Raw genomic sequence first — 108596 nt, forward strand, 5'->3', positions numbered from 1 at the left:
AAAGAAAGAAAGAAAGAAAGAAAGAAAGAAAGAAAGAAAGAAAGAAAGAAAGAAAGAGAAAGAAAGAAAGGAAGGAAGGAAGGAAGAAAGAAAGAAAGAAAGAAAGAAAGGAAAGGAAAGGAAAAGAAAACACCAAAACTACAACTTTAGCATTTGTTAGAAAAATTAGCATCATGGTCTCCTTTTCATTTTATCTTCCTTTTGTGGGTATGTGTGTGAATTTTTCTTCAGAGCTCACTCCAGGAAAGATCTATGGATTCTATAGTTCTGTGATAGACTTTTAGAAGAGGAGTTATAAAACATGTTCATAGGATCTTAAGCACATAACTCCCATCCTCAGCATACATGACCCATATAGACTCTAAAACGGTGAGTCTTCATAACTAAGGGGGCAGCATGGGTTTACTTAAGGATTGGCAGCATCCATCTTGCTACTTATAAAGAAGCCAAAATAGGGGCACCTGGGTGGCTCAGTCAGTTAAGTATCTGCCTTCAGCTCAGGTCGTGATCCCAGGGGATGGAGCCCCGCATCGGGCTCTCTGCTCCTTGGGGAGTCTGCTTCTCCCTCTCCCTCTGCTGCCTCCCCCTGTTTGTACTCTCTCTCTCTGTCAAATAAATAAAATCTTAAAAAAAAAAAAAGAAAAGAAAAGAAAAAAGAAGCCAAAATACAAGGTTTGGGAGAGAAGAGAGTGAGCGATTATACATGACTCAACTTTTGGGGCCTCCAAAGGTAGCAGTGCCTGTGTGGTTGTCAACCCAGAGTAAGATACAGCGTTCCTAGGCGATTCTATGGGATTCCAAACATCCTGCCTGCCCTTATCAACATGCTGCAGTGTCTGAAATTCCACCATCATGTCTCATTGGGTCCTCCAGAATTAGATTATCCAAATAGGTAGAAGGGCCCCAACTGAAGGAGTCAGAAGGCACATAAGGGAGTAGGGGCAGCCTAGGGGGCTGAAAAGAAACCATGGGCATTGAGCATACTATGCAAGGCAGGTCTAGGGGGCAGGACCTTGGGGGGAGCTTGGACAACAAAGGATATCGTGAAGGACATTAGCTGCTTATTGAGTGAGGGAGTGTTGGCATCTCTAAGAGGAGATTGCTGAAGGACCTACAAGGCTTTCCTGCTTGCTAGGTTTGCCTTGCAAGACACCAAATTTGTGCGGTCTTGTACCTCATGGGAAGGAGCACTTCAACAAGGCTAGGCTTACACTTTGCCTTGTTCATCCGTCCTGCAACAAGATTATTGTCAGAGAGAAAGGAAATAGGATTCTTTTTCCTCTTGGGCGTGGGAAAACCCCACTCCCTATATTGGAATCAGAAGGAAGAAGGAATGGTATAGTGCAAGATCTTACTTGACGATAGGCTTAAAAAAAATATATACCAGGTGACGACATTTTCCACCAATATTTTCCACTCTTTTGGTGTCCCAATGATGATTTTGCTGTTAACCAGAAATACCGGAAGCCTTGTCTATGGAAATCTGTTAAAATCTTTTTTAAAACATTATGTATTGCTTTACTACTTCCTTTTATCTTTAGGATGACTAATATCTTTCAGTCTTGGGTGTGTTGAGCCAAAATTATTTGGTCAAAATTATATATATATATATATGTACATATGTAAATATATTAAATATCTATACTTTTTACACACCTATATACATATAGGTGTTACTACTATCCAAGTAAGGACATAAAGAAAGGTCAGGATCACAGTAAGACTGCTAGAAAGTCTCTTGTAGAATTTTTATTCAAGGATCTAAATATTGAATTAAGCAAAGAATAATGCAGTGAGAAATACTAGGGCTTCACTGGGTGAGGGGAAAAAAAATACAATTCATGATATTTCCTGCCCTACCTCCATGGTGAGTATTCAGCTTGATTGGAGGGATAGTCTCATTTGTAAGAGCCAATGCCTTTCATCATTTCTGGGCATGGCATCCATTAAAGGCAGGCCAGGTGGTGCAAGGTGCACTTGCTGAAAGAAATCACATGGTTTCATTATGAAGAGGAATGACAGAAGAATGGGTAGTCCAGACCAGCTGGATGCATCTCTGCCACTTTCTCGGTGTGTGTGGGCATACACACATACTCACACATACACATACTCCAGAAAAAGAAGACTTCAGAAGCTCTGAATTTGTAGAGGCAGAAATTGAACCTGGTACCCATGGAATCTAGAACCTTCTGTTCTATTAGGGTGAGCAAAGCAGTAGGTCTTGCTCATCATGGAGACAAAATCTGCTCATTAAATTAAGCAAAAAATAACTCAATTATTATATGACTTTCCAAAGCCATGAATAGCCAATTAAATGAGAAACAGAGGCATTGCCACATTTTCTTCTCTGTAACAATAAGAACTTCAAACATATACAGTAGTTATAGGGTCTGTATTGTTCTACGTGCTTAACTTAAACTCACTTAGTCCTCATAATAACCTTATGATGTAAGTATGATTACCACTTTCTTTTACTAATTGGGAAACTGAGGCACAGATAGGTTAGGTAATTGTTCAAGATCCCACCATTAATGGGAGAGTGTGGATGTCCATAAATAAAGCTATATATTCGGGCACCTGGAGTACATCTTACAAAGATTTCACTTAATCTCTAACATCCTTCCTGTACCATATTCCATTCCCTTCAATGCCTACATTATGTGGAGTGGCACATTCTAACAGAAGGAGATTGCATAATGGAAAAGGCGTCCAGGAACCTGGCTGGCAACACGGGCTGCTCAGTTGACGCTGGAAAGTGCCTCAGAGGAAGGTGTTTCTGGTGTCCAGAAAAAGCCCTACGGCACTGGCAGGAAGGATGAAAGGAAACCGGTGGGTGTTATGGTCCCAGAGAGTGTTGGCACTGCTTTCAAATTTAGTGAGAAAGTTGCATATACCTCACGTAATGGGGTCTCCCCCTTATTAGCCGTGTTAGTATTAAAGCCTTTTCATACACTTCATTTAAAATTTTTTTTTTAATTTGAATACAGTTGGCACACAACGTTACATTAGTTTCAGGTATAGGACATGGTGATTCAACAACTCTATACGTGATGAACCACAAGCATGTAACTATGGTCTGTCACCACAGAGCACTATTACAACACCACTGACTATATTCCCTGTGTTTGTACATACCTCATATTTCTTTTTTTTATTAAAGATTTTTATTTATTTATTTGAGAGAGAGAGAGCACAAGCAGGGGGAGCTGCAGGCAGAGGGGGAGGGAGAAGCAGACTCCCCGCTGAGCAGAGAGCCCGATGCGGAGCTTGATCCCAGGACCCTGAGATCATGACCTGAGCTGAAGGCAGAGGCTCTAACCAACTGAGCCACCCAGGCGCCCCCATACTTCATTTTTCTTCTCCAATTACAAGTGTGACAGAAATGCCAATACAGAAATGGCATAAAAGTCATGTTCAAGTTTCTTTTTCTATTCTCTAGACATACCTGGAGGTTTTAATTCATACTCCCTTTGGAGTGTGTTCGAAACTTATTCTTCTGGAGAAAGACTGTGAATCTGAATGTATTCTGTAAACCTTTCGTCTGAAGGTTCAGATCACTGGGAGATCAGTCATCTTCCAAGTTATACAATCCCCACTAAATGCAAGAAATGAAACTAGGTTTCAGGTGGTTGTGTGGCTGCAGAATTAGTTTCATTGTTTTGTGTTTGATGTATTCACATATAAAGCCATTAAATGCAGCAAACTTAGAGGCCCATGACTTGCCGATGGACATGTAGCTCATTAGTGAATGAGGAAGAAGATACAACCAGTATTGTTCCAGAAGAAAACACAAAACATACAAAGTAGGGCACTAGCAAGAATTAGAACTTACTGAGATGGGTCTGAGTTACCTCTCAGTGAAAGTATCCTGACCACATGCCAGGAGCACTATACAAGGAATCCTTGCTAGACTAGATGACTTCCAATATTCCTCCTGCCCCAGCTCTAGGACTTTGTTGATTCATTTAACAGAGAACTTAATTTTTTACATGCATGGACATCTAAGCATTGGACATTTAATGAAACCATTTCAAATAGTAAGAAATTGAAAGACAGCTCTGTTAATTTTTTTGAAGCCTGTGAACTTGGTTTTCTAAAAGCCAGAGAGGTGGTGGTGAGCTTTCTGTAATGCTGGGACTCAGAATTGGGCCTGAGCAAGGATGGAAGGGCTGTGATCCTGAGGCCTGGGCATGTGCAAGGAATAGACATAGTAGAGAGAAAAGAAAGGGAGGGAGGAAAATTAGAGTAACACGAGTGACCATGATCATGATGCTAATGTAATCATCACAGCAATCACATCAATTCATCATGGAGTTCTCAATTTGCAGAGGAGGAACTGAATCTCAGGCTCATGAGTCCCAAGGTCACATTAATTGGCAGAGGCAGGACACAGACTTCAGAGCTTGACTCCTGATTTGGGGTTTACCCGTGAGATCAGGTGGGCTCACCTGTGCAGTGGCTTGCTCAGCCCAGCATGCACAGCTCTATATTAAAGACACGTCTAAGAAGGGAAGGTCACTTCCAACTTCTGCGGTAAGCCTCAGGAATCCAAAATATCAGTACTTCGGGCAGTCTTAAGTATATTGCTCATCAGCCTTCCCTGAGACTTACCTTTCTTTATATTAAATGGAAAGAATATGAATGAACCTTAGAGGTCTCGAAGAGTGTAAACTCAAATCCCTATTTTGAAGGACTAGGAGAAAATGAAAAATGATTGCATCATTAAGAAAAAGACAGTGTAGAAACCAAGTTTGGGTTTTGCTTTTTGACCTGAACTTTGATTTGTTTCTCTGTGTTTGAAACATAGTCAATGTTTTCTTTATGTTTGATTATGTTTCTCTATTCCAGGATGCATGAAAGAAAGAAAACCCTCTCTCAAACTCTTCTAGCATTATTCCATAGCCAAGAGGGCTATTACTGTGGCCATTACTAATGGCCTATGGGTCTATTGGCTATGGGCTAAACAGTTTCCTTTACATCTTTGAAATAGAGTAGGAAACAGTTGAGGCCAGTATAAGAACTGTCACTCTAAGACAGTGATTCTTAACTGGGAACAATTTTGCCCCCACCCCCTGGGAGGGATATTTGTTACTTTCTGAAGTTGTTTTTTGTTTTTTGGTTTTTGTTTTTTTTTGAGAGATAGAGAGTGCATGCATGCACAGGGGTAGGGAAGAAGGGCAGAGGGAGAGAGAGAGGGAATATCATGCAGCCACACCCAGAGTGGAGCCCCACACAGGGCTCCATCTCACAACCTTGACATCACGACCTGAGCTGAAATCAAGAGTCAGATGCTTAACCAACTGAGCCACCCAGGTGCCCCTGGAGATATTTTGAATGACCACAACTGGGACTGCTACTGGCTTCTAGTGGGTAAAAGTCAGGATGTTGCTAAACATCCTGTGATGAACAAAACAGCCCCCACAACAAAGACTGATTCAGCCCCAAATGTCAATATTGCTCATGTTGAGAACCTCTGGTCTAAGACCAGATGAAATGCATGGGAGTTTACCCACTGGGTGCCACCTTTTAGGCTTTCAAACCTAAAGAACCTCAGCCTGGTGGAGTTGCCTAGAGTGTTCTGACAGGTGGCGAGGGAACATCTTTCCCATATTCTCTATTAATTTTCAAAGTTTATCGAATGAGCTTAGGTAATTACTTCTACCATCTCCTTTCTCTGTTTTTCTCATTACACAAAAGTAAACTGGCTTTTGAGAATTGTCGCTGGTCTGTTGTACATCATTTTTCACAGCTTGATTTTAAAGCCAGAGTTTCCTCCCTTTTTTGTTTTTTAATAAGGAGCAGAAAATATGGAAGAAGATTCAGAAAAACTTTTCTAACACAAAGAGGCTTCTGATTAACTACCCAAGTGACAATCTCAGTAACCATTCTCAATATTTATCATTTTTAAGTCTGCTTCTTTAAAAAATACATCTAGTTGATTAGACAACTGAATCCAAGAAATGCGCCCAAAGCAAGAACTTAGAAACACAAATTAGTTTTAAGACCTAGAAAAAAATGTTGAGAAAAGGCAAAAAGTTCCCAGGTAACAAAAAGGTCCCAGGTAACAAAAAAAAAAAATCATAACATAAAAGGTAATATGACTTGACTATCAAGGTGAAAAGGTAATGAGTACAAAGTCCAAGTATGACATTCATAATTTTGAAGACTGTCTATATCACTTAAGCTCTGGCAAAATCCCTAGACCCACAGAGAAGCCTGAGTCACCCATCTCTTATTCCTTTATTCTCTGTACAAAGTGACCTGGGTGAATGCTCTGTGGCTGAATGTGTAGAACACGGTGATAAATCTGAGCATAAAAGGCCACTGACATCAATTGTAGGATGAGAAAGAAATTATTTCTCAGGTAAGTATTTGGCCTTTATCATACAAACTAGATTTTTCCGGTCTCCAATTCCTCTGAATGGTCTTAATTTAAAGATGTATTAAAAATTTTCACTTTTGTGACTTTTCCGGGCTGTCATTTCTGTGTCTGGTATGAACCAAAGAGAATCTGAAGGTTATTTCTCAAGCCAAGAACAGTCAAATAATATCAATGTTGGCGTGAGCTTCGATTTCAAGAGGTTCGTGATCATCTTGCTGAGCTAAGAAATCATGGAGAATTTGAGGTAAAGTGAGTGCTAAAGCAGGAAAGCCACTGACCACAGTAACCGATCAGCATCTAAAATGGCAGCAGGCTGCTTTGCCAAAGTACCATTTCTGCATCAAGGGACAACTTTTTGCTATAAAATTTTCACAGTTGTTCCTTACAGAGACCCTGAGAAAAATGTTAAGTTATTATTTTCTTTAATTAAGTAGGCTCCATACCCAACATGGGGCTTGAACTCATGACCCTGAGATCAAGAGTCCCATGCTCTACCAACTGAGCCACCAAGCGTCCCTAAATGATTTTTCAATTTGGTCCATTTATACTTATTCTTTAGATATGAACTATACATATTGAGATTACTGATGTATTTATGATTGATATAAGCTTATCTGAAGTGTATTTAATACATTTGGAAGTTAACTTTTATTGTTGTCCTTCATATTTCAAACATTAAAAGCATTAAAATCAAGTTACTTTTTTTCTTTCTAATGTAAAATTTAAAAATATAAAAAATAGACTTCTTAATTCAGAATCCATCATTATTTGTACTAATTAAACAGACCCTTTTCCTGTAGGCTATTTTTGCTTTACACACACACATACATACACACACACTATATACATACACACACACGTATATATCATTTATATATATTTATATATGTAAAACATTTTATATACATATATATAAAACAAGTTGGTAACACAATACGATTTCAAGGAAAATGTTAGCTCACTTACATCAAGAAATTTTATAGATTGTAGGTTTACTAATTCAAAACTCAGATCCATTTATTCATGCAGAAATTCCAACTGACCAGAAATTCCATTTAAAATTATTCTATTTTAGGGGCTCCTGGGTGGCTCAGTTGGTTAGGCGTCTGACCCTTGATTTCCACGCAGGTCATGATCTCAGGGTCATGAGATTGAGCCCCATGTCCAAGTCTGCTCTGTCCCTCTCCCTCCCACTCCCTGCCCTAGGTGCTGGTTTTCTCTCTCTCTCTCTTTCTCTCTAAAATAAATAAATAAAATCTTTTATAAACAATAAAATTGTTCTATTTTGATAATAGATGAAATGTGCTGGACACTCCTGAGGTACTCAGTCCTCTGAGTACATTATTTTACCAATGCCTCACAACAACTTTAAGAAGCAGGAACTAACATTATCTTCATTGGACAGATGCAGACATTAAGGCAAAGAAGTTAAGAAACTTGCCCAAGGTCAGGCAGTAGGTGGTGAAGTCTGATTTTAAAGCTGAGTTTCCCTGACTTGGAGCCAAAACTCTGAAACAGAGCACCATAAACTTTTCACTAGTCTAGGTATTACTTTATGGACTACGACAATAAAAGCACATTGTTTTAAAGTAATCTTTAGTTAAGAATTAATCACAAATTCAAACTGACTTTTCTTTTAGTTCCAATTACTAAGCTTTTAACATATGTTAACTAATACACTTTTTCTCAAACCTTAAAGTGTTTTTGCAGTAAAATTTTATTCAATTTCACTTAAAAATTGTATAAAATTTACTATAATTTTCCATCAAAGAGAGCCATTAATATTGTAAGCTAAATTTAGCAATATATGTCAAGAACCTTAAAACATTTATACTCTCTAATTTAGAAACTCAATTTCTGAAGAATTTATCCTCCAGAAATGGTTAAAATGCATATAAACATTTTATTAAAAACATATTTATTTATATGTATTTATGAAATCAAAATTTGGAAGTAATGAAAATACGTGGAGAATGGCTAAATAAATGATGGCATTGCCATTTCAAGTAATGTTTGTACAGAGTTTATTAGACCATGGAAAAATACTTGTGTGATATGTTTATTTTGCTTAGAGTGTGAGACAGAGAAGTATAGAAATACAGAGCAAGCCTTTAGTCACGACTGTGTAAGATACTTTCCAGAGTTGCAAAATTGGAAGACCCCAGAACATGTTTAAAGTGCCTTTCTATTTTACTTCTATTTTTCCAAATGTTCTGATTTAAAATTATTGGCATATACTACATTTAAAATGGAAAAATACATTTGAATTTTCTTTTTAAAAAAGTCATAGGTCAGCAAGATGGCAGACTAGGAGGTCCTTCGCTCCTGTCCCCCCACAACAACAATAATTTGGCAGATATCCTGGGATAAAAATGCCTTTGTGGAAGCTCTAGATCCAGGCTGGGGGATGTGAAACCCTGGTGGAGCCCATCTGGAGAGCCCTTTGGAGAAAGCAGGCCCATCCCCATGTGGTAGACTCAACAACAATGTTCCGGCTCCAGACCCAGAAGTAGCCCTGTGCGCCTGTGGACTTGCTACAGCCCCATTTGGCATTGGTCCTATGGGAGGAGTCACACCCACCCTCTGGGAATCAGGTTTGACTTGCCACGAATCCTAATCCTACGGGTACAGCTGAGGTAGTGAGTATGGTAAAGAGATTTCTAGTTAGAAAAGATGAAGAGCTCAGTTCCTTTAAGTACGAACCACAGGACTATTAATGTGGGTGCTCCAGTAGATGGCCATTGTCCTGGATATGATAGAGATCTCCTTGGAAATACCAGGAGCCCAGCATGCCCACACCTAGTATGCTTATTGGTTCACCCGGATACTCTCTATGCTGAGACGTCTACAAACAGTTGCCTTTGAAAGCCACCGCACTGTCATTGAGAGAGACCAAAGAGAATCCATACAATGAGATGGCTTTCATCTCTCTTGCTACTCAGAAGGTTGCTCTTGTTCACAAGCCGGGGGGGAAAGGGGAAAGAATGAATGGGGGTGGGAATAAATTCCTTGTCTTCTAGGACATGCAAAATTTCATGTCAACTTGAAGGACCATACAGAGATGGAGAAAGGTCTCAGTCATGTCCAGTTAAGTTCTTAGTGCATATATTTTTTAAAGATTTTACTTATTTATTTGAGAGAGAGAGTACGAGCAGGGGGAGGGGCAGAGGGAGAGGAAGAAACAGGTTCCCCGCTGAACAGAGAGCCCTGTGTGGGGCTCCATCCCAGGACCCTGAGGTAATGACTTGAGCCAAAGGCAGATCCCTGAACAACTGAACCACCCAGCTGCCCCATTAGTGCACTTTTTTTTTTTTTTTAAGATTTTATTTATTTGACAAAGAGAGACACAGTGAGAGAGGGAACACAAGCAGGGGGGAGTGGGAGAGGGAGAAGCAGGCTTCCCACTGAGCAGGGAGCCCGATGCGGGGCTCGATCCCAGGACCCTGGGATTATGACCTGAGCCGAAGGCAGACACTTAACGACGGAGCCACCCAGGCGCCCCCTTTTTAAAAAGAAGAACATGGCAATACATAGCATGAAAATAATGTTATATTTAAAGATTGAATTCTTTAGTGTATTTTTAAGACAATATAAAACCTCTTCCTGGGAGATAATATTAAAAATATAAATTAAAATATTCCACGATAGTGTAATTTTTAAAAACTTTTATAAAACACCCCCTATGAAGATGTTCATGGTCAACAAAGTTAGGGAAACATTGCATTTTGCTACCATCTTCTTGAATATTGACAGTGTGTATTGGCATATTACAAGCTCCTAGAAGTCCCACAAGATAGAAGTGTGTTTAACTTTGCTTATCTCATTGTTTGTCTAACCTAATGAATCACAACCCCATCTTTTTCAAATATAAAGAAAAACGACACAAAACACACCTTGGGAAATGTTGCTCTAGGTTCCCCAGTGTCCAATCTCCTTTTCTTTCTTAGTCTCTTCCCTCATATGAGACAACTCCAGACCTCAAGCCATGTCTCCCCCACCACTTTCCCAAGCTCCCCCTACTTCCTATCTAGAATACAACCCAGACACTGGCGATACCGACTAGTTCCTGGGATGTTGCCAGTGAGAACAGTACATCTATGCTGATCTGAACAGAATCTATGTACAGCTAAGAGAATAAGCAGCTCAATCCCCACTCTAGTTAGTCTTTCATCTCCCCAACCCGGCCAAAGTTTAAGGAGATCTCCTTGGTTTTTTTTTTGTTTTTGTTTTTGTTTTTTGAACTGGACATCTTTCCATTAGAAACTCGGCACTGGCTGAGGTACCAATTAATTTTGCATAAGCTGCCATAGCACCATTAGATGCTAATCCGTTCATTCATAACCACAAGGTATTGTGTTAGGGTCATGTACATGACTTGTGCCTCTAGCCCTGTGGATTTATTTAGTGCTTAGCCTCTAGTTCCTGCAGCTGTGTCCTTTCAATGACTGCTTTATGGTGGCCAAGAGAGTTGAGGTCGGCTGCCAGGACTCTGAGATCTGGAGGAACATGTGGACGCATTATTCTTTTACTCTGAAGCCATCCAATTCCTGTTCCGGTCAGATGGGGAGATAGTAGGAGAATATCTCTGAAACAGCCCAGCACTTAGTGTTGATGATATTACTCATGCCTGACATTATTGCAAAAAAGCAGGCTGAAGTCTACCCATAGTGTGTTCTTCAGTGGAAGGTTAATTACTGATGAAAGTGTAATAATACAAAACATAATTCTGAATGTAGCTCCTGGCTTTATCTGTAAGAACTACTATGGGGCCACTATTTCCTTTATTCTAAGACTACACATTGGATCCAGTCTGTTTCAAACAAGAGGCCATGAAAGAGGGCTTACTATGCTAACTGAATACTAACGAGGCTTTTGCTTAAGTTGTTTTGTGTTACAATTATTTGCAACTATATTTCTTCTGTACATATGTACAGGGGACAAAATACTCAAATGTAGCAAGATTCTCACTTCGCCTGAATATTTAGAAGAAAGTATTTGCCACTTTTTCTCCTGTACTTGTAACATTTGTAAAGGGTTTTGTTCAGCACTAAGGAAAAGCAAAATATCATCATCATTATTACTGGCCTTTGTCCACAGTGGATTTCATCCAGATTCTAACCAGTGACTCTGTGACTAACAATCTGAGTCACTAAGTTTCATATGTTTATGTATTTCAACACAGTTCCCAGGCCGAGAGTTTTATTTATTTATTTATTTATTTTCATGTTTTAGGGCTGAGGAAAAAATAAATGCCTTTCTGTATTTTTGAATCCAGTGTTACTGAGTGACAGACTGAGCAACTCAGCACATAGATTGAATTGCTCCTTCAGTAACAGATTAGCATGGTCAAAAGTTTAAAAACTACCAAAGTGTCAAAAAATCAGTATGTATTTTTAGGACAAAAGTCTTTTGGCCTGGTGGAGAATTCAGGTAAATATAAATATTTGTGATTTTATCATGGTAATGACACAAGATAATCTCAGAATTTAAAATGAAGGGTATCTCGGGGCTACTGGGTGGCTCAGTCAGTTAAGTAGTTGACTCTTGATTTCAGTTCAGGTCATGATCTTGGGGTCCTGGGATTGAGCCTTGCATTGGGGTCCTCACTCAGAGGGGAGTCAGCTTGAGAATTCTCCCTCTCCCTCTGCCCCTCCCCCTGCTTGTGTGCACTTTCTCTCTCTCTAAAATAAATCTAAAAAAAAAAAAGAAAAGAAATAAAATGCAGGGAATCTGCCACTAAAATGTGATACAGAAAATGACAGAAAAACTCCAGCATATTTATTGGTTATTAACTTAGCAAAGAGATACCTCTTTATTCTTACAGCCCCTTCAAAGAAATATCAGAAAATGGACATTCTGAGCTCAAATATCCCTTTTTTGTGTAGAAAATTCCATTATTTTAATAATTTTCTCATTTTTCTTATCAGTTCTCAGACCAACCCCAACTTGTCCCTAGACTATAACTGCTCCCGATTGGTCCATCACACCCATCTTAAAAAGGCAATTACCCTGTCATTTTCAGATCAACTAACTTTACAATCATTTGCTCATACATTTTCGCAGTATCTCAGGTTAGTAATACGTTACAGTTTCATGGGATTTTTCTGAGGATTCTCTTGCCTGTTATCTTATGTTAATCTCATTCATCATATGCAATAGAGCAATAATTTATTGCCCCCTCTTATAGACGAGAAAATTGTGGCATATTAGATTGATGTAATTGGCTTAGCCTCTTTGGCTAAAACCATAAGGATTGTTACTAAAAAAAAAAAAAAAAATCAGAATTCTAGTGCAAAGCTATTCCACTAGACACATAACTGAAATTTGAGATTTTAAAAGAATTTTTGCCTCTAAGTTCTCATAACGCAAGATTAAGAATTAAGCCTGGCCAGATGAGTTGTTATTCTTGGATACTGGTCCTTGCAATTACTATTCATGATATCAAGTGTTACATCGCGTTCCTTTAATGCTGCCCAAAGTATCGAAGTATAATTAGATCACACAAAATGTCATCCAAATATGACAAGATAATAAATTTATTTTTAAAAATGATTTGTTAAAAAAAAAACAGGTATATTTAAAAACTAGAACAAAAATCCAACTAGTTGGTGTCAACTTTTGTATTGCTAGTATGATTTCTATCAAGTTCTTGGAAAATTCATTGATCAATTATACTTGAACTCTCATCCTTTTCTTCTCTAGTTCCTTTCACTCCCAAGATCTTTAAGTCAATGCAATAAATTCTAGAGTACTCTAGATTTGCAACACCCAAGTATGGGTACCACTAGCCACAGGTGGCCACTGAAAACTTTAAATGTGGCTACTTTAAACTGAGATGTGCTGTAGGCATAAAACACACTAGATTTCAAAGATCTATTATGAAAAAATGAATAAACATCTCAATAAGTGTTGAAGTGATATTTTTCCTATATTGGTTTAAATAAAGTGAATTATTAAAATTAAAAAAAAATTTGTTCATCATTCTGTGGTCTTCTTAGGATGTCCTCTACAGGTCTAGACAGGATGTTCTTGAGCATACATTCATAAGATTCCTGTTGTCATTCAAGCAAGTTATATTTTTTCATTGTGATCCCATTTGGTTCTGCATTTAAATTAATGGCCTTTCTAAGGAAAGATTTACCCAGAGTTTCTTTTCCATGTTCCACAGTGCCTGAGCTGGGCCCAGAGTGGGTTGCTTTTTGATTTGTGTTTAGCAGCTACACCTGTCATTTATTTTGAGGCCCCTGCCTCAAATCTGATCTGACTGACCCATGACCCACACCGAGCCTCTTAGGGGTAAGCTTGATTTTGCAGCAGTAAGAGATAACGTGGGATACTTTACAGAGTGGTTTGAGAACCACCTGCCTTTCCCTCATCTGAGGTCTTGGCAGCACGGATTTCCATGTCCCACCCCAGGGCTTCTCCACATAACTTGCGGGGGTTAAAGTAGCCGGAAGCTGCTTTCACCAGCTCCGCAAGCGAGTGTCGTGAACCCTATAGTTTGATCCCACCCCAGTGATGGTACTTTTCAGTTCCTGGAAGTTTTAGTGACGGTGGTTGTGAAGATACTTCCTGGGCTTGGTTCTTGATAACGTCAGTGGAAGATGGACTTTCACCTTTGGGAAAAGAGGTGAGAGGCAGACTATAAAAATGGCCCTGAGCAAGGACCTCTGACAAGGACGGGCGAAAATGTTTACCTGCACACCAGGAAACAAGATCACCCAGTGTCCAGGACCGTGCCTGGTCTCCGCGATCCACGGAGCTGTCTTCCTTCCCCTGCGCTGGCATCTGGGGAAGCCGATCAACAGTGCTGAGCACGGCCACGTCTGAATGACTAGTAACTTTCCAACTTAGGGCGGCATTAACTGCTTGGTGGCTATATTCCCCTCAAACCAAGCAAAATCAGCATTCCTCTCCCTGCCGTGTGCCAGAACCCAAACACGAACAAAACAGTCTTTTGGAAAAAGAGGCCTGAGTCCGAGAGCGGTGTTCAGCTCGGGGCTGCAGACCCAGGAGGGGGCTGCAAAGAATGCAACGGGACGAGAGCGAGCAGGGGAATGAATATATACTCAAGGAAAGCGGGGGGCCCTTGAGGAATGGACGAAGAACCGGCACATTCGGTGGGGGGAAGGCTGCATTAGGGGTTCAATTAACAAAAGATTCATAAAAGAGGCTTTCGAATCTGAGAGCGATTGCTTTAAACTGCAACCCGAAACCATGAAAGTCTGGCCACAGGGTCTCACAAAAGTGGTAAAGTAGATAATTTGTAAAAATGTCTCTCTCTTTTCCCCCCTGAACGCGGTGAAGGAAAGGCCCTATCTCAGATTCCAGATCCTAAACTGCGGGCTTGGGCCGGGATAAAAGCAATCAGAGGGCTCTTTCAAACTGCCGGCCGGGCGGTTCGACGATTTAAAAAAACCCATTCGGAAGAGTTTCGTCCACAGCCATACTTCGAGAACATCCCATAGCGCAGACTCTGTCACGGATTTTACTTGGGATAAAGAGCGCATAAAAATTAGCAGGCAGGATTCAAAGACATTGTTCGCCTGAAAGCCGGGGACCACAGCCTTAGGGAGGCGGGGGCCATGGGAACACTTTCTCTTGCTGTAAAATTCCAGCCGCGGGCAGCCACGTCCTCCCGAGTCCCAGCGGGGAGCAGGCGGCGGGGCTCCGGGGCTCCGGGGCTCGCAGACTGGGGGGCGGCGGCCGCGAGGGACGCGCCCCGGGTCCGCGCTCAGGTGGAGCGCGCGCGGCTCGGCAGCTGCGCCCCGCGCAGCCCGCCCTGCGCTCCCGGCCCGCATCGCCGCCGGCGGCCCGGGACCCGCCGGGGGAGGGGGCCCGGACAGGGGGACGCAGCGGCCGAGCCGCTGGAACCGCGCCAGGCGCGGGGTCTGCGGCGCGCGGTCCTTCCCCGCCGGTTGGCCCGGGGCGGGGCGGCACGGTCCCCAGTCCCATCCCCCTCCCAGCCCTTCGCCCTCCCAGATCCTTCCCGCGCCCTTCTTCCCTTCCCGCTTTCCCCGGGAGAAACATGGCCGGGAGCAGCGAGGAGGCGCCAGACTACGGGCGAGGCGTCGTGGTAAATGCAAACTCCCGATTTCTGGGCTGAGTCGTGCGCTCCCCGCTCTCTCCCCTCCCCTCCCTTCTTGGCACCCTCCTTTTAGATTAAATGCCTGAAATGCATTCGCGTTAAATGCGGGCGGGCCACTGCTTTGTTCTCCCGTCCCGGAGCTGATGGCTTCCATGCTCCCCTCCCAGCCGCCCCTCCCCGCGCGCGACCTGACCCAACACTTAACAGCTCTGCACCCCGTGTTCTCAGTGTCTCCTCCGCGCCCCTCCCTCCCCTCCCGGGCCAGGAATCGGATACCCCAGCGCTGACCCTGTGTGGTGCCGGGTCCCCACTCCTGCTAGCCACGACGAGTCACCTTTGGGAGCAGGGCGGGTCTGTGAAGACCCTCGCGGGCTACTCTTGGGGGCCTCCCTCCCTTTGTGCTTCTCCCTGACCCCTCCAGCGCAGGCTTCCAGTTTGGTTTACAAAAAGATACGGAGGATTCTCCAGGGCAGCTAGGAAATAAAGTAGCTCAAATGGCCGGAGTTTAAGCTTTGAAACGTGGGCTGGGACCCTGGGGTCTTTGCACAAGATGGACACAGGCTAGTGCCTCCGGAGCGCCAGTCTCCTTGTCAGCTAAAGGGAGACACTGCGTGCTTGACCCGTTGAGCGAATTGGAGAGATTGTAAAATATCTGTCTAGTAGTGTGTCCGGAGGGGAGGATGTGGGATGATGGGTTCCCAGACCAGAGCCCCTTTATCCCTGGGAATCCCTCAGAGTCAATCAAAGGGTACCCATCTGTCAGTGTCCTGGAATCAATCTGCTCTTGCCCTGTGGCCGCTGGCCTCGGCTCCTAACTCCTGTCCAGAATGGTCTCTATAGAAGGTGGTGGTTATTACTGTATCAGCTTTAACAGAGGTGAGGGTGGAGAGTGGGGCTAACTTGCTGCATTAACATTTCTTTTTTCAGAGCTCTGTGGTATTCGCAGGTAACCTGTGTGAGTATGGGGTTTGGGGAAGGAAACACCACACACGCAGACAGAACTAATCAGGTTGAAATGTGTTGCTCAGTTCTTAATTTATGGGCAGGACCTTTCCATCTTCAAGAACGAGGAATTCATTTGACTGTCCTGCCGGGTTTCCAGGTGGTGTTCTAGGCTCTGCAGATAGAGCAGGGAACCAGACAAAGCCCTGTCTTCTTTGGGCTTACATTCTAGAGAAGGGGCATAGGCAAGAAAATAAGAAAATTTCACATAGTGACGTGTGCAGTGAAAAGAAAAGAGAGTAATGAGATACGGAGTGATTGGAGGAGGCCTGGGGAGCAGAGCAGTACTGCTTTTGCTCAGGTGGTCAGGGTGGTCTCTTGGCAGTGATATTTGATCCATGACCTGAAGGGTGAGTAGGAGGTAGCCATGTGAACCCTCGGAAGAAGAGGTACTGGCCATACCGATTGCAAAGAAATCATTGTATCCTGAGAAGAAATCCTCACACCCAATTTATGCTTAAAAAAAACAAAAAACAAAAAACACTCCAGTTGCCGTGGAGCGAACATTTAAGCCTGGGGGTGGGGGAAGAATGAAAATATAAAAAGGGAAATAAGTTCAATTCTGGACAAATTGAATCTGTGAGGCCTCCAGGTCAAGATGCACTGCAGGCAATTTGAAATTTGTATTTGCAATTGAGGAGAGTGATTGGATAGACTTGGAAATCTTCAGAAAATAGAAAAATATCTGATGCTTGGCTTGGATAGGAAGGCCCCGTGAAAATGGGAAAAAAATTATAAACTGCTGTTATGGGTAGAAACCTGGAAATCCCCACATGGAAGAGGCAGAATGTCCAGCAGAAATCCGATAAAGAGACCAAGAATGACTAGCAAAGCCGGAGACGACAGACAGGGTGGTAGGTGTCTAGGGAACAGAGTTTTGTGGAGGGGCGAGAGGGGCCATTAAGAGCGTCAGATGCTGCAGGAACAGCAAGTAGGACAAAGATGGAAAAGAGGCCATTGTATTTAACAATTGCAAAGCCATTAGCCGTGAGAATCATTTAAACAACCATCCCATCAGTAGAATGACTACAATATAGCACTACTCTTTAATAATACATGCTCTTAGAAAGGAATTAGGTAAATTGATATGACCAATAAGATAGGCAGATTGTTAAAGTCTAAAAAGCAAATGATGGAACAGTATGAATAGTCCAATCTATTAGCATCAAAAGACGTTCTCTGGGAAGCAAGGTAATTTTTTGAGAAAGACGGTGTGAGGCAGAGAGAGGACCTCATGAGAGGTTGGAAACAATGTGTCATGGGATGGCCCCTGCATTCATGCTATTTTCTCCAGTAGAGCTTGGCATAATTAGACGAACTCAAGTTGAATACAGGGAGGGAAGGCAAATTCAGAGTGAGTTCAACATGCTGGGGAAGCCCATGGCATCTACGGTAGAGAGGAAAGGCAAAGCTCAGGAAGGTACCTATACAGGGAAAATAGAGAACGCTTAAGGATGGTTGCAAAAAAACCAAAGGGAAGTTTTAGTACCAGTGGAAAAAGGGGGCAGGTATTGATAGTGAGTGTTTATTGAGCACTTACTGTGGTTTCCCTGAATTATTCATTAACTCCTTGCAAATCCATGAGAGAGGAATATAATCTCCATTTTACAGAAGAGGAGACGGAGGCCCTGAGAGATTAAGAAAATCCCCAAGGTCACATAACTAGCAAATGACAGAAGCAGGATTGAAGTCAGGTTTTACTCACAGTGCTACATAGAAAGCTGTGATTGCAGGGAAGTCCTTCTGAGGTGGGATTGCTCTGGAAGATTGGATGTGGCATAAAGATGAAGTAGTTTGGGTTAAGGCAGATGAAGGAGCCACAGGATGAAGTGGCTAATAGGATGATGGAGGCATGTTTGGGGGCTGTCCAGAAATGAGGTGCAGAAGAAAATTCCGAGTTGGTAGAAACTTTGCGATGAAGATGGCAGGGGGGCATAGAACCGGATGACGTAAGCATAAAACAAGAAGCCTGGTTTGTGCAAGAGAAGGGAATATTACGAGATTTCAGATGGCGCTTGCCTACAATGGCTTTCCATTGAATAGGGGAGGTAGGACATTGGTAGGTTATTAACAGTAAGCGGTAGCAAATGTTAATTGCCAAATAAGAGTTGTAGACCTTGAGTTCAGAAACTTTGCTCAAGATTGACTGGTCCCTGGATCTAGAGCCAGTAAAGTCACCAGCCCATGACTGGTACATCTTTGTTCCTTCTCAGGGAGAGAGAAAGCTCTCTGCTCATCTGGCCTTTTGGGATCAGGTTCTTAGATATGTTTTGTTTCTACCAAAGCATTATCAAGAGAATCATAGCTAGTACCTATACAGTGGGTTTAGAAGGAATAAGAAGAAAAAAATCTAAAATAATTGTTGTGCTTCTGTTATGGGTCCCCCCCACCCCCCGCAAGAATTGGGGCAGTATTGGAGATAAGTAATCAGATAATCCATCTAAAACACAACTTTATCAGGTTGGGTGCCGAACCCACCACAGAAGAGGAAGGCCTGTGTGATACAAGGTGTCATTTGGTCTGGTGAGTCCCCTTTATTCCTCTGGGAGCAGAATCTAGAGCCTTTTTTTAGGAAACTGCTTCTACGCATTGATTCAAAGTGTGGTTTGAGGCACCTCCTTGCCTGGGTTAGTCGATGTTGGATGTTCCTGTGTGGGAATTCTTGGAGGCAGAGCTGAGGGATGAGACTCCTTTCCTCCCTGACAGTCGAGGGGTAGATGTGAGCCTGAAAGGTGGTGGCAACCAGGGTCACTGCCTGAAGGAGAGAGTGGGGCCCAGCGTGTGGGGCTCAGAGACAGAGAGGAGCAGGGATTTGCTTTTTGTATGTGTTTCCAAACTACTTTTCTCCCTGGGGAAAAACCTGAAAAATGGTGCAAGAAATATGCTAAGCAAAAAAAATTATTTTTAATGGCTTAGAAAGAAGGTTTTCAATACATCTTCAAATGGGAAAAAAGAAATGCTGAATGAGTTCTAGGGTTTGAATTTTGTAGAAAATGGCTCAGTTAATGTGTTTGTCACTTCCCCAGCCTAGCCATGTTTTTTGTGTCTTTGGACAGAGAAAGCATTGTTCTGACTAAACTTAGAGCGTATTATCTGTGATACTGAAACTATTTAAAGAGGATTTCTTGTTTTGATTTTTTAAAAAGCAGATGAATAACATAATTATCTACAGTTCATAGTAGCCTGCATTCCTTCAGCTTTAGGACTTATTTGCAATGCAATTTGCATGCACCATTAAGAATTACAAGGACTAAACCGGTAGTTTCCTTTATTTAAAAAAAAAAGCATAGTACTTTTTTTCCTCCATGATAAGTGTACGCTTTAATCCCCGTCACCTATTTCACCCATTCCCCCCACACTTACCTCCCATCTGGTAACCAGCAGTTTGTGCTCTATAATTAAAGTCTGTCTCTTGATTTCTCTCTCTCTCTCTCTTTTTTTCCTTTGCATGTTTGTTTTATTTCTTAAATTCCCCATATGAGTGAGATCATATGGGTATTTGTCTTCCTCTGACTTATTTCACCTAGCATACTACTCTCTAGTTCCATCCATGTTGTTGCAAATGGCGAGATTTCATTCTTTTTTTATGGCTGAGTAATATTCCTCTGTATACATACCACATCCTCTTTATCTGTTCATCCATTGATAGATACTTGGGCTGCTCCCCTAGTTTGGCTATTGTAGATAATACTGCAATAAACATCAGGGTGCATGTATCCCTTTGAATTAGTGTTTTTGTATTTTGGGGGTAAATACCCAATAGTGTGATTCCTGGATCATAGGGTAGTTCTTTTTTTTTTTTTTTTATTTGATAGAGAGAGAGAGAGGAGAGAGAGCACGAGCAGGGTGAGGGGCACAGGGAGAAGCAGACTCCCCACTGAGCAGGGAGCCTGACGCGGGATTGGAGCCCAACGCGGGATTCGATCCTGGGACTTCGGGATCATGACCTGAGTGGAAGGCAGATGCTTAACCAACTGAGCCACCCAGGTGCCCCAAGGGTAGTTCTATTTTTAATATTTTGAGGAACCTCCATCCTGTTTTCCACAGTGGCTGCCCCAGTTTGCATTCCCACCAACAGTGAACGAGGGTTCTTTTTTCTCCACATCCTCGCCAACACCTGTTGTTTGTAAACCAGTAGTTCCTTTATCTCTAATTGTCTTTTTTTTTTCTCATCTCAACAAGGAAAACTCACTATTTCAGACTCAATGGAAAAGGCCAGTTTGAATTATAGAATAGTCTTAGAGAAATACATTTCTTCTATTTTTAAATGTGTAACTTTAACTAGGGTAACAATACGTTGACAAATAGGTTTGAGGCCCTTCTGTAAATTAATTAAGACCTTTAATTTGCAAGTTAACCCGTGTTGTTTCAACACACCTAGATGGTTAACACTTACCCTGGACGTACTATAGACTAGATGATGATTTTGTAAGTCTTATTTCCGTTATATATCTTACTGAATCCTCACAATAGCCATGCGAGGCAGGCACTGACTCCATTTTATAGATGAACACACTGAGGCACAGAGAGTTAAAGCCCCAACTTAAGTCCCACAGCTATAACCGCCCCCCCCACCCCCACAGGTGCTGGGCTTCTAAATCTGAGTGCTTGACTACTACTTCATGCCGCCTTTGACTACAGGTTACCATGACGGCTGTTATCAATAGGTTGGTTTTGCCATTTGCTTATCATTCTTTTCTTCTTTTTGACATCAGTTATTAGGCACTTATTATACACCAGGAAATATCCTAGGAACTCTAAGTAAATTCTCTCTCTCTCTCTCTGCCATGTGAGGACACAATGGGAAGAATAAGGCAGCTATCTACAAGCCAGCAAGAGAGTCCTAACCAGGAATGAAATCAGCCAGCACATTGATCTTGGACTTGCAGCTTCCAGAACTATGAGAAATACACGTCTATTGTTTAAAACAAACAAAACAAGAGAGAGAGAGAGAGAGGAAGAAGGGGGGAGAGATGGGGGAGAGAGAAAAAAAGAGAGAGAGTGTGCTAGAGAGCTCCCTGGTTTTTTCTTAGAAGAGCACTAATTCCATCATGAGGGCTCCACCCTCATGACCTAATTACTTCCCAAAGGCCCCACCTCCTAATGTCATCACAATGGGGGATTAGGGCTTCAACAAATGAATTTTTTGGGGGGGGGGGCACAATTCAGTCCATAGCACTGTAGAGGCCATTTCCTTGCAGCAGATCCTCAAATGGGGTTATTCCTGCCTGCTTTGGAGACTTTCTGTTCTCTGTTAATCCTCACACCAACCCTGACCATAGGTTTTATTGTGTCTTGTTTAAAGGAGGGGGAAACTGAGTCTCAGGCAGGGTGAGTACTTTCCCTAGCATCACAGCCAGTAAGGGTCAGAGCTAAGCTCTAGAACACAGAGAAGAATGTAGGCTCTGAGATACAGCCAGAGCTGGGGAGGGGGGGCAGGGGGAGAGTGGGGGAAGGGGGCAGTAAGGGATTTGCATGGTAAGAAGAATGGGCTCAGAAGACCACTAGTTAATGATGCCACCGGTGACCTGGAAGGGCTCCAGGAAGTGGAGTGGGGAGTGTGTGTGTGGTCTGGAAGGGGAGCCAGAAAATGCTGTGCACTTGAATGATCTCCCTGGGGCCCCTTGTGGGTTGGGGTTCTTGTCTGGCCTTTACCGTGGCCTGCCAGAGGATCTTCTGGAGGCTCCTCACGTACAGCTGCTGTTCAGGCTCTGACAGGGAACTGTGGTGTTGATGGTTACAGCAGGCACAGGGAGTTCTCAGGGCTGGAAAACAGAGTTGCTCTGTGCAAATTCAATAGTTGCACCCAGCCAATTTGTGGATAGAGGCAGAGCAAATGTGATATTTTTCAAAGAGGCAGATGACACACACCATTTGGCTAACAATCTGCCCCTGGTAGATATGAATTTCCAGAGCCTTGAGCAACAGTATTCTTTATGCAAGGAGGCAAATCGAGACAAATCAGTTTGGGCTGGAGCTCAAGTAGTCTTGGGTAGTCTGTGGATGGAGAATGTGTCATTCGTTAACTCATTGAACATTTTTGAGCACTTACTGTATTCCAGATCAGTGTTCTGAGCACTGGGGTTTCCACAGTGACTCAGACATAGTCTCTGTCAGAAGGCACTGACATTCTAGCAGGAGGAGACAAGGCAAAGCACACAGAGAGACATACATGTGGCACATCCAGTGGGAGCACATGCTGGGAAGGAAAGTAAAGCTGGGGAAAAGGGATATAGAGATGAGTAGGAAGGAAGGGGGTGCTATTTTCTATAGGTAATCAGGTAAGTCCTCTCTGTGGAGGTGACATTTAAGTGGGGGCTTGAAGGAAGTGAAGTGTAAGCCATGTAGAAATCTGGGGGAAGAGTATTATAGGCAAGAGAAAGGGCAGGTGCAAAGCTGTTGAGGCAGGAGCGTGCCTGGCATGTTCAAGGATCAGCAAGAAGAACGTGGCTAAAGCAGAATAAAGGAGGTAGAGAATGCCTGCAGACAAGTCAGAGAGGTAGCCCCTGTGGGCCACGGTGAAGACTCTGGATTGTACTCAGAAGTGGGGAGCTCTGGCTGCCATGTTGGAATGGGATGGGGGTGCAGGGTGGAAGCAGGGAGGCAAGTCTGACAGCTATGGCATGGTCCCCGGAGAAATGATGGTGGCACTGACTGGGAGGTAGCAGTTGGGATGCTGACAGGTGGTCCTGGTTAAATTTTGAAGGAATTGATGATAGGATTTGCCAATAGGTTACATGAGGGAATGAAAGAAAGAAGGCAACAACGACTCCAACATTTTGATCTGAGCAAATAGAAAAATATGTTGTCCTTTGCTGAGATAGGAAAGGGATAAATTTGGAAGAAAATGCCCTGAGTTTGGTTTGGCTGGCATTCCAGAACCCAGAACTGGGGTGGGCCTGGGTGGGAGCTGGACCATAAGTTGCCCTTCCAAAACCTGAGCTAAGGTTTTGAGTCCTGGATGAGGAAAGGGTAGACAGCTGGGGGATGTGCCAGAATTAAATGATGTACAAATGGGTCCTATAACAGATAAGACAGAGTGAGCCAGAGGCTGGAAGTGGCAGAAGTCTTTTCAAGGAGCCTGTCTGGGAGCCTTTGAAAAGACAGCTACGAGGGCCCCATCTATGAGGAATTTGGGAGAGAAGATCAGAGAGTAGGAGCAGTGAGCAAGGCCTCCAGAAATAAGTGAGGCCTGACCTGAGCTTCTGCAGAGGGGTTGAGCTTGGGATACAGAGGGAGAGAGGGAAGGAGAAGGAGAGGGTGCAGGTGCAAGAAAGACAAATGAATAGAACACAGAGCTGGGAAAGGTCACGACTGGACTGAAGCCCAGCCTGAGGATGGGGAGGCAATGATGTAGGGAACTGGGCTGGAAAATTGGGATAGCTCTGCATGATGAAAGGTTCAAGCTGAATAGCGGATCTGATGGAAGTGTGCAGGAGTCATCAAAGAACAGGAACCGGCAAGACAGCTATGGAATGAGTTGAGTGCGAACACTTCCCTGGTGTATCCTTTCTCGGTGATCTGAAAGTAAAAGTAACTTGCTCTTCACCTCCATTCTCTCTCCCACATCTTTACTGTTCTAACCATAAAATTTGCACATCCAGTGCTAAGCAAGGGAAAGACTGGCTAGTATTCTATTCACTACATGAATAGGCCAATTTTCTGGAACAATTTTTCCCAATAGGACTGACGGAAGTTCCCACCATAGTATATCGTTCTGAAGTGTTTACTGTAATGACTAGACCACTCAGAAGTTTGTGTACTTTACAAACTTCTACCAAACTTCATGTAATAGTATATGTAATAACATTTATAATAATGTATGATGATACTGTCCATATTTCTAAGTCCATAAGTATAAGTCCAATATACTTATGAACATAGTGTTACTTATATTCATGATACTATATAATTTCGATATAACAAACATTACAAACAATACTATCAGGTTAGCTATAAGACATCAAGTGGATATTTCTTTGTATGATGCCAAAAGTTAGGAGTGGGATTCTCTGTTCATTTCAGTACTAGATCTTTTATCAGGTTTCGTGAAACAAATTATTTTCCCCCACGGAGCTTTTCATAGGTTGATAGAATGTAATCTAACGTCATATTGATCATCAGACCACTTCTCTGTTTTCCATATTATTCTTTTTTTCAAATGATACCCATTTTTGCTTACTTACATTTTACAAATAAATTCCCCATGAAAATTATTGTAACCAAAATAATTTGATTTACAGATTATGGATGATTGGCCAGGATATGACTTGAATTTATTCACATACCCACAGCACTATTATGGAGATTTGGAGTATGTCCTCATACCTCATGGCATCATTGTGGACAGGTAAGTGTTATTTCTTGTGTCAGTCTTGGTTCTGCGCTGGCTGGCCCCCTCTTGTGCGAATCATATAATACACTTTATGACCCTATTCCTGAGTTGCTCTTATATAGAAATAGACAGAAATTTTATAAGACAGAGAATTTGGAATAAAACGAATCTCTGGGGTGCCTGGGTGGCTCAGTTGGTTAAGCGACTGCCTTCGGCTCAGGTCATGATCCTGGAGTCCCAGGATCGAGTCCCGCATCGGGCTCCCTGCTCGGCAGGGAGTCTGCTTCTCCCTCTGACCCTCCCCCCTCTCCTGCTCTCTCTCTCTCATTCTCTCTCTCAAATAAATAAATAAAATCTTTAAAAAAAAAAAACGAATCTCTGCTTTAATTGAACTGGCTATCTGGACACTTGTTCAGGGGAAATGATAAGAATATATATATATATATTCTAGAAATAGTTCCATGCAGATATTTTTACGTTCTGTGCATATATATATATATATATATATATATATATATATATATAATTATATGTAACAGCCTCAAAATAACAATGTCCGGCACAAACTGATAAAAACAGGGTTTGGGAAAGCATTGCTGTTTACCTGAGGACCTCTGTCTTACATTTTTCACAGACGCTTGAGTTAACCAGGGATAATTAACAGGTGAACTTTACCTTCATGGGACACACCCCTGCAGCCCTGGCTTTTCCTGCAACTTGGCATATATCTCGGATCAAGCAATGTATCACAGATCAGCCAGTCTGTGCCTGGTTATGGTTTCCAGGCAGTGGTAATGTTTTGGGAATAGGCATATTTTCAACTTAAAAATATCTGCACAGAACTATTTCTAGAATGCTATTTCTAGTTCTTTCTGACCCATCTATATAGAGATCCTTTAGCTCCTTCCTAGCCAATTGGCTTTCTAAAAGCCAACATTTTCTCACCTGTTCTAAGCCCATAAGTCACCATTTGTTTCTGGGTTTTCAGAGAGCATCCTCCACTTGAGCCCACCCTAAGCATCAGGATTTAAAGGTCATACTCCTTTCACAAAACTGCCTAATTCGAAGACTATAATCATTCCATGTACCTCTCTGTTTTCTTGTACAAAGATCAAATACTTAAGCCTTCACATTTACATGGAAAGCAAGCCTCACAGTGCACTCCCAGGAACATAGAGATTCTTCAGACACCCAGAAATGGGGGTGGGAGAGGCACTGGGGAATAGGAACAAATTGAAACTTTGGACTTCCCATGCTACCTTTTTTCTTAAACCATAGTACTTCTGCCTCTATTTTTTTAAATCTATTATCTATTATATTCTTCTGAGTTAATATTTAACTTTATGAAACAAGTCCTTAGCCAAACTAAAGTTTGAAAAACACTAGACAGTCACTATTCCCAGGATATTATCTTTCCATCAATTCCTGTCTATACCAAAAGGAAATGTCATTCTTTCACTCTAAGAATTTTCCATTGGGTAAGACTTGCATAGTCCACGTCCTCTCAAACTATAGTATATTATTAAAATAAGGTCTAGTTTGGAATTTCTCATGGCCTAAGATGGCTTTTCATGGAATACAAGTCCCAATCCTCAGAGGGAACAAAATGTTCTGTGATCAAATAAACTTGGGAAATTTTGCATCTCTCAAATGGCCAAATCTCCCTGTTAGCAATTCAAATTGAAGATACGGAAATTCCTGCAAAAAAGAAAAAAAAGAAAGAAACCTGCTTGACTTTAACAATTAAACCAACTTTGTTGTGCAGTGGAGTCCTTGTATTCAGCTCACCTCTTAATAACTCAGAGGCATTTTCCCTTTAACAAAGGTTTGGGAACCCCCTGGTTTAAACAAATTCTTGCTTTTCTCACCTGAATTTTATGACTTTAGTTAATTGCATCCTGATCTAATACATGATTGGGCTGCTAAGGCTACCCAAATCCAGTTCCCAGTACAGGAGACTTAACCAGTGAACTTGTTAAAATGTGTATTTTTTTTTTAAGCTTTTATTTATTCATGAGAGAGAGAGAGGAGAAGCAGAGGGAGAAGGACAAGCGATTCTGTGCTGAGTGCAGAGCCCCATGCGGGGCTCGATCCCATGACCCCGAGATCATGACCTGAGCCAAAACCAAGAGTCAGACGCTCAATCCACTGAGCCACTCAGGCACCCCATAAAATGTGTATTCTTATGCTTTATGTCTGGAAATCCTGGGGTGGGGCCCAGGAATGAATTTATTAAGTGTAATTTACATACTACAAAATTCACCCATTGTAGGTCAATGAGTCAATGATGTCTAGTAAATGTTTGGTTGGGCAAGCACAACCATCATTTTACAGTATTTCTATCATCCCCAAAAGTTTGTTTGCTGTCAGCCCCTATTCCTACTTCCAGCATCAGGCAGTCACTAGTCTGATTCCTTTCTCTATAAATCTGTCTTTTCTGAACATTTCATATAAGTTAAATCATACAATATCTAATTATTGATTTACCAGTCAATGGTTATTTGGATGTCTAGTTTTGGGCTACTATGAACAATGTATCTATGAACATTCGCATGTAAGTCTTTGTGTGGATATACCTGTTCATTTCTCTTGGATTCCTTGGAGTGGTATTCTGGGTTTTATGGTTAAGTTTAAGAAACTGCCAATTATTCCCAAAGTGGCTGTACCATTTTACATTTCTACCAGCAAGGATGAGGATTCCAGTTTTTCCACATGGTTGCCAACATTTAGTATCGTCTGTCCTTTTGACCATAGGCATTCTAGTGGATATATAAAAGTATCTCATTGTGGTTTTAATTTGCATTTTCCTATTGTTTAGTGCGCTTGTTAGCTATTTATGTTTTCTTTGAAGAGATGACTATTTAAGTCTTCTGCCATTTTTACATTGGGTCGGTTGTTTGTCTTCTTACTGAGTTGTAAGGGTTCTTTATATATTCTGGATATAAGTCCTTTACCAGATATATGATTTTTGAATACCCCACCCCCCATCTGTGGCTTGTCTTTTCATTTTCTTATTTATATCTTTGAGAAGAATGTTAGATGACATATTCTATAAATGCTAGTTAGGTCCAGTTGATTTATGATACTGTGCGGTTCAAATATATCCTTGGTGGTTTTCTGACTGCTGGATCTGTCAGTTACTGAGAGAGGGGTATTGAGATCTCCAACTGCAGTAGTGGATTCTAGGTCTGTCAGTTTTTTGACACTCTTTGTTGTTAGATGCACACACATTAAGGATTGTTATGTCTTCTTGGAAAATTGACCTCTTTTTTAGTATATAATGCCCTCTTTATTCCTGATAATTTCCTTGCTCTGAAATCTGCTTTGTCTGAAATCAATAAGCTACTCCTGCTTTCTTTTCATTAGTGTTAGTACAATATGTCTGTCTCCATCTTTTTACTTTTAATCTATCAGTGTCTTTAGAGATAACATATGTTAGGGTCTTTTTTTTTTTTTTTAATCCACTCTGACAGTCTGTGTCTTTTACTTGGTATATTTAGATCATTCACATTTAAAGTGATTATTGATATAGTTGGTTTCATATCTACCATATTTGTAATTATTTTCTGTTCATTGCCCTTGTTCTTCGGTTTTGTTTTTTGGGTTTTGTTTGTTTGTTTGTTTTGTTTTCCACTCTATGGAATCTGTATCTCCCACAGTGCATGGCCTCTGATGATAGGCAGTCTATTTTTCTTGTTTTTACTTTGTAAGCCTCACTTACTAGGACTCACCCCTCTGTCTGAATAGTTTAGCCTTCAGTCTAAGATTGGTAGAGATTGTACTCAAGCACCTTAAGCCCTGATGAATGTGTGTGGGGACTGTCAAGCACATTCAGATTTCCAGCCTTTTTCAAGTCTTCCCCGGCTTTTATTGTTTCATTGTGCTTTCTTGTGTCTCTGCTGCACACACTTACAGGCTCCATCATTCAGGAATGTATAGGTAACCTGGTCCCATGCTGGTCTCTGCTGGGCATATGCATAGCTTCTGGTCAACTTGAGATATGTGAAGAGTATATTGTCTATCCCTCTCCTGTGACGCTAACCTCCCAGAACTCCCTATCAAATCCCCGACTAGACTAGTCTGCCAGTTAGTTGCTCAAACAGGACTGCAACTTCACGATAATGGGGCCATTGGCTCTGCCTGCTCACAGGCTACCAAGATAGCCATACTAACTGACACTGCTCCCTGCGAGGGAAGCTCCCTCTGGCAGTGCCCCACCCTGGCTGAACTACCTGGTTGAACAACAGAGCCGATGTGGGGCGCAGGGAGATGGGAGCACTCTCTGGCAAGGATGCCACAGACTTGCGCTCTTTCTACCCATTGTTCAATGTTTTCATGAATAAATGATTCTCAGTTTGTTACATGTCTCTGGTTAACTCCCAGAGTGCTGAAATGGTTGTTTTCGACAGTTTTATCCAGCTTTATAGTTACTTTTTTGTGGATGGAATGTGTTGACCACCTCACTCCATTATGCTGAAAACAAATGTCCCTTTTTGCAGACTATCTGGCATGCTGATGTACATTTTCTTGATGATCATATTTTGAGAAACATTGTCTGAAACCATGGTTGCCATTTAATATGTATATGTTTATACATATGTATGCATATACACACATATATATGACTTATATAAAATATATTATGTAATATATTAGATATATAGAACATATGTAATATAATGCTTTATATAGAGAGATATACATACATATACATATATACACATACACACACATATATATATATATTCAGATCATTCATTTAACACATTTTAAATCTAATTCTATCTGAAGTGCCAGTAGGAATTTTTTTTAAATATGCACCTGAGCTCCTGCCTCCATTCGAGGCTTTAATGTTGTATGGATGCATGGGCAATGGACTTCTAAACATGAAACAATTAGAAAAAATACAGTGACAGTTCCAAATCAGGCTTTGGGTGCCAGCCCGAGGCTGCATCATTACCTAGCTCGAGGAAGGCATCATTCACATGGTGCTCCATGTAAATGGTGCCTCCTGGAATTGTACCCTGGACACCTTTCACATAGGTAATGTGCCATCTTTGTCAAATAAAAGACAGAGGTGATTCTTTTGATAGCTTCTGTGTGCTTGACTTTTCTTCCAGTCTCTTCTAATGTTGTAAGGTGAGTGAGTCATTCTCCATGTCCTCTGTCTTTGCTATAAAGTGAGCATAATATCACCAGATACCTTCATAGCATTGCTAACAACCAGGCTCTGTAGTGGTAAAATAATAGCATTCATGATCTTTGACATATACTTTATACCTTACTCATGTTTGTGACACCAAGGAGCAAAAATGTACTAGGGATGATGTGGTTATCAGAAATATGTTTTGAACACTCTCTCTTTGTCCAGTCTTAACAAAGCTTCTTTATCTGTAGGCTTCTGTCTCCCAAGCTCTCCTCCACAATCCCCTGTGTAATCTAATATGGGTAATGCATCATGCATTTTTTTGAAAGGAAAAAAATACTCAGAAGTACTTATGCTTTAATATATCTTTTAATCCCTCTTTCAGAACTGAACGGCTGGCTAAGGATATTATGAAAGACATAGGATACTGTGACATTATGATCCTGTGTGTGCTTAAAGGAGGTTACAAGTTCTGTGCAGATCTTGTAGAACACCTTAAGAACATCAGTCGAAATTCAGATAGATTTGTCTCTATGAAGGTTGATTTCATCAGACTAAAAAGTTACAAGGTAAGTTATTAATTCCATTTTCATTATATAATGTTTAGAATAAAGAATTTTCTAGAATAAAACAATTGATAATCTGATGAAAATGAAGAATGTTGTTTTTTAAATTTGCAAGATACTGCAACCTATAATTGAAATAATATTGTTTGGGGGGGAAACCCTCTTTCTGTTATCACATATATGGAAAGATGCTTCAGGAATGATTCATGGTTATTTCCTGGTGACTAGCCTCACAAATGAGTGTGTTAACAATGAGTGTTAAGAAAGTCCAGTGAGCGCTGACGTGTTTCTGGTCTGGATGTCACCGTTGGCCCTAGAGACCTGTGGGAGGGTGTCCAGCCCAGAGAGGACAGTTATTAGTACTGGGGTGGCGGAAGTCTCTGCCTGGAAGTGGAGAAGGGAAGTCTGTGGGACAATGAGTTACCAAGTGCAATGAGCCCAAATCAGAGAACCTCCAGCGGAAGGCCCCTCCACCAGTCTGTACTGGGACTTTCTTGGCCCACCCTGGACAGAACTGAGGGAGAGTATCCTCCAAAGATGTCATCCCCTTGGTCTTCCCTCTTCTATGATGTTACCTTCTCTGATACTTTTTGATTCAATGTATAGTAAATCATTAAAACTAGCCTACTATTGATTTGGTGAGGAACTGTTGGAGTCAAAATCATGAAAGTATTTTCTGATTAAACTAGCTTGACACATTTAATTCACTCTTCACTTTTCTATTACTGTGTGACAAAATCACCACAGACTTAGTGGCTTAAGCAAACACACATTTGTCATCTCAATTTCTCTAGGTCAGCCATCCAGGCTTGGGTTCTCTGCTCAAGAGTCTTCCCAGGCTGAAATTAAGACATTAGCCAGGGGTGGGATCTCATCTGAGGTTTGCAGATGACTGACCTTTCCAAGATCATTTGTTGGCAAAAGACCACTCATTGTTGGCAGAATTCAGTCTCCGCTTCCCTGCTGGAGATGCTTTCAGCTCCTACAGGCTGCCCTCGGGTCTTTGCCCCATGGTCCCTCCTCTTCCCGGGCAGTTCCCAGCACAGCAGAACCTTTCCATCTAGTGAGGGCCTGACTCCTCTTTTAAAAGCTGACCTGGGACGCCGGGTGGCTCAGTCGGTTGAGCGTCCAACTCTTGATTTCAGCTCAGGTCATGATCTCAGGGTCGTGAGATCCAGCCCCATCACGGGCTCTGTGATCAGTGCAGAGTCTGCTTGTGATTCTCTCTCTCTCCCGTGGGAGTGCATTCCCCAGTTTACTAGTCTCACCCACACTCACGTGGAGGAGATTAAATAGGGCGTGTACACCAGGGAACAGATGGGCATGTGCCTTAGGGTTCTGCCTACCACTCTCTGTGATTCAGTTACTTCAGCTCTTGAGCAGTTGGCGAATTATTTATCATTTCTTAAGACACTCTGTATTTTCCGGATGACTTCTAAGCTGTTTTTTACAGACATCTTAACCTTAAATTGTTGATTTCATCTTCTCTTGGAAACCTGTTCTTTAGGTTCCTTTCATCCTAGATTAAGTCGCTATGCTTCCGTATAAGATTTTTTTTCTCACTTACTTGGCTCTGATCCTTATTGGATTTTCCCCTGGAAAACAGCTTTTTAAACTCTTTTTAAAAATTAAAGTCAGATGTGTTGAAGTATAATTTATATGTAGGAGAAATTATCTGTTTTAGTTTACAGTTTTGTAAGTTTTGACAATTGCATACAGTCATGTAAATCACCACAATCAAGATATAGAACATTCCTCACCATAAAAAATGTCCTTGTGTCCCTTTGTACTTTGCAGTCAACTCTTTCCTCAGCTCCTGGAAACCACTGATACACTTTCTGTCCCTAGAGTCTTGCTCTCTCCAGAATGTCATATAATGTAATCATATACCACGTAGCCTTAGTACATCTGTAAATCTTAGCATAATTCATTTGAGATTCATCCATGTTGTTATGTATACCAGAAGTTTATTTCTTCTTATTGTCAAATACAATTTCATTATATGGATATATCACAGTTTTAAAATCATTTATCAGAGGCACTTGGGTGGCGCAGTCGGTTAGGTGTCCAGCTCTTGGTTTCAGCTCAGGTAGTGACCTCAGGGTCATGAGATAGAGCCCTGTGATGGACTCTACACTCAGCACGGAGTCTGCTTATGATTCTCTCTCTCCCATTCTCCCTCTACCCCTCCCCCTGTGCACTCTCTCTCTCTCTCTAAAATGAATAAATAAATCTTTAAAAAATTTTTAAAAATAAAATAATTTATCAGCTGAAGAATATTTGGTTTGTCTCCTTCTTGGAGATGATTATGAACAAAGCTGCTATAAATATTCACATACAAGTTTTTGCGTGTACTTGTATCTGCATTTGTCTTGAGTAAATTTCTCTTGAGATTGCTAAGTCATATGGTGAGTGTATATAAGAAATTACCAACTGTTTTTTAGGAGGATTGAATAATAATTTTGCATCTCCACCAGCAGTAGATGAGAATTCCAGTTCCTCCATATTTTCCACAACACTTGGTATTGCTAGTTTCCTTTTCCCCATTTTTTCCTTTATTTTACCCATTCAAATAGGTGATAATATCTCATTGTGGTTTTAATTTGTGTTTCCCTAAGGAATAATGATATTAAGCATACTTTCATTTGCTTATTTGCTATTCATATAGGTTCTTTGTTGAAATGTTTGTTCAATATCTTGCACATTTCAATAATTTGGGTCTCATGTTTTCTTATTATTGAGTTTTGAGAGTTCTTTATATATTTTAGCCACAAATCCTTTATTAGATATGTGTTTTAAGTATATTTTCAAGCTAGTGGGGTGTTCTTTCATTTTCATGATAGTATTCTTTTTTTTAAAGAGCATAATTTAAACATTTTTATAAACTCCTAATTTACCAATTTTTTCTTTTATGGATCATGCTTTTTGTGTATCTAAGTAATCTTTGCCTCATTCAAGGTCACGAAGATTTTCTTTTCTATTTTCTTTAAGAAGTTTCATAGTCTTGGGGCACCTGGGTGGCTCAGATGGTTAAGCATCTGTCTTTGGCTCAGGTCATGATCTCCAGGTCCTGGGATCAAGCCCCCAGCACGCTCCCAGCTCTGCAGGGAGTCTGCTTCTCCCTCTCCCTCTGCCTCTCCCCCTGCTTGTGCTCTCTGTCTCTCTCTCTCTCTCAAATGAAAAAATGATAATAAAAAAATCTTTAAAAAAGTTTCATAGTTCTAATTTATTTTTTCAAAGTTTTATTTATTTATTTGACAGAGAAAGAGAGAGCGCACAAGCGGAGGGGCAGGAGAGGGAGAAGGGAGGCTGATGCAGGACAGTTTTCATTTAAATCTAGGTCTCTGATCTATGTCATGTTAATTTGTTAATATGGTACCTTTATTTTTTTTGCAAGTGAATGTACGTTTCTTCCAGGATCATCTGATGAAAAGACTGTCCTTTCCCATTGTATTGTCTTTGCTATTCCACTGAAAGTCACTTGACTGTATAAGTATGGGTCTATTTCTGGGCACTCTGTCTAGTTCTGTTCGCCTATATGCTTATCCTTTTGGCAATACCACACTGGTCTGATTACTGTGGCTTTATAATCAGTCTAGAAATCAGGTAGCATATCTTCTAACTTTGTTCTTTCTCATACTTGTTGTAGCTATTCTAGTTCTCTGCCTTTCCATGTAACTTTTTTTTTAAAGATTTTATTTATTTATTTGGAACAGAGAAAGAGAGAGAGAGCGAGCCCAAGCAGGGGGGAGGGTCAGAGGGAGAGGAAGCAGACTGTCTGCTGAGCAAGGAGCTTGATGCGGGGCTCCATCCCAGGACCTTGAGATCATGACCTGAGCCGAAGGCAGACGCTTAACCGACTGAGTCTTCCAATCCATGAACAGGATATATTTCCCAATTTTTTAGATCTTATTTAATATCCGTGTGTGTCTAATTTTCAAAAGTCAGATCTTAGACATCTTTGGTTAGATTTATACCTAAATATTTAAAATGTTTTTGGTCCTGTTGTATTTGTTAAGCTGTTCTTTGAAATTCAATTTCCATTTGTTTACTGCTAGTATATAGAAATACTACTGATTTTGTATATTGAATATTATGACTTTTCAAAACTCTCTGACTAGTTCTAACAGCTTTCTTGTAGTATTTCTTGTAATTTCTTCTGTGAATAGAGATGGTTTTACTTCTTCCTTTCTAATTTGAAGACTTTTTATTTCTTTTTATTGCCTTAATGCACTGGCTAAGACTACCTGTACAATTCTGAATAGGAATGGTGAAGGAAAACATCCTTGCCTTGTTCTCAATTGGTATGCTATTGACTATGGCATCCCCCAATTTTTGATACTTTGTTTTAATTTTTGTTCAATTCAAACTATGTTCCAATTTCCTCTGTGACTTCCTTTTTCACTCATGGATTATTTCTTGTTTAATTTCCAAATATTTGGGGATTTTCCAGAGATAGTTCTGTAGGATTTCTAGTTTAATTCTTTTGCAGTAACTATATTTTGTATGATTTCAATTCTTTTAAATTTGTTGAGGCTTATTTTATGACCCAGAATATGGTCAATCTTGCTGAAACTACCAGTTTTGTAATCCAGGTCAGATTAAGCAATACTGCTATCTATCTCTTGTCCATTTCTCTGGACATCTTCTCTTTATTTGATCAATGTTTTAACCTAGAGGCACACATTCTAACACTTATATTATGTTAACTTATATTTATGTGATACTAATTCAAAGCAAACATTTGCATTTCTAAAACTACAATAGCATTGTGGCCATTATTGCTGCATCTACACAGTTATTTTCAAATCAACATATTTTTCCCGGGGATAGGGATGTGGGGGTTCCTGCCTAAGGTTCTGATGAAGAAGGAAGGCAATGGTAGACTTTACATCTTCACCACCTTCATCCATTCTCACACACTGCGTATTTTTGCCTTCATCCCACGCTTAAGTCCTATAGGACCTGAGGATGATTGCCATGTCTCTTCTCTTCTTACTAACTGTTCTTCCTAATGTCTACCAACAAGGTGACACAGATCATCTCCTGAGAAACTACCTCACAAAAAATGTAAAAGCTTACCTGCTCAGTCAGAGCAAGCTTTCCCCCTAACTAAATATCCTCAGAAATGAATGGAAAAATCATATTCATAGACTGAGGTGTGATGTGAACAGCTTTCTGCTCGTAGCACACAAGCTGTCTTCATCCAGAGATGAACTAATTGCTGTGTGAGGTTAGGCCTGAGCTGACCATCCCTTTACATACTTGAGTTCTTTCAACATTCCTGAGGGCAGAGACGTATATTTTAAAAACCAAAAACTAATAAACACCACCAAATAAGGGGAACAGGACCTGGAACATCATTTTCCTCTGAGGGTGTTTGGTGTTCCCACATACCTCTAAACCTGTTCATAGGGAACAGACATCTCGAAAACATCTCGGCAGAAACGGTGACCATGAAGTGTTCCTTTTATTCCTTTATAAATTTCTGGGAGGGAGAGCAGGACTCTATACAGTTGTGGATGCTGATCAAAAGCATTGTGTAGTTTTACTTCCTCCTAGCCTCTTGCTCTGTGATTCTTTATAGATTTTTATTTGAGACAGAAAAGTTGAAAGTCCAGTTTGCTCAGAGGCCATGTTTCTCCTTGTCACAGCCATCTGCTTTCATAAGTCACTTGAGGGGCTCTTTTCCCAAGAGGGCTCTCATTGCGGGATGCCTTCCACTCTTTACTGAGGGACTTTCCTGAGGGGTGGATAGCTCCAAACATCCCAGGTTCCAGGCAATTTGCTTGTCTTTGTTGTTACATGAAACCTCCCAGAAGACATGGAATGAATTTGCATGAATGATAGCAGTCTAGCCAAAGATTATTTAGAAATTAGCATTAGGCTAATTCCTTGGAAATCAGGGCCAACATACTCCTGTTCTTTAATGAAAAGAGGAACACTGGCAACCTTAATTCCTTTGGATTTCCAGTTTTCTTTCCTTCTTCCCTCCCTTTTTTCCTTCTAAGTCCTTCCTTGTCTTTCCACCAATGTTCATTCAGTACTTGCTATGTGAATTCATTGTCTCATTTAATTCTGACTACAACCCTGCCAGCTATCTCTCATCTCTTCTTTTAATGATGAAGAAAAGGAGGCTCAAAGAGGTTCATTAACTCACCTAATGTCACACAGCCAAAAAATAGAAGAGATGGTACCAGAGCCCAGGCCCATCTGTCTCTCAAGTCTGTGCTCTTTGCAACATATCCACATTTCCCACAAGTTTTTCTATGGTTTTCCACAAAACTTAATTGTTTCATGAGATATGAATTTGTTTGCCAACATTTATGAAGAAGTTAGTTATATTTTTCTCCTAAAATATATGTCAGATACATACTAAGTACATATATACAATTATTATCATCATGCAATAATGTACCTTGGAGTGCCTGGGCGGCTCAGTAGTTGGTTAAGTGTCCAACTCTTGCTTTCGGCTCAGGTCATGATCTTAGGTCACGTTGGGCTCAGCACTGAGCATGGAGCCTGCTTAAGATTCTCTCTCTCTCTCCCTCTGTCTCTGCCCCTCCATCCCACTGTTCTCATGCTCAGTCTCTCTAAAAAAGAAAAAAAAAAAAGGAAAGAAAGAAATAGTGGCTTTACTTGAGAAAAGCTAGAAGTTGCATCAGAGAGAGCGTATTCTTATTATGTGTATGACATCCCATATGCACAGAAGTAGCTATAGTTTGTGGCTTCTCTTATAAGATCAACAAAACTTGTGGAAGTTTTCAGTTTAACAAAGAATCAAATATCAATTATTTCTCATAAGAATTTATTCACCTGTGAGGCCTCATTTTTCAGCATATCTAATCCAAGGAAACACTACATCTCATCTATTTGTATTATACCAATAAGTGACACATTTTAAAAACATTTTCTTTTTCTCAAAGTAATACATTCAAGTAGGTTAACAGACCAGAGAGTTTGGTTGTGGCAGTTTTATGGAACAGACAACTTGAAAATCCTCTTGCTACCAACACCTAAAAATGCTAGATGAAGCATAATAATAATTGTTTAAAACCCTTTTCAGTGCTTCCTGGAGTTCACAAGAAGGTACAGGGTATCCACGAAACAGAAATGAAAAGTCTGAGAATCGGACCAGAGATGAACTGGGGGCCGGCGTTGTGGAGGGAAGAGGAGTTGTTGTCTCAGCATTGGATTGTCGCCCCCATGCAGAGACAGATGATAAAGCCTTGGACCAATATAAAAATGGGAAGTTGAATGAGACCCTCCAGCAAAGTCAGTGCCCTCAAAGATGCATGCCCTTGGTGACAAAATCCACCCTTCAGTAATGGGAGACCCTAAGAAGCTAGGTTGTCTTTTTTGGCCTGGGCTGGAAAGGGAAAGTAAAATATCCTGTGGGAATTTTTAAATTCAAGTCTGTACCACATGTGAGTTAAAAGTTTTAATTTACTTTACCTGCATTGTCTGGGAAAGTCCAACCAGCGAATTTAATATTAAAATTGGGCTCAGACCACAGTATCCTCAAGGTGCCGGGTAGAAGGCAGCTGAAAACCTCTCTCAAGGGAGTACCTCCACGTAGGCTGGATTCTTTCAGATAAGCTGTACTTAAGCTGAGTGCACAAACCCTAAGCACAAAGGATACACAGAAACAATCCACCATGGGCAAGATCAGCTGGCAAAAATAATAGAAGTAGGGACACAAACGATCTGAAAGAGAATATAAAATAATTATACTTAATATGACTGAAGACATAAATGAAAGGATTTAAAGAAAAGGTAAGACAGCATGAGAAGAAAAAAAAATAAATGAAAACTTTTAGAAGTGAAGTAATAGAATGTCTAGCAGCAAAAAATAATGTAATTGAATGGATAAGATAGTAAGTCGGATGATAGGATAATGTTGATATGGATGTGAATTCTAAGTGGGAAGATACATCTGAAAAAAGTAGCCAGAAGGTAGCTCGGATAGAGATGGAATATAAGAGGGAGAAGTTAGGGGACATAAAAGAGTGAAGGAAAAGGCCCAAAATATGTCACCTAGAAATTCCAGAAGGAAAGACTATTCCTTAGAGAGAATTGAGTAGAGGGAATTTTTGATAAGATAATGCCTAAACATATTCTAGAGCTGATGAAGGAACATGACTATTCAGATGTAGGAAGCACAGTGAGACCATACCTAGCACGTCATCGTGAAACTGAAAAACAAAACACCAGAGTCAAAGAATAGATTGTGAAAGCAGCTGAGGAACAAAGAGAAACTGTCTCTAAAGGAATCACCACTATAGGATCAACAGACTTCTCAAAAGCCACAACAGAAATCAAAAGACATGGAGTCCTATCATCCACATTCTGAGAGAAGATAATTGTCCACCATAATTTTCATTCCCTGTTAATCTTAACTCAAACGTCAGTGCCAGCTGGAGACATGAGCAATCATGTGCTGACAGTTTCCCAGTAACAAATGCTGAAAGCACTTCTTAAAGGGTGTATTTTAGTAAGAAGGAAATTGAACCCAAACAAATAAATGTGATGTGAAGAAACTGACAATCATGTAGGTAAATCAAAAGAGTTTTGATTGGAGCGCTTAGTTGGTGAAGCATCGCCTTCAGCTCAGGTCATGATCCAGGTCCTGGGATGGAGTCCCACATAGGGTTCCCCGCTCAGGAGGGAGTCTGCTTCTCCCTCTCCCCCTCCCCACTGCCTGTGGTCTCTCTCTCTCATGCTCTCTCTCTCTCATATAATAAATAATCTTAAAAAAAAGAAGAACATTGATTCTAAAAAAAAAAGTTTTGATTTGTTAACATAATTGATGAAATAATAATACTGATGATGACTTTTGGTGGTAAAACAAACAGGATGGAACTAAAATGTCAGTCCACGGTCAGTTGTAAATGACCAGAGTGAAAGCATCCTAATGTTGTACATTGTTTAGGGGAAGCCTAGAGATGTTGATGACTTGCCAACTTTAAGTTAGCTATGCCTATTTAAAATTTAGGGAGAACCATTGAAAGAATAGGTATATTGTGTATACCATGGATAACTTCCCAGGAAGTGGAGAGGATGAGAAGGAATAAAGAAAACTCAAAACTTGATTGATGTGATAGTAGACAGAAAATGAGAAACAATTAGGTAACACGATACCCGTTTCTCAGGTGAGGAAACCGAGACCCGAGATGTTAAGTAACATGTCCAAGGTCAAACAGCTTGTAAGTGGAGGGTCTGCTCTTCAAACTCAGGTTTAACTCCAAAGCCCAAGATTGTGACCACTGAGACATACTGTCTCTCTAGAGATGTGTTGATGTGTTGAGATGTAGTAGGCTAAAAACTTCACCAAAAGGAATCAACTTTAGGGGAACCTAGGTGGCTCTGTCTTTTAAGCGTCCGACTCTTGATTTCAGCTCAGGTCATGATCTCAAGGTCCCGGGATTGAGCCCCGAGTCGGGCTCTGTGCTCAGTGTGGAGTCCGCTTATCCCTCTCCTTCTGCTCCTCCCCTGGCTCGTGCTCTCTCTCTCTTTCTCTAAAATAAATAAATAAAATTTTTTTAAAAAAAGGGATCAACTTTATTTTTTTCTGAGGTTTATTTTAACAGCTACCTAACTAGGTTAAGCCAGCTCCTATAATTGCTGGGAAAAATGGCAATGTCTATAAATAGACAATTAACTGTGTAGTTTTTGAGAAGTTTTATACGTGATATTAATAAACTATGACAAAGTACCCTCCAAGAAAATGAATAATAAATGTTGACTCTTGGTTTTCCTGTAAATTATGGGAAACTATATTTTTCTTTTCATCTTTCCCCTTTACGCCGTGGAGACTTTCCAACAGATTTGAACATTCACTCTAGCTGTTTGCTCTCTGGATTCACTTAAAGCTGATGCTCTTGGGAAGCCAAATCCAGCAGAATTGCAAAAGAGCCTTGAGCACCAAGCTCTCTACCAACTCCTGAGGGTGTAAAGACTTGAATCAAGGAGAAACAGGCATACTTCAGCATACCCAGTTTAGTGTGTGGGGAAAGCTCTATTGGGGTTGGGGTGGGAGAACTTTTGGAATATCTATTCTAAGGGGCTTAGAAGTAGAGAAACATAGGAAGATTTAAGAAAAGTTGGTGGGCAGTATTGGTGGGTGCCAGCAAATGACTTTTCAGCCAGCTTTTTTGTATGTGGATGTATTATTTGCCAAGCATTTTTTCCCTCCAAAATATTGCCCTGATTTAAAGGTTCGTTAATTTACATAAAACCCAACCTGAGGCTAAAATGTAATTCTCTGACTTCTTTGTTTTCCATTAGTTTGGGTAGCCAACCTGTGAGCAAAGTAAACCTCAAACTTTGAGGTTTAAAAAATGACAAGAACTTTATATTAGGCAGTCTGGAGTTTCCCAAGATCCTTCCCCCATGCTGTTCCAACGCACACTGCTCTATATTAATTAATAATTCCTGTGTGTTGGCAGCACCAACAGAAAGCTTTTTGGAGATAAAATACAATCCTGAGATTTGCCATGCAGGGCATGTGGGCCCCTGGGGAAGCTGGCATCTTTATTAAAGAGGCTCGTTAGAGCTAAGGGTTGGCCACAAACCTATTCCCATGAGAGAAGAGAAAAACTAAAATACGGCTCTTCTCTCTCATTCCCAGCGTTCAGAACAAAGGGTTTAGGTCAGTCTTTTATTAGCCATGCTGGTGAGGAATGGGGATGGGATAGATAAACCAGATTCAGCATCCTTAGTGTCAATGAGAAGTTTTCACTTTTCCCTATAGCCAGCTTTTCACTGAACTTTCCATACATGGTAAGGAGGCTTTGAGTTAAATACCCCTTTTCTTTTTGAGACAGGAACTCCAGCTTTAACAGAGTCCCATCTTGGGTTTGGTTTGAGGAAAAGGATTCCAGTTCAGTTCTTTGGCAATGAACAGGTGGAGAAGACAGGTCCCCAGTTCTCTGGGGGTGCTGGATGGGTCCAAGCCTAGTGTAGATGTGCATGTAGAGTGTATATAAATATACATAATTTGTGTATATATATATCTATATATCTTTTTAAGCAAGGAAAGGAGGGAAACTCCAGAGAAGGAGAGGTGAGAGACAAAAGAAATTCCAATATTTACCATATTTCATTAAACCTAAGACATCATAGACTGTAAAGGACACCACCAGTTCATGTACCACTAAGAAAGGAAAAATGCTATAAATTAAGCCATGACATGACATGTATTGTGTGATGCATCCTGATTTGGGATATATTAAAACCTGAAAAAAATGTACCACTTGGAATTGATGAGTTGGTGGTCTTCCCTTTCTTTGCAGTACCATTTGCAAGTGTTTGAATAGCTGAAATGTAGCAGCAAACATTGTCTTTACCCTTTGGTTATTCTGTATCTTGGGTCCTGTGATACTATTCCAATACCATTTCGCAAATGGTGAGATACTTCTCTGAAGCTGCAGATTTTCTCCACCTTAGTATTTGAAATATTTTTAATATCCTCAGATCATTTTTGCAGACTTCAAAGGGCGAATAATTTACTAAACAATAAACCAGGAAGAGGCCTGGGTGGTTTGAATCCATCCACCAAAATCCTTAAAATTAACCAAAAGCATTTATGAAAACCAGAGCATAATTTCTATGTGACCTCTGGATAGATACACTGGAACATCTGTCATGTTCATACGTTTACTGAAACAGAGTGTTGACATTACCTGTTTTGTCTTTGACCTTCGACTCTTTAGATGTATTTACTACTGGCTTTCAACATGCATGCATGACTCAGCATGAAGCAAATATCTAATCTGACCTTAAAAGAAATAATTTAACATTGCTCTAGGCAAGTTTACTTTGATATCTCCAATTCTGTCACGTAAAAGATATTTAAAAAATGAAACCAAAGCCCATTGTGTAATAAGGGTAATGGTAGGTTTCCAGCAATATTTTTAGTTGTCATTCCCTTACGGTCTTTATTTTGTAAATAACTCTGCATTTGATTGGTGTACATTCTTCGTGTTCAAATTTCATTTTCTGCAGAGATGCTTATTAGGATTTGTCTTTCCTTATGAAAAGCAAACCCTGAGAGAGCAAATAAGAGAATAATGCAGAAGTAATTATTAACTTATAGAGGCAACCAAGTTTTCAGGTGACTCTGGGACAGAGCTGTGCTTAACTCGGTGGCTGCCACAGGCTGGGGTTGAATCCGTGGTAAGAAAGAGGACCCAGCGCTCAGTGGCATGCACTGAGGAATGGACTCTGCTGCCAGTGTGAGTTGAAGTCAAGTGCAGCAAGCGTAACAGGTGATAGAAAAATGGGATGTAAAGACCACAGCCTTTAGAGCTCCATGCACTAGGCTGATAGTGTCAGCTGGCTTGTATTCTACTATTGCTTCCACAATTAATAAAACCTAATATTCACTGAGCACTTATATACTATGACCAACTATTGTTCCAAGTACTGTATATGTTTTAACTATTAAACCCCTACAAGACCCCTATTAAGTTGGCTCTACTAACATCCCTTTTACACAGGTTAGGACATGGAGGCCAGAGAGCTTAGTTGGACCCCCCAAGTTCCATCCAGCTCCTAAATTAGGACTATTAACCACAACATCATGGCTGCCTCTTGGATCTGTGGGTGAGGAAAAGGACCCCAATGCCTAGGAGGCAGGTAGGCAGAAGGGAGCTCCCTAGTTCTTTAGGAGTACTGCGTGAGTTTCCAGGAAGGGACTTGGGCACAGAAAACAGGACAAGGCATAAATCCAGAACACATAGTGGGTACTGGATCTTGAGAACAAGGCAGAAGGCCAAAGCCAGCAGGAGAGGACTGAGTCATGAGGCATTAGGCTCCAGTTGCCTGCCCAGCAGTTCCAGAGTTCCAATCCCATCTAAGGTTAGGTTTGTTCCTAGAGATTCACTGAGGTTGAGTCAGTAGGTGAAGTGGGCGTGGGGGTCAAGTGACTTAGCTATTAGGAGTGAAGGCCACAGAACCTGGGAACTAGGCAAGGCCTGGCCCAGCAGGTGTGTGATCTAGGAGTAGTGACTACATCAGATGTCTCAGGATTCCCATTGTACCGTATGTCCCTGCTTTTGTCCCATTTATCTTTCCCATACATTCTGGACCTGTGGAACTTAGGCATGCTATATAAGCATGCTGTTAATCATTTTAATTTATTTGTATCTGACCTGTTCCAAAAAAGATGCAATGTGGTATTTTATTAATTATGTCCAGAGAGGGACGCCTGGGTGGCTCAGTTGGTTAGGCGTCTGCCCAGGTCATGATCCCAGGGTCCTGAGATCGAGTTCCACATCGGGCTCCCTCCTCAGTGGGGAGCCTGCTTCTCCCTCTGCCTGCCACTCCCCGTTTGTTCTCTGTCTCTCTCTCTCTCTCTGAAAAATAAATAAATACAATCTTTAAAAAAAATTATGTCCAGAGAATGTCTAATTTTCAGCACAAAAAATAATTGCAGGCAGCAAAAATCCTTGCCCTGATTTTATTAAGTTGGATTACTTTTATCAACATTTTGTAACTGATGTAGAATATAAAACCTAGCATCAAGGTTATAAAAGTATTTATGAAATTACATATGCTATATGTATCTTATAAAACACATGGACTTTATATGCTAGGTAAGATACCAAGAAATAATTTGAATTTGGAGGGGGAAAAATAGATGTAAGAAATGACCTGGGGAAATATTTATGAGAAAATAATCTCTTTAAATATCTTTTATGATAGTCATTGTGCTATAATACAGTTCAAATTTAATGCTTTTATTCTCATTTTAGATTATAGTATGTGTTACTTCATGGCATGAGTTTGCCCTTACTAAATGCAATATTATTGTTAACAATTTACATAATCTCAACATATACGAAAATGCTTCAGGCTTACAGCTTTCAAGGACAGGAATTATTTAACTTTCTTTTTATTAATTTGGCATTCATTTGGAGGATAGTTTTGAAAATATTTCTTTTGTGTGTGCCTAACCTTTTTTTTCCTCCTCGAGACAGAAATGGAATCCAAACAGACATTGACAAATTAGAGAATAATGCACAAAAACAGGATGACTCTCAGTGAGCAAAAGGGCATAACAATACGTCAAGGGCCCCGAAGCTCACGCCATGGATAGAAATGACTAGGCAGAAATGTCTCAGGAAGAGACTCAGCGCTCATGGTAGACCAGTAGTTGGTGATGAGTCAGCACCGCCTTTACTAAAACTGCTAATCCAATACAGTAGTGGGAAGCACTGGTAGTCATGTGATGTGCAAAATCCCGGAATTACTCCTTCCTCTCTCACGAGCTCTTGCTGAGATACTGGCAGGGGCTTTAGTGCCCTAGTAACCTCTTGTCTGTTTTGTAGCAGAGCCTCTCCTAATCAGCAAAGGCAGATGGAAAGGACGCTCAGAAGCTGCCCCAACTAGAATTCTAGTAATTCTAGTAATTCTGGTTGAAGTTCCTCTTGGCCTATGTTTAAGACATCTAAGAAGTGAAAATGTACACTGTTATCCTTCCTCCCCCTGTTAAGAAAATGTCTTAAGATGAAAATAGGATTTTCCCTTATTCCACTGATTTCTGAGCCTAGGTCACAGGAAGATATTAATTGTGCCCATACTCAATTCTTTAAATCACTTTTCACTGTTGTTGAATTACAGGCAGGGAAACCCTTAACTCTGAAAGAAACATGTTCTGGTTTTATTCATTATTTAAAAGAAAATCCACTCCCTTTCAATGCAGATGAGTTGGGACCAGCAAAAAAGGTAACTTTCCATGTTTTCAGGTAGTGTTCTTGCACGAGTTAGAACTGTTAGTAATTTTAGATGATTAATGAGTATATTTTAACTTGAAAACCATCATGTAATCTAGTTCATTTCTTTTATTGGATAAATTTAAACATATTTCAGGGGCGCCTGGGTGGCTCAGTTGTTAAGCATCTGCCTTCGGCTCAGGTCATGATCCCAGAGTTCTGGGATTGAGCCCCGTGTCAGGCTCTCCGCTCGGTGGAAAGCCTGCTTCTCCCTATCCCACTCCCCCTGCTTGTGTTCCCTCTCTCGCTGTGTCTCTCTCGGTCAAATAAATAAATAAAATCTTAAAAAAAACAAAAAAATTTAAACATATTTCAAATGGATGGGTTCATGCAGACTTTTCCAAGGGTGGTTTTTCTGTCAGCAGCCTTGTTAGGCTTAGGTCTACATATAGAACATAGACACTAGAATAAATTATCCCTAATACTATCTGTACAAATTCTTAGATTAAGATCTCTTTCTACTATAATAGTATTATACATGGGTTTTTTTTAAAAGTTGAGTTAGATTTATCCAAACTAATAATAGTAATGTTGATTAATGGACTGCTTTGACTGCTATGTGAAAGTGCTATTTTAAGTTCTTCACAAATATTAATGCATTAATGCCAACCATGACTTAGCAGTTAGGTAACTGATATTATCTGCATTTTACATATAAGGAAAGTGAGTGACAGAGAGTTTAAGAAACTGTCTCAAGATCACAGAGCTGGGGGGCGCCTGGGTGGCTCAGTTGGTTAAGCGACTGCCTTCGGCTCAGGTCATGATGCTGGAGTCCCGGGATCGAGTCCCACATCAGGCTCCCTGCTCAGCAGGGAGTCTGCTTCTCCCTCTGACCCTCCTCCCTCTCATGCTCTCTGTCTCTCATTCTCTCTCTCTCAAATAAATAAATAAAATCTTTAAAAAAAAAAAAAAAGATCACAGAGCTGGTTGAGAATGGGGCTGAAATGCAAAACCAGGCAGCCTGCCTTAGCAGCATGAAAGCCTGACAACGTCTTCATGCTGCCTTCCAGAAGAACCTCATGACTGCAGTTCACTTTGGCAAAGAATTTATTTCTCAGGGCTTTCCTTTCTTCTTATGTGAAATGACAAGGTCAGCTTTCAAGATTGGTAGGGTCCTGGCATATTTGAATTGATATCATCTTTAAAATCTTTGAATACCTGTATAAAAATGACCCCACACATTTGATTTGCATTTTCCACTAAAATGACATTAATATATTAATTATATGTGATATTAAGTATATATGATATGATATATATATACATACATATATGTATATATATGAAACCTCAACTGACAAATTGAATAGGAGAGGCATATAACAGTGCCAGAGATAATGGACATAATGTCATGGAGGTGCATAAGACCCACATGCATGCAGGAGGACACCAAGGAGCAACAAAGAGCAAGTCAAGCAGGGCCTTCAGAGACTGAGTCATGTACAGCAGTTAGTGAGCTGATGTCTGCCCAGACCATTTGCACTTCCTGGTCCCCTGACCTCACCTTCCTTGTTTGAAACCAGGTGACTGCTCTCCTTTCCCTCCCAACCCACCCTTAGCTCCCTTTTCCACTATTACAGGAAAGTAAAGTTTAATTTTGCAAGAAAAATTGAACCAAAGAGGTGTCAAAATTGTGGACACCAAGTAAAACAGACGCCTGGGGGGATTAAGCTAAGATTTCTATATGAGATTGTGGGAACATCAGCCCCCTTCCTTAGCAGCCAGGCACATTACCACTCCCCACCCCACCAATGAAGCATTAAGGTTTGAGAGTGAATGCTCTTCTTTGAAGAAATTGAGTGGCCCTAAAGAAAAGACCTCCACATATTGCATTTGGGAGTCCCCCATGGAAAAGGACATCTCTCCCCAAAGGAATCCTCTAGTAAATCCATCTGTCATTACTCTCTGCCCCTTGATGGACACATAACTCTTTCCAATCAGTTTGTTTGGTTTCTCTCTTTTAAATAGGAAAAGACAAACAAGAGGAACTGTCTCTAACTTGAATGAGAAAGACCACACAAAAATACAACAAAATAAAAGGGAACATCAAGAAAATAGAAATAAAACAGGGAACAGAAGAAAACTTCAAAATATTATGTTTAACATTCCCTTGGAGACAAAATAAGATATAGTATCTCTAAAGCAAGAACAAGACCCTGTAACAGAATAAGAGAAGATGAAAAAGAGAGAAGAAAAATTTCTTAGAAGTGAAAAATATTTGCAGTGCAGCAGACACTCTTGCTTGCTTATCCAAAAGATGTCCTTCTTCCCAACCGCAACTTTTCTTTCTGTCTTCCATGACAGAGGCTGCTCATGGCAACTCACTTTCTCAGCCTCTCTTTCACTTAAGAAATGGGCATTTGACACAGTAAAGGGAAGCCTGTTGCAAGTCTTCCCAGAGGGAATGGTTTACTTCCCTAATGAGGAAATCTCTCTCTTTTTTTAGTTAAGACTTATTTTGTCATAAAGATTGTGGCAGTCTTCTTGGGCCCACCAGAAGACAAGTATTAGGACTCAGCTAATTACTGAGGAGGCAGAGAGGAAAGAGAGATAGAGTCTGGGTCTACAATAGCCCTGTGGAGTCCAGGAACTAACTCGGAGCTATAGGGCAATAAGAAGACATGAATATATGGCAAGTGGGCCATAAGGGAAAGTCTAAATTTAGGTGGAGGAGACAGTCTTATCAGGAAATAGGAGATGACATTATTGGGGGTTCTATGAGCACAAAATTGCCATAGCCTGGTAATTCAACAAATAGTTATGTTCTATGGGTCAGGCCCTGTTCTAGGTGCTAGGGATCCAAGAGTGAACAAAACAAATTCCTTGCCATCCTGGAGTTTACATTCTAGATAAAACAGGCAGGAAATAAAAAATGAGAAAAAAATAAAATATGAAATGTGTCAAATGGTGAAAAATACTATAGAGAAAAGTAAAGCTGGGTGGGAGAGAGAGGGTAGGTCTAAAGGGGTGGTGGGAAGAGTGGTCAGAGAAGATGGTCTGTAACAAGGGGGTCATTTGAAGCAGAGACTTGGATGAAAAAAGGGAGTGAATCGTATGGATAGGGGAAGTAAATTCCAGCAGAGGAAGCAGCAAGTGCAACAGCCCTTAGGTGAGATTATGCTTTGTTTGGAACATTTGGAGAAAAGCAGAGGATAAGAAGAAGAAGTAAGAGGAGATTAATAAGAGATGAATTCAGAAGTAATGAGAAGTAAGATCATGTAACATCTGGCAGGCTATTTTAGGGACTTCTCCTTTGACTCTTAGTAAATGGGAAGACTTTGTTGGGTTTTGAGTAGAGTGACATGATCTTGCTTATGTTTTAAAGAAGTCTATTGTGTTGAGAATAGAAGGAAGGGGGGTAAAGGTTGAAGCAGAGAGATGTTTGGAAGGCCCCTGCAGTAATCGCAGTGAGAAATAATAATAGCTTGACCCAGAATGGTTACAGAGGAGGTGGTGAGTATTTAGATTCTATACATATTTTAGAGTTAAGCCAAAACCATCAACCAGATTTGCTGAGGGATTTGACATTGTTTTTCAAGAATGACTCCAAGGTTTGGGGCCTGAGCAACAGTATGAACTGAGTTGCCATTGACTCAAATGAGGAAGAATGTGAAAAGAGGAGATTTGGAAGGGGAAACCAAGACTTCGGTTTTGAACTTTTTTTTTTCCCTTTGAACATCCAAGATGAGCAGGCCATGGGATATACCAGTTTGGAGCTTAGGGAAGAGGTTGCAGATAAAGATATTAACTTGAAGGTGGTCAATGTGTAGAAGGGATTTAAAGCAATTATAAAGGATGAGGTCACCCAGGGAGTCGGGATAGATGGGGAAGAGATCCAAGGACTGAACCCTGGGACATCCCGATATTTAGAAATGAGGAGGACAAGAAGAAACTAGCCAAGGAATCTGAGGAACAGCAGTCAGGGAAACATGTCCTTCTAGAATCCAAGTGAAGGGGAAGCCGATTAATCACCAAAGGCAGTTGATAGATCACATAAGAAGATTGAAAACTGACCACCAAATTTAGCAAGATGGAACTCGTTAGTGGCTCGACAAGGTGTCTTTAGGAACAAAGAGAGAAGGACAGGTTTGGCAAATGATGATCTGTCAGCAATAGCAGCTAACCTGGACAACCGATAGGAAGTGGAGGGGACACTGAAAATGAGTCCTTGTCTAGGAGGTGTGTGGAATTCTGACATTGCCTATGGGGTATGATAGCCCAACGTGGGAAAGGATCTTTAAAAGGAAAACAAGAGGCTCTGATTTTACCACCTAAGTTATGCTCTTTGCAACTCTTATTTATTTGGAACCATTGTAAAGGAAGCCAGATGACCAATTTCCCTGTCTAAATGTTAGGAGTCTTTGAAAAGGCAAGCATCATAAAAAGGAATATGGAAGTTATAAGCACAAACTTTCAAATAAGGATGTATCTGGTACAAATCCCAGTATCATATACTAATTTTTGGTACCAAGTTACTGGACCTTTTTGAATCTTAGTGTTCTCGTCTGTAAAATGAAGCTAATCATGCCTATCTCATGAGAAGATTTTATGAGTACTAAATCAGATAACATATGGAAGATTCAGTACAGAATCATGCAAACAGATAATCAATAAATAACAACTATGGTGTTGATCTTGATGAGGAGGATGATGATGATTTGTATTACATCTTAGTTAGACCTCAGACAAGAGGCTGCTTGCTTTGATGTGGAAAAGATGAAGCATTTGTTGATATGAAAGTAATTAGAAAAGGGTTTGGCTATGCCTGCAGTTTTAACAAAATTCTTTGAGAGGCATTTACTATGGCCTAGACCTTATAAGAAGCAGAGCAGGGCACAAGGCCATATTTTCTTGATGTATTCCAAAATAAATTTCACTGACTTCTCTTAAACTCTACTCTTTAAACTAGATCATAGCATGCATAAGGTTAAGATAATACCACACCCCTGGGATGTTAAGGGCAGAAAAGAGAACACCTTGCTGTCTAAGAATGTTGCCAGGCCAAGAAGTACATCTTTGTGAGGCTCTAAGTGGCCGTAAGCTCACCTTCATCCTATGTTTTTCTTCTCACTCATGTATTTTTACTTCAGAACACTATGTACACATGGGTGTTGGTTTTATTCTCCCTGGTTCACAAAATAGAAAGCAGATAGCAAATGCCTAAGAAATATTTTTGTGAAAGTACATGATGACTTTCTTTTTATTTTTGTAGTAATCCAAACCAAACTGGAATATTTCTAGTAGAAATAGTCACATTCCTCACACTTGAATAAAATATTTGGAAATTTAGCAAAGGGATTCTATGTCCTAAAACAATGTTTACTTGTAGCTATTATTAACTTCATTTTCTTATTTAAATATGTAATTTTGAGTCCCGGTGCAATGATTTATTTTTTCTAGCTGACCTGACTATGAAACTTTATGGCATTGAAGCACTTTAGCCAAGAGATTCATAGGGTGGTGTTAGTTTTGTATTCGGTTTTGTATTACAGTTCATGGGCATTCAACATAAAAAAAAAAAAAATCAACAAAATGGACCTTCCCAGAAGTCAAGTACAGATAGTGCGCAACTTAGGATTTTTTGACTTTGTAGATGATGTGAAAGCAATATGTATTCAGTAGAAGCTGTACCTTGAACTTTAAATTTGGATCTTTTACCAGGGCTAGTGACATACGGTCCAATCCTCTCTCACGAGGCTGGGTGTGAGCGAGACCCAGCCCATGGTCAGCCCCCCTCGATCACAAGGGTAAACAACCGAGACATTTACAACCATCCTGCACTCATACAACCACTCTGTTTTTCACTTTCAATACAGTATTCCATAAATTATGTGAGATGTTCAACACTTTCTTATAAAATAGTCTCTGTGTTAGATAATTGTGCCCAAACATCGGCTGATGTAATTGATCTGAGCACATTTAAGGTAGGCCAGGCTAAGCTATGGTGTTCGGTAGAGTAGGTGTATTCAACGCGTTTTTGACTTAACAATATTTTCAATTTTTCAGTGGGTTCATCAGCACATGAGGGACTGACTCCCTCCCCAGAGGGAAAAGAAAATTTCATTAGTTTCTAAATTAAAAAATCCTAACGCTATTTAAAAATAACCGTGGAAATCCTATTTCTTCACATGTGACTCAAAGAAAGATTTGTTTGTGCATCTTGAATGTACAGCTGCTTTGTGTGTTTCATGACTTTCACTTATATGAGTTCTAGTCCCTATATTAGAGGTAAATAGATTCTAAAAATTGCTTTAGAACCAGTGCCCGAGTTGCCCTTACCCTTCTTAACCTCTGACTCTCACTGAATGAAAACACATTCTAATAGGGGCATTGAAAACCATTTAGGCTAACTTGAAAGGGACATTTCTGGCAGAAATGCCAACTCCTGAACACCCAGATTAGGTACAGTAAGCCTAATTTGATTCTGATCTCTCTTTATTGTGAAGATCACAGTAGAATTTTACTTAACAAGTTTCTGGGCATAAAGAATTGTCAGTTTGGGCCTGCCATAGATTAAGATATCTTGAGTCAGAGAACAAGCATGTGAATGATAACATCCAACAGAGAACTTTACTATAATTAAAAACTACATAATTAGTCATCTCATAAACCTAACATATACACATGAAGTTACTTAAAGTGTCAAGTAAAAGGAACAAAAAGATTGCTTGACATTACACCCCTCTCTTAGCTAACCTAATTTTGAATCAAGAGGAGGAAGCCAATTACAGGGTTATCTCTCAACATAAAGTTACTCTACTAGATGACTCTGCCTTGGAAACTGGGCAGCGCTAGAAAAGTTAGTGTTTTCTCCCTAAAGTGGCTGAAATTTCAATGGCAAATGGTATTAGGACCTCTAGATGCTGTACTTGAAATTCTTTATACTTGATTGACTGAAAAGATTTTATTATACTGTATTGTCGTAGGTGATTTCAAAAAGTGAAAATGGCATTTTCTCTGTTAATAATCACCTGTAGTTTTTAACTTAGTAAAAAGAAACCTTTGGTAGATTTTGAATAGAAAGGGACGTGTTGTGATGTATGGTTTAAAAGGATCACTCAGGATTCTGTTTAGAATAGAGTGAAGGGGCAAGAGAGCCCTGTTAAGAGGTCATAGTTAAGAGGTGACCACAGTAACCCGGGTGGGAAGTGACAGAGCCATGTGGTAACATCGGAGGTGATGAGAAGGATCAGATTCTGGATACATTTTAATGTAGAGCCAGAAGGATTGGATTGTGAAGCGAATGGGAACGAGGTACGTCAAGACTGATAAGATGTGGGACTTAGGCACCAATTAGAAGAAAATATTTGCAAAACATATCTGATAAAAGTCTTGTACCTGTACATACAGAGAATTATTCTAACTCATTAATAAGAGGACACATAACCCAATTTTTACAAGTAGGCAAAAGATTTCAATAGGCAGTGCACCAAAGAGATACTTGAATGGCAAATGAGAGCATAGGAAGATTCCCAGCATCATGGGTCATCAGGGAAATGCAAATGAAAACTACAGTGAGTTCCTACTTCACACCCACTAGGACGCCTATCATCAAAACGCCAGACAGTAACAAGTGTTGGAGAAGATGCTGAGAATTGGAACCCTCTTACACTGCTGGGGTGGGGGAGGTAAAATGATATCACCACTTTGAAAAACCCTAGCAGTTTCTTATAAAGTTAAATATGGTTGACCATTGAACAATGCAAGGGTTAGGGACACTGACCTCCCTGCAAGTCAAAAACTCACATATAACTTTTGAACAAGAGAAGGCATCATCAAACTGGGGTACTTTCACAAATAGAACATACTACTCAGCAACGAAAAGGGTTGAACACCATGCAAAGAATGATACATGCAACAACAGGGGCGCCTTTTGAAGGCGTTATGTTAAGTAAGAGATCCAGACTCAAAAAGCTACATACTGAATGATTCCGTGTAAAATGAAATTCTAGAAAAAACCAAAACTATCAGAACACAAAGCAGAACAATGTTTGCCAGAGCCTGTGGACAGAGGCGAGGGATACAAAGGGCCACAGGGGAGGTTTTTCGGGTGACAGACATATTCTATATCATGATCATAGTGATGGAGACATGACTGTGGACATTTGTCAAAACTCATTGAATTATACGCTCAAAATTGGTATATGTAAATTAAACCTCAAAAGAGCTGATTTTTTTTTTTAAGTAGTGCTAAATATGGTTAGCACATGTTAATAGTTTGGGATTCGAGAAATAAACGCACAGGTGTACATTGTCTAAGCACTCTTGAAACATAGACTTCCCTCTCTAGCCATCTGTCACCTCAGCTGTAAATTGGAGACCATATTTCCTGATGAAGTGACTTTTTAAATCTGAAAAGTCAGGTATAAGAACTGTTTTTGTAAATTGTGTTGAGTTTTAATTGCCTCAAGTTCAGTTTTTATTTATTGGAATCCAGTGGTGATTCATTTTGTAAAGTATCCTTTTGTGGTAAAGTAAGTGGGCGTGAATTATTTTGTAGACTGGTATTTTTGAAGACTAGATTTGAGTAAAACTGGATGGATCTATAATTATATAATCCTGAGGCGGAGGCGAATGCTTGCTCTCATATGGACAAGCAGAAATTCTAGGTTCGTAGGTGGTTCACACTCAACTAACATTGATTACTGTATTCACTGCGATCATACACTGCATCTTCAGATACATTATCTAATCTTCCACAGCCCTTTGAAATAGGTGTCATTATCCCCAATATGCCTACAATGAGATAAAAATCTATGAGTTGCTAGATGACTTGCTCGCGGTCACCCAGCTTGTAATTGGTAAAACGGGAATTAAATCTTAAGTTTTCTGGTTTTATGCTTTTCTCTCAACCAAAGCTGCCTTCTTGCTCTAGTCCTTAAAATACATGTAAGTTGTCAGGATAATAATTGGCCTTAACTTATTGAATCCCCAGCCTCCACCATTATTCAGCATATTGGACAAATGTATGCATCTTATTAGGCTATATCTGCATAGGAACCCAGCCATGTCAGTAAGGTCTGGCCATAGGCCCTGAGAAAGACCCCCTGTGCTGCTAATTTAGCTCTTCACCTAATTTCACTGAGGTGCTAAGTGCTTCATAGACTTTCAATAGGAGGCGAGATGAAACAAAGTGGCATTTTTCAATATAGAGGGTAAAATATGGAGTGAGAACATTTTGAAATCTAAAATTAATCCCAGGTGCAGCATATTAGTCTTCCACTATTAGAAGAAAGGGACATTTTTCCCCCTATACAAAGCTGACAAATTACAAAGAAATACATGCAGTATTTAAAAATTCGTCCACTTGAGTGATTTGCTGAAAGCCTGTGCATCAATGATTCTGCTAGATTCTGCAAATTTGGGAAAACATTACACAATCGTACACAATCCCTGTCCTTAAACGGACCCACAGCTTAGTAAGGGAAACAGATGTTCCCACAAATGAGTGCTGAACAGTGAGATAATGGGTAATGGATACTTTTATATAATAAAAAGGGAACCTGCACCCTAGCTACTGAAAGTCCTACAATCTCTTTCTCTAATCTTAACGTATGGGGAAGGTTAGATGCCCTGTTTAAGGCTGATCATCCCAGGAGGGGAGTTTATGTTTAAAATGCCTGCCTCTTTTCCTGAATACTCACCCCAGCCAGAGATGTTCTGTATTTCTCAAAGGATCTGGAATCCAAGAGACTATTTAGAAGAGGGATTAACTCCAAATGTTCATCCCTTGCCTCCACACCCCACCTGAGTTACCAAGGTCAGAGTGGAACTAGGTCTAGATCCAGTGAGGTACCCAGTAACACATGGACAGCTCCAGCATTCAAGCTCTTTCTAGCCCCTTCAAGCCCTAGTTTGTCAGCAGTCCTCTGGGGGTGGGGGGGGGGGCGGTGAGGAGGACACTTTGTCGCTTGGTGGTATATTTCTTCCTGCCTGAGATTGTGAAAAAACATCAAAATGTGTAAAGAAACATTGTTCGGGCATTAGAAACACTGCCTTGAGATACCATGTGGTGGTCTTCCAGTTCTTTATTTGATGAAAGCTAGAAGGCGTGTTCAATTAAATGCAGTTCAACAAAAATGTACTGAGGGTCTTCTGTCCCTCAGTGGTGGTGATCGAAGCGTGTGATGTATCCCTGGGCCTCAGGGGCCTTTGCTGCAGATCAAGCAGTAGTCAGTGAAACTATTCTAAAAGGCCCTATTCAACGTTCACTTTAAAGGTCTTGGACCAAATCCTAGAAAGCAGTGCTGCCCTCAAGTAAAATTTTCCCACATTTAACGTTCAAAACACTTGGTTGCTAGAAAACTCTGTAAAGAAATTTTACTGAAAATCAAACTCTTAGGGCAAAGGTTATGACATTTTGTTGCCTGAGTCCAGAATGAAATAGTCTTTTATTCCATGTCCTCTATTTATACTGGGTTAGAATACTTCACTTTGAAATGCATTTGCCTGTAGTTTTAAAATGAAAGAGGATGGCAAGAAAAAGAAAGACAATTGCTCCAAATATTTTTTGATTGTTAGACATTATATTTGAAAAAATATAACTTCCTCCGTGGTGTTGGTAGAGCTTCGCAGGATTTTCAGAACCCAAGTGAAGTGTAGTAACTCCAAAAATGATTATGTTGCTATTTTCAAAGACATTATTTTTTTTCCCCCAAAGAATTAGCCTGGAAGGGATTGAAGTCAGATACCTTTATCGTGTGGAAATTCTTTTTTTAAGATTTTATTTATTTATTTGACAGAGAGAGAGAGCACAAGCAGGGGGAGCGACAGGCAGAGGGAGAAGCAGGCTTCCCATGGAGCAGGGAGCCTGATGCGGGGCTCGAACCCAGGACCCTGAGATCATGACTTGAGCCAAAGGCAGCTGCTTAACTGACTGAGTCACCCAGGTGCCCCTATCCTGTGGAAATTCTAACTCATACAACTCACTATCAGTCTCCCTTTCCTGGGTAATTTTCCATTTTTATACTTATCTACACTATCCCATTTTTCTTTCTTTCTTTTTCTTTTTGGAGGTGGAGGGGAGAGGGAGAGAGAGAGAGAGAGAATCTTAAGCAGGTTCCACACGCAGTGCAGAGCCCGATATGGGGCTCCATCTCAGAACCCTGAGATCATGACCTGAGCCAAAATCAAGAGTTAGATGCTGTTACTGACTGAGCCCCCCAGGCGCCCTACACTACTCCATTTTTCTGAAGTGTTTTCATGTGACTTTTATATTTAGGAAAGTAAGACATAAGCTGCTTTATATCCTCAATGGATATAATTATAGCGTATCCATATGCCTATATTCCATAGAATTCCATTTGAGGAAAGATAAACCAGCAGCAAGCCCAGGAGGAGTACCAAGATCTCCTGACATGTCCATTTCTCCATTCCTTTGACCCCCTGCCTTTCAGAACCAGAGCCTGTGGTGCTCAAATGGGAGCAAGCAGCTAGCAGCCCTCAAGCCAGCTTTCAAGAGAGCTGAGGAGAACCTCTTACGTGTGAGCCTTGTGGTCACAATTGCTCCCATGAAATGAGGCCTTGTAGCAATCCTACTTTTATTTCCCTGATAAATAAAAATGTTCCAGCCCACTGGCCTCTTAGCAGAAATGCCAAGGATATTAAAAAAAAAAATTAGAGACAGACTTGTGTGCCTTCTGTGTGGTCTGTATTCTGACCATTTACCAAGGAAGATATTATTCTCCTTGTTCCACATGGTAAGACACATTCATTCATTCATTCATATGAGTCATTTGTTCCAAGTTTCAGCGTAGTCCATCTTCATCTAGCAATGAGTGTGTGTGTGTGTGTGTGTGCACGCACGCACATGCATGCATGTACATATGTGTGTTATGTAAGTATTCAAATTTGCACATTTTTGTAATTCTTAATCTTCATATTCAGTATCTTTAGATCTCATAAGATGGGTGGCCCAGGCCTCTCTTGACTTCAGAGAGGGCTGGGCAGTCACAATGTAATCAGAAGTGTAACAAGGCGTATATACAAAGCATGGGAGCAGAGGGAAGGGAGGGGAGGCTCCCTCAGCTGGATCATGAATGTGGACTGGGGCTCTCCCTACAAACAGGAGGAGAGGGGGAGTGGGAAGCTGAGAAAGCAGCATCTACAACTGCACAGAGATAGGAGGAGGCCTGATCTGGCATGGGTGGAGGACCACGTGCATGGGCCATGATAGGAAGATGAGCAGCAGAGATGAGCCTGGTCTACCTCTGGAGTTGACCCTGACCCTCTGGTCTGGAGGATGGGAAACAATGGGAGGATTTTAAACAGGGAAGTGATACACTCAGCTGTGATGTCATTCTGAGGGTGGTGTGGAGCATTAGAGGTGAAGAGACTAGGAATAGGGAGGTTAGTTAGGAGTCTACTGCCATAGTCCAGTCGAGGCAGAAAGAGGCTCTGAACTAGGGCAAAGACAGAGGGGAAGCAGCAGAAGGAACAGGCTTAGTTTGAGACTTTGTGGAAGTATTTTGAAGGCAGTTGGACAAATAATTGAATCTTTATGAGCCTCAGTTTCTAACCTGTGAGCTCATTATAATAACACTTACTTTGAAAAATTATATCAGGTAAGATGAGATCACCACCTCACCACCAATGAGCCCTTCCTCTTTCTGCTTTCCATGCCAGTCATACTGGCCTCCTGGTGTTTCCTGAAATATACCTTGTATACTCACACTCAGAGCCACCCCACCCACTGCTCCCCCGGCTCAGATGCTTCTTAAATGTCACCTCATCAGAGATATTATTCTGACTGCCCTATCTAAAATAGTGTCCACCACACCCATCATTCCCCTTATCCTGCTTTATTTTTTGATAGAACTTATCACTGCGGATATATTTATGTATTTATGTATGTACATAATCCCTGTCTTTGTTCACTAAAATGTAAGGCCCGTAAGAGTAGATACTTATTTGTTCCCTAGTGTCCCCAGAACCTAGAAGAGTTTCTAGCAAATAGTGGTTGTGATATTGTGATTTATAATAAGAAATACACATTTAGTTTTCATCCACTTCCTGGCACAGAGCTCCTGAAACCCTTGGAATTTCCTGTGATGATAGTGATAAAGGTATCTTTTATTGTTAATGAGTGACTTTTGGAAAGCACCTAAGCATGGGGGTGGTTGCCAGTGGAGCCCACCATGTGATGAAAAGGTTGGAACTTTCAGTCCCACCCAACCTCTAACCCCCATACCCTGACTTTCTAGGAGGGGAGAGGGACAAGAGATTGAGTTCAATCACCAATGGCCAATGGTTTAATCAATCGGGCCTATGTAATGAAGCCTCTCAAAACATCCAAAAGGCTAGGCTTCTGAGAACTTCGAGTTGGTGCACCAGAATGCGTCCATGTGTTGCCGTGCTAAGCCCCAGACTCCACAGGGACATAAGTTCCTGTGTTCAGGGACTCACCCTATGTATCTCTTCATCTGGCTGTTGATTCATATCCTTTGTAATAAACCAGTAATCAAGTGAGTAAACTGGTTTCCTTAGTGCTATGAGCCACTCTGGAAAATTAATTGAACCCAAGGTGGGGTTTGTAGGAACCTCTCCGATCTATAAACAGATGGTTAGAGCACAAGTAACAACCTGAACTTGCAATTGGCGTCTGAAATGCAGGGTAGTCTTGTAGGATTGAACCCTCAACCTATGGAATCTGATGCTATATCCAGGTAGACAACGTCAGAATTAAGTTGAATTATAGGACCCCAGCAGGTGTCAGAGAATTGCTGGGTGTGGGGAAACAACCCACACCTTGGGATTGGTATCAGCGGACTACAAATATTTTGAATGAATGTAAAATGTCAGATACCTGAATCCTGTCACTTTTTGTATCTGTCCATCTATCTTTCTATTCATCCACCCACCCATCTCTCTGATCAAAGCAGCTATAGTAGTGGTGATAATACTACTAAGACTAATAATCATGGGCGCCTGGGTGGCTCAGTCGGTTAAGCGACTGCCTTCGGCTCCGGTCATGATCCCGGAGTCCCGGGATCGAGTCCCGCGTCGGGCTCCCTGCTCGGCGGGGGGTCTGCTTCTCCCTCCCCCGCTACCCCCTCTTGTGCTCTTTCTCTCTCTCACTCTCTCTCTCAAATAAATAAATAAAATCTTTAAAAAAATAATGAAAAAATATATATAATAAAAATGAATAAAGAGATTTATTGGGCGCCTGGGTGGCTCAGGTCATGATCCTGGAGTCCCGGGATCGAGTCCCGCATCGGGCTCCCTGCTCGGCAGGGAGTCTGCTTCGTCCTCTGACCCTACTCCCCTCTCATGTGTTCTCTCTCATTCTCTCTCTCTCAAAATAAATAAATAAAATCTTTAAAAAAAAAAGACTAATAATCATAACTCATTGAATATTTACTACTCAGACACTATGTAAGTGATTTACATGGACTTTCTCATTTAATTCTAAAAAAAAAATAAATGAGGGACACCTGGGTAGCTCAGTCAGTTAAGCATCAGACTCTTGGTTTTGGCTCAGGTTGTGATCTCAGGGTCATGAAATCAAGCCCTTCATCAGGCTCCCCACTATGTGTGGAGCCTGCTTGGGATTCTCTTTCTCCCTCTCCCTTTGCCCCCCCCCCCCACCAAAAAAAAACAAAAACAGAATGAAACAAATATGAAATAGGTAATCAGTAGTGACCAATTCCTCTAGGTGATTAAATTAATAGGTAACATTGAATATGGCTGATAAAAGGAAGAGAAGAGAAGTTTATGACTCTTGGCTTCTGGCTTGAATATCTGATGGATAATATATCCTCACTGAGACACAGGAGGAAGAAACCATTCAGCAGGAAAGACAACAGGCACTTTTATGCAGACTGACTTTGAAGGGCCCATGGAACACCCCTGTGGAGAGTTCCAGTAGACTGTTCGGAATATGAACTTTGGTACTACAAAGATACCTTAGCAAGAGGCAAAAATAAAACAGGGAGTCCTTAGTATATGGATGGAAGTTGAGACTATGGAAGAGATTGCCTACAGAATGTCAATATGCGTTGAAAGTGGGGGATAAGATTTTGGATAATATCTATGTAATAAGAGGTGGGGTGAGGAAAAGGAGCCCACACTAGGAAGGGTCAGTAATGTGGGGAAAGGACCAAGTAAGAGTGGGCTCTATAAACCATTGTTTAGTCTTCTGTGGCTACTTCTGGGATAATTAGAGGTCCCTAGAGGGCCTGATGTATTCTTAGGGTTTCCAGAAGACATGGCTCTGGGAGAGGGGATCCCAGAGATGGCATAGAAGATGACCAGCGCCTGATGTGTTCCAAGCCCTCCCTACAGCTGACTGGCATGCCCCCTGACATGCTCTCACAATCACTGGCATACCTACCTCACAGCCTTGCAGGAGCCCTTCAGTACCACTCACTATTCATGTGGAGGAACAGTTGGTTGTGCAAATTTTTGGGGGAGAGATATCTCAGCAAAGATATATAATAGTGTGACTGGTTCCTCAAAAGTGGAGAATTGTCACATACTCATTTTTGTCAACTTCAGAAATGATAAAGAGAATCATAGACTTGCAAATGGAAAAAAATAAACCATTCAGATGAAAGAGAATCTAAGTGGTTTAAATATGCAGCCTACTGGGGTACAGAGGCAACCTCCTTTGTTTCTATCAAATGAACTTCATCAAAAGGAGGTAACCCTATCAAATTTCAGGCACTTACAGTGTAATATATCAGAATAAAGATGAAAACTTTCAGCTTACAGTTTAGAAAGGCTAGAACAAGGCCAAGAAGAAATGAAGTCATACATTTTTCTGAGTGACCCTCTTCAAAGATGGCCCTTAAAACAGAAGTCCAGACTGTTGAAGAGAGAACGTGGAGAGAATATCAACCAGGAAAACCAGGAAAACTACCCCTGGTTCTACCAAAACCAGCCATGTGACCTTTCTTAGGTGTTAGTAGTTTCCTTTGTAAAATGAAAGAGGAGAACTTCTTTTTTTTTTTTTCCCATAAAAACAGTAATCCCCAGTTACCATGGAGGATTACATTCTAAGCCCCCCAGTGGATGTCTAAAACCACAGAGGGTACTGAACCCTATATATACCCTATTTTTTCCTATACGGATATACCTATAGTAAAGTCTAATATAAATTTGGCAGAGTAAGAGATTAACAACAATAATAAAATAAAACAATTATAATATATGCCATAATGAAAGTTATGGGAAAGTGGTCTCATTCAAAAAATCTCATTGTGCTATATTCACCCTTCTTCTTGTGATGATGTGAGATGATAAAATGCCTGCATGAGGAGATGAGGTGAGGTGAGTGACGTAGGGTGACGTAGCCTAACGCTGGGCTTCAGATAGATCAAATGTAGGATCATCTGCTTCCAGACCATGGTTGACTGTAGGTAACTGAAACTGCAGAAAACAAAACTGCAGATAAGGGGGGACTACTGTATCATAGGGTGACTGTATTAAAATATGAGCTCCTTGAGAACTAGGATTGTGTCTATTAATTGCTTCCTAAAGTATGCATCTTTTAAAGATGTTTTATTGTGGGGCACCTGGGTGGTTTTGGTGGTGAACTCTTGGTTTTGGCTCAGGTCGTGTTCTCAGGGTTGTAAGATTGATCCCCGCATCAGGCTCTGCGCTCAGCAAGGAGTCTGCTTGAGATCCTCTCTTCCTCTCCCTCTGCCCCTCCCACTTGTGCTCTCTCTGTCTCTCTCTAAAATAAATAAATAAATCTTTCTAAAGAAATGTGTAATTGAAGTATAACTACATACGGAAAAGTGTTCAAATCGTAAGTGGTCAGCTTAATGAATTTTTCACCCAATGAATATGAATGCACTCATGTAATCATTACCAGCTAACAACAAATACAATGTTACCAACTGTTTGCTTTATTAGTTCTCTGCTTACAGGGAATGCTCAGCAAATAACAAGTTAGTTTATGAAGATGACCCAATCATCTTTTCTCACAACAGTCTCTATACCTTGTTATTCTATTCATAGTGGGGAATTTATGCTGAATAATCCACTCAGTCTTTTAGGGTCTTAGGAGAATAGCAGATATTTGTTGAAAGAATAAATGAATGAGTATGGAAGCAAACAATTATGGCAAAGCACCCAGATAACGAAGAAGAAGAAAGAAATCTAACTGTAATCTTGTTAGACTACATCTTGCTTGCTTTCCTATTTCCTGTCACCGTGTCACTGTGTGGTGAGAGAAGAAAGGCCTTTAAGCTCTACTGCCACTCTCTTTGGTCCAAAGTGTGAAGGAAAATGTGAACGTCAACTTCCCCTGGGGCTTCTAGAAGAATCTCCCGCAGTTTGCACTGGATCAGAATTTATGAAGACGAGATCCTACTCCCGGTTAGGATGGGACCTACTAAATCACAAGGTCTTGGAGGTGGACCAGGTCTCATCTGTAAAAAGGCAGACCTGGACGATTGCTAAATTTCATTCCAGCTCTAAGATTCCAAGGACACCCACTTCTCTACAATGACTGGCTGGCGCCCACAGAGCAGATGAAAATGAACCCGGACCCCACAGTAGTAAGCCATTAGCATAGGTCCATGGTTCTATGAGTTGACTGATCAAACTAACCAGGCAGAGATGAATGCCTAACTAGAATGTGAATTGTTGCCTTGCAAAAGAGCAATTTAAAGATTAAGGGGGGAAGAAAATCCCGGGCAGTCCATCCCTCTGCCATCAGCAATGCGGCCACTGCTGCAAGCCATCAGCTTTGTTCTTCCGCCCACTTTGCTGAAGCAAGAGTTTTCGCCGCCAAAGCAACCCCAACTGTGCAGATCTCACCTACCTAACACTCTTCTGTGGACAGATGTACAAGGATTGCAGGGACAGTCATGGGGAAGACTCCGCGGCTTTGACCCTTGTAGACGGATACCTGTGACAAGTCACCACACCTTTACACCATCTCCGCTGCGGTGGGTGGGTATTCCTAGATGTCCAGGAAGAGAAATTCACTGTCGATGCTGAGTGATTCAGTACAAGCAGTACGACATCAAGAGCATGGGAAAATTGGAAATACTCTGTTTCAGCCTTTTAAAAAACCCATGTTAGCATGTATTAGTTTAGGCCATGGTCGTCAGTTCTCTTGCGCATGCACACACCCCTGCCGGTTTCCCTTACCCTTCTAATTGTTGACGTGGTGTGGGCAAAGAAGCACTCAGTTTCTTTCTCACACAGTCGCAGGTTCCTTTTTTCTTACTGACTGATGTTACCCTGCTCGGCCATTCAGGAAACGAGAGTCTGATAACTGAAGGATTTTAATTGTGGCCTTAGGATCAACTACACATAAATAAAGAAACCGAGATACAATTGTCTACTAAATTATGTTATGGTGTCTGAGGCATATGATTCAGAAGCAGGTTCCAAGCCTAGACACATGTCTGATGCTAAAATATGATTTCCGGGTTTTAACTACTTTGTAATCTGATAGTTGAGGTTCGACTTTCAGACCAAAGATTTCAAATTCTAATTTCAAACACTGATCAGTGACAGGGGACCCTGAAAGAGTCTCCTTTCTTAAGGCCAGACACAGGAAGCAGGGTTTTTCCTTTTTAAATACAGTCTTCCTGCATAGATCTTATTTATATAAAATGTCTATCTGGAGTCTTTGTAAACAGTATTCACCCAAGTTATTTGTTTTTTAATTCTGGAAATAAACATGCACAAAACTTAGCAACTAGAATCCAAACTCACTGGGTTTGCAAGTAATGTTATCTAGATACACTGATTGGGAGAAACAATTGATTTTTTTTAAATCCAATGAATGGATTTGATGAGAATATTTAAAAGACTAAGGAGCTGTGTATACCAAAGAGCATATTTTTTTTCACCCAATTTCTCTTTCACAAATTGGTTAGCACATTCTTCTCTACCCCCACTCAAGATTCTGGAAGGGTCTGAGGTATTGTCCTTCTGTTAATTGGCCAGAATAACAGGGCAACTTCTCTAGAGCTGCAGAAGTTGATGGGAAAAATTCGGTTGCAAAAATACCAAGTTACATAAGGTTATGTAAAAAGTCAGCTACAGAGCCAAGGCCTCAGAGTTTCTGGCTTTTTGGTTTCTGCTCCTCTTTGAGCCTTGGCGTGACATGGTGTGTGAACTACCAGCGTTTGAAGGGTCTTTGGACCAATACCCCTGCCGTGTTGTTTCTCACATCTCCTCAATACTGGCCTAGGTGTTCACAGGAATTTATATTTGGAAAGAAACTCTAAAGAGGCAAATATTGAAGTTCTCTCAGTTTAACAATATGAGAAATGATATAAAATAAATGGTGTGGTTTTCATAAGGGAGAACTAGGTTGCATTGGTCAATTAGGTGTGCTGTGGAATTCTGCCTAGTGATGGACAAAAAGCAACAACTAAATTTCTTTTGATTGATTTTCAAACCTTCACCAGCTAGCAGTCTCTACACATTTACTACTCTGTCCATTTAAAAAAAAAAAATCTGTGAGTTCATTTCCAATCCATCTTTTGCTCACTTCTTAAATCCCCCAATTCTGGTAGATGAGAGTCCACAGATATCTACAACTATATACCAAAGAAAAAAATCTATAAAAGCAGCATTGCTGTTTCATTCAGAATACTTCCCACAATATTGTTGGCTCTTTTCAAACAGAATTAGAGAATTTCACTGCTGTGGGAACATGTTTAAAATAACCATCATGTGTCATAGTCATCTGTCTCTATTGTCTTGAGATATTAGATTTTTAAAGGCTCATACTTATTTCTCTTTCTCTCTCTCTCTTTCAAGTATATGGTTCAAATATGGTATCTCTATGATAGCATAATAGAGTTCATTTCTGGTTAGTTAGAAATCAGTGTGTTTTAGGAATGCTCTACTGGATTTCTATGTAATAAATGGCTGTTTCCCATGACCATTTCTTACCTGCTAAGTTTTGTGGAGGATATGAAGTCTTTTGTCAGTGATGGCAGCTCTTCTGTCCGATCCCACTGATACAACATGGCTGGGGATAGTTCTGCACAGCTCCAACAGTGCAACCCCTACCCAGTGCCCTTTATCCCAGAGCACTTCCCAACCACACGGTCACAAAGGAATCCCTTTTCTTGAAATAAAATAAGACAAAGGTACTCTTTAATGTCACAAAAAGACTAGGACCAACTACTGTGGAAAACACTGACAAATCATATTATCAACTGAAGTTGTGGGAGACAAATTAGAGTGCTTTCCCCAGCCCCCAGCAATTGCTCCAATGGCCCTGACTGTGCTATTCCATTCACCGCGCTACTCTCATGGAGGGTCCAAATTGCCCCCTTGATCACAGCTATTGACCTAAGGGTAGATATCTGACACAAACCAGGCTAATCACTGCAGCTCAGGTATCCTTGGCCATAATGATTGGTCCAAGGGGCAGACATGTGATCTGAGCTAGACGAGTTAAGTCTTCTATGGAATTTTTCACACTCAAGTTTAGGAAAAATCCTTTTCTCTTGGATGATGACGTTGTTAGGATGTGAGGCTAGAGATGGAGTGGAAGAAGAGACAGGAGAAAAGGAGAGTCCTGAGTCCCTGGTTCTAGTCTCACCATTCCTCAAACTGCCCTGTGTCCAACCTTCATGAATTTGATGGTCCAGCTCTTCCTTTCAATTAATCACCTTTCTGTTTAAATTAGTTCAAATGGGGTACCTGTCACTTGCACTTGAGAAAATCCTGAGTAGGACACATATCAAAAAGAGTACTTTACAATACCACTTTTCATGGTAGGGAAGGATTCCACCATCTGCATATATTCACAGATTTTTCAAATAATCCTCTATTATTGGACATTTAGATACTTAAAGTCTTCCTGCATCATAAATAATGCTGTGATAAACCTCCTTATTCATGGGCGCCTGGGTGGCTCAGTCGTTAAGCATCTGCCTTCGGCTCAGGTCATGATTCCAGAGTCCTGGGATCAAGTCCCACATGGGGCTCCCTGCTCAGCGGGAAGCCTGCTTCTCCCTATCCCACTCCCCCTGCTTGTGTTCCTGCTCTCACTGTCTCTGTCAAATAAATAAATAAAATCTTTAAAAAAAAAACAAACCTCCTTATTCATAAAATGTTGAACATATCTCTGTTTCATTAGGCTTGCTCCTAAAACTGGGTATAATTTGAAAGCTTTTGATATGTTGTCACCAGATCTTCCTAAAAGCTTTTTTTTTAAGTTCAAGTATAGTTAGCATACAGTGTTATATTAGTTTCAGATGTACAATATAGTGATTCAACAATTCTATATATTACTCGGTGCTCATCACCGTAAAAGTACTCTTAATCCCCTTCAACTATCTCGCCCATCCCCCCCCCAGCCACCTCCCCTCTGGCAACCATCAGTTTGTTCTCTATACATTTCTCTGGAAGCTTTTGATACATTAGCACCAGATTTCCCTGACAAACATTTGTATTTAATGTGCATTTCCAACAGCAGTCTATGCAAGTGTCTGTTTTTTTCACGCTGTCACCACCTTGGGATATGATCGTTCTGTTTCTTTAATATGTTTCTCAATTTTCTAAGCAAAAAGTGCTAACTCATTGTTTTTTCACTTTGCACTTCTTGGGAAAAGCAGGTCATTCTTATAAAGAAGCCCTGGGTTTCCATCACATTTTAGAGCATCATGCTGGTGGCGCTCTTATCACTGCACTGAGCCTCGGTTGCTGCCTGACTCACTCTATCAAAATGTTAACAGAGTTTCCTGCCATCAGAGGGTTTTGTCAAAATATCACGTTGCCTAATTTTGATCCAAAATACCAACAACCCTCTTCGTGCTGAGAGGAGGAGAAGAGAAGTCATCAAGTAAACATCCTAAGAGATGATAGCAGGTGGCAGGAGCACTCTTGCTTTATTTTGTTGGGTTTTGTTCCATTTAGACTTAGTGATTGAGGGGGATGGGAAAGCCCTTTTACTGGCAGAGAAACTGACCCTAAGGAGGAGACTTTCTTTTGACTCATATTGCTCTCAATTTTTTTTTAGTGCGCTCACAATAGTTTGTTCTTTTGCTATGGAGCTGGAATGACCTTGGATTTCACAGAGGCACTTTTCAGAACTCTTCCACGTCATCCTTTTCCAAAGCATTTGCAGTGTTTGACCGCCCAGTGCTCTCACAACGGACTGAATGACACACTTTCTCTTTCCTTTGCAGTGATTCCAAATAGGGTGCATTTGCACTCCCTTCCATTAGCAGCAGGCTAAAACTAGCATTACATTGTCAGAAGTTGAACTTGGTGAACTCTGGGATTCTCAAGTAGAGTCTCCAAGTGAAGACAGGGCATGTTTCACAATTAAAAACTTTGGGAAGCATCCTTTAGAGCACACACTGTTGACTTCTGTGCTGCTGTTGTCCAGGACCAAAAGCTCCTTTTGTGCATATGTGGCATGAGTGTGATGTGGCCAAAGAGTTAGCCAATGCTTGAGATTTTCACCATGTCTGTGCAGTATAAGAAAGAAAGGAGGGAGCTATTTTCATTTTATTTTTTGATTAAGTATGTGTTGACCTAGCTTTCAGTGGTTGGAAAATTATCATGTGAAAAACATGTTTAATATAGTTAGGTCTGTCCTAATATATCAAAAGATTTCATTAAGGCATATTGATTTTCACTTTTAGATCAGTCTGTGCTTTTCATAGATATGTATAAAAATATATACATATATGCATATATTTTTTCATGTATACAAAAATACAGACTAATTAAAAATGTAAATCAATATGCCTTGATGGAATCTTATTTTAACCTATTACATCAATAGTAATGATATTTAAATATCTATATGGTAGGTGTGCAGCCCCAACTCTATCCCTCCTAAGTTTTAAGGTTTTTCTTTCCCTTGTTGCCCAGTGCTGTACCTTTTCCCTAAGCTCACATCAGCACCACCAACCCCCATGTACAGAAAAAGACTTTATTTGAATAAGAAAATTTAGAGATTTCCAGAAGAAAGAAAAAAACCTGTATGGAGATAGAAACAGAATGGCTTATAGGCTATAGGTTTTTAAATTTAACCTTGGTAAAAGTCACAACTTCCCTGGATCTCAGTTTTCACATTTATAACAGGAAAGGGATCGACTATTCTCTACAGTGGTATTCAGTTTTACAATTAGAAGATATAACACAAGGCAGACCTGTCTGGGGAGCCAGGTCCCAAGTTTCTCTTTTATAAAGCACTAGGAATTTCCCCTTCTCTTTCTGGATTTTAACCTGATTCCCCTCTAGCTCATCACCCTCTAATGGGACCAGATGGTAGTGTTAATAACTACCATTTCCTGATGCCTGTTTTGAGCCAGAATGCATCTGAGGTTCAGAAGGGTGGATTAAGTTGCTCTGTGAGCCACATGGTCCAGGAATGGAACCTGGACTTGAACCCACATTGTCAAGCTCCAAAGCCATGATCTTTACCACCATGCTACGTTGTCTCCGAGTAGGCTGGTGATTTTCAAGTGATAGCTTCCATAAAACCTCAAAAGTGGAGCTGCTCTGAGTTAAGTAGAGTGGGAATGTGCGTGTTGGCCTCTCTGCCTCATCTACAAGCCTAGGTTGGCCCCACTGTGCTTTCACAGAACTCTGAACTGCATGACATGGGAAAGAAACCATGACACTCCCATGACTACTCATGGCCGTGATAGGGCAACACCCACCTTGACTCCTCTCCGGAGTTTCTGGGTGAAGATCAAGCAGTCAGTGTCCACAGAGGCAGAGGCCCAAGAGCATGACTCACAGTGTAAGCAGCGATTCCGATAGCCAAAGAGCCAGCAGAGCAGCCCTATTTTAATATTTCCTTTGGGGGCCACAAAAACGTTGTCAGGAGACAAGCAGTTTCTGCACTGGAGTCAAGACACCATCACATTTTTAATAGACATGATAGTAGGAACCTTCGGGCTCTCATTTTTGAGCACCACTGTCATTAGCATTGCCATCATTTTCCTGAAGTTCAACATAATGGTCAAGTGTGAGGACTTTGCTATGAGCAGGACTGGGTTTCCATTCTGACCCCGCCAACTATTGAGTGGGTTTGGACTAGCTATTTAATTACGATTCCATTTTCTCGTCTAGAAAATGAGATAAAGTAAGCAAAACCCAGCACAATATCTATCATAATAAAGGTTAGCTATTAATACTGTAAGTTAATGAAACATATTCTTCTAGTTATAAAAAAATGAGAAGAATCAGTATTTCCAGAAACTTTATTAATATATATGGTAATCTAATTATTAAAAGATGGACTCCTCTCATTAAAAACCTTTTTTTTAGGGGCTCCTGGGTGACTCAGTTGCTTAAGCATCTGACTCTTGGTTTTGGCTCAGCTCATGATCTAATGGGTCATGAGATGATGGAGCCCCGCGTGGGAGTCTGCTTGAAGATTCTCTCCCTCTGCCCCTCCCCTCCCTCAAATAAATAAATAAACCTTTAAAAACTTTTGTTTTTTGTTGTTTTTTTTTTTTCATTTTTGGTTTCGACACTCTCCTTCTGAATTGCATCTGAATTTTTTTGTTTTTATGATTGCCACAAAGAGTGGCACATATGGTTATCATAAGCACACATGGTTACAAATTTTTTGTCCTTGGGATGAGAACTTTTAAGATCTACTCTCTTAACCTGATGTAATGTGCAACACAGTGACTATAGTTAATAATAATACCATATTTTATATTTGAAAGTTGTGGTTGAATTTTGTGTGAGGTTTCTTTCTCAAATATACATATATTATGCCACACGGGATGTGCTATTTCCATGTTCTTGGGAGTCAGATGTGCCATTACAAAAACAGATGCTGTAATGATCAGAGTTTAGGTGGATTTCATTGTCTATTGATAGCTAAATCCCAGGGTTGGGTTTTTTTTTTTTTTTAAGATTTTATTTATTTGAGAGAGAGCAAGAGAGGGGTAGGGGCAGAGGGAGAAGCAGACTCTCTGCTTAGCAGAGAGCCTGATGTGGGGGCTCGATCCCAGGACCCTGCGATCATGACCTGAGCTGAAGGCAGACGCTTAACCGACTGAGCCACCCAGGTACCAATAAATCCCAGGATTTTAAGAGAATTCGGAAATTCCTTTTCCCATTCCTCTCAGCCAAATGAAAACTGGAGTTATAGAAGTCAAACTTCTGTGTGGCAGGTTTGAGAATCATTAATGCATGCTTAATATGTAGCCATGTCTTCCAGTGGTAGCAAAATTTGCTTTTAGGTCTTTAGTGCTCCAGAAATAACTAATGCTTTAATAAAACCTGAAATGTCAGTATTCTAGTGAAGAATTTGCTTTCAATGCCACTTGCCTCCTGAAATACCTCAGTCTTTTTCCACTTGTGGACCGGTATATTTATAGTACCCACAATATGTCATTCCATTTCAATTGTTGAATTAGGGGTGCTTGAAGGGCATACGAGCACAGAACCAATGCTCCATCACTAATTGGCCCCAGCAGCAGAAAAATGGGAAGAGAAGAGGATTTATTTTGACTGCAGGGGTAAAAATAATAGCGCATAGCCAATCTGAGCAGATAAGAGTCAGGGGTGAATGTGCAGAAGAGACAGATGGTGGTGAGTAAAGAGAAGGAGGTTAGAAGTTTTACATAAGAAGTGACTTAATCAGAATACCAGTGACTTGAAGTAGATTTAAAAGGCACATTTGAAGGAAGTTTGACTTGGTATCTACGGTGGCAATGGGATTGAGAAGACTTGGAGCAAATTCCTAGAACTTTTGGCTACAGTAGAGTATAAATTATTTAACATTCATTAAATATGTGTATTGACTTTTTTTTAAACTGAGCCCTTTTTTTTTTTAACATTTTTGAATAGTTAAACCTGATGGGAAAGTCAATCTTTGAAAATGGCCAATCAGTAAGCATCGTTATAGGCACACATGGGCACAGCATGCGTAGCCCAGGGTTCTTTCCTGGGCATTCATTCATTCAGTTACCAGTGTTCCAACCTCAGCACCCTCCCCTGAGCCCACCTACTTGGCACCTGTTGATGGACAGATGGGTAGTTTCCAGTTTGTGGCTATTACAGATACAGCTGCTATGAATATTTGTAACAGGTCTTTGTATGGACATAGGCTTTCTTTTCTCTTGGGTAAATAAATACCTAGTGGTGAATGGCTAGACTTTATAGTAGGCACATGTTTAATTTTCTTAAAAAACTACTCAACTGTTTTCCAAAGTGGCTGTACCATATTACATCTCCAGGAAAGTAAGAGAGTTCCAGTTTCCCTACATCCTCACCAATACTTGGTATGGTTTTTAATTTTTGCCATTCAAAGGAATCAAGGTGTCTCATGGTGTTTTAATTTGTATTTCCTTAATGAATACTGATGCTATATGTTTCTCCATTTTTTTTTACTTTTAACCTATTTGTTTTTTAATATGCAGAGCTGGTGTCTTGAAGGCAGCATATAGCCAATGTGATCCTGTTTGCCTTTTACCTGTGATGTGGAGACCATATATATTCAATGTGATTATCAGTATGGTTCAATTCTGTCATCCTGTGATTTGTTTTCTATTTGTCCATGTGTTCTCTCCCATCATTTCCTATTTTCTGCATTCTTTTCAATTCATTATTTGTGTGTGTGTGATTCCAATATATCTCCTCTGTTATGTGCTATTTCCATGTTCCTGGGAGTCAGATGTGCCATTACAAAAACAGATGCTATAATGATCAGAGTTTAGGTGGATTTTATTATCTATTGATAGCTAAATCCCAGGGTTGTTTTTCTTTTTTTTTAAGATTTTATTTATTTATTTGAGAGAGAGCAAGAGAGGGGTAGGGACAGAGGGAGAAGCAGACTCTCTGCTTAGCAGAGAGCCCGATGCAGGGGCTCGATCCCAGGACTCTGGGATCATGACTTGATCCGAAGGCAGACGCTTAACCGACTGAGCCACCTGGGTACCAAAACTAGCCAAAACTCTGGTTTGTTTGTTTTTTTTTTTAATTTAGTGGTTTTTCCAGCATTTATAGAAACATTTTTAACTTACCACAGTCTACCTTGATGCTGTAATATACCCTTTCACCTATAGTATAAGAACCTCATAATAGTACATTTCCATTTTTACCCTTCTGGACTTTATACTATTGTTGTCATGCATTTTACTAATACATACAGTATAAATACCACGATATATTACTATTTTTTGTTATTTTTGTTTAAAGATAATTATCTTTTAAAGGGATGTAAATAATAAGAAACTAAGTCTCTATGTACACTCATGTAATTATAGTTACTTTTTCTGATGCAGTTCATTCCTATGCACGACCATATTTGAACAAATAAGATGGATTCCAAGGATTCTAAGTAATTTATGTATATGCTCCTTTCCCAAGGAGAAGGAGATTAATTCCCCATCCCTTGAGTGTAGGCTGGGCTTTGTGACTTAGCAGAATATGGAAAGCAGAGGAAAATGAGTCACTGTACAGTGGAGAAACCTGGCAAACACTACCCTGACCAGGTGGTCAAGGTTAATATCATGAGTGCCAAGTCATGTTGATAGCATGTACCCTTGGTGTGATGTAATGAAAATGGCACTTCACCTCTGTGATCATCTTGTCAAGAACCCATAGCCCAGTCTAACTATGAGAAAAATATCACACAAACCTCATTTGGGGAACATTCTACAAAACACCTAACTGGCACTCCTCACAACCGTCAAGGTCATCAAGAAAGGAAAGTCTGAGAAATAGTTACAGACCAGAATAGGCTAGAGACATGATGACTATATATAATGTGGTATCCTGGCTGGGATCCTGGGATAGATAAAGGACATAACTAATATCCAAATAAACTTCAGAGTTTAGTTAATGTAATGTAGTAATACTGGTTCCTTAGTTGTGACAGGTCGACCACTGCCATCAAATATGTTAACAATAGAAGAAACTCGGTAGAGGGTATGCAAGAAATCTTTCTACTAACTTTGCAACTTTTCTGTAAATCTGCAATTATTCCAAAATTGACACTTTACTTTTTAAAAAGATTTCAATACCAATATTTCAATTCCAAATGTAAAAAATCTTTTCTGTTTATTTATGTAGTTACAACATCTGGTCACATTCATTCCTTTGTCCAAATCCCTATTTCCTTTTCAGATCATCTTTCTCCTTCTTGCAGTTTTTCCTCTAACTTTTTCTGCAGTGTAGTTCTGCTGATGATGAATTATTTCAGCTTTTGTATGTCTGACACTGTCTTTATGTCACCCTCTTTTTTGGAGAAAGAGAGAGAGAACACATGGCAGGGAGGGGCAGAGGGAGAGGGAGAGAGAGAATCTTAAGCAGGCTCCATGCCCAGTGCAGAGCCCTTTGAGGGACTCAATCTCATGACCCTGAGGTCATGGCCTGAGCTGAAATCAAGAGTCAGACGCTTAACTGACTGAGCTACCCAGGTGCCCTTCATCCCTGGTTTTTGAATGATAATTTTGCTGGGTACAGAAGTTTAAGTTGGCAGTCCTTTTTCAGTACTTTAAATGTGTTGTGCCATTATCTTCTCACTTGAATTGTTTCTAACCAGAGCTACATTGTTGTTATTATTTTCATACTTTGGTGTCATTTTCTTCATGTTACTTGTACTTGGCTTTCGTTAAGCTTCTTGGATCTGTGGATGTATACATTTCATTAAACCTGGAAATTTTCAGACATTATTTCTTCTAATAATTTTCTTCCCCACTCTCCATTTTCAGGAACTCTACCGACATGTCTGTTAGGCCATATTTTAAAGTTGCTCCACAGCTCACTGCTGATCTTTTTACTTAAAAATTGTCTTTTGGCTCTGTGTTCCATTTTAGGTACCCTCTATTGCTGTCATTGAGCTACTAATCATTTCTCCTGCAGTATCTCATCTGCCATTTTTCTTTGTCACTTGTATGACTTCTCTATTGCTTCATGACAAATCACTACAAATTTAGCAGACTAAAACAACATACATTTGTGATCTCACATTGTCATGGGTCAGGAGTCTGGTGCCAGGATGCTGGCTCCTCTGCTCAGGGTCTCCCAAGGTTGTCAACTGGATGCATCCTTATAAAGCCAGTTCAGGAAATATACCTTTGCAAGCTCCTCCAGGTTGTTGGCAGAATTCATTTCCTCCAGGTTGTGGGCAGAGGTCCCCACTTTCTTTCTGGCTATCAGCTGAGGGCAGTTCTTACCTCCTGGAGGCTGCCCCCCATTCCCTGCCACTTGGCTCTCTCCACAGCATAGCAGTTCACAATACGTGTGTCTGCTTCCCAAAGCCAGCAGGCGTCCTGTTTCTTTGATGGACTCCCCTGAGTTCTCAGGCCTACCTGGGTCATCTCCCTTTTGGTTGGCTAAAATGAACAGATTTGGGATTTTAATTACATCTGAAAAATTCCTTTTGCTATATACAGTAACCTAAGAGTGGGAGTGATATTCCATCATATTCACGGTCCCTTTCACACTTAAGGATGTGTATGCCAGAGGACAGGAGTCCTGGGACCATCTTAGAATTCTGCCCCCACACCTGTGCATTTTTCATCTCAGACATTTTACTTTTCATCTTTAGAAGCTCCATTTGTGTATTTTAAAAATTTTATATCTTCCATGTCTCTACTTAACTATTGAGCATATAGAATACAACTCTAAGAACCGTTTTAATGTCCTTCTCTTCTAACATCTGTGTCAGTTCTTGATCAGTTTTGACTGATTCTTATTTTCTTCAATTTCCTGACTCTTTCTGTGCCTGAGAATCTTTAATTAGATATCAAACATTGTGAATTGTACCTTACTGTGTGATGGATTTTTTAAATAAATAAAATAATTTAAATAAATAAAAAACACATGAAACTTGCCATCTTAATCATTTTTAAGTGCACAGTTCAGGAGGGTTAAGTATTCCACATTGTTGTGCAAGAAACCTCTAGGACTTTTTATTCTGCAAAACTGAAACTCTATGAAACTGAACAACTCTCCTATTTCCCCCTCTCCCCAGTCCCTGGAAACTGCCATTCTACTTTCTGTTTCTATGACTGGAACTACTTTAGACACCTCAAATTAGTGGAAGCATACCAGTGTTTGTCTTTTTGTGACAACCGTATTTCACTTAGCATAATGTCCTCGAGGTTCATCCATGTTGTAGCATGTGACAAAGTTTCCTTCTTTTTAAGGCTGAATAATATTTCATTATATGCATGTACCACATTCTGTTTATCTATCCATCTGTCAAACATTTGGCTGTTGTGAATAATGCTGCATTGAACTTCAGTGTGCAAATATCTCTTCAACATTCTGCTTTCAGTTCCTTTGGATATATACCCAGAAGTAGAATTGCTGGATCACATCAGAATTGCGTGATTCTATTTTTAATTTTTTGAGGAACCACCACACTGTTTTCTAAGGAGGGTGCACCATTTTACATTTGCACTAACCGTGTACAAGGGTTCCTGTTTCTCTACATCCTCATCAACACTTGTTATTGTCTGGTTTTTTGATAGTAGGCATCCTAATGGGTGTGAGGTGATATCTCATTGTAGTTTTGATTTGCATTTCTCTTATGATTAGTGATGGTGAGCATCTTTTTGTTTGCTTGTGGATGGGTAATTTTTTTTTATTCCCTTATATATTCTTGAGCCTTGTTTTGAGATGCAGTTGTTACTTGGAAGCAGTTGGATCATTTCAGATCTTGCTTTTTCGATTTGTTAGGTGGGTCCAGAGCAAACCTCACGCTAGGGCTAGTGATTCTTCACCACGGAGGCAAGACCCTCCAGAGTACCCTACCCAACTCCCCGTCGGTCGTGGGATTAACCCTTCTCCTGGGGCAGGCACTCTTCTTGGCTCTGCTTATGTTGGGCACTGTTCTCTCTAATCCGTTTAGATGGTTCTTTCCTTGGCACAGGCAGTTTCTTCAACTGCATCTGCAGATCTGCTGCATGCTCTGCTGGTTCTCCTTCTGCAGCCCTTCTCTCCAATATCCTATCCTGAGAACTAGCTGTCGGGTTCTCCCAGGACACTCAGCTCCATCCCCTCCACTCCATCTCCCAGTCTCCACCAGGGTTCTCCTTCCCTATGCTGTGGCCTGAAAACTCTACCAAGACAGTTAGCCAGCCAGTCATAGGGCCAACTTTGTTTGTTCCTGTCTTAGGGATCGCTCTTCTTTGTTGCCTGACATCCAGTATCTTGACACTGTTGTTGCTTATGCTTTGCTTTTTTTAAAATCTGGTCTTTGTTATTCCATCTTGGCAAGAAGCAGAAGTCACGGGAACTTATCAAAATATAATGAAATTTTAAAACTACAACAACAAGAAAAATCATCCCCTTAAAATTTTTAAAGTAAAAACCGAGGTGCCGTAATAGGAAATAGTCTCATGAACTCCATGATGTTAAGGACATCGTGAACTTTACAGCAAATGAATTTGATGTGATCAGGGGAAGATGATATAAACGCCTAATAAATATTTGAAGTCTCTGAAACGCCAATGTCATTTTCTATGCAGCTTTCACCTTTGGCATTACCCGTCGGTAACTACAAAAGTAGATCCAGGTATGGGTATGCCAAAGTATGCTGAATTGGGGTTACACTTTTCCCACCTGCCCAATCGAGAATTTGCTCTTCAGTTATTTCTGAGAGTTCCCAAGAGGGTCCTCATGTGTGTCTTTAAGTCAGTCCATCAGCTGGCGTTACTCCAGGGCATCTGACACCTCCTCCGCCAGCCCCCGCTGCAGGTCCTGCTTTTCATGTTTCTGCCTGAGAAGCGCCTTCTGAGGTCATTAGCGAGGCCATTGCTAACAGTGCCTATTGTGAGTGCCGTGTCCGTGCCGGGGGAGCTCCGGAAACTGCCAGTGCTGCAGGTACCGGGGGGGCAGGGCCAGGTTGCCCACAGAGGCAGGTGCCCCAAACAGTTGTAAATGAGCCCAGCTGCAGATCTTTGACCCCTCCCAGAATCTTAGTCTCTAATGGAAGCAGTTCAGTCCTCCAACATCAGGGCTCAAATGCGGTTAAAGGAACCAGGCGGAGAACAGTGGTCGTATTAGCCTCCAGCCTCCTCTTCTCTCTTCCCTGCCACCTCTGACTCAAACAACTTCTCCTGCTGCCCCTACAAAGCAAAGGCCCTCGTGTCATCAACCAGTGACAACAGATACTTGATGGGGGTAAAGAAAGAAGAGTAGGTATTTATGCATGAGCAATCAGATGGCCCAAGTGCCCTGTTCCTTAGCTGCTGGCCCTGTCAGGTCGCCTCATGTGGACATTCTGATTTTGGGGGCACTGAGCTTGTCAGGTCTACACCCTTAGTTGGATGCGTCATTAAAAAGTTATTCTTTGATCATCTGGCAGGAACTGAGAGCAAAGCCACCTTCCCTGGGCGATCTGGCATTGCTCATTGGCAAGTACAGAATAAGGTGCTCTCCCGTACCTTCGTCTTTATGGAACCCCACCTTTCCCATGTTAAAGAAGGCATGCCCGCTTTAAGTCAGACACAGCTGTGGTCCACTTCCTTCTCCCACTCCCCTGCCAGGCTTCCGCCAACAAATTGGTATGGCAGAGTCTCATTTCCTTTGCTGTCCTGGACCTTCCTTTCCACTGTGATTATAAAAACATTTATTAGAGAATAATTTATTCCTCAGGCACATTAATGGAGTCCAGATTCTGTTTGTATAATATGGACAGACAGATGTGCAGTGTATTGTGCTACTTTTAGATGAGCAACGCTGTTTACACAGAATTTTCCCGAGACCACCCAGCTCAGTTCACATGTAGTCTCCAGCTACTTCCAAGCCCTGGCCTCCAGAGGCAAAGAAAAAATTTAATAACTCAGCGCCCCACCCAGTTTTGAAGACATGACTTAATACTGAAGGAATTTGCAAGCCTGCACTGCCAATCAACATGCCTACATCACATAAACCATCTTTTCTTATTCTGAAAAATAAAAGGTGGCTCTAGAAGCATTCTGCTCTCGGACTTTCTCACGTGATACTCGTGTCTCATCAAATACCTGGAGAAGTTGGAGCAAAACCGTAAACCTAAAATATAGTAATAGTAGGTGAAATGCTTGACATTTGGTATTCTACTTTCTTTGTAGTCCGTATAAATTGCCTTTTCCCTCCAGCTTTGTCTTAGGCCGAGGATATTGTTAATGCAATTTTGCACATAAAACGTTTGTTCCATTTTTTTCATAGCGTTTGCATGCATCGGCAATCTGCTTGCTCTTGACATGAGTTCTGAGAAGCAAGTAAGGCAGGCAGTATTATCCCCATTTTTCAGATGAAGTAAATGAGAAATCGAGTGAGTTTGCCAAGGTGTCCTGGTGAATAATGGGTTAAGGCAATCATTGTGTGGTCATAATCATTTCTTCTTGTACAATCCTGTTACGTGGAAACCATTACCTAATTTTAAATTTGGTTGTTTGAATAGTGGTATGTCTATGTAACTCAGTTACATATGTACATTGCATGTACATTAAATGTATTATGTACATTACCTTATACTCTACCACGATTTAAGGACACATTTATTCCTTTTATCTGTAAGCCCTAATTGAACTTGAGTCAATGATTTGCATAGAAAATGTGAACCAGGAAATAATACTCCAGGTTTCTTCTGTAAATACCGATAAATTTTAGTTACATGTAGAGCTTGATAGAGTGGAAAAATCACACGAATAAAAGTTACTTTGGGGTAGGCCTGGCTTTGTCATTAATTCACTCCCACACCCTCCCCTTTCCCTTTTATGGATAACAGAAAAGGAAAATTCAATTCATTAAATAAGTATTTGCCTACTGTGGGCAAAGCACTCTACATATGACATTTAACTTAAATCTCACAACAATCCAAACAAGTAGGTGTTATTGTCCCCACCTTACAGAAAAGGGGAACACATCATGTTCCTTTCTGCATGCAAGGCACCTGCTCAGTGCTAAAGAACATACAAAATGGAAGATCTAAAGTCTCTATCCTCAAGTTGCTTTTAGAATAGCAGAAGTGAACAGATGCATAGACAATGAGCAAGGAGGAGGAGTATAACAAGGGCGGTAGGAATCGGTGCTTAATGCGAAGGAAGCATCTTGGCAGGAGAAATCAATTCTGGCTGATGGTGGTGGTGGGATGAGGATCAGGTGATGGCTTCTAATGAGAGTAGATTTTTAGTTTGTATGTCTAGGGAAGTTATGATTTTGACAAGCAGAGACATGGCAGAAAGACATTCTGGATGGAGGGCGCATCCACAAGACATACGATGATAAAATGCAAGTGTGTGCTGGACTTGGCCAGCAGGTGGAACATAGACCCCGAGGACTCAGAGTGTGGCCTGTGGACTTGCCCCCTCCCTGTCACCTGGGAGCTCGCTAGAAATGCCAACTCTCAGGTCCCACTCCAGGTGGGATCATGGTCTGTGCGGGGGATTCATGTGCTCATTACAAGCACCTCTGGGGGAGAGGAAGTCTAGTGCGGAGTCACATGAAAAGGTAGATTCTAATCAGACCCGAGAGAAAAGCTGTAGAATGTATTGGTTAAGTGGAGGTTTTGGAGCAAGACAGAGGGTTATCCTGTGTTCAGCTCCATCACTTTCCAGCTGTGCAACTTGGGCAGTGTTACTTAGCAAAGTTACTTGAATTGGGGTGATAACAGTGCCTGTTACCCCATAGGATTTCTTTAAAATGGACTTTTAGAGCAGTTTTAGGTTCACATCAAAATTGAGGGGAAAGTACAGAGAGTTCTCATGTACCCCCTGACCCCACACAACCACAGCCTCCCCCGCTATCAACATCCTACACCAGAGAGTTACAACTGATGAGCCTACATTGACACCCATATGTGTTTGGACAAACGTGTAATGACATGTATCTATCATTATGGTATCCTAGAGTATTTATACTACCCTCAAAATCACCTGTGGTCCACCTATTCATTCCCCTCCCCCCACCCTCACCAACCTCTGGTAACCACTGATCTTTTACTATCTCCATAGTTTTGCCTTTCCCAGAATGTCTTAGGATTGGAATCATAGAGTATATACCCTCATCAGATTGGCATCTTCACTTAGTAATATGCATTTAACCATCTTCCATGTCTTTTCATGGCTTGATAGCTCATTTCTTTTTAGCACCAAGTGATATTTCATTGTCTGAATGTACGACAGTTTATTTATCCTCTCACATACTGAAGGACATCTCCGTTGCTTCCAAATCTTGGTAATTATGAATAAAACTACTAGAAACATTCAAGTGCAAGTTTTTGTGTGGACATAAATGTTCAACTCCTTGGGTAAATACCAAGGAGTATGGCTGCTGGATGGTACCTCATGGGATTTTGCTAGGATTCATGTACATGATGTGTTTCGAGTAGTGCCTGGCACTTAGTAAATGTTCAGTAAATGGTTCTCAAAGTCAGCCTTGCCTCTAATATTTACGGGGCCCCAGGCAAAATTATAAATGTAGTCACATACCATATTTCTAAATATTTAAGGTTTTGAAGCTTTATAGCTTTGTCCATGGCCAGGCTCATGTGTCTACCCAGATCACCTGAGCTGGAGGCTAAAGGAGCTGTACTCATCCCTTCAGCCTGCAAGCCTGAGCAGAGCTGTGTGTCTGCTGGGCAGGGCAGGGCAGAAGCTGGGCTCAGGACCAGTTCCTGGGTGGTGACTGAGCCTGCCTAAAACCTGCATGAGAATGACCCACTTAAGCTCTTCAGGGACTTGGGGGAGGTTAGGCTCTTCTCCCTTGTGCCTTTTTTTCCTGATTCAGGTGCCTCCAAGATGATACCTTCTGAGCAGAGAGGTAGGAGGGAACACAGTTATTTGGGGAGTTTGGCCTCTGAGACACCTGCTTTGGGTGATTTAGGATGGCCAACTTGAAAAAATATCAGCCCCTCTTTTTCTGGTTTCCCAAGATAAGGCTGTGCTTTTCTCCACCACCATCCTCTCTGAACCCCCCCACAAACTTGACCCTATAAGGGGGTAGAGGGCAAAGCCCAGTTCAGCACACATGTCCCTGTCGCATAATTCTCATTAGCTCAAACAGTTACAGAATTTTCCAGAAATTTCCTTACAAGACCAAAAAGAAAAAAGCAAATGTCTTTGTGTTTTGGTGTTTGTGATATGCAGGGGCCTCTTGCCTGGCTCTGAGGGTGGCAAAAAAAAAAAAAATCAGACACCATTTTGCAGGCATGGCACCTTCAGAAATGTTTTGAGCGGAGAAGTGACACGAGATCGCAGAACTTTTTGGACCCAGAGTACAATTGGGTGGGAAAGAAGATAGATCCAAGTTTAATGCCAAAATCGGTGTGGGTTCTAGAGGTTTCTCTGGCATGCTGTCTGCTATCTGTTCTCTCCCTTGGTCCTTCCTGTTCACCATTCCTTCCCCTGGCAATCTAAAACTAGTTCATGAAAGCTGGTTTAAGATTTCATTACTGTTGGGGCGCCTGGGTGGCTCAGTCGTTGAGCGACGCTCTTCGGCTCAGGTCATGATCCCGGGGTCCTGGGATCGAGCCCCGCGTCGGGCTCCCTGCTCCGCGGGAAGCCTGCTTCTCCCTCTCCCACTCCCCCTGCTTGTGTTCCCTCTCCTGCTGTCTCTCTCTGTCAAATAAATAAAATCTTGAAAAAAAAAAAAAAAAGATTTCATTACTGTTGACCAACTATTTTCAATTGGTTTTTTAAATAATATATTATTTTATTATAATATATTTTATAATATATTATTTTATTATATTTTATAATATATTATTTTATTATAATATATTTTATAATATAATTATAAGTCTTCCCTGGGTTATTTAGGAGGAAAAAAATTGTATGGAGAAAATGGTCTTCCAAGGAAGAGTCAACCACTGGGATATGGCCACCCACATTTTAAAGCACAGATTTTACTGAAGTCTTTTGGGGTCACTCAGATGTTTCAAGAGGCTCCACTTGTTTGTCCTTCTGATCCATAATTTAAAAACATAAACCAAAACAACAGTCCATACCAAGATTCAAAACAGAAGGATATCCTGCTTCAAGGTTTCAGCGTTCATGTAAAGCGAAGTCACTGGATCTGTTTGCAAACTGTGTTTCCTCCTTCCTGGGGTCCTTTATAGCTAAATTAAAATAAATGTCCACTTTCTTCTCCCTGGTCTCTTTTTCTGTTCTTTCTTTTCTTTTCTCTCTTTTCCTTTCTTTTCTTTTCTTTTCTTCTTTTCTTTCTTTCTCTCTCTCTTTTTTGTTTTTTTGGTGACCCTTCATTATTCTCCCCTGCCTATAGATTCTTCACATCACTGTGGCCCCTTCTTCCAACCCAGCTCCCCTTTATTTCTCAGAAAGAAAAGAGCCTTTCTCTGTTGGGTGGAGAGTACGCTTACCTAACCAGTACCCCTCTTGGAGACTGGCTGGAGTAGAATACCAATCACAATGGAGTAATAAATCATTGTCATTAAGCAGAAGGCCATTTTGTCTTCGAATAAAGTCACATCATGTTTGCAAAGTTAGACACACCAAATTCAGGAAATGCAAAATACATGTGTACTTTCAAATGAGTGAAATTGTACATGCTAACCTATATGGGTTTTTTCCTGCTTAAAACACTAGTTTGGCTTTAAAAATGTATCTTTTTCTAATCATGAAGTGAATTCCTGTTATGAAGATATCTTAATAAATCATATTTTCATATTTCTAGTGTTCAGAACTCACACAGATATGGGCATTTAGTTTTTTAAAAATATTGAGGAGACTGGGAACTGAGATAGTAAGAGTATGAGATTAAAGAAATATCATTTGGATGTGAATCAGACATAACAGAGGAAGGTCTACATTTTTCCAGTCGTCCCATCTTTCAAGTTACTCAAATCAGCTTTATTTAAGTCCTTCTCAGTTGAGCTTTACAGATATTTTCTCATGTGTTTGTTTATAGTTTTCATTTTTCTCTGACTCCCATTGAATAATAAGGTCCTTCAGGCTTCTGGACAGCTGGAGAAAGAACCTAAAGGAATAGAAACCAAGTGCTGCCCGAGAACACTTGCTGTCTAAGTGAGTAGGAGAAGAGGTATTAAAAATATAGCTAACACATGTACTCAGATACTTTAGTATGGCTCCATAAACACCGGATGCCCACGATGTGCCAGCAACAGAGGGTACAGTTAGGATGACAGTAAGGCTGTTATGCTGAAGGAATTTCCATTCTATTGGCGATTGCTACATTCACAAAAAAACTCCGGCTGGATATGGTCTATTGACATGCAGATCTGTATAGAATGTTATTGGGACACATATAAAGTCCAGGGGGCTCTAGGAAAGCTTCCTAGAAGAGATGATGCCTGAACTGAGTCTTGATCAAAGAGTACAAATTACCCATGTGAAGAAAGATGGAGAAATGCGGTGTGAACAACCATGAGCTAAGACATGGAGGATAATGCAGTAGATTCTGTGCCGGGAACTCTTGGAGTCTCAGTGCAGAGCAGTGGTGTTCATCAACAGTGATGAGATGTGTCACAAGTAATTTGTCACTAGTACTATTTATCAAAATTTGCAAATACTGATTTGTCCTGTAAATTAGTATGGTATCTTAGTTGAGGTTCTTTTGTTTACAAGTAGTACAAAAATCAATTTTAGATTACTTTAAGCTAAAATGGTGGATTCATAGAAGGGAATTAGGGTAGCCCATGATTCCCCAAGGTAAAAATGCTGCTGGGTCTGGAAAGAGATCAGAAACCCAGCCTTCCATTCTCATGTTCTACCACAGACCTTCTGCCACCATCTTGTAAGGGAGTTTCAAGGTTAACTCCTTGCTCTACTGACTGTAAATGTCTCCCACAAGGATCTAATGAGAGCTAAGTACAAAAGTGGGTCAGAGCACCATCTCCCAAGCGGCTTCTGCCTGTTGAGGAGAAGGATGAAAACAGCAAAGTGGAATGACAGAATCTATGCTCACCAAATGATCCACTGGAAAGCGTCCGACACCACAGCGTGGGAACTGGGAGGTCATTGAGAAACCCCAAAAGAAAACACATATGAGGTCGTTTTTAACCAAAGCTCCAGCCAGGATACAAAGTGGCAGTGCAAGGACATGAGTTCTCCTTACCCACATGCCTCATGGGTAGCAGTTAGCCTCGGGAAACCCTAACCACGGAGCGCACGGCAGCAGCGGAGCAGTAATACGCTGAGTGAGCTGAACAAAGAATACATCACAAAGTCAAATGCTAGGACACCAGGAAGATTTGCAAGTTTCTTAGGAGAATATAGGGCCTACTTTACATACTGCTAATTTTTACATGCCAGGCACTTTTCTAAGTGCTGAATGCACATGAATTCCTTTAGTCCTCCAATAATCTTAAGGGGTAGGAATGATTAATATACCCTTTTTATAAATAGGGAAACTGAGGCACTGAGATGTTAAGTAACTTCCTCAAGGTCATACAACTCATAGACGGTGGGGCTGTGAGTGGAACCCAGGCAGTCTGGGCCTTGAGGGGACCTGGAGAGCCCAGCCACCTGGTCGCTTAATCTCCACATTCTTCTTTCCACAGCATACCCTTCGCCCCCCCCCCCACCGCCCCATAGGTTGTAAGAATGAGTTCCTAAACAAACGATCTCAGAAGCAGATGGGTATTTAAATGAACAGGAAACCAAAAAGTCAGTCAATTTCAAAGGAGAAAACACTAACACGATGGTTTTCAAACTTTTTTTTGCTTGCACCATCTCACTTTGAATCCAATTGATTTAAGAGAGACAAGTGGAATTGTTCTGCTTGAACCAAGGGGCCCAGAAGCCACGCAGGCTCTGACCACACCGTGCCCTCCTCTCTGACCTCAGGCAGCTTAAAGGACTAAGGGATCCAATTAAGAGTCCTGTCTTACATCAACCACTGGTTGAAAAGAAAACCGGGGATACTGGAACCCATTCACCTGTCCTTGTTCTCTGACTTGGCATCAGATTATTAGAGTTAAAAAAATTAATAGTAATTAGTGGTTTGCACCATTTTAATCAGAAACTCTCCAGTTTGGTCATTAAACCTCCTTATAATGAAGTATTTCTGGTTTTTGTTTTGCATCTCCATTTAATATAGGATCAATGACCTTACTAAGCACAGAATAGCTGAGAGGAAAGATAAGACAAATAGGGAGGAAAAGCAAAGTTAAGGGATCTGTGGTGGCTGAGAATACTGAGAAAGCTTTTGTGTGTACAGATTTTGAAGCAACTGTCTGACTTTGAAAACGAATGGCTTAGAGAGTGGTTCTTCTGTTTATTTATTTTCCTTACTTTTCCCCTTCCTGTTCCTCAAAAGGACAGGAGCTCAGGATATTTATTCTTGCTCAGTACTGGTTTTTTCTAAACATTATCTAAGCAGTCCAAAGTCTCCATAGGAGGAATTGTCACACCTGTGGGGCTGCTTGGGCATGCCCCTTGGTACCTGGAGATCAGGTCACCTAAACTAGTAAATTTCCAAAATATTTCTTCCAAAGAAGCCTGGACTAAATACCAGAGATTTCCTTGGCTCTTTAAGTCTACATAACCGCTGCCAGCATTTCTACCAAGTTGTCGACTTCTCTTGGCCATTTGAGCTTATGTATTTCACTTCATTAGTATAAGCAGGACCCACTCCTTCTCTAGATTCCTCTCCAAGACGTATTATGTGCTTCTCTCTTGTAGGAATACTGGGCATAAAGGGCAATGGTAGGTTACACCAGAATAACATGGAGCCAGCAATTCTAGGATTGAACTAGAACCCTTCACTTATTAGCAACTCCTCTTTGGGCAAGTTATGTAAATGCTCATTGCTCAGGTTCCTGGTTTGTAAGTTGGGAGTTAAATAATACCTATACTGATCTCTACTGAACCTTAGCAAAACCCATCAATCCATTCCTACACAAACTCTTCTAGAGCATAGAAAAAAAGTAAGTAACCACTTGATGCATTGTATAGGATAATATAACTTTGCTTTAAAACTATAAACCCATCTGACTTATGAAGAAGATGAATAATCCCAAATAAAATATTATCAAAGAAAAACCAGTGATGTTTTAAAAAATACATCAATCCTAGGAATATAAGGATGCTTTTGAACCATTAGAAAAATATCATGGTTAAACACAGTGGATTGAATACATACAATTAGCTCTATTCCCTCCTGAAACCCCACCAAAATGCCAGTAAAGAAAGAAACGGAAGTATATATGTGCAAGGACAAAGAGATGGGGAGAAAACCTCAGTGGGCAAGAGATGTCAGTGGTTTTTGGGAGGCAAAACTGTTTAAGGAAGGGCACTGACTCAGCAGAATAGAGAAAGTGAAATTCTAAATGCCTATGGAGGGAACTGTTGATGAGAAGTACAGGATTTGTGCCACAGAACTCCTGAAAGGCTCACAAGTTAGTCACTAGGTTCTTAGAAGATGGGGTGATGGAGGAATGTGCTAAAAGCATCAAGGGGATGGGGAGGGTATGAATGAAGAAGATGATACTATAAGTTCCCTTCTCCAACCCAGCAAGACATGAAAGTCTTCTTTGCTGGAGTCATTAAACCAGGGGAGCTCCAGACTCCAGTGTACCAAAGAGGTCTGAGGAGTGACCATTTCCTAGGAAGGAAGGAAGGAAGGAAAGAAGGAAAGAAGGAAGGAAGGAAGTAGGGAAGGGAGAGAGGGAGGAAGAGGGGGAGGGAGGGAAATGAATCATATCCAGCATTTACTGAGTACTTACCATGTGCCAGGCTCTGTTTTAAATGATCAGTATATATTAATTCATTTGATCTTCGTAACAGCCCAGCAAATAGGCAAATAAATGTACAAAATAGCCGAGACAATTTTTTAAAAAGAACACAAAAATGGGACTTACACTACCAGATACTAAAACACACTAGAAAGCTATAATAATTTAACAGTATGGTTTGGATGCTAAAATGGACATTTAGGCTAATGAAACAGAAGAGTATAGAAACTGACCCTCACATACGAGAATGAAAGATATGATAAAAATGACATTTCCAACCAGTAGGGGAAGAAACCCAAACAATTCAGTAAGTGATATTGGGACAATTGACTATAACAGACACTTGGAAGATATAAGTTCCAGATGAGTTAACGACAAATCTAATAATAAAAACATGTTATAAACTTGGACTCTTAAGTAAGGTCTTCTGAACTAAGACTTGCTTGGCAACACGCTGAAGGTGAAACTTACAGCACATTATTTAGCCTTCTGATATATTGTATTTTTTGTTTTTAATCAATGGAATGAAGATGACAATAGAATTATTATGAAGTTCACTCTGATTGGCAGTGGGTAAATCTCATTTGTTACGTTAAACTTTGTGGCTTAGTAGTTGCATCCAATTCTGCATACCTCCGTCCTCTGGAGGTATTGAAATTTTATTTTTCTGCTGCTATTAACAACACATTTGAGTCTAATATGCAGACAGGGCCCCTGTGTTAACTCCTATATCTCAACACCTCTACAAGTGATAAGAAAATCTTCCTCTTTGACATTTTTGACAAGTTCCTAACCTACTGCAGGACTGCTTGTGAATGTATGGTTATAAATGCCCGTTCAAAAACAGCAAGAGATCTGTGAATTCTGGATGTTCTTTGACTTTCTCCTTTTGAGATCAGTTCCCACAAGAAGAAAATTATTGGACTTATCTACTTAGTGGGCATCCTCTCTACTCCGTTGCTGTAAAGAGTGAATGCTTTACCAAGTGAAAGTGAAAACATTTTAAGGTCATTATTTTCCCCCTCTCGAGCAGTAAGGTAAAAAGACAAAAGCTGCTTCCGTGGTGAAACTGTTATATTGGTTATTTAGCTGCTTTTTACCTTCCTAGATAACCAGTTCTATGACAAAGTAGCTCCATGCCGAGATAGAGACTTCAGTTTCAAGTGACAGAATCCTCATTCAAACCAACCCAAGAACATTCATAAGGGAACAAATTGGCTTCAGTAGCTGGAAAGTCAAAGGCCGAATGTAGCTTCAGGCATAGCTGGTTTATCTAGGTAAGGCCTGGCCCCACCTGGCCCTTAGGGAATGAACCACACTCGCTCCGCCCCATGCCCGAGGAGAGAGGAGGAGGCTTTTTGCCAGAATAAGAGAGGAAAGCCCTGAGCTAAAAAAAGCCACAGTGGTGACCTAAGATGTTTCCTGGTTCAGCACATCCTGCATGAAGTGCCTGCACCGTCACCTTCTCCCTCAGGTTATTGCTGGAAAGGTCTGGCTTGGTCATGAAGCCACACTCTGTAGGGTATCTGCATCAGTCCCTTTGCTGTGTCTCCCCAGTGAGGCCAGAAAACAAGTTGCCCGCTCCGTTTCCTGTTCTGCCTCCATGTTACTTTGTTGCGATAGGCACTATGTAACAATCCATATTTGGTTGTGTGTGTGTGTGTGTGTGTGTGTGTGTGGTTTAATTAGGACAGGATGATGTATGATATATAACCATCATGGAAGTGAATACTCATGACTTCTAGTAGAATTGGTGTGAGAAGTCTCTTAAACATATTCCTGGGCCTGCAGAAATTTCCTGAGGCTTCTTCATTCACCCCTGAAGGTCTAAGTGCAATAGTTCTTGATCTGTGTGAACTGTTAGAATTGCCCTCAACATCAGATGAGGGGCTGGACCTGTGTTGGTAGGAATAGAGGAGGCGCCTAATTTCTTTGGGAACCACCATCTGATTGCTCCCCACTGAGGCAGAGGACTGGGGCTTGGTGGCCTAGCAGACAAATGTGTGGTCCACTTCTGGGGGCCCCTCCCGTAACCCCATCCACCCAGGGAGGTCCGGGAGTATGACTGCCTTCCCCAATTCCATCTGCCTCAGGATAGGCTCAGGCACCTCCCATCATTTCTGTGTTCCAAAATTAGGTCTGTTGGTTTTCTCTCCACTCCTTTTATCATCCCCTCTCCGCAGAGTCTCTCCCCTCCTGGAGCCGTCAGAATGCTTTGTCTCCAGCACAGTAGCGGGCCAGTGGCTCCCGGTAACCAGGGGCAACCAGGAATCTGTACCAGCTATTTGTGCTGCATTTGTCAGGCGCAATCTAGCCGCGAGCTGGGTAGACGGTGAAAATGTGCTGCAAAGGTTTTCTTGTACAGTGAAATATTATCTTCGCTTTTTTTAGAACGACCAGTCCATGGGCGAGATGCAGATAATTGGAGGCGATGATCTTTCAACACTGGCTGGAAAGGTTTGTTAATGTAACTCCACTCGGGCTGCGCTGATGTCATGGGGAAATCAGTGACCTTCAGTTCAGGTCAGCTCTCGAAATGCATTTCAGACACTCTCCCGGGCTGGCTAATTCATGCAAATGGATGTGTGAATCCTTTTAATGATTTCTTCCCTATAAAACACTCCTTTCATAAAGCTTCCAGGACCTGAGGCCGACCAGATCTTTCGTCTCCAACCTTCCTTCCAATCTCTCTCCTTTCAGACAACCCCGTATTTCAAAATCCCTTGGCACTCTTGCTTTCTTCCTTTTCTCCTCTTGTACTTCCTCCAGAAAAGGAAGCTTTTTTTCCTTTATTTGTCTCTTTTTTATCTCTCATCTATGCCTCAGCACTTAGGCATTGCAGTAAGACATTTAAACAGGTTTGTTGAAATATCTAAAATTTAAGGAAGGGATTAAAATCTCAAGAGCACTTTTTTCAGCCTTATGCCTTTTTCACTCCCATGCAAAAGAATGTAATCCATTAAATCATGGGGCGAACACCTCCACTTTCAACTTGGCGTTCCAAACCTGCCAATGCTCAATAATTAAGTGAAAATTTGTTTGGATTCTGACATAAATACATCCATTGGAATGAAGAGTTTTGCCTAATGCACCTGGCCTTTGTGGAAATGGGGCCTGAGATTCAAGTTTTGCTGTGAATGCAAGCAACAGCCCAGGTCCTCTTGGACTCATTATCCTTGAACAACTTCAGCCTTCTGAGTCCAATGGATCAGCCTCCTCCACAAGTTTAATCTCTCATATTTGTGGTTGTTATTGTTATGCAATGTCCGGATGGGGAAAAGGAATAGCAGGCACATTTAACAGAAATATGTATAATAACATTAGGAACACGACAGAGCCACACGGGCTCTAACTAGACAAACCAGCTTCCTTCCCTCTACTCTTTAGAAAGCCTGGTAGCCATCTACATGTGACATTGTGATCTAGATGTCAATTATGTTCCACAGAAATTGAAATTAACTGGCTGATGTTAATGCATCATTAGGCCACCATTTGATGTTACTACGTCAGTGCGTGAAATAACATCTTTGGGGTGCCTGGGGGGCTCAGTCCATTGAGCGTCAGACTTTTGATCTCTGCTCAGGTCTTAATCTCGAGGTTGTGAGTTTGAGCCCCGCGTTGGGCGCCACACTGGGTGCCACACTGGGCATGGAGCTTACTTTAAAAAAATAATGAAAATAAAAGTAACATCCTAGAAATCTAAAATACTCAAAGCCATTTCCAGAAACTCACAACTTTTAACAACCCTGGAATGGCCTTTAAACAACAAGTCATTTTGGGACTTTGTTGGAGGACATTGCCTTAGAGGTGTGTGACACAAGAGAAATACCATACCTTGTGTGGTATTACACGAGCCTCTTGCCATGGGCTATTGGGGGGGGGGGAGGTCTGTCAGAGTGGGAATTCTAAGAATTCTAAATGAATGCCCAAAAAAAGTTGCACATAAAACTGGTCTTTCTCTTCTGCTTTCTAAAATCATCTTCTATTTCATTTTAAAGTGATCTCCCTCTTACGTGAGCATCAGATATTCCCTTCCCTTAAGAGATAGAGAGGAGGGTGGGGAAAGGCTAGTTTTGTACTAAGGGATGGAGTGATAGGAGGGGTGATAATACTCTGCCTCAGTATCCCCTCCCAGAATTACTACAAAGACACCCTCCCGCCACGAGAAAATAGAGATCGTGGAAGTTCAGGTGGGAGAGGTAGAAAATCAGCCGGCAGTAAGTACAAGCAGGAGTCAGCTTCAATTTTTTGCTTACATGACAAATGATTCTTCCAGGTGCTATTCCATAGTATCTTTACACTAACATTTATGTTTGTGCGTCGATGGATTTCTATATATGCTTAAATGTGTGCTGAGTAGAACCCCTTGAGCTTAGAACGCAGGGGGTAAATATTTCTAAGATGAATCAATATTGATTAGCCAGGTTCTCAACTGTCACAACAGCTTAGGTTTAGAGATTATGCATCTTTATGCAGTTCAGGGTACCTGGGCTCCCATCAGAGAGGAGTGCTTAATGAACCAGGGTAGACCACGCTCAGTGCTCTCAAATGTGTCTTAAATCTGCCCACTTCTCTCCATCTTCATGGTAATCACCTGAATCTAGACTTTTACAGTAGCGAAATGTGGTCTATGGCAGGGGTTAGTGAACTTTTTAGGGAAGGGCTGGGCAGTAAATATCTTTAGATTTTGAGGGCTATAGAGTCTCTGTTGCAACTACTTAATTCTGCTATCATAGCATGAAACCAGCAAACAGCCAAAGATAAAAGGGAAACAAGTGGACATGGCTGTGTTTCAATAAAACTTTATTTATAAAAATGGCCGATGGGCCATAGTTTGATGAGCTTTGATCTAGGAACCAGCAAGGTCAGCACCATCTGCAAACTAATCAGAAATGCAGTATCTCAGATCCCACTGCAGATCTTCTGAATTAAGTCTTCCTTTTTTTTTTTTTTAAGATTTTATTTATTTATTTGAGAGAGAGAGAATGAGAGACAGAGAGCATGAGAGGGAGGAGGGTCAGAGGGAGAAGCAGGCTCCCTGCCGAGCAGGGAGCCCAATGCGGGACTTCATCCCGGGACTCCAGGATCATGACCTGAGCCGAAGGCAGTCGCTTAACCAACTGAGCCACCCAGGCGCCCCTTAAGTCTTCCTTTTAACAAGATCTCTAGATGGTTCCTATGCACACGAAAGTTTGAGAAGCACTGGTCTTCTAGGGCCAGACCACTACTAGTTCCCTTCTCTGGGATGCTATTGTAACCTAACTAGTCTCCTTGAACTTCTGCCTTCATTTAACTCTTGCTACCCTCCAAACCATTCTCCAAAAAACAACACCCAAAGGGATCTTCTTAAAATACAAATTGGATTGCCTCATTTGCCTACTGAAAACCTTTCAGCGGCCCCTCAATTAGGGTTGTCAGACTTAGCAAAAAAAAAAAAAATGGAGAACAGGATGCCAAGTTGAATTTGAATTTCAAATAAACAATGAATGCATTTTTAGTATAAGCATGTCACATGCAGTAATTGGAACATACTTAAGCTCAAAAATCATTTGTTATTCATCTGAAATTCAAATGTAACTGGGTGTTCCGTATTTTATCTGGGAACCCTACTTCCAGTGTTCTGAGATTATAATCCAACCTCCTTCTCACAGCTTGTAAAACTTACGTGATCTGGCCCTGCTTCCCTCCCACCATCATCATACACCACTCACCCCTCCTCACGGTGCTATCACCACACTGGTTAAGCTCCGAACAAGCTGTGGAATCCATTTTCCTCCTATCCTTAGGTCTCAGCCTCCTGTGTTAGGGAGGTCTTCCCTGACTCTCTGTCTAAAATGGGCATACATTCTTCTCCTGCATGCTCCCCACCTTCCCCATTCATCTCTGTATCAGTACCCTGTTTCAAGTCAAGCCCTTTCCACAGTTTGCAGTGTTTACTTTGAGGCTAATTTTTTTATTTGTCTATTTCCCCCACCAGAATGTCAGTGTATGGTGGGCAGGGACCCTGCCTATCTTATTCACCATTCCATTTCCTGCATCATGCACGGTGCCTAGCTGACAGGTTGGAAAAAATATTTGGTGACGGAGTGAATGCAGGTTCTTCTTTCTCTTAGAAAGAAATCAGAAAGGTGTTTTCAATGAAGTGTGGGAAAGGGTGGACATGGCAGAGGGAAAGGTACATAGAAGTCCATCTAGCCAGACCAAAGGACACATCAGCCAGCAGGTTGGGTTCAAAGTGAATGAGAAAGGTGTCGAGTGAGGGCACATTGACTTTGAGAAGCAGAAGGGCTTTGGTGTCACAAGAGAGTCAAAGCAGGGACTGGGTTGGTGAATGCCGCACACCTGAAGGTGGACGAGTGAAAACAATGTCACTTAACTTTTGGAATTTCCTTTTCCTTAAACAGATGAAGGCATTCATATGGCTTGATCTGTTCACCCATCCTTCAGCCTTTCAGAGAAAGGCTTTGCATTAAGAGTTTGAGAGAACTTTAAAAATAAGTTTCAGAGGCCCTCCAGAATCTTTCCATCATGCAGAATGTACACCAGCTAGGGAAAAAACAAACAAACAAACAAACAAAATTTGAAAAGGCACCCAACAATTAGTGGGAACTATTTTTAACGATCCCAAGAAAAGTCCCTTGCCCTTAAAGAAATGATTCCTTGGGACTGTGACTGTCTTCACAAGAGGAGGCTGAGGTTTTACTTGGGACCAGAAAACCTGGGAATAACCCAGAAAAGGGAGGAAGAGCATCATGGAATGAGGGATGAAGGAGGGAAATAGGAGAGCCAGAGAACAAGAGCAGACCCATGTGACTGAAAGAAATCAGCTCAAAATAGAGAAACAATACTTTAAAACACGGAAAATGTAAATTGGGTTTGGTTTGTAGAATATATTGAATGTCTCAATAAAGAGTTTAACTTGCTCAGAAAAGCAAAGAGGAGTTGCAAAAGTTTTTGAGCAGAAGTGACATCAAGAAGCTGTGTTTTGGGAAAATGAACTTGATAGGAGGGTCGAGGATGGGAAGGAGACTCCAGGCAGAGAAACCAGTCAGGAAGCCATATAGGTGGAGCATGCACGGGCACCGGAACCACAGGAGCTAAGTAGGAGTGTTGCAGAAGGCACCGTGCTGGCTGAAGGAGGAGCAGCGGAGCTAAATGATGAAATGAAGGAAGGAGGTTTTTTTTAATTTTTAAAAATTTTTAAAAATTTTTTAAGGTTTATTTCTTTATTTGAGAGAGAGAATGTGTGAGCGGGGTGAGGGTGGGGGAGAAAAGGGGCAGAGGGAGAGAATCTCAAGCAGACTCCTGGCTGAGCACATCCAATGTGGAGCCCAATGGGGGGTTCGATCTCACGACCCTGAGATCATGACCTGAGCTGAAATCAAGAATCGGATGCTTAACCGACTGAGCCACACAGGCCCCCAAAAAGACTTTTTTAAATCAAATTTGTTTATAAAAGAACTTTTAAAAACATGGGGACAGCTCACCTATATAATTGTCCTCACATTATAAGCCCCATAATTGTAGTACATAACTTCTTAAACTCTCTAAAGATGTGTGGGTTAAAATATCCAGAAAAGAGACTATAGCCCCCATGGATCTGTCTCTTTCATGGCTTCTTTTTTTTACCTTTCTTTCCTTCTTTTCTTCTTTCTTTCTCTCTTTCTTGCCTGCCTTCTTTCTTTTTTTCTTTCTTTCCTGCCTTCTTTCTTTCTTTTTTTTTAAAGCAAAGAAAAGGAAGCTCATAAGGGAAGCTGGCTGAGTCATGGTTCTAAATAGGTCATGGCTGTTGAATAAAGGGAACCCTCAATGATTAAGTTAAATGGCCTCGTCGGCTCACAATATTTAAAAGCATTTTCCTCGGTGTGTTCAAGCTGTCTGCACAACGTGATCTCTGGCCGATTTTTTTTTCAAAGTTGATTTAATCCTGGCACTTCATAAAATGTGTGTATCCATTAAAGCAAGAAGATTTTATTCATGTTCAAGGGAAATCTCTGAAAGGGGTGGAATAAAACCAAATGCATGGAAACAGACCCAAATCTGGCAACGGGAAAACACAGATGTGCAGGTTAAATGCAAGATTTCAGGAGACATGCCACCTTCCCCCACCAAATAAGTTTCTAATCAAATGCCAGAATGAAGCGTCAGAACCTGCCAAATTTCCTCCTTGGCTGCCTTAACTATTTAAATCATTCCTTTTTATTGCATCTGACTAGGCTGAGAACAATAATGGAAATGCCCACCGACTGATGATTCTGGCAATTTTGTGAATTATCACATAAAGTGAAATGCTGAACTACATTCCTTTCTCTGTGGGGTTCATATTCACACTCCTACCCATGCTCAGCACCCACAATGAGCCCATCATCATTACTGCCAACCCTCTGCTTGGCGTGACCATAGCCGCAAAACTATACTGCTGCCGATTAGACTGTGGCATGCTACTCATTCTGCATTTTAAAAGACTGAAAAGGGGAATAACCTATTTAAGAAAATCATTCAGATTTGTATAACTCCTTCCTTCTTTCTTTTCTTCTTTTTCTTCTTTCCTTTCTTTTTCTTCAAGAAACTTGATGTGATTAGCTTCCATCAGGATTGTACCATAGCAACGAAAAGACACACTCCAGAGACTCCCCATAGAATTTTTGCCTGTGGCCCCCAGGTTGCAAATTTTACTTACTCTCCGGTAGGAAATGAGCTAGGTGTGATGAGATGACTAAAACAGTAACTGGCACACATCTCAGATTCAGTGATGGGAGTTATCAGATTGGAAGCGTTTAGGAGGCACAGTGTGTCCTGAAAAAATTTCTAAGGTTGCCCACTCAAAAAAAAAAAAAAAAAAAAGGAGGGGAATGTATTTTGGAAGATTTCTTGGTGCAAAATTAAAAGCAGTAGACATTAACTATAGCTCAGTTAATGGGGAATTGTACATCGTTGAGGAAAACAAAATGGAGGGGATGTGTCAAAAGTATAATGAGGGGCGCCTGGGTGGCTCAGATGGTTAAGCGTCTGCCTTCGGCTCAGGTCATGATCCCAGGGTTCTGGGATCGAGCCCCACATCGGGCTCCTGACTCAGCGGGGAGTCTGCTTCTTCCTCTCCCTCTGCCTCTCCCACTGCTCATGCTCTCTCTCTCTCTGTATCTCTGCGTCTCAAATGAATAAATAAAATCTTTAAAAAAAAAAAGTATAACGAACTAGAGAAAGAAATGAGGTCAAAATTGTTGATTTGTTCCAAAGGCATTTCTTGAGCACTTACTACATACCGGTCTCCATGTTATATGCTGATCGTATAAAGATGAATTTGTCTTTGTCCCTTAGCTTGTGAAGCTAATCCTGGTATATTAAAATGTAAAGAGATTAGTTCTCTTAGACAGTAGTGAAAATGCTTCCAAAGTTGGGGTAGTCACTTTCTCTGTACTCTTGGGGTATTTCTTTTGTATGGCAATTCCCAAAGGTACTAAAGGCATTGCTTTTTTGGAGGTAAGCTGCTAACAATCTGGACAGTAAACCCACATATTATTTAGGAAAAAATTTGAAAATAGTGTGATGTTCTGTAAAGGAAAAGAAAGACCTGTATTGACTTCTCTAACTCACTGAAGAACTCTAGATTTCTGCATAGCTCCCTTTCAGTAGCAGATGGGTTTTTTATATCAGTATTCTCTTGCCCATCATTTATGAACCCACTAAATAATTTTACTTTTTAAATACTGTACACAACTCAGAAAGTTCTTTGTGCTTTTACAGATGTTATCAACCCACTTAACCTCCTTAATCCTCCAAAATCCTTTAAGAAATATAGTTAAACCATAATTAACCAATGTTTTCTTCATAACAATCCTTCCAAGAAAGAAAGATAGAAAGAGTAAGAGAGAGAAAGATAAAGAAAGAGAGAAAAAGAGAAAGAAAGAAGCATAAAGAAAAGGAGGGTTATTGCAGTCTAAGACACTGAAAGATGACAGGGAAAACAATTAGGAATTTCAAGGAAATAAACAAACTAAAAGGGAACATAATTATAGTATACTACTTGACTCTGTAGTGGGAAAAAAAACATGACCAGTACAAGAAGATACAGTCATAACAAAGTATCTACCCTGGGGGGTGGAAAAAGAAGTGAGATAGTGTAAAACAACAAAATTCTTATCATTATATAATATAGTAAATAGATGATGTCTAAAATTATTAAATTGAGAAATATAAGCACAGTAAAAGGGACTATTTTAAATTAAAAGGGAATTAAAGATTCAACGCATGGGCTTCGATTAGACAGACCAGCTACAAAGGCCATTTTAAAGACAACTAGGGCAATCTAAATATGTCCTAGGTTTTATACATGATATTAAGAAATTATTGCCAGATAAAGAAGTTGTGATACACACACACACACACACACACACACTGGAATATTATTCAACCATGAGAACCTAGGAAATCCTGCCATTTGCAACAACATGGATGCACCTTGAGAGCATTATACTAAGTGAAGTAAGTCAGACAGAGAAAGACAAATACTGTATGATCTTACTTGCATGTGGAATATAAAACAAAACAAAACAACACAAAAACCGGACTCATAGAAAAAGAGATCGCATTTGTGGTTACCTGAGGCAAGGGGTGGGGGACAGGGAAATCAGAAGAAGGTGATCAGAAGGTTCAAACTTTCAGTTACAAGATAAATAAGTACTAGGGATGAAATGTACAATACAATGACTATAGCTAACACTGTTGTGTGATATATATGAAGGTTGTTAAGAGAGCAAATCCTAAGAGTTCTCAGTATAAGGAAAAAATGGTCTTTTTTTGCTTTCTTCTTTTATTGTATCTATACAAGATGATGGATGTTAACTAAATTTATTGAGGTAATCATTTTATAATATATATAAATCAAACCATTATGCAGTACACCTTAAACTTATACAGTGTATGTCAATTATACCTCAATAAAACTAGAAAAAATGAAAAACATAAAATAAAATGGATTATTGTCATTTTTGTTAGTTGTGATAATATTTTGGCTATGCATAATATAGAATGCCATGATAACTTTAATATAAAGTACATAAGCATTTTTAAATACTTTACAGTTAGACACACAGCTACATTTAGAAAACCTTTAGACTTTTCTATTTGATTTTGAATCTGTATATGCATTCCTTGATTTTAAAATGTGTTGAAGTAATTTTGATAATATATCTCTGGATTAGTACACATTCAAGTCCTGCTTCTCAACCACCACTGTATTGTATAGTTAAAATTAATCTTTTCAAAGATGACTCTTGTTTTGCAAGATTCTAAGCTTTTAAAAAACAAATTTAATTATATTCAGTGCACTTTATTTAATTAGGCAAGAATGCAGACTAACAGAGTTTTAAAGAGTTTTTCATTATAAGATTGAAACAAAAAAAGATTATGAGCTAGGGAATTAAATTAACCAAGTATTCTGGTTGGTTAACAGGCATGGTTGGTAAGCTTCAGTCAGACTAAAAATGCACATCTAACTAACTGTTGTGGGATAATGGTTAAGAACATAGCAAATGTGTTCAGAATACCAAGGGGACCCCTCTGTCTCTGTGACTCTTAGGGTAGGGGATACTGTGGGCATGACCTACTTTAAAAATGGACAAGATAAGCTTACATTTCAATGATAAAACTAATATTTTTAAAATGTATTTAACGGGGAAGGGGGGCGCCTAGGTGGCTCAATTGGTGAAGCATCTGACTTAGCTCAGGTCATGATCTCAGGGTCCTGGGATCAAGCCCCACATTGGGTTCTGTGCTTAGCCGAGGGTCTGCTTGGCCCTCTCCCTCTGCCCCTCCCCTCTCTCGCACACTCTCTCTCTCAAAGAAAAAATAAATAAAATCTTAAAAAAATAAAATAAAATGTATTTAATGACTAAATGACTATTTAATGACTATACCAGAGAGAAAAATACTTCCAGAAAGATATTTCCGCCTAAGAAGCATGTGACACATAAAGTAAATATGGTTTTGGTTGGTTGGCTAACACTTTCATTACTTAAATCTCTTTTGCATCAGACATAAGTGAGCTTTCTAAGGTATAAGGTTGGATAGAATTTTTAAAAGTATCATATGAATCATAGGGAGAAATGAAAGGTCATCTAAAGAAAGACAACATTACATTAAAGCCACACCCTTCAGTTCATTTCAATGTCATATTAACACAGTCGTATTTTAATGTGGTGGGACAATGTTGACATGTAACTACTAATCCATTTAATTGGTTGGTTTTAATTCATTAATCAGTGTCATCAGTTACTAATCCTCCACTCAGTAAATAATTGCTGAGCATCTATATGCAGGTATATATATGCTAGGGACTCAGAATACAATAGTAAGCAAGACAAACGTGATCCCCATCCTCATGGAGTTTACATTCTAGTAGGAAGACAGCTATCAAACAGGAATTGAAATGAAACAGAATCAGTGTTTTTAGGGGAGAAGGAGAGGTAGGCCTCGAGAGCACATAGCAAGGAACACAACCATCTTCTAAAAATATCAACCAGGTGCTTCGCAGAGCTCTCTCTAGCCCACCCCTTCCTCAGGGTTGAAAATCCGAGAGTAAATGCAGAATCCCCAATGACTGGTGGCTACGCAGGAATACAGGACTGTCACAGTTGAATACATGATCCTTCTGCAGAGTGCTGTCTCTGTTAACAACATAGTTTATATGGCTCATTTTCCTGGTAAACTCTTAGTAAACTTTGTGTGCCAAAGAAAGCTGGATGGGGTGTTTGCCAGAATCAGGGATGTGGGTTGACCTTGTGGATAGCTCTTCAGACAGGTCTAGGATCTGACATGACCCTGCCGCTAACCTGAATGTAGATACCAATATTGTAGCACCCAGTAATTTCAGAGAGACTGTTAGCATGAATCTGGAATACCTATATTACTTCCAAGCATTTGAGTTAGATGGATGGGGGAGGACCAGCTAAGCAAATTGTGAAATTTCTAACTGTAAGCAAAAACGTGGGTCTATCTTGTGAATCAGATTTGCATCGTATTCTAAATAACTGCTGTGTTTTGTTGTTTTGTTTTGTTTTTTAATTTCAGAATGTCCTCATTGTTGAGGTAAGCTGACTTTTCTGTATCCATATTTGGAAGTTGAAAGAATCAACTTTTGAGTTTTGAAATAGCACTTATTATCAAATTGGTCAAGGATTTATTGAATTTCCACTGTGCGCGTGGCTCTCAAAATTTACTAAGAGCTAACTAGAATCAGTGGCCTGAAACAATTTAGAATAAAAGCTTTGCAATAATAGTTTCGTGGTACTTTATCCGTTTTTATGTCTAATTTCACCCATGTCTAAATGGGTTCTTATACCTATTTGCGAATCAGGCATTTTTTACAAAAGAGAAAACTAGCCCCACAGAACCAAATGTATATAATAGTAAAAGCAAGGTTTGAACTCTTTTCACCCTTGATTCAGTGTTCTTCCTAATGACCCCTAAGGACTTCAAACAATTCTACCTTCAGCAACGAGATCATAAATACAATCAATTTTCAAATGGCAATCCAAGAGAAGGTTATAATTTAATTTAATTTTTCTGCTAAAAAAAAATGAGAGCAAACAGGCCCTGTGGTAGCAGTGGACTTAATACAGCACATGGCCACTTTTCCTTCGAGAGCACGCCTGCCTTATCAGCTGGCAAGAATTCAAGGGAGCTGTTTCAAGTTTTTGTTGCACAAATGCCCGTGTGTGCCATGTGTATCTGCAGTCCTCCCGGCTCAGACATAACCCAGGAAGTAGACCCTCTAGCCAAACGAATTGCCCAACCCTGGCTAAATTCAGACCTGTTGTTTTGATAATCAGCTCCTGACAGCTGATTTCTGTCCCAAGGACAATACATTTCTGCTGCCCATGCTCCTCTAATTGTATAGCAGCTCATCAGCAGAGACGAGCCGAGGCTCACTGCAGCCTTGCACCCGCAGAATTCACAGGCTGTCACCAGCTGCCGTCCAGACACATCTCACTTCCCAGCCGTAGAATCCCCTATTGAGTGGGGAGGGCAAGGGGGAGGTGTTTATCCATTCAGTGTATTCAGATGTACATCCCATGTCCATGAAAATTCATGCGTTCCGTATTGTGTTGCATAACCTCAGGGCCAAATTTGGTCCTTGAATGTGCATGCATGAGTCCCAATGTACTCAGTGAGCAGCCCCACATGCTCTCCAAAGGCCGAACTTAGCTTTCAACACAGCTCAAGGATTCCAAGAGGAAATATTCACCAATATATTCCCCTAAACCCAGCTTCCGAGAGAAGCACCTGTCTAAAAAATGTAACAAACCCTGCTTCCTATTTTGACTCCATCTGATGGCAATTCTAATTATGATGCATTATTAATAAGACATACAATCATCTGTCTGGATGCAAAGTCTATTATGCTGCCCAAATGCGCTCAGCTGAATGTGTCTGTCCTCTTTGCAAAGGATGTTGTTGGAACCGGGAAGACCATGCGAGCGCTGCTCAGTAGCATAGAGAAATACAAGCCCAACATGATTAAGGTGGCCAGGTGAGTAGGACATTCCCACATCATTGTTGTTGCTTCTGTGTGTCCAAATAAGCCCGAGAGGGATGCTAACACAGGATGTTGTCCCCAAAGAGAGCAGTCTATTCCAAACCAGTGACCCTGTGCCCCGGAGTGTTATGGCTTGACCACACTGAACAAATAGCCCATTTGACTGCTAGCCTGAGACAGAGGAAGGGGAAGAGGACATGCTTTGCCAGGTGTCTGAGCTTCTCGTTACTGTGCCTCCATTAGTAGCTTCCAGCTGGCAGAGCCTGGTGCCAGTGCCCCTCTCCCTTCCTTTTATCTAGAATCACTGATGTGGTGCCTCGGTAGCAGGAGCGTGAATTAGGGGCCCAGGATGGTGCCCCACATGCCGGGGCGGCGCGGGGGGAATACATATTTTAATGATGTTCGGTTCTATTTGCAATTCACAGAAGTTTTATCTGGATCACTAAACACTTTTTTTTTTTTTTAATGGTAGTTTGTTGGTGAAGAGAACACCTAGAAGTGACGGCTTTAGACCCGACTGTAAGTGGTTTTGGTTGGTTGGTTGGTTGGGTGGGTGGGTGGTTGGTGGTGTCATTTCACGTTGAAGAATCTCTGGTTTCCTATTTGCCGGCCTTCTGTGTGAAGCAGAAGCTGTAAAGGTTTCCTAGTCCCACAGAGGTCTCCCCAGCCTTGCCAACAGAACCCTTTTCAACAAGGATAGAACCCTTTACAACGAGGGTTTTTCATTTCCCAGTTTGCGTTGTTCATGGAAACTCTGTCATGTGCATTGGATATTTTTGTGTTTAGGTTTTCCATAGCACCTTAAAGCCAAAGAACTCAGCTAATGGTTTTCAGGGGGTGGAGGGAGACTTGACCCCACCAGACTGGCTGACACGCAAGTTCCCTGCCTTGGCCGCTGCCCCTGTCAGTCAGACCCGGGAAGGCACTGTAAAGGCTTAGAGGGATTCTCATACTGTCTCCAGGAACCATCACCAGACAACGCTCGATACCGACCAAAGAAAAGTTCAGTAACACAGAGAATTGGCCGAGCAGGTATCTTCAGATACCATCTTTGTGCTTGACTTCCTATGTTCTGGAGGATTTGGCTCATCCAGGGCACTTTGCTACTCTCCTCCCCATAATATGAATAGTTCCAATGCCAGGAAGAATAAACAAGCAGCTTGATTATTCGTTATTCTAACACTAGAGGCGACTTTTTTTCACTCACATAGGCAGACTTCAGCTTGCTTTTTATAACTTACATTTGCTCTAAAGCCTCTGGGATCATTTGGCTACAGTTCTCATCAGCAAGCTGAAAAAACATCAGAGCAAGGGAAGCACACTATGGACGGGTAATGTGCCAGTGACATTTCGCAAGTGACTCTTTATCCTAAAAACAAGTTTCATGTATTAAATCTAGACAACATCAGTGCTGGGCAGATAGACCCAACAGCATGTCCCCGTCCAGTTACTGGCATGGGGAATATAATCTGGGTGCAGTAAGGTTAGGCAAAGTTAGTGAACAGAAATCTTCTAAGGAAATCATGGAAGATCCCATAGAGATAAGATTTTAACTGAAGTTGAAAGATTCACTTCAGACATAGCCAACTAATTACAGATTATTTGTGTCACTTACAGCAACAACATGAATAAAATAATGGCAGGTAACACTAGTAAGAGGTTACGATGGGCCCTACACTCCTTTCTAAGAGCGACACAGAGATTAATACATTTCATCCTTACAACCTTCATCCAAGGTAGTTGCTCTTGTTATGCCCGTTTTACAGATGAGGAAATTGAACACAAGGTTCAATGGTTTTCAAAGGTCACGTTGCTGTAAGTGTAGAGTCAGTATTGAACCCAGGCAGTCTGGTTCTGGTCACTGCCTTACTCTTGTACTACATCTGTAAGTAACATCAGCAGGTAAATGCACTCATTTTCCAGCTAGACGTAGGTCACTCTGATTCCTAACTGTCCCCCTGATCTACTGATCCAGTGTCCTTCTTTCACTCCCTAACAGCTCTAAAGGTTTGACCTTCTGAACTGGCTTTGCCCAGTCTCTGGCGCCATGCCTACTGTAGGCATTGCTCTGGTCACTGTGAAGTCATTACTGTGGTGACAACCCGGGTTCTCTGGGATTTACTAATATCCTTTTAGCTGGTTCAGAATCTCTGTTTCTTCTCCCTAGACTTCTGAGGCTTGATACTTTTGGTTCCTTTCTCATAACTGATTCTTTCCCATATGCTCCATGACATCTTTTATATGTTCTGACATCTTTTCTTCTGCTCTTGCTTCTCCTCTTTGATTATTTTTCTCAAAGCAAGGTACAGTGTGGAGGGACCAAAGGGCGTTTCTATCAGTGACATATAATGCAATCCTCTAGAAAGTAAGTCCCTCTCCTCCGGCACTTTCTGCAAGAAGGAAGCAGTTGCCTACTCCATGTGAAAGCATCTTTGGTCATAGGAATCAAAATGGTGGTGAGTAGTCACCAGAGGTATAACTTTCTCTCCATGCTATAAGTCCATTGGCTCTACCAAAGAACAGTTTCATAAAAGTAAGCGAGTACACCTCTCATCTGCAATGCTGGAATAAACAAACAGATTCAAAAAAAAGTGGAAAGAGCTTGAGAAACCACTGGACCATAGGCACATTTATTCTGTTTCAAGACTTCTGAAGAAGGAGTGCTACTGTCTGTTCCTTAAAGATTTTTTCCGTAAAAATCGTCTTCCTTTCAATAAACTTTTCCTTCATTTAACCTAAGTACCTCATACTGCATTTAAATCCTCTTACTCCCATTCCTCCCACAATAGAGATTGAGAGCTAATTAATGTCATCCGTCTACTGGATTCAAAGACTACTGTTAGAATAACCCTTAGCGTTCTGTTCCTCAAACTGAAAATCCCACTTCTCGTCATCTGGTCTCCCAGGTTTGGCTTCCCAGCCCTTTATCCAGCTGAGGACACTGAGTGCAGTGGGAGAATGGGTTCCTAGTGATAACAGCCTGTGCACCTAGTCATGTAGTACAGGATTAGAATACTTCTGTCTGAACTGCACTTTATGCTTCCCAAGTATTTCCTTTGGCATTATAACATTGGATACTGCTTGCTTTGGAACTGCGGGGCTACATGACTAACTCATGCATATCTCTTGCTCTCCCCCAGGCTGGCTGAGCCCTTTCTCAGCTCTGTATCGTAGGAGTACAGCCATTCTTCCTTGTATGTTTGCTTGTCTACCTTGTCTCCCTGCCTAATCACTGTGGTCCAGGTCCTATTGGGCTCATCCTATGCATTGCTTATCATTTTTCTCACTTGCTTCTGCTTAAATGAAAGGTCCTCACAGTTTAAGTGCCAACAATAGCATATGGTGGCTTTCTACTCATGTTATCTACATTTTATTCCTTTTTTTTTCTCTCTCTCTCTCTCTCTACTCAGATGTTGGATTTGAGATTCCAAACTTATTTGTGGTGGGTTATGCCTTAGATTACAATGAATACTTCAGAGATCTGAACGTAAGTCATGCATGCAAATCCCTAGCCTCCTTTCACAAGAACTTAACAGCTATATGAATTTAACAAATTATTGAAATAGTAGTCATGATGGCTGCCACTTACTGAATATCTTCTGTGTCAGGAATATTCTGGGCACTTTGCATTCATAATCCCAGTTACAGTTGCATGCAGTTCATAACTATTCCCTTTTTGGAGAAATGGTTTCAACATATATACATGGACTTCCAGTGTAGACCCCCCAGCTATGTGACCCTGACCAATGTTGAATGATTTAGAGGTAGACATCTTACCCGAAGTGGACCAATCATGTGTGTGTGTGTCTCTCTCTCTCCTAAGAATTAGAAACTTAAACCAAAAGTCACAGAAATCAAGAGTTTTTGGTCTTAAGCCACTGAATGGCAGGGCCCCAGAGAGAGTATCCACAAGCACCATGGGCTAAAGTCAGGAGCTACCCCATTCCAGCCTTCCAGTTGCTTCATTGTGTAGCCCTTCCTTGGATTCTGTGAGCCACCTCATTAGCCTTGGTAGGCTATATTAGCCTATATTAACCTGACTCCACTTCTGTGCCTTGCAATCAAAATATTCCCGACACATTTCCTGCTACCCAAAAAGGATCGATTAAGTCAATATTGTGTTTACCATGGCTACTTCTCCATTCTCCCTAGAGGTGATAATGTTACCAGGTGGAGACTTCTATCTCCACCATGGCTGACCATACCCTCCTTCAGCCTTTCTGGTTGTTCCAGACCTAGGGAGCCAGATTTGGAATAGGGCTCAAAACTAGAACAATGAAGAATCTTTTTCAAGCATTCAATTGGGTTCTTTAGATTTTATATACATGCACACACATAAATGTGCACACATATATTTGAATGAACAATAACTAATTATAAGATGACATTCTATTATTACTGCATTACATTTTCTGCACCCCTCCTATTTGGTTAAGAAACTGATTCATTTAAATCCTTTATTGTTTCAGCACATATGTGTGATCAATGAACATGGTAAAGAAAAGTATCGAGTCTAAAGGAGTAAATTCTCACCAACGAATCTCCAGATAACATCATACTTACGACTATAGTCGGAAAGCCAGCATGTAAAGTTTGTCTCCCCAGGCATCTTCACTCAGCAGGAGATAAAAGAAAAAAAAAATGTTTTAATGAGAGAGGTTTCTTTTCTGAGGTTATAACATAAAGAAGACCAAAGGTTCTTAAGGAAAATTAAGCAGTGTTTTTATTTGACTTGCTCCAAATTAAATACTCCACCTTGTGACTCATGCGTTCTATCTACCTTCACACTCCAGAACTTCACCTTCTTTTATTCCGATACAGTTATTATGCTTGATGACTATACCCCCACCTAGTTACTCAAATATTTTTCACTTAACTTTTTTTTTTTTTAATATCCCATTTTGGTAATATTTTGCAATCTGGAGAAACTGGAAGCCTTTTCAGTTAAGCTCTGAATGCAAATCCTGGGAACGCAACTAGATTCCCATACTCAAAAAGGAGGGAAAGGACAATTTAATATAAATTTCTGTTTGTGCATTTCTGGCAGGCCATTACTATTTGCTTTGACAAAGCCTTTTTGAACTGTAGCATATAATGAATCTTAATGATGTTATGAAATGAGCCTTTGCTCAGTGCTGTTGATCGGAGCTTCCGGTATGTGATAACGGTATGTCATGCATGCATGGATGTACTCAACTGTGTTTAATACTCTGAATTTTAATTAGAAAAAGTACAATGGCAGCAAGGCCCTCGTTTCTAAGCTGCACCGTTTTATTCGTGTGGGACATGAGCAAATGGCAGAATTCGTGGGGCGGGGGGTTCAATTCAAAACTAAGCAAGTATGAGTTTTTCCTCTTATTTACATCAAAGGACAAGACACTATTATATATTATCATCAACACGAACACAGAGGTTGAATTATTTTTTTGAGTGGTCTTAGAATCTGACAGCCGACAGCCCAAGGCACCACAGAAAACCAGCACACTTAAGAAAGTTGTTTTCTGAATAACATCTTTTCCATTTCCACTGTTTTATGAGATGTTTTCTAATTTATGGGGATTTTAATTGAAAATGAACTCGAGTGCCAATAGAACTGTTTTTTTCTCACTTCCTAAAAGGAAAAAATGCAAAATAAATAGCTAAGCAGCCTTTGTTTGGTTCTGAACCATCTGTGACATATTATTATAAGGTTCTAGCTTCCTTTAAACTAATAAAGAATAAAAAACCTTGTTACGTTTCATAACTGCTTACTGTTTTTCTTCTGCCTTCATATTTTTTATATACTTTCAGCCCTTAAAATGCGTGTGAGCCAGTAGCTTAAATATACTACTGCATATATCTTTCCTGGGGCTTTGTTTTTGTTAACCTGGAAAAAATCCAATATATGCGCTAGTATAAGCAAACGATTAAGCCAGACTTGATCTACTGCTTTTCTTTTTTTCTCTCCTTGTAAGACAAAGAATTTTAGTTGTAAAAGATTTTCCTGACTATCTTTGTTCCAGGCAGAGAAGAAAATAAACCACACCCAGAAAGTGAGAAACCAGCCAAGGGAATTCCTTATAGCTTTGTTCCATAGAAGAATCAGTATCCAAGTTAGAGATTGAAAATTCTAATTGGCCAGTTTCTTGAATCATCAAATTCGTGTTCTAAATACAATTTCCACTATGCCACCTTTATATGAGGGACCTAGAAAAACCCAGATACATTTGATTATAAGTATAAAATTATCCATAATCTTTACTAAAATACTTTCTTTAGAATGTTGAATTTTAACAAACATCAGCGTAATTTTTGAGGACTGTATGTTTATTTGAATTAGGAAGGAAGTTGATCTACTTCACAAGATTTTGAGGAGGACTTGTGCTAGCTAATGCTGAAAAAGAAAAATCCATTAAATACACAAGAAGTTTAATCATTCCTGCAATTTTTTTCCTATCACACAATATTTTGACAGTGATATCCAAGAATGTCATCTTGGGAAAAATAGTATTTCCTCTTCTCTTGCGAAACTCGAATCTATTTAATACCACTGAGTTTTTTCAATCCAGACCAAAAATGTGAAAACTCATAACCAGATGCATTTATTAATGTGGTGTTCCAAAGCTGATTGGTCGGGGAAGGGGGAGACAAGTGTGTGATATGTTTTATTTGGATTCAGTTACAATAATTAGTAATACTTTTACTACAGTAATACAGTAACATAATCAGTAATACTTTGGGATATTCCAAACAAATTAGAATCCTTCATTATAAATTGGTTCTTACTTACTAGATTGGAATGTATCCAGTGTTGAACCATGCACTCCCAATGTGAACTGCAAATAGTCAAATCTTGATGCACCTTGTTTAACCTTTGGATGTCTTTGGATATAACATGGTTTACCATGTTTCAGCCCTTCTGAGACTATTTAAAAAAAAAACCAAAACACACCTTTCAGAGCACAAGCAGGTACTTTTTTCAGCCTCCCATGAGATGAACTTGTGTTTTCCCAGTGGAGAGAGAATGTGACCTATCCCACTTCTAGAGAACTGGTGTCATGGAAATATTTCCTCACTTTTGTAATAGAGGTAGTATGTTCTAGGAAATCAAAACCCTAAATCACACTCCCCACCCAGATGTCTGGCTAATCTGGGCAAAAATAGCGTTTGGGAGTTGTCATTATTTGCTATCATAAAGTTCCTTTGGGATCCCTAGATGACACTTGAA

General features: G+C 40.7%; 1 protein-coding gene across 1 annotated transcript; it reads left to right on the forward strand.

Moving 5' to 3' along the window:
* Positions 1–15396: 15396 nt before the first annotated feature.
* PRTFDC1 (phosphoribosyl transferase domain containing 1) lies at positions 15397–106641 on the forward strand. Its single transcript, XM_044914985.1, has 9 exons — positions 15397–15458; positions 24716–24822; positions 30339–30522; positions 89245–89310; positions 99922–99939; positions 101301–101383; positions 101862–101908; positions 104800–104876; positions 105859–106641. Exons 1-9 carry the CDS (start codon positions 15411–15413, stop codon positions 105904–105906), a joined length of 678 nt encoding a protein of 225 aa, XP_044770920.1. The 5' UTR covers positions 15397–15410; the 3' UTR covers positions 105907–106641.
* The last annotated feature ends 1955 nt before the right edge of the window (positions 106642–108596 follow it).

Source organism: Neomonachus schauinslandi, chromosome 5, assembly GCF_002201575.2.
Source record: "Neomonachus schauinslandi chromosome 5, ASM220157v2, whole genome shotgun sequence".
Taxonomy (NCBI): Eukaryota; Metazoa; Chordata; class Mammalia; order Carnivora; family Phocidae; genus Neomonachus; species Neomonachus schauinslandi.

Coding starts and splice junctions, on each gene's coding strand:
- PRTFDC1 (XM_044914985.1), top strand. CDS start 15,411: ATGGCCGGGAGCAGCGAGGAGGCGCCAGACTACGGGCGAGGCGTCGTG. Junction 24,823..30,338: donor CATGGCATCATTGTGGACAG/GTAAGTGTTATT, acceptor TCCCTCTTTCAG/AACTGAACGGCTGGCTAAGG. Junction 104,877..105,858: donor AATACTTCAGAGATCTGAAC/GTAAGTCATGCA, acceptor TTATTGTTTCAG/CACATATGTGTGATCAATGA.